At 43.6% G+C, this 143,622-nt stretch overlaps 3 protein-coding genes across 7 annotated transcripts; 1 reads left to right on the top strand and 2 right to left on the bottom strand.

Moving 5' to 3' along the window:
• Window positions 1-9,581: 9,581 nt before the first annotated feature.
• Window positions 9,582-11,040, bottom strand: GSX1 (GS homeobox 1). The gene is made up of 2 exons (XM_063150477.1): window positions 10,653-11,040; window positions 9,582-10,217 (listed from the first exon to the last, which is right to left on the bottom strand). The coding sequence occupies exons 1-2, from the start codon at window positions 11,038-11,040 to the stop codon at window positions 9,862-9,864; spliced, it is 744 nt and encodes a 247-aa protein (XP_063006547.1). The 3' UTR covers window positions 9,582-9,861.
• Window positions 11,041-48,784: 37,744 nt separating this feature from the next.
• On the bottom strand, window positions 48,785-64,854 carry POLR1D (RNA polymerase I and III subunit D). 2 transcript variants are annotated; one of them, XM_063149087.1, is made up of 3 exons: window positions 64,729-64,854; window positions 58,125-58,199; window positions 48,785-50,138 (listed from the first exon to the last, which is right to left on the bottom strand). In XM_063149087.1, exons 1-3 carry the CDS (start codon window positions 64,752-64,754, stop codon window positions 49,853-49,855), a joined length of 387 nt encoding a protein of 128 aa, XP_063005157.1. In that variant the 5' UTR covers window positions 64,755-64,854; the 3' UTR covers window positions 48,785-49,852. The 2 variants fall into 2 exon arrangements, with proteins under 2 accessions (XP_063005157.1, XP_063005158.1); XM_063149088.1 differs by having other exon boundaries at window positions 58,125-58,195; window positions 64,729-64,832.
• Window positions 64,855-65,405: 551 nt separating this feature from the next.
• LNX2 (ligand of numb-protein X 2) lies at window positions 65,406-124,309 on the top strand. 4 transcript variants are annotated; one of them, XM_063149082.1, is made up of 10 exons: window positions 65,406-65,529; window positions 97,322-97,834; window positions 105,607-105,845; window positions 107,170-107,369; window positions 110,871-111,242; window positions 112,749-112,895; window positions 115,086-115,263; window positions 116,978-117,209; window positions 118,933-119,091; window positions 121,908-124,309. In XM_063149082.1, the coding sequence occupies exons 2-10, from the start codon at window positions 97,434-97,436 to the stop codon at window positions 122,041-122,043; spliced, it is 2,064 nt and encodes a 687-aa protein (XP_063005152.1). In that variant the 5' UTR covers window positions 65,406-65,529; window positions 97,322-97,433; the 3' UTR covers window positions 122,044-124,309. The 4 variants fall into 4 exon arrangements, with proteins under 4 accessions (XP_063005152.1, XP_063005156.1, XP_063005153.1 ...); XM_063149086.1 differs by lacking the exon at window positions 65,406-65,529 and adding an exon at window positions 66,008-66,252; XM_063149083.1 differs by lacking the exon at window positions 65,406-65,529 and adding an exon at window positions 86,612-86,720.
• Window positions 124,310-143,622: the final 19,313 nt, after the last annotated feature.

Here is a 143,622-nt window from a genome sequence, read left to right as displayed (position 1 = left end):
CAGCTCTTCAGCTCTGTCTCCAGCTGATCTGGGCTCTAGTGCCTATCTCAGCCCCATCAATCATTCTACTGCATTTACTGAACCGTCCTGAACTTGTGAGATAAAACACTGTAGAAATCCTGCTTCAGGAAAAGTGCTTCAGCAAGGAATGAGAACTTTCCCACTGATCAGTTTGCAGAGACTGTAAAAGACCTGGCTAGATTTCAGAATCAAAGATGCCAGAGAAGTTATTTTGTAGTTAGTAAATCACATGTTAGCATCTGGTCCTTGACAGCACTTAAATTATCTTCAGGAATGGGTTTATATCTGTGAGGTAGATACTTTCCCCTCTTTTCCTAGGTCAGAAAGGTCCCCTCTTTTCTTGTTCCTTATATCTCCCATGAGCTACTTCCAAGGATACCTTATGGTGGCTGATGAGAAACAGGGATGAATACTCAATTACCACTTTTGCATCCAGCTGAGAATGTTTCACCTCTACACCCTGTCCATTGGCTCTTTGGTGCCACTGCCTCTGATTTCCTTTAGTTATTTAGAGTTATTTAGGTGCAGTTGCATAAATGAAGTTGTTACATCTAAGGAGCTTAGTTCAGTGAGCAACTATTCTCCAGGGGTTCCCCTGCCTCTCTCCTGGTATTGAGAATGCCTCCAACTGCACTGGGGCTGGTCTTTCTAGACTCAGTTGTGATGGTTTCCAGGGCCTGATTGAGCCAGCCTTACCAGGATTAGTCCTGCAGCAGGAGATAACTCTTATCATTCAGAGCTTGCTCCTCTGCTCCAACTCTGAACAGGGATTCTGCTCAAGCAACTACAGTACATCTTCTGTGCAGGTCCTGCAGCTGTGGGAGAATTCCCATTGATACCACAAAAACCAGGAGTTGCACCTGAGTGGTTCAGATAGGTCTTTGCAGATCACCTCTGGTAACAAGAGATGAAGCAGGACATCAGGATGTGACGCCTCAAGTGCACACAAGCGCAGAGAAGAGCCCAATATACAGCAGGGAAGGCCTCAGGCAATGTCAGACAGGTTTGGTGCAGTGCCAAGGAGGTCACACACTTCATGTCATGTGAAGGGTTATCCTTCTGTGCTCTGTGCTTTGAAACTGTGGGATTGAAGAACCAACAGAGACAGACAACAAGCTGGTTCTTGTGTTGGCTCCGGTGGCTGGAAACGGTTTGGCTCAGCTACCCTGTGATTCTCCTTAAAGCCCAGATCAGCAGTGATAAATAGTGCAAAAAGGGGAGCTCCTCTGTCTAATGCTCTGAGATCAGCTGGCCCTTACAAGTGGCCGCACAACTCTTCAAAAAAAAAAGTTCATTTTTGAGTATGTGGAGTAAAGAGAATTTTTAGTCTCAAAGTTATAACACCACAGCCATCTAGGAAATTAATTAGTTTATTTTGTGTGGTAGGACAGTGTTGACTTGTTGTCTGCGAAAGCATTTTCTGTTTGCAGGGGTAAAAGAGGAGGTTTGGAGTCAAGTCTGGTGGCTCAGCTTGGATGAACAATATCCAGGAGTGTATATTGGTTAATGAGGTGGCTCATCAGAGCCTGGAGTGTTTCAACCCTGAGTTATAGTATTAGGGAAAAAACTCTGTAACCTCTAAGTCATTGGTGTGATTCTTCTGTGGTGATAGAGAGCTTTCCTGCTACCCAGAGAAGGATGGCTGAGTCAAAACCAGAGAAATGCCTTCTTGCTTTGCTTGGCAAGAAATCATGTATAACGTGAACAATACAAGGTGCTGACCAGCAGCCTGAGTTCTTGATCCTACAGACCCACACAGAGAGACTGCTCACAGAAGAGCCCTGCTGCCCTCTCCAGTATCCATACTTCTGTGAGAGGGAACCAATTTACCAGTTTAAAAGCACAATTTGCAGCAATTGACCAGTTTAAAAGCACAATTTTCATCACCTCCAATATAAGTTTTGCATGTTATAACTGCACTGGTGGGACAGCAGCTCTGCCCAGAGTACGTGGCAAATTCCAGTGGTGTTGGCAGCATCTCCCAACTCAGACTGGTGTACACTTGAGTATCCTCAGTGACCTGAAGTTGTGTGTTGGAGTAGCTCATTGTTTATTTTTAAATGGTCTCCTGATACTTGAGTCCATTTCTTGTATCTCTGACTCTCCAGAGGACGGAGGGGGTGATGAGCTTTGGACCACTGAGTTGCTTTAGCAATCCAAATAAAAACAAAGGTTGGGACCTCATTCGTATGAAGCGGATCCAGCTCTAGTTACCATGACACCATGACAATCAACTTGTTTACTGCTTCAAGGTACAGTCTAAACATTCTTGGCATGTCATTTGCATAGCAATATCCAGAATGCTTTGTGTCACTCTACTGTATTAGGGCTCTGCAAATGCATTGAAAGGTTTCTTTACATGTATGCTTAACTAAAGAGAAAGAAAGGAAGAGAAAGGAGAAGGGAGCTTTACTTTTGGTAGCATGTTTCATACAAAGTGTAATCTAAACTGTGTGCAAAATTAAACATAAGAGCTGGACACATGACCCCCATATGTTCTGGGGAAAGAGGGAGGGGGAAATTATTCAGCAGAGGGTGGAAAACAACTGAGACTATCTAGGACTTATTTTGGCAGACTATTTCAGCATGTGCTTAACTTTAAACAGGTGATTGACTGAAATGCGGGAAGGAAAAATAAACAGACACAGGGAAGTGAGAAAACTTAGATTAGTAGAAGAAAAGGGAATAATGTCAGGGAGCCAGCTCGGCTGTGTGAGCTGGCAGCGCTGCAGAAGGGCCAGGGTGTGTGTGTGTTGGCTGGGAATAGCTGGTGGGTTGGAAGGATGCATGGAGAGCTGTGCCAGGACACCATGCCCAGGGAAGCCTGTGTGGTGGTGAATGAGGCATCCAGGTATCACCTGGCATAAACTGATGTGGCTCCTCTGCTTGCTCACCACTGCTGACAACCTGAGTGCTGGCTTCAACAGTTGTGCAAGCAGGGCTGGGAGTGAAACAGAGCCCCAAAATGTCTCTGAAAGGATGAGGCCTGGGAACAAGACAGAAACTGGGGCAAGAATTGTGATCAATGGTAGTGAAAGGCCAAAAGTATGCAGAGCTGGAGCTGGAGTCAGCCAGGGAGATGGGAATCTTACCAGTTAGTGCAGCCAGGAGTACGAGGGGGTAGTGGTGGGGAGGCTGAAAGCCTGGGAGGTGATGCAACAGCAGAACAGGTTTCTGATGTGCTGGAGCAACTTGTATCTGGGTTGTGACAGGGTAAGTCAGCTCTGCAAGGGGCCAGGGTACGACTCAGAACTGTTTCACTGCAGTCACAGGCATCTAGGTAGAAGGCATGAGGTCCAGCAGGTTTGACAATGGCAATACTCCAGCTGTCTTGTCCTCCCTCTGTGCCCATAGCATATCCAGGCTCTAGCATTGGTCATGCTCATAAGAGCATCTTGATGGCCAGGAGCTAAGGACAGGGGTTTCCCACATCACCAGCTTTCATTTACCTTCCCCCTAGCACAGTGTGGTGTCCTCCCAGTTCAGGCACCAAAGAAAACTCAGAGCTGACACAGTGGCATCAAAGATAAGTATCTCTTGTGGATTCAGTGAATCTCTCAGACTCTGGTCAACTCAGAGATCAAAGCTGGTTTTCTCTAGAGCAAAGAATTAATGGAGAGGCATGTTACCATTTCTGTGTCTGCTGTAATGAATGATTTGCAATCCTGTACACTGTTCCTAGCTGAGACCATGGGGATAGACTCAGGAGGCAGCCCACACCAGATGTGGACAGCTTGCTCAGCAGAATAGCCTTTATAGATCAGGTATCTCCCTGCTGCCTCCAGCAGGACACCAGCAAAGAGACAACTCTGCTCTGAAGGAGCCCTGCCTGGTGTGAAGGTCTGGGTAAGACAGCTCCCAGGAGTGTATTTGTATCACTCCTCAGGTAGCAGCCTCTGCCTCATTCAGTCCATGTATCTCCTTTGCATCACCTGCCTTGTGGAAGCCTCTTCTCCCCAGAGTTACTGATCCCCATGAACTTCCTCTGGGTTTATACCACCAAGTGCAAAAAGACTATGATTTTAAAGAAAACTTAACATATGTACATGTGTTTTACCATTCTATGCTTCATGTTTTACCATATTATGCTGAATCCTTCTGCTCTGCCTTGCACACTACAAGCCACCCGAACACCTGCACATTTTTCAGGTCTGTATGGATTATCTAGTATTATTTGGTACTTAGCTGAGGCTTGCTTGAAAAGGGGGTTCTTAAAAAAAAAAAAAAAAAAAAAAAAAAAAAAAAAAAAAAGGTGTAATCCAAGGCACTGCACACTTTTGTAGTCCACCCTGACCAGGATTAGTCAAGTACAGGCAGTTAACCCCCAACGTGGGATATTTAAATATTTTTAAATAAAACTGAAGTGTTCATGCTTTTAGGTGCAAATTGACTTGTGGAGAACCATTTGAGGTGCCTGGATGTGTGCCTAGTGCTATTTCAGATGTACCAGGGTGCCTGACATCCTCATCAGACTGGCAGAAGGGACCTTTCAGCTGCAGACCCCTCTGGAGCAGTGACGGAAGCCATCCAGACCAGACACTCCCACCCAGGATCTAACATACTGGCACACACCTATGCTCAAGCATGGGAGCCACTGCCCATCCAGCTGCAAAGTGCATAAAATAATGTATTTGTAGTCTGTGGCTGATGCTAACAGCTTTCATAACTGGAAACCCGAGGCTGAGGAAAAGAACAGACACAGGTCTGACAGGAGTTACTGTCTCCAAGGCACATTTTGGGTTCATGTTAACATCCTGTTGATGTGCTTTCTCCAATTTGGTCTATATAGACTGATAGCAAATATGTGACAAAAATGTACTCTTTTCCTGGTGTTCTTTCTTGGGAACAAGCCCAACAGAAAATGCCAAGGAGGAAAGGGCAAGTTGTAGCAGAATAAGAAAGGGGATATAGCAAACTTAGCAATGAAGACTTTTTCCTGGTTATGATAATTGCTGCTTCCTTTTTTAATTAGCTATTTAGTTTGGTTTTATTTATATATGCTGGGTACATATGGGTTATACAAAATAGAGTATATAGAGTAGCTCCAGAGCAATCAGCTGTCCAGCACCAGGCAGCCATTCCTGTAGAGCTACAGCCATATTAAGCATCGGGCCCAGCCATTTGCTGTCATCATCAGTGTCAGTATCCTAGGAGATGTCCTGATCTTGCATAATTACATCCTGATAAATGAGTACTTTGTGCTCATAGCAAAAACACTTTCAAAATTAATGTAATTGAGAGAGAGCTACTGTTGATGTACCTGTCTCCAAATCATTTGGAATATCATGCAAAACTGTTTTATTTAGGATCTTTGTTTAACACCCACCTGTATTTTAAAGTAATCACATTCATAGACCAAATTATATCGTCCTTAGAGAATCAAATTTCAGAGCTGCCCTCAGGAACCTAAGGATTAAAAATTAATCCTTGTTATCCCAGTAAATTAATAGGTAAGGTTCATTCTAAGTAAACAAGAGTGATAGAAAAACACCCAGTTACCCATAGTGTAATGCAATTCCAAAGCAGCAAGTCCATTTACCCCAAACACTATTCCAAACCCATGGGGCCAGCTCAGAGCTGGCATTGTGTAAATACATTAACTGCAGATAAACCAAATTATGGAATTCCCGTGTTAATAATACTGGTTTTGTGGTTAAGAGTAACAACATTTAAAATACCAATGCATGTTTTTAACTGTAAACCTATTTGATGCAGCCTTTATGTGGAACCAAATGAGGTCAAGAGATAAAAATAAAAATCACAATAATGTAAGACCAAAAAAAGCAAAATTAATATTAAGTAGATGTAAGTACACAGGTAATAATGTTGAAAAGGTTCTTCATTCCAAACCTTTGGTTTTTTTCCAGGTATCCATATCTTGTTCACATTTTGTGCCTGTGAAAAGAGAGTGGTTGCGTATGTGATGGGAAGGGGTGTAGGACACCAAAATTCAGCAATGCCAGTGTGTGGAAAAGAAAGCCCAGCATAATCTTTTGTCCTCCTTCCCCTGCCAGGACAGTCACTTTTGCTCTGGGATACAGTCTTTACAGCCTTCATAGCATCCAAAGAGTGTCCTCTCTGCATGCTAGGGCAGAAGTAATTCAATTTTAAGACAGAAATATGATCAAAAATGTACATGCTAAAAAATATTCAAACCCACTTTGTGCATTTATAAATCTGATTCCCGTTGGAATCAGGTGAGACTGGGCATTTTAGATGCTAGAATGTTTAAGTAACTTTCAGAAACCTGCTGCCAAAATGGCTAGAGATAGAAAGTTGAAAATTGGCATGTTATGACATTCGCTTTAGCAGAGGTGCCCACGCTCTTCCCACAGCAAAATGACTTTAATTTGCCCAACCTCAGAGTCCTTGAAAATGACACTCTGAGCATTTGCTGTAATGATTTCTCACTAAATTAGAAAAATGCCCAACTAAGGAGGGATTATCTCTGCATGTGGATGTGGCATAATGACTGTCAAGTGCACTGAGAGCCCCACTGGGCTTTGCAAGGTACACAGGGTCTGCAGCAGAGGCCAGCGTGCATCGGGGAATATTAATACTGTCTTGTTGGGGCCATCCATTGTGACACTCCACTGCTGTTCAGACAAAATTATACCATATGAGGGAATTCTCTTTGCTACTTTACATATATGAGGTACATTTTAGAGCTGAGGATTGTTCCAAATTGTCTGGCTGACAAACTCAGTCCATAAAGGATGCAGTCGCATGTGTGCCTACACTCTCTGTAATGTGTGCACTGGCTGGGGCAGTATCACTAAAAAATTCTTCCTTGCAGCCCACATCTGCTGAGCCTGCAGTGAGGATGTGATAGTGACCTTGATTCTGCACACCCATAAAGTTTTCCAGCTGCTCTCACCAGCTCTGGATCCTAAGGATAAAATGTGCTTGTGCACAAGGTAGTGTTTGTCTGCCAGGCATGCTGGTGCCCAGGTTTCACAGTGAGCAGGGAGCAAGCTGTGTGGGCAGTGCCACTGCCTCATCATCCCTGCCACAGAGGTGAGAAACTCTCCCTGTCTGCCTCAAAACAGGGGTGTGAGGAGGCACATTTTGTACATCAGAGCTTGTGCCATGGTGGAGCAGAGACATGGTGGGAAGGTGCTGGCAGACAAGGATGCAGCACCACTCCAGCAGCAACACTCACACACTCAGTGCTGGTGTTCCTTGCATGTCCCTGCCAGCCAGCTGGCTCAATCCCCTGCTGCTGAACAGCCACGAGGGGCACACACACACGCCCCTACGGGTGCCACTGACTTCAGTGCCAGTGCTCTGGAAGAGGATGCCAGACCCCTTGCTAAACCTACATTAGGCTGTTTCTGCCTCTATTTTGCAATGACTTTTCAAAACAAGCCTGGTAAACATGAGCAGGATGGGAGGTGAGTGCTGGAAAATCTACAGGGCCCTGCTGTGCAAAATAAGTTCCTCTGAGGGGTCTTTTCTGTTGAAACTGGTCCACTGGGGAAGAACGGGCAGGCAGGGAACATTATGGGGCCAAGCACCAGGCAAGACTGACTGACTCTTGTATCAAGGCCAGATTTTAGTCTCAAACCTGCCAAATTCACCCCCAACAGTCAAGGGAAAAGGAGCCAGGAAGATGCTGCCCATGGGTTGTTGTAACTACAAGCTTGCCCTGCTATCCCATCTCAGCTGGGTAATGTGGGAAGCCAGCAGAGGAGGAAGCCAAGATGGAGAGGTAAGAGGTCTAAGGGTCCCAGGAGTAAGTAGATGAAGGAAGGCCACCAAGGAGCCTGAACATTTTGTCCATTTGCCTCAATCTTGATAATGCAGCTACCCAGTGTCACCAAATCCTTGCAGCTTCCAGAACACAAATCAGCCCAGACCAGCAGGGTGAGAGTACTGCCATGTGCCTGTCCTGCACTGTCATGTCTAATCGTTCCCCCCACTTCCCACTATCCTGAGTGTCCTGAGAGGTCCACTCCAGTGTGCCATGGGCTGCAGGGTCACACTTTCCACTCATCTGTGGGGCGGGGCTGCAGGAACCATAGATCTCCCAGACCCACAGGGTGTCGTGGGAAGGATGGAGGGTGACAGGTTTGTTTCATGGACAGGACTTGATGTTGTCCCGGCAGTGGGTCTTTTACCTGCTCTGCCTTTACTCTGATGCCCAGGGATGCCAAACCCACAGCTTCCCACATCGACTTCAGCCTGTGTGTGGAGTAGCATTGACCTTCTCCACAGGGATTTCCCATGAGGGACAACATCCTCCTGCCTCTGTCCGGTGCATGTTTTGTACATGCTCTGGGATGAAAACTGGGTCTCATCCCGGTACGGGCAGGAACCTACGGTAGCCTAGGGACCCAAGCACATTCCGCGGAAGGCAGGGCACGAATCCCGCTGTGCCAGGCGGTGCAGCTCTGCAGCCTCGCGGGGAGAGTCGAGGCATAGGCTGTGGGCGCAGGGACGGCCGCTGCACTCGCTGAACACGGTCCCCGTGAGCCCGAAGGGAGCGGGAGTCTCTGCACAAGGGGCTTTTCCCTGCACGGCCGGAGCGGCGGCCGGGGCGCCGGGCTCTGGGGGTCCCGCACCCGAGGAGCTTGATGCCAGTCCGGCTTGTGGCACCCCCGGGGCCGCGGGACCTCTCGGCTGCTTCCGACGGGGCTCCCCGCTAGCCGGCGGGACGAGTCTCGGCGCAACGGGAAACGGCGGCAGAGCGCTCCGGGAGCGGGACTGGCGGGACCCGGCAGCCGTGATGGAGGGAGCCCCGGCAGGGCCGGTCCCGACCCGGCCCCAGCCCCGGAGGGTTAGCGGGAGGCTGGGACAGCCCTTCCTATCCGGCGGCCGCGGACACCGGGACAGAGGGGCCGAGTCGCGGCGGCAGCCAGGCGTTCATGCGGCCCTACAGCCGCGGGCAGGCTGGCGGCTGGGATGGCAATGGAAGGTGCTCAGCCCAGCCTCTCCCCGGCCCGGTCCTTAGCATCGCGGGGGAGGACCGAAGAGAGCCCCCGGGGTTCTCTCAGAAGGCGGGGGTCCCAAGCACCCCGTACCTTCAGCTCGACACGGAGAAAGGAGGGCTCCCCGTCATCTGCGCTCGCCGGAGCGGGCGGGTCCCGGTGCCGAGCCGCGGCGGAGAGGGTTGGAGAGCGATGGTGCTCCCAGCCGCGGACGCCGAGCCGCTGCTTTCTACGCGGAGAGAAGGAAATAAACCACCAACGAGCTTTTATTGTTATCACAATCATTATTTTCATCGCCATCATCGTTTCTCTGGACATAAATAAATAAATAAATATCTCCCGCGGGGAGGGAGTGGGACGGAACGGTACAAGCACAGTTGTGCGCCCGGCAGCGACGAAGTCAAAACAAAACCGTTTTGTAAAGGAAACCAAAAAGAAAAAAAAAAAAAAAAAAAAAAAAAAGGGGAGAAACATAGTAACCCCAACAGCCTTCAACCCTCCCCGTCCGTTCGCCCGCTTTTGGGCACCGCCGAGTTACCGGAGGGAGCCCGGGACAGCATCCCTCCAGGCGGGCGCAGCGGCCGTGCCGCGCACTCCGCGCCCGTCTCGGTGCGCGGGGAGGTTTGCGAGGAGCTTCCCGGGCCCGGGGCTGCGCCTGCGGGGAGACAAGTGAGAGAGCACTATGCGGGGACGCCTGGGGTCCTAGGGAGGAGTTTATTTACACCAGGGTGCCGGGACACCCGTCCCCGTGGGCCGGGGGTCTAGAAAGGCGAGAAAGTCCTTCGTAAATTACACAAATTATACAAAACAGTATAAAATCCTTCGGCTGCGTGTCAGCACCGGGGCAGGCAGGACTCCCTCCCCTGCTTTCGCCACAGTTCCTGCGGAGCCGGGGTGGGTGTGCGGGTGGTTAGGGGGTGACTGCGAGACCTCTGTCGTCCTTCCCCGAGGAGGACGGAGACATGCGCAAGTCCTCGTCGTCCTCCGAGCACTTAGTGGCGGAAAGGGACGAGCATTTGCAGCTGTGGCCGCCCCCCCCGCCCCGGTGGGAGCTACTTTTGCCTTCTTTCTTGTGCTTGACCCGTCGGTTCTGGAACCAGATCTTCACCTGCTTCTCGGAGAGGTTCAGGTAGGTGGCGATCTCGATTCGCCGCAGTCGGGAGAGGTACATGTTGGAGGCGAACTCCCTCTCCAGCTCCAGGAGCTGCGTGCTGGTGAATGCGGTGCGCATCCGCTTGCTGCTGGGCAGCTGGCTGGACGTGCTGTCTGGGAATGGAGAGGAGCGCGCCGTCAGACCGGCCGGACCCTCCGCCGCCCGCCCCGCCGCGCCGGGCACTCCCCGGTCCCCGCTGAGCCCTGCTTGCGGCCCACCCTGCGGGACCGCAGCCCTTCCTCGTCCCCGGGGGTCCTGAGACCCAGCAAGCGCTGACAGGCTGGATTCCGAGCCCTCAAGGGTTCCGCGGCCGCCTCTCCCTCCCCGTCCGCACAGCCCGGCTCGGAGGCTCGGCGGGCAGCAGCGGGAATTCCCCAGCGCATCGTGCGCGGCACCGGCGGAGAGAGGCGCCGGCACTCCCGTCCAGCCCCGTGCGCTGGGCAGGCACCCCTCTCGGCAGGGTCCCCCAGGGTCCCCATCGCCTCCCCGCAGCGCCCACCTCTGCCATGCAGGCATGCACCCCCGCTGGCCGCCCCTGCCCGCCTTACCCACGGAGATGCAGTGGAACTGCCGCGGGTCGGGCAGCGGGTAGGCGCCCTGGTAGAGCGCCGGTGCGTGCCCGACGCTGACGGCGGAGACGGAGTGCTGCTGGCGGGCCAGGGGCGAGTGGCAGTACTGGGAGCCGAAGGGAGGGAAGGAAGCCTTGATGAGGGGGATGGCGGGCGGCGGCGGGTGCAGCTGGGAGGCGGTGACACAGAGCGGGCAGACGCAGAGCAGCCCGGCCTTGCGAGCGTGGCAGGCTCCGGCCGGCAGCCCGGGCAGCGGGTGCGAGGGGTGCACGGCGTAGGGGAAGAGCGGCGGCGGAGGACTGCCCTCCCCCTTCTTCTCGCCCGCCTCCCGCAGCACCAGCGAGTCCACCAGGAAGGAGCGCGGCATTGCCCCGCGCAGCCCCGCGCAGCGCCCCGCGCAGCGCCCGCCCGGCGCCGCTGGCCAGCCCGAGTGGTGCTGAACGGCGCCCGCCGCCCGCTTTAAATAGCGCCCGCGCCATGTGATGGCGGCGCCGGGCGCTCAATGGGCTTTCTGTGGCTCTTCTCTTGGCATTCACGCCGCACGCTCCCTCATTATTTCCCTTGTTAACTAAATGAACTGCATAATGTACTCTATTCTTGTCGACCCCACCCACGCCGTAGCAGGCGGCCTCTCCCCTCCTCTCCCTTTGGCGGGGTTATTTTCTCATTCTCTCGCGATTTAATATTCTTTTCTTTCTCTTTATCGCTCTCCTTCGCTTTCAGCCCAGCTTTCAGCCCGCTCCCACTTGTTTATTTTGCCGGCTGCAGCCGCGGTCTCCGCCGGCGCAGCTTCCCTGCCAGCCCCCCGGTGCCTTTCCCACCTGTGGCACCAGGTCTGCCCCCCGGTGCCGACGGCCTCTCTCTGTCCCCTCGCCTCCGGGATGTCTCGTCCCCACTGCCTCGCCCGCCGCCTTCCCCAGCCCCGCGTCTTTGTTCCCAGCCTGGGTCCGGGACCTGCCCCTCATCGCTGTGGCCGCCGTCGGGCGAAGCCCCCGGCCGCAGAGATGCGCCAGCCGGCGCTCCACCGGCGAGGGCATCCGCCGGGCCTCTGCGTGGGCGCCCGGGCACAGCTCAGGGGTGCGGAGAGCCACACGCATCCCGGCCGCGCTGCTGCGGGTACACAAAACCCGACACGCAGACCCCGCTCCGTGCCGGCGGCACCCGCGGAGGGCAAAGAGGCGCTCGGCACATTCCGCGTGTCTTTAGCCCCGTTCCCCGTGCCCGGTCCCAGCGGTGACACCTGCCATCGCTCCGTGGCACCCACGTGCGGCGGCCCCGAGCCCGGCCAGCAGCAAACCGCGCCAGCCCGAGCCCGCATCGCCGCGCACAACGCGCCGGGGATGCCCGGGGCTGCGGGGCCACAGGGAACGGCTTGTTTTCCCCGAACCATGAGATTTAACTTAAACACCGCGGCGGTGGCTGGATGTGGCAGCACGGGGACCTGCTGAGCTCACAGCGGTGCCCAAACGGAGCGCGCGTCCCTCGGAGCTCCGGCGCACCGGCGCTGCCCCTGCAGCCGCTCCCGAGCCGCGCTCCTCGGAGCTCCTTGGTTCAGTAGGGGAATAAGGAATGCCAACAAATAGGAAAAAGAAATAATTCGTGGGGATACGTATTCTACCCCGATTTTCTCGTTTAATATACGGGCAATAAAAAGACAAACGCACCCTCCGACCCCTGTCAAAACGTGGGGATGTTGGTCCCTACAGTAACCTCCCCACCTCGGAACCAAACGGACTTTTTGAAAAGGAAGGGAAAAGAGGGGGAAAGGAAGAAAAAGGCTTGAAAGTGGTGCACTCCGTGTCTCAGGGCTGTGCAGATGTTGTTTTGCCTGTGGTCACAATTCTTACAGTAATCCACGGGAGTTTTGCCGAGAGATTGTTGATGCCCGAGCCAAAAAATGTACTGATGTGCACAAATGAACGGCGGAAATTACAGAGCAAACAAAAACGAATGTTGATAAAAACTCAGCCCCGCGATGATATAGAGAGGATTCCCAAGTGTCCTTTCCCTGAAAGTGTTAATAGGGTTTGGATTTTTCTTTTTGATTTTTAAGGAAAAGGTATTTTAAAACATTTTCCGCCGGAGCCGGGTCCCGGGAAGGGGCATTTTTCCCCGCTGAGAAGTGGCTCGCCACCGGGGGTGGTGGATTCAGCCTTATTCCGAGGGATTCCCGCTGCCCAGGGGCTGAACCCCGGGGCTCCGAGCCGCAGGGAGGCAAAGGGTTAACAGCTTCTGAATGCACACCAAGCCCAAAGCTACTGGGAAAGAATATCCAAAAAAATAACCAGTTTTTTTTTCCAGCCGCTGGACCTTATTGAATGTCATTGAAGAAAGTTTTGAATGCCAGATAAAGAGAGGCGAATTAAAGTGTGTGACAGCAGAGGATAAGCAAACACAAAGAGAACTCTGTCACACTTTGGGCAAAATCCGTGGGCTTTTTACCAAGCCTCTTCGCTATGATTGAATTAAGTAATAGGAAAACATTTTCTTTCAGTTTAGAGCCATTAGACAAAAACTTCAAAGCGAATAACACTTTTTAATGTGCAGCTCAACAATGGAATCTGTTTTGTGCTGAAATGTTTAAATGGTTTGTTGTGCAACTGTGGGCTGAAATAACCTAGACTGCAGCAAAATAGCATCCTTCAGGCCGTTTTATGAGCGCTTGAAACTAGCACAGACCTTTAATCCCAGCACTTTAAACTAGCTCCCTTCCCCGTCTTTTTGCTCCCCCCTCTTTTTTGGGGTTTTGTTTTGTTTTTTTAATAGAGGAAATTCTCCTCGTATGTTTGCTATCTCGGAACGATGGCCGCGGAACGAAAAGGGCTGCGAGAGAGGGGGAAGGAGATCCGCGGGCTGGGTCGGCGCTGCAGGCGGCTCGGGGGGCGCGGGGGGAGCCCCTCCCGGAGCTGCCGCTGCTCCTGGGATCGGGTCCTGCCGGGATGGGCTCCTGCCGGGATGGGCTCCTGCCGGGATCGGGTCCTGCCGGGATGGGCTCCTGCCGGGATGGGCTCCTGCCGGGATGGGCTCCTGCCGGGATCGGGTCCTGCAGGGATGGGGTCCTGCCGGGATCGGGTCCTGCAGGGATGAGGTCCCGCCGGGATGGGGTCCTGCCGGGATGGGGTCCCCAGTGGCAGCGGGAGGTGCCGGCGCTTGGGCTCCGCACGGAGAGAACCGCCGGGGGTAGCTGCTCCCCCCGCACTGTCACACCCCCGGGAAGGGGACGGGGACAGGGAAGCACCAGGGTGAGCATCAGCTGGGGACCCTTAGAGAGGGGAACGTCAGGGATCGCTGCGGGGGATGCAGGAGAGAGAGGGCAACAGCGCTGGCGCTGCCTGAGCCGTGCTGCCCCCCCGGCCATGGGTGACCTGCGACACGGCTGCCGGCGAGGGCACAGGGTGTCACACCGCCGCTGCTGCCGGGGGCGGCTGTGCCCATCGGCTGGAAGGAGCTCCCCCTTCGTTTTGAGGGACCAGCCATCGTCGCCTTTTGTGGTGAGGCCCTCACTGTCCGCGGTGCTCGCCGCTTCTCTCCCAGAGTAGGAGGTGCCACGCACCATCAATCCCTACGGACGGCATGGAGAGGTGCATTAGTTCGGGAGTTGTGGGGATGGGAGGATGAAATCCTGCTGGAATGGGAAGGAATCGCTATTTCCAAGGAGACCACGTCCTTGATAACTGAGCAGGGCTGACGATTTGTGAGTGACTGTAATATTCCCCAGCCTATCCCGAATAATTATTTTCCAATGTAATTATTTTCCAATTTTCCAATATTTACCAAAATGTAAATCAAAGCCAACACTGAGCCGCAAGGCACGCGCCATGGGAAGGATTGTCCAAGGAATGTGCTTGGACAAACACACCCAGGAGCAAGCCTGTGAGATACCTGTGAATCCCTTCCATTAACCTGATCACTAAATGATTCTGAGTTTGAGTAACCTGTAACAGTTTTTGGTTTGTTTGGTTTACTTCTGGCCTCCAGTGATCCACAATATCAGGGACTCCAGAAACATAAGCTGGGTTTGTGTTTCATTTCAGTTTTTCCAAAATAAAGGCTAAACCACAGGGGGCTTTGTTGTGTGAGTTCTTCTTTATCTGTTGTCTGTTCAATCAACTCCTCTCAAATTTATAATTGTATAATTTTTGTAGCCTATCAGCAATGGTTTTAAAAGGGGCTTTAAAAAAGGAGAGACTATTTACAAGGACAAACATTGATAGCACAAAGGGGAATGGGTTTCAAATGGAAGTAGAGAGGTTTAGATTATTTGTTAGGAAGAAATTCAGAGGGTAGTGAGACACTGGAACAGGTTGTCCAGAGAAGTTGTGGATGTCCCATCCCTGGAAGTGTTTAAGGCCAGGCTGGACGCCACCCTGAGAACCTGCCCATGGTGAGGGGGCTTGGAATATAGATGATCTTTAAGGTCCCTTCAACCCCAAGTCATTCCATGTTTCTATGACCCAGCCTTGCCACATTTCCATGTGTTTCATCCAGTTTCATCTGTTTTCCATAACAGTTTATCAAGATAATAGCTTATCTTGCCAGTCAAACCTGTGCCGCATGACCAAATCCAAGCTGCTTGTTTCTGTAATCTTTATTTTCTCTTTCCACAGCAGATATCTAGGGTAGAGATTTGCCATTTAGATCTTCAGTCCCATTGGTTCCTAACAGGATTGGTGTATTAGGAAATCTTGTACTCATCGCCTAAGAAGACAATTTGTTGATTTTGCCTTTTACTGAGGAGGCCATTCCAAAGACATAGCTGGACATAGATAATAACAAAGTAACAAGAGGAGTGGGAATATGCAAAACCAAACAATTTTAAATAATCTTTTGTTTGTATAGTGAGACCACAGTTTAAATTGCTGGTGACCTTGTAGGACAAAAGTACTCAAAGGATGGAGAAGTGCTTGAGTAATGAAGACAAGGAATTGCAAAAGAGGAGCTGGGTATTAGTTCTGCAGATGTTGTTAAAATACAGAATTGTTAGAGATACTATCCTTCAACCTCAGAATCCATCCTGTTTCCCAGCCCCTTTTTATTGCCATCTTCTCCTTTCTCCAAACTTCTCACCTTTATGTATTTCAAGTCCTCTACAAACTGAAAGCTTTAGAGGTTGTCAGACTGCTCTTTGAGAACAGCCAAATTCTGTCATCTTGTATGGTAAGAAGCTGTATCACATCTGTTGTTTATATCAGGCATTTGAACAGTTCCCTGTAGATCATGTACTTCTTTTTAATCACATTAACTGGATGGCACCATCAAACCATGCTGATCTGCAGCATGGGTGCCTGAAGTTGTGCTACACTGCTTCAGTGGTTGTGAGTACACTGGTTTCAGTGGTTGTGGGAACACTGGTTTCAGTGCTGACTTCTTGTCCCCTTCCTGGCAGATTTGGAGGGTCTTGCAGTGGATGTAGTTATTGCTGAATGAGACATGTGGTTAGTGCATTCTGTGATGGAAGAGAGAGAACTAAATGTCTGTTAGATTCACTGATAAAGATCTTCCTTCGATTTCCAAGTGAAGTTCTACAGGAAGCCAACAGAAAACAAGCAGGTTTTCCCTATCATTTAAAAGAGGATATCAGAGAGCTGAAGATACTAGAGCCAATAAAGCCACTGAAGAACAAGCTCCCAGGTGGAGTTCCCCAAGACACAGAAGGCATTTCCTGGATGCTTTTGCAACGCTGCTGCACAGCCATGTGCAGAAATGCATCACCTGTGCTGCCAAAGGAGGAGTATGGAAAATGGGACAAGGTGTCTGCTCTGGATCAGGTGCTGGGAGGTTGCAGCTGCTGAGTGGCAAGGGCTGTTGAGCAAAGAGAGAGGTTTGCTTACCTGCCCCAGGGTTTTCTGTGTGCCAATGACACGGTGACAGAGCCTGAAAGCTGCAGAACTGTGTAGCCTGGTTCCTTCTCCGATGCTGACAAATACATGTTCCTCAAGTGTTTATCATGCATGAACATGAAATGATTATCCTAAATGTTTGTTCAACTTGTGTAAAACAGACCTCACCAAGGTATGTTAATTCCTTTAGCTTACCAGTCCTGGCAGTAGACCGAGAAAATTAACACTCTACACTGACAAAGTAATTTTCTTATTTTCATGACATTTTGGAGGACTTTAACACCCCTTTTGAACACAGTAGAGTATCCAGAACATATTAGGTTACTTTTGTTTGTGTCTGTATATCTGGACATGAACTGATAAATTATATATCTTTATATTTATATTTACATATATTTATATATAGACATATCAAGTGTGTATGGTGGATGTTTATAGCCCTACAACCATACTGTGGCAATTGTATGAGAAATAATTTCCTGGAATCAGAGCCATTTGTTAACCTCCTCATATTTGCATGCTAATCTTCTAGTTTACAGCAGAATGTTTTTTAGAGACACAAAATAACCAGTGGTTAATAAAAATAGCATCAGGGATATCTAAGCTAGTATATGACAACATATGTGAATCACAAAAAAGGCATTGCCTTTTTTTTAAATTTCAAATGCAAGTAAAGCCTGTGGTTTCCTTTCTTCTGCTTGTTTGTTTTGGTAAGCATAGTGACCTAACACTTAACAAAGTTTGGATTTGTAGTTGTACAGGCTGTCCTGGATTAGTAACAGACTTGGGAAGTTTGCTACTCAAAATGTGAATGCCACAAATCTGACTTCAGGCCCTTTTGCTGTTAGATCTTCATTTCCACATTTGGAGAGTGGTGTCAAAGACTCTCCTGTCCTATGTGCCTGTGTATCCAGAGTGAAGAATCACAGCCGAGCTACTGCTGGGGATGTGCATGAGCAAACAGGCTCAAGGTTTCTCTTGAAAGAGCCCAATTTTTATCTTTAGTCCCTCCCACCATGGGCTAAGGTGGTTCATTCTGCTGTGGTCCAGCAATACTATCCACCACATCATCCCAAGCAGAGCAGTCCTATATTTTGGGAAAATAGCCCAAAGCTGGGTGCTTTGATACGAAAAAGATGATCCTGAAGTATGGGCCTTATGCCAGTGAAGTTCAGTTGGAAGGCAGCATACTCCAAAATACCAGTTGGATTTCTCGGACTTCTGGAATCCCTCAGGCTCGTCAGACCCTTGAACTTCAGCTCTGGAAGTTTGTGAGAAATACTTATTTGTGGAAGGATAAATTCATGGCTGGATAAATGCTGATCACAAGCCATTGAAAATATTCTTTCTCCACTATGAGAAACAAAAGAATCTTAGCCAAATTTTGTTCTTTATGTAGTTGTGCTGGGGCACATAAACTCTCCTCAGTGCGCTACCTGCCACTGCACCTCTTACAGACATGCAGGGAATGCACTGTTTTAAGAAGAGGGAGTCCACATAAGAGCTGGTCATTGTTGGCTCTCTTTGTACTCAGTGGGTAGAAACATGTACCTGCACAGAGGGATTCATTTGACTTGTTGCAGAAACCCTCAGAGTTAAAAAAATACAAATTTCCCATCAGAAATGCTTACCTGGTGCTTTAAGGATCCAAAATGCTTGCCCCAAAAGCATGTGTAAGGGGAGGGTTATGGGTGCTGTGTCTCTGTCCTGCTCTGCCCCAGCTGCTGCCTTCTCTCATGGATGCAGGCTGTGACTCTTTGGAGCACTGAACTCCCCAGAAGCCACAGAGCAGCACAGCGTGAGCTGTGTGGAGCCCCTCTACTCCCACTTTTGAATCACTGAATCTGACAATGAATCATTGTTTTTCTGACACCTCTTGCAGCTTGTATAGACGAGGTCAGAGCCTTTAAACTCTACTTCTGTCCCAGAGTATGGAAACTAATTAGAACCCTGTGTGGGTTTGGTGTTCCTGTCCCCAGAGACCAGATTGATCCATTAGATTTTAGGCAGGCATTCTCCTTTACTCTGTATCTTCTAACTTTTCTCTCCAGTTTTTCAACTTCACTCCTTTCTTGGATGCTGTCCTTACTTTTCCTTCTCTTCTTCAGAGTGTAATTTTTTCCATCACCTTCTTCCCTTGTTGTCTGTCTTTTCTTCTCTTCAGCCAGATCAGTCTCTCAGTAAATGGAACAAGTCTTCTAATAGCTTTTCATCCACAAGTGCGAGAGAAAAGTTTTGAGTCTGAAGTCTTCCAATTATCTCCTCCAAAAGACAAAACTAGAAGGGTTGATACAGTGTTCTCCAAATTTTCCACATTGCCCAGATGCAGGGCTAGGAAAAACAAACAAACAAAACCAAACCAACAAAACTCCAAACAGATGAGGAGACTCTGCTGTCTTGGTCACAGACACATAAAAAAAGCAGTAGGTTAAACTTGCCAGAAAGAACAGGCTGGGGGAAAAGGAATGTGGCAATCAGGAAGAGAAGGAGATAAACTCAGAAATTTTAGTAGATGTCAGGAGACTAATTGTTTTCAGAGGTAAACAAATATTTAGATCCCATCTTCAGCACCAACTGGAAAAGCTCAGCAATTGAACAAATTGTCCATTCTTCTCAAGAGATTTTAATCAAACTTCCCCTTGTTCTCTTTTGACAGATCAGATGTTCTACACCAATAAAAAACAGATTGAGGTGTGCCTGCCATGATTTTCCATCTCACTTGTCCTGTGGACACTCTCTGTCTTTTATTGCATCAAATCCCTTCCAGCAGTACAACCAACCTCACATCAGGGAAAGTCCTTCACCCTTCAGAAGGAAAGTTCTTTTTTATCACTGGTGGTCTCAAAACTACACCTTCCTTTCTGAAGCTGAGGCAGAGAAGGAAGGCTCCTGCTTCTGTATTGCTGCATGCATCAGCAAGGCTTCTCTGCTTCTTCATAGAGCAACATGATTTAGATCAATGGCAAAAATCTCCCTTTTGAGGGAGGAGACCTTCAAAGGGAATTACTGTAGTGGTGTCATGGGACAGGCAAAAAGAGCACGTGGGTTGTGCCTGTCTGTTCAGGACCTGTCTTTAGCTGAGATGCCCCTTTGAGACACGTGTTTGCAATCTAAGTTAGATGCCAAAAATACTTTGCAGGCATGACAAAAACTCCCATGTAAAACCTGCTCAGAATTAAGCTGAACATTCAGTGAAGGGTGCTACTATAGAGTCAAAATCATGGCAAGTGTTTTCCACTCTCTGAAAACCAAAGAAATAACAATGATGCTAGTAAAACCTTTAAAATATTACTATCCAAACTACAAATACACACACATAGAAGCAATCCCAAGTCTGAAAATCACCACTGTGGCTTCCATGAAGCCTTCCAGCATGCAGAATTTGATTCAGCTGTTTGTTAGCTCAGGTTATTTGTCAGGGATCAAAATGCCCTTCTGAGACCAGCTCATCCTGTAGACCCCTGGTCACTCCAGTGTGAATCATCACAGGTCCTGTCACATCTCTGTCAGAGCTTGGAAATGCTGTGTGAGGGTTAAAGAACACTTTCTTGTATGTTTGGTTCATACTTCACCTAGTTGTATGGGCTTGTTCAACCCAGGCAATGTGAGCAAAGCAGAACAAGTCCAACATTCCTTGTACATGTCCCTTTGGTGGCCCCTTCAGTTATGCTTGGAAGTGAGAAATGGGGAAAGTCATCTCTGCTGCAGCTCCCATGAGACGGGGGGAAGGCAGCCAAGATGTGGAAGTGCACAAGGGGAAGAGCTCTGCTACCTCCAGCTCCAACAAATATTATTTTTACTGTTTAAAATTTTATGGTAAACGTGAGGGAATAATCAAGAATTAAATGATAATGTATAAAATGTTATGATAAAAAGGAGGGAATAATCAAGAAAATTTTTCCCCTTGTTGTGGAAAAATGTCCCCAGCAGACTCTCACAGAATAGCTCAGCAGAGAGAGACTCATATTTCACTAGAACTAAAAACTAACAAAGGGCAACAACCAAAAAAACCCCAGCCCTTTCATTTAACATATTTTAAAAGTGTTGCCATTTATGATGCATATCCCATTTGCTTTTTGTTTCTCGGATCAACGTATCCATACCTGCTCTGTCACTCTTCCCCTGTATTGTTTCACATCCTCTCCTGGGCAGCTGGGCATGGTGCATGGCTCCTGACCTTTAGCCACCTCTCAGCATCCTAACAGGACCAGTGCTGAGAGACTGTGGGCCCTTACAAGTGAAAAACTAATACATCTGTGCTTCCTTGCCTCAAACTAAACTTTATTTCTTAAGTATTATCACATCTTCAGGTTCCTGGTCAGATGTGTTTTGAAGTCAGTGGGAGAACTGCCATTGTTCCAATGAATACCTATCACCTTGCAATACTTTCCAGGGTTTTGTCGTTGTCCCCGTTTCTAGGAACTTGTTTTGTGCTGTTCTTCACACCAGCTGAGTAAAAACACTCAGCAATCTCTGATCCTCCTTCCACTTCATGGTGCATCTTGACAAACCTCTATTTCCCATTCTGACACCAGGGAGCACAGCCCAGCCATCCTCTCCACATCCCACAAGTGCCAACAGCAGCAGCAGAAGTTGCTGAGCTGTGCTCAGACTTCTGGGAAGCCTTCAAGACTAGATACATTTAATCACATCCTACATGTGATTAAATCCAAGGTAGAGGCTAATGTCAGGCAATACATCTTGATTATTTTTGTGTTTATATTAGCTTTTTATAGGGAGCAATATTTCAATTATCTTGGAACAACCCCCTGGCCATCTCCTCATATCATACTCAGGCTTGGTCGACTGAATGGTTTAAGTGCATGTGAGTAGGGTGCCATCTGCAAAAGAACAAAACGGGAAGCTTTGCCCAAGAGGGACATGAAGTGGGTACAACCTGTTAAATGTGGCCATGAGGACCTGAACCAGCTACTGGGTTCTCAAGAAGCAGCAAAGCAGAGGCACAGTGGATGCACTGGCTCCAAATCCTGTTCAGAAGACAGTCTCTTATCTGAAAACTAACATAGAAGAAGGTGTTGCAGAGACTTCAGGCTACACTCCTGCCCCTGCTGTGCTGCAATGCTGCTGGGGAGGGGGCTGCACCCCAGCAGACAAATGTCACCCATCCTTGGGGACAAGCACATTGTCTCCATAGCCACACCTTCCAAATTCACCATGCTGAGCCTGTGGCTGTTCCTAAATTACTGAGTGGATGGAAAGCTGAGCTGCAATGGAAAAACACTACATCTAAAACCAAAGTACTTATTACTAAATACTTATTCTACTCCTAATAACTGTCTACGTTTTGACCACTTTGCTGTAAAGATAACAAGAATCTGGGTCTCTAAACCCATCTTTCTCTGCTAGGACATCACTGAGAGCCATGGATGAGACTTGCACAATGCTCATTTCAGCCCTGGAATAGAGGAAGCCACCATCAGTGTATGGCCTGTCCCCATCCACCTGCACTGTTGTGTTTATCTCCTGGTAACTCACTTTTATGAAGATTCATGTCCAAAAAAAGAGTGTAAAGCAGAGTACACCTAGCTCACTGCTACATGCTTTGGCTTCTCTGGGAGGACAATTGCCCTGCACAATGCAGCATTTCTGCCAGCACAGGAGGCTGAGCCCCAAAGAGAGAATAATAAGGTGCCTGAGTCATGTTTGTTAACTCCTCATGCATTAGAGAACTGTGTCCCCAGAAGCAGGAAAGCCCTAAAGAACAAAGGTGTTAGAGCCCAGAAACCAGCACAGCCTCATTTTCACCTTATGCAGTACAATACAGCCACATTACTACATAGACCTGATGATGAAAAAAGTGGTATTTTTAATCTTTGGTAGCTCTAGGAATAGGACAAGTCTCTGAATTTACATTGGCTGATATTTTACAGGCTTTTTTGTTAGTATCATTAGAATAGAATAAACTTGTGGCAGATAAGGATGTAAGTGCAATACAAATTATTAATGCAATTAATAAAAGGATATTTGTCTTTCTATGGCAGAAGATGAAAACTAGACACAAACATATTTTTGAACTTCTTTTCTGCATATGTCTCAAAGGTCCCTTTGTCCACTTTCTAGATTGCTCACAGAAATGCCTTTCTCAGGCAGTGACTATTCATGGTTTCACAATGGACATGGAGGTCACTATTGGAATCAAAAAATTAAAACCTCCAAATTTTTCTTTTGCCATTAACTTCTAATATGGGACAAAAAAAGGCTTTATTTCCTTCAATAATAGATAAGGGTCAAAGGCTACACATTAAAATCCCCTCCATTAGGCACAGTCAATTGAATTTTGAAGTTGGGTTTTTTATTCTGGAGTCTTGGTTGGGAGTTAAATATAAGAAGAAGTCACATTTCCTGGAAAAAAAAAAAAAAAGCCTGAGGACAAAGGGACCTGCTGATGAGTGTTCACACGACTGCAGGCTATGGCAGCACTGCACCCAGGTTCTGAGTCTCAGCTCTGAGGAGGCAGTGATGGATGATGGCCCAGTGTGAAGGCTGAGCAGTGATAAATGAGGCAGCCACGCTGAGCACACTCAGGGTAGCAGGGCAGTTTTACAGCACATCATAAAACAACACTGGCTGCTGCTTTGATGGACAAAACTCATGGAGACTGGAGAGGAAATATCAGCTGTCTGTGACAAGCTGGGAAGGTCTGGCTGGCAACCGAATGCAAACAAGAGCACCTTTGATGGTGCTTCTGCTGGGAGAGCCAGAGCAGCCATTCTGCAGGAAAAGACAGCTCATTTTCTCTGTGGATTGCCATCCTTAGAGGGGCTGTAGGTCAACATTGCTGAGCAGCACAGGAGACAAAACCTCTGAGGTATTTTGAGCCTTGCTCTCAGATACATAGGTATGGTGGGACATTTGGGGCCTTGCTCCTGGATTTTGGAAAGAGACAGATGCCAAAACTTGGTGGTGAAATTTCAGAGGTTAACTGAGTGAGTTCATGATTTCATCAGTCCTTTGAGTGGACTTTCCTCACTGAAGATAGATGCCCTCAGTCCTGGGAGAGAAGAGAATGGCCAGCTGATGCACCTACAGTCGTAGGGGACCGGTCTCTGTGACCTGCAGCTCTGCAAGAGCTCCAGCCAGCCTCATTTCCCTGGGACCCCATCCCAAAACTCTGTCAGCCACCTGTCAGAGCCACACCCTGCCCCTGAGCAGGGACTGACACCACCCTGCAGTTCCATTACCCCAAGGCTGGAACTGCCCTGCACGTGCCTGATTCTCCACAGGTGAACACCTGCTGTGGAGAGCACACATGACCCAGCCATGTCTGTGGACTCTGATGCATTTGGGGAGGAGAAGCAGCTGGAGAATGGACTGGGCTAGGGTCAGCAGGAGGGGATGGCTGGGAGGAGTGCACTGAGCCAGCAGTTCTGCCTGGGCAGGACTGGACATGTGGTGGAGATGTGAGAACTGTGGCCTGGCACAGGAGATAGCCCAGGCACCTCAAGAGTCTGGGTCAGGGAATGGGACTGTGAAGAAGCCTGTCACAGAAACATCATCACTGGCCTGTCAGAATGGCTGACAAGAGGCACAAAATGAGAAAAAATGGGAGGAAGATGGCTGAAGTAGAAACTGTGGTACTAAGGAGATAATGGGATGAGGATGGTCAGAAGGAGTCAGATGGGGGCAGGAGACTATTAACATCACAGCAGAGAATGGAATTTCTGCTCCTTCATTGTGCCTAGGAGTACAGAGATGGCTAAAGATGCCACAAGCTCTGAGCTTGGCCTGATACCCTGGGCTCTCATGCACATCCTGCAGAGCATTCTCTGTGCAAAGCAAGGCAGAAAGAAGCACTTCAGACCCATGAACTGCTAAATTGCAATTCAGTGCAAATGTTGCCCTGTGGCTGCCAAAGCTGAATGCAGAGGAATAAGAAACTTGGATTCAATCCCAGGCAAGGCATGTTTGGTCTGATGCAAACAAACATGTTTGTATTGATGGGGACCTCAAAACACAGCAGGAAACAAAACCAGTCCCCGAGCACGAGGGGACTCTCATCCCACATGATTCAGACCAAGATGTAAGAAGTGTCAATGGGGCATTTACAGTGGCAGCTTTGCAGGGCAATGGGACCTCCGAGCTACAGCTGTGGGCCACTGCCTGCACCCTGCTCTGCACCCATCCTGCTGCAGGCCTCTGGACCTGCTCCTCTGCTCAGCTCTGCACTGCCCACATCAGGCTGGACGTTTTCCCCCAGAACCCCCAAAGGGGACTTGGCTTTGAGGTTTTCCTTTCTTTTTAACTTGTGTTTGGAGAGGCATTATGGTCTTTTGTTGTATGATGCCTTTTGATCCATGCTGCTGCAGTGAAGTTTGTACCTACAAACTCCTTTCTTTGTGTTCTGGGGAGTTAGTTCAGTTTTCCTGACCAGACAGTGTCTTTGCAGGTTCAGGATCCTGTTCAGGTTCAGAGTAAGGATGGACATCACTTCTGCATCTCATCCCAAAGATAAGCAATGTGGACAGCTCCATATCTCAGAGAATAATGTGGTTTTAATAGTAAACCTCAGCTTGTTTCTGGTGTTTTCTACCCAACAGCAGCCACCTTTTCAAACTCTCCTCTGCAATTTGGACAACATGCAATATGATGTTATATCTGCTTCTTAGCTCAAGCTGAAAACTTCATATAACCCAGAACTGTACAATCAGGACTGAGAAAAAATGGAAATCAAGAGATATATGGCACCATATCTACCAAACATGGTAAATGATAGAGCTCACTGTTTTTTTGCTGCTGTCTCACTTGCTGGGCCGATCTGGCAAACAGTAACCCAGGTGAGGACTTTCTGTCACACTGCAGACTCCCTATACAAAACTATTTTCCCAACTCTGTGTCCCCAAGTCTTTTCCCTACCTGCTCCTTTTCATGTGGTCCCTCCTTTCTGTTACCTTGGACACAAGGTGTGTGTTGGTAGCTACTCTGTTTTTCAGCTGCAGGAATCTCCAACTATCATTCAGCCTCTGAATTAAGCTTACTTTTTTCTCCACTTTCCTGTCTTTACTCTTTACTTTCTCTTCCCTGCTCTGGTCTAAAAAAATTTAAAAAATATATTTGGATTTTGTTACATAAACAAATAAATGACACACAAAAGAAAAAAGCACAACTATCACGACTTTCACCTTTTCAAGTGAAACAGCCCCCAACTCCAATATTCTGTTGGTTATTGAATCTGGATGGAAACTCCTGAAGACATTTTCTGTCATATAGATGTCTTTATCAAAACCAAAATGTGTCCAAGGAAGATAACAAGCAAGAAAAATTTTCATTTAGGTCTTCCAGTGTGCTATCCTGTTTTTATTATTCCTTAGTATGGAATAATGGATATTGTAAAATATTCCATTTTGATAAGGTCAAAACATAATGGTTTGACACTTCTATTCATTTTGATGTTACTGTAGCACACGTTTTATCATTACCTAACTTTTTATTACAATGCTTTCTCTTTATTAAAGTTAGATGAAAAGGTACTGAATTACCAAGGCAAAACTTTTTGATGAAGCTTTCCTAATAAAACACCAAAATGTTTGAACTAATCTACTTCCACCAAGGCCTTGTGCACTGGTGACACACTCACTACAGCTTAAGGTTTCGATTTCGATTTAATGATAATAATTCCTTCTTAAATTTTGTTGAAATGGGATGTGCATTTGAAGCAAACAAGGGTGTTCATGACTAAATGTGTTTAAACTCCTGAATTCAGGCAAGCCTTTGCTGTGTTCTGTCACAGATGAGGCTGAACTGATATGCAGAAAGGAGATGTTTCCAGGGTGTTGCAAAGCTGAGACGTGAGTGGCTGAAACACATCATTCTCCCTCTGATCTGCCACATGTTCCTCTTCTTGGTTTTCAAGTAGAAGCCTGTATAGTAAAATCCTTGTTTACATGCCCCTGAGCAAAGAGCCTGCTTGTACAACACATCTGAGGGAGAATACATTTCAGTGTTTTTAATCTATCCTGCAAACATTTACCTGGACCTACAGGAAAGCCAATCATTGAGGTGTTTGTTGGGTTGGTGTCCACCACCTCACATGGAGTGGTGGAATAGTGGCAACAGTTAATTAAGCCAGACTATCAAAGAATAGAATCAAAACTCTGTGGAAAATAATAGAACATTTCTGACTTCAGTAGAATTGTGAGAAAAGATCCAAAATGTTATTTTGGTGTTCATAACAGTTTGGAGTTCAGTGGGAAGATATCAGTGTACTCTGAACTTTAAAAAACTAATTTTCCTGCCCATTGTGAAGCATTGTCTATTGCATCTCAGATCAAGACAGCTTTTGTACATGCCTGATTGTGTAAAGCAAAGTGAATTCATCAGTTGGTGAGATGGAAAGTCTAAGGACGAGCCATAGGTAAACTGCTGTTGAATTTCTTCTTCATAGGATAATCAGAGACCACCTTTCAATATTCTCTGCTCCATGTGGCTTTTGGAGTAGAGATGATGTAGGATTTTCCCTTTTTTTTTTTTTTTTTTTTACTCACAGCAGTGATGCTTTATTCACTGACTTCACCTTTTAGCCTTGCACAGGTATTAATCATTCGATGAGACACTCACAGATCTGTGACCTCTTCTTCTGACTTCATGCAGAGTGTTGATCTCTAACTGACTCTCCTGCATTTGCTCACCTGTATCTGCCTTGGCACAGAGGAAGCCAAAAAAGCTGGTTACAATAACATAAAAACCCCTATATCCTCTCCTTTCCACAGCAATCGTAAAATATCTCATGAGGGACTTGGCAGTTGTCTTGTGAAAATTCTGTTCACTTTTCCTAATTCAGTTACCACAAGCAGAAATGATTAAAACTGTGACTTTCACTCTAGAGGTGTCAGGGCTGGACCCTCCCTGGCTTCTGTTCTTCCTCTGGGAGCCCTGTAGGAGAGTTTTTCGTTTTACTGTGCATTCCCTGTAGACTCAAACTGTGGGGAGAGCATGAACATTTGGCTAGTCCTTTCCAAAAACCTGTAGTAGCTTCTACTCCTTTCCCTGCCTCCTAGAAACAGTCTATCCACCTTAGTTACAGCCTGGCCCTCAAACTTCACAGCAGAGAAGATGCACTGCCCACCAGAGCTGTCCACCCTGGAGCTTAGCAGCAGTGTGTGGGCTCTGTGGCTGCTGTCCTTCAGCAGGGATGCTAGTCATGGCACTAAAGGGAAAGGTGAAAGGATCACAGCCACCACTATGCTCATTTCCACCAGACTTTGGTTCCACTTTCTTTAGTGTAGGGTCGTGGCAAGACATGAAATACTGGACAGATGGAAGGTGTATTTCTCTCCATTGTCCAGCTGTGACTATCAGAGCACTATAAATTGCTGAAGATGTTGCCTTCATGAATCTTACATTCTTCCCCTTGCTGATGGATGTGAGGATATGTATAATACCCCATTGTCTGCCATCCTATATGATACAGGCACTTGCTCTCTACTGTACTTTGGCTGGTTTGTCTCCTCGTGTGTGAATGCATTATACACACTGCCACCACCAGAATGAGACTTGTCTATACTCTCTACCTTTTTAACTACAGAATTGTTAGAATGTTTGGGGCTCATTTTTTGGGGTTTTTTTATTGGAACTTAAACTTGTGAATCTAGCATTTTTGGAGAAAGCTCAGATTGTTAAGGAATCAGCAGGACACATCACCAAGCTACAATAGGTTCACTTTCATGTGGATGCTGTAGCAGGCAAGCCTTCATGGAAAAACTCTGAATGTGAATTTAGCTAGTTTTGGATAAAGACGCCTTTCAGCGTCAATAAACACCATGAATGCAGCCACGGTAGAGTTACAACTTAATGAGATGAGGGGAAGTGCACAGGGTCAGGCCTCATCTCCCGGCCTCTGTCATGCTAATCAGCTGGGCAGCCTGCAGCTGAAAAACTGCTGGAATTTTTATTTGCATTTCATTTAGTTGGAAGGAAATTGACCCAGATGGTCCACAAAGGCAATAGAAGGCTGGCAAGCAGTCTAGTGCTGCACACTTTTCCGAGGGGCTGCGCTTGTCCGCCCGTCCCTCTTGGAGCCCAAAACATAAAAGATTAAAACAGCGTAAGGGAATTGATTTCATGATTTTTAGATAATTTCCCTAAGATTTCAGAAAAGACCTAAAAAACCTAATTTAATCAGCCAGGAGCTCAATAGTAATTAAAGGGAAGAAAAGCTGAGATAATGAAAGAGGTGGTGGGGATTTTTGCTGTTGCTGGTGGGAACCATTCTTAATTAGAAAAAGTCTAAAATCTAAATGATGTTAATGACGACAAGCATGAACATTTATTGCAAAGACACTGTATTCTTGGTCAGTTCTGATGATTGATTGCCAAATCTGATAAACTTCCTTAGAAAAAGCTAAAATAATTTGCTACGCATTTGTGCAAGCCGAGTATTTCCATGTGTTTGCTCAAATGAAGAGTATTGGCTATTCCTTTGGCCAAAGCTTAGATATTTGCACAAGTGTTGCTTGATTCTACACCATCTGCTCATGGTTTCACCTATTTTGCCTTGAAAGCTTAGGTAAAGCTCTGACAAAAATAAGGACACTTCAGATTTCACCTAGTTTTTCACTGAATTTTTAGAGATTACAACATTTCAGAGCAAGTGCAGCAACCTCACGGAGCTGATGGCATATCCACTTAATTGGAAGATTTAAAGCACAACTGTAATCCTAAGGGCAAACCTTCAGAGTGAAATGGTCATGACACCCCAGGAGTGCATGAAGCTGGAAGAATAGGCTGGGGATTCTTTATCTTCTCCCACTGTACCAGTGAAGGTTCTGCCCTTCACCTCCATACTTCCCTGGAAGGGGGGAACTGACCAATCTCCCATTTCTACCAACATTACTCCAGTCCAGGTGAAGCTTCTGTCTTTGTGGATAGTTTGGTAGCCCCAGTCTGCAGCGTGCCAGCCCCTCTTGTCTGGATAGTTACTGAATATGAGTAAACAGCTCTTCCCAGTGCAAGTCCTGGGGTACACCACCAAGGTGACCCAAACATACCACCTGCTTCCTGCTACGGTGAGACAGACACCTGGCCTTTGTCTTCCGAGGAATCAGTGACTCAGCCACGAGTTGTCTCGAGGATTGCTCCTTCCCGTGGTTAAGACAGTCACACTTGAGCTTTGTTTTTATAAAGCTTACACAAAGAACTTGTCCTCAGTCCTCTATGCAAAGCAGATTGGGATAATTTCTATTTCCAGCACACTTAACAGTCCCAAACTGCTCCTAATGTCCCTGTTAACATTTCAGTAGCTAAGAAACCATGGAAGAATGATAAGAGGTCATTAGCTCCTTTTCTTGACCTGGTAGTGGTCCCTCTAATAACCTAGGGCAATTTATAGGACAAATATTTATAAGGGAGATAAGATTTATGTGGTTCTGAGGGCCAAATAACCAAGATGGAACACCCTGAAATCATACCTAAGAACCATAAGGCAGCATGCACAGCTACTGTCCACACTGAAAGAGTTTCAGGCACTGCAAGTCCTTAAATTATCTCTGAAGAGATCAGTACTTTCCATGTGGCTTCCAACACCACATCTTCCCTCCACTGTAGAAGGGAAGGACTCTGACTTTTGGAAGTGTCTCAGGGACTGAGCACACTGCATAGGAGTAGTGTTGACAAGCAAGTTAACACTTTTACTTGCGCACATCCTCCTATCCACTTAGGAGCTGGGAGGTAATAGGAGAAAATGTGGAGGCCTGAAGTGTTCAGATGATGCACATTAAACCTTGAAGCTTGAACATGAGAAGCTTCTTCTCCCCAGTGAGGGTGGCAGTGGCCTCACCACAGGATGCCCCCCTGGAAGTAGCAGCGGGCTCAGCAAATTGAAAGACTTAGGAAGATCAGGTCAGACATTCAACATCACTTGGACAAACTGACTCACAGATATTGCTGCTTCTGCCTCCTCAGGAGCCTTCTCAGTGCAGAAATCCAACTTTGCAAGTGAGTAGGGAGTCAATGCTAGAACTGAGTGGGGCAGGAGTTGGTGCACAAGCTACATTTTGACTGGTGCCCAAAATCCAGATGTAAACCAAAATTGCCTTCTTTTCATACCAGCAAGGCAGGAGAAAAAAAGTCTGAGGTAAAGGCAGAGCTTTTAAATTGTAACTATGTCACTGCTGACCCAGAGCTGTGCCATCTGCAGCGTGTGTGACATGCTCATCACGGAGCTGCCTGTTCCAGGTTTCAGTGTTGCAGGAAACCATCACCCACTGTCTGGGATTGCTGTGGGTGCACATGGACTGAGCTCACTGCACCACATGTGAGGGCAGCAGCAGGCTGGGCATCAGGAGCCACACTCATGAGCCCTGAAGGATGCCTACAGGGCAGGTGTTGACTGAGCTTGTTCTCTGCCCCATTTTGCTCATAAAGCTCATGTTGAAGGAGTTTGGATGAGCACAGTAGAAATGGAGCTAAAACATGAAAAAGGAAAAAAAAAATCAAAAACCATCTGTGAAAAACTGCAACTCTTTTAGAAATCATTCATTATGGTTAAAGAGCCTTGCTACCACCATGGCACATGTTTCAGCAGCTATCACTAAAAACGGTTACCAGAACAGAAGCCATTGCTGCTGGAGAAAATGGAAAGATTAATTTCAATTAAGCTAAAATAAAACTAAAAGCTATCAGATAAACTAAACACAGTTCTGGGATCGATGAGTCTAGTTGTCTCTCACTGCAAGACTCTGAACCCTGCTGGTTTCTAAGGATATTTCAAGACATTTCAGTATCCTTTCCACATTTTCCTTAAAGATTGCAAAAGCAAATTTGTTGTTTCTGCTGGAATCCTAAGAAGGTCTCTGGCAAAACAGGGAATGTTTGCTCAAATATCTAGCAAGGAGAGCTGCAGACTGAGCTGGGCTCTGACTAACATTCCCTTCCTGCTCAGCAGAGATTCCTGCTGCACCAGGGCTCAGCCTGGGGCCTGCACGCCTTGTGCAGGCAAAATAGAGAGCCCAGCAAGGACAGTAATAATGGCAGCAAGACCAGAAAGGTGATAGACAAGGAAAGAACTGGAGTTGCTCTATTGTAAGTCTGGGATTATCTGAAAATATTTTTCAAATACATCAGGACCTGCAGCAAATGAGCAGAATGCTCTTGCTGCCCATACAGGACAAGAAATAACCAACTCAGGTGCAGTGCAGGGGTTCCCATGAGACACTTGGAACACTTGCTCGCAGTGTGAGCAGTGAGGGACTGGAGCTGTCCTGGAGAGGTGTGTGCTGTCCAGCAGCTTGTGGAATACTCCATCTGACAGGTAAGGGTGTCGCGTCTTATGGTGATGGTTTGTACTAGAAGACTCCTTGAAATACCCTCCAGCCTTATTTTTGTAACCTTTCAGAGTGAATCTGCTTTGATGACTCCAGCTCTCTGAATATCTTTGGTTTTATTCTGTAGAGTCACCTCACACCCTATGTAAGGATGTCTGCAAGGATTCATCCCTCTGAAAACAAAATAGTGTCAAGAATAGGTCTCTAGTATGAGGCAACAACTGAGCTAAATGCATTAGGTTTGCAACTTCTTGTCCCAAGTCTGAATTTGATTTTTGTGAGCCAATAGAAAAAGTGTTATAGAATTGATAAAGGGAAATAATCTCAAAAAAACTAAATTATTTTAATGGGAGAAAAATCATGCTAAACAGCTCTGCAGTTACAGTTAAAATTCAACAGAAAGTTAATTCATTAGTAAAGCCACTCAAGCTTGACTAATAGCAGTCTGAGCCAGGAAACCTAGTGATTTAAAGTAAACCCTTAGCTGTGTGCATAACTTGATGCATATGATGCCAGCTGCAGAAATTGTCATTTCAAACCTTGCTCTGGGTTGGCACAATGGGAACAAATAGCTCTCAGCTGCAGGTGAAGCCTACCAGACCTTTCTCCTCAATCTTTGTATAGTGTCAGTTCTTCTTAAAAAACAGCCATTAAATTATCGCCATTGTCTTGGGGGAATGGTGATTGATGCCTCTTCTTTTATGCTAACTCAGCTTGTCTCTCTGCTCTAAATGGCCTTGTCTTTGCCATGGGTGTTGGTAGCACATCATTAGGGTTTGGTACTGGCTCTCAGCTCGGCAAACAAGGCTGTCAGATGAGGAGGCCGTGCAGGATAACACAACTCTCCTCAGCTCTTCAGTGCAGAAGGCCACAGGCTCCCACCCAATGGGGCTCAGGCAGAGCATTTTGCAGGGAATGTCCTTCCCCCTGTGAATGTTTAGGTGACAAGGTAAAATACCAAGGCTTTGTGCTCCCGTGGTATCACTTCGGTGTCATCCCAGCGGTCACCTGGAAGGATGCACACGGCAGAGTGGGAGCTGCAGGAACTCCCATGATAGCAGCAGAGACAAACCCAACCATTTCAGGTGTCTATGTTGGCATGCAAGTGCTGTTGCTCTGTAGTTGTGCTGGAAATGTGAGCTGCTCCCAGGTGTGCTGGTGCCCTGCAGAGGATGGCTGTGCTTGTGCACAGCTGATGCTGCTGGTGAAAGTCAGCCATACACCTGCAGAGGAGAGCTGAACAGAGAGGGGAGAACAAGGAGAAAGAGAAAGCTCTAGAGGTCTGTAAGGACAAAAAGCCTGAAGTGCAAACACTGGTACAAGCCCCCAGCAAGCACAGAGGTACTGGTGGCTGTCCCTGTGACCTTGGGTGCTTTGTGCCGTGCTGGATTCCCCAGGAAGCACAACATGGTTCCAGAGGTGACCCTGACATTTCTGTGGGCTGCCATGGTCAAGACCAACCTCCCTGCCACACCCCTGTGCTGGGCCTGGGCCTGGGCCTGGGCCTGGGCCTGAGCTGGGAGTCTGGCCTGCCAGCACTGCACTTCTGCATGAAGAGTTTTCAGTCTGAGCTATGATTTCAGCTCAAGTAGTTTTGCTGCGTCTTTCTACAAAGCAAGAGTAACTGTGGTACACTCACCAGGTGACTTCTGAGAGCAAATTTCTATGGAGGTGTGGGACAATCTCTCTTGACAAGGAGTTTAGGGGGGCAGGGAGGACAAAGGTAGGAGTGTTTGAGGATACTTTCACTGTGGGAAAAAAAAATCTTTCTTTTAAGACTATAAATCTTGCAATTAAAGAGCCAGGCTTTACACCTCTCTGGTCCCATGTGTAGCATCACCCTTCACTCACTGGTCCTGTTCCCCCTTTTCATCCCTTACTCATTTTGGTTGCAAGTTCTTCAAGGAGCAAAAGTTTCTTGCAACATATCTGAATCAGCATAACATGCCTCTAGTGCTCACTGCAGGTAATCAGAATAAAATGAGCCTTAAATGCTTTATTTTTTCCTTTCTGCTCCTCAAACAGCCATAGTTTGAATTAGCTGTAATCTTCACAGTTCATAGGCTTCAGACTTCCAAGTAAAGACAGCAAGTATTAAAATAAAGAGGACACATCAAAATTGTTACTTAAATTGATAAAAAAACTTAGTCTATCACTTGCACATCCTACCCGGGATGTGTGTGAGGCTTGCCCATGTTTCTGTGCTTCAGAGATGTGCAGCCTGAGCTCGGGGGTTGTTACCAGGGCTCATATTTTTAAGCAGCCTGACTCAGGAGGCAAGAGGCAGCCTATGTGTGCTGCAGCCACAGGAGCATCCAGTAGGTGTCACATGGACAAAATCTCTTTCTCTGTGAACCTTGTTTGAGCCAAAGCTACCCACAGGACTAGTGAGACTGGGACTACTACTAGTGAGATTACTATGGTGTTCAAGACATAAAACAACCCTCTACACAGTGCATAATGTAGCTTCCATTTCTCTCAATTTTTATCCTTTTTCATTTTCTTTTTAGGAAGAAGAGAGATTGAAAACATTTCTCTTGTGCATTGGCTATTGGGTGCAGCTCAGGTCTCTGCATCACAAGAAGGATGTGGTAAAGTCAGAAGACAGAAAAAGACAATGAAAATGACTCTGGGGTGAAGCAGCCAACTTATGTGGAGACACTAAAGAGGCTCCTTGGTTTAGAGGGGAGAGGGCTGAGGGGTTATGTACAAAGTTCACCAAACCACAAATGTGATTGGTAAGGCAAACTTGGAACTGCTGTTCAGTCAGTCCCTTAATCCCAGAGAGTGCTCAAGGAAACTTGAGAAGTTCAATTTAAAGCAGAGATCAGTGCATGGCTGGTAGCAAATATCTGGAAATGATGTCCAGGGAGGCTGCAAAGCTGAGTAGTACCAGTAGGTTCCCAACTGGATTAGACACACCTGGGAACACCAGGCTCTTCAGCTGGGATTCAGGATCTGTGCAGGTACCTCCCACTAACATCCCATCATCTCTGGGGCTGGGGGTTCCACAGCAAGTGACAAAAACCCTGTGCTCTCCCTCACAGGAGCTCCTACTGCCCACAACAAAGGAGGAGTAGATGGGTGGGTGAGGGATGACCCTGACCCTGACCAGATGACTCTGCCCTGACCCACTACGGTGTGTATCAAGTTCAGCTTCTGCAGTTTTCTTCCCCAAAGGGTTCTTGCTCTCCCAGAGCCCAAGGAAAGCTCTCTCTGCAAAGGGGACCACCTTGGACTGGCAGGAAAGGGGAGCATGCCATGGCCTAGAAGGTTCTCACATCTCTCAATGTGGTCCTGGAGCTACTTTTATTCTGCTCTGGTGGTCAGAAACTATATTCCTTTAATAGAAACATTGTTTTAGAGTGACCCTGTTTATAGTCAACTCCAAACAGCTTTTTGCAAATGTTTTCCAAAACACAAAATAATCAGTCTTCTTTGGTGGCATTCAACTCCTTCTTCATCTCATTCCTTTCCAGAAATGTGAGGGCAATATGGTTTCTTAGGATATTCATGGACACAGAGTCTGGCAAACATGTTCCTCCATGAAGAGTCACAGTAGGAGGGATCATCTGGTAAATCTTCAAAGCTCCAGGAATTGCCCAATTGGACATGAGAAAATAGTGTCTCTAAGTTACCAGCTATGACCCAGTCACAAAATAAAAAAAAATCTTGGAAATGTGCAAAGCAATAGACAAGGAATCTGCAGACAATCCAGAGACTGCCCAGTGCTGAGCAGAACGCTATGGGGGAATAATTAAGGCAAACAAAATCCTTTTACAGATAATTTTGCAACAAGAAAATGTCAAATAAACCAGCTCTGTTCAGGACCCCTGTTCTAAATTTTAGAATTTTGATTTTGTACAAAATCAAAATAATAGAAAATAATGGCTCAAAGGGCTGTTTTACATTTGGTTTGGTGGGTCTTTTCCTTAAGTTTGCAATTGCTTCTTTAGAATGAATACTATGTCCTTGGAAGATTTCTGGGAACTACAGAATTCAATCAAAAGTTATAGAAACCTTCCTTCATACCTCCAATTTTCCAGCTAGCTTTTCTGTAAGATGATGTCCTGCCATTAGCCAACACCAAAGACTTTCGATGTGCTGTGTCTGCTTCCTCCTTTCATCTTTGAGATGATGAGATACGTAAAATCATAATTCCGTGAACCTAGAAAGAGAAGCAGAGCCTACACTTTTTTACAGACCTATAGCTACAGGAAGGGTATTTAACCTGCTCCTGGACTTGCTTTTGAACCCTTAAACTCATCAGCGGTCCCATATGAGCTGCTGTGTTTACTGAGTTGATTAATTTTATGGACTAGAGCACTGGTTTTGCATCAGGAGCTGGATGCATCCTGCTGGAAGCTCCTCAGAAAGCATTTTAACTTCTTCAAAGCTCCTGAGAGCATTGCTACTCCAAGTGGCCATGAAGACTTCTAGCTGTTCAGAGGGAAAGAGGGAAAATGGTGGGTGTTGGGATGGCCAAACTTTGGCTGAGCAGGAATCCAAACATCGCACAGGCTATCATCTCTCTGCTCTTTCCTTTTGCTCTCTTCCTCCTCTTCCCCCTCTTCTTATACTCAGAAGATATGTCCCTCATCTCCAAAGGCACCAATCCCCTCAGCCTTTAAGGTGAGTGGGGACCCTCTTGGTGAGGAGCTGTTTCCCCCAGTCCATGGGCCTGGTGCCTTGCCTGTGAGAGCCCTGGAAAAGTCAGGTTTCTCCACCAGGTTTTCTTGGTTTACTCCGATTGGATTATGAGGACTCCTGCCCTGTCATCACTGCTCCTCTGTTCTGCTTTGTGTTCATAGGGCTGAGCCTCCAGTCACATAACCCAATACCTCTAGGCAGCTGAATCTCCTTCCCAATGCCAGTCATGAAAACAATTTGTTTCTGGAAAGTTGTGCCACCAAATACTTGGATCTTGCACGATAACTTTTACTGACATTATAAAACTGCAGATCTTCTTAAGGCAAGTTGTTTTTGAAGATCTGTGTGGCCTGTCATTTGACTAAAGTTCACTCTCATGTTTGCAATTTATTTTTATGTCACTCCACTCTTCCCTTTGTAAATAAACCATGAACCTCTGCCAGGCAAGCAAGGTGACTGGTCCAATCCAGATTCACAATGGCATTCCAGGGGAAAGACAGGGACCTTGGCTTCTGCTCCTGACCCCATCCCCTGCCTCTGGACTGCCCCTGCCAGTTTACAGTCAGTCTCCCCCTTCTCAAACCCACAACATCAACTGGGTCAGCCACATGCAGAAACATCTCTGGGTCCTTCTTACTAGGGCTGAGTGAACCTCCAGGTTTTTGTTTGATGTCTGAGTCCATGTTGAAGCCTAAACTGAGACTTAAACCTATGCTTATTCTCTAAAGGCCTTAGGTTTTATGCTGTGTTTCCAGGCAGACCAAACACTAGGCATAAAATTTGATCTCCAAATGCAGAAGGTTTATTTCCTGTTACAGTAAAAGCTGATCACTTCTTTCTCCCTGATAGTGTGGTTGACCCTGAGCATGTCAAGAGTCTAACGTAAAGCAACAAATCTCATCCCCGCCTGTCTGTGTGCTAAAGAGATTTAAATATTATTTATCTGCCCCTGAACTTTGCTATGCCCTGTTGAACAGATGACTGGGGGCAAGAAAAAAATGGCCAGTGGGACTGTCTGCAAGCTCCAACTTTTTTTGTCCTCATTTAAGAGAGGGAAAGCTCTGATGAATTCCATCAAAGCTCTTGAAAAAACTGGACAAAACTGCCACTCCAGCTATAGCCCACACTTCAAATGGCCGTGAGATGGCCTTTTCTGTACGTTACATAGTTCAAGGAGGCAGTGAAGTGCTCAGTGGAAGATTTTGTATGGGAACTTTAACTTCCCATTCCATTTGACTTTTGGTCTTTAAAATACAGGTCAAATCAATGAATTTAATGAAGGCCGTGGAACACAAAGGCTTTGCCTTGCATTTTGACCTAGATAAAGGAGAGTCAGTCCAGGTCAAAAGGCTTTAGCAGCACTTTAAGTGGTTAGTACACAAATGTGACAGAGTGTTTAGACTCTCGGAGACTTGCAAGACCCAGTGACAAGCCGTTAAAAGTATTTGAAATAGCTGCTTGAATGAACTTTGATAAGGTACCGCTATTGTCTTCCATTGTCTCTTTCTTTTCATACCAAAACACCCCCAAAAGAACAAGAGTCAATGAATGTATAATGCAGTCCCACTTTTACTGGATTTGGGGTTTCTTTTGGCCCTTTGGACTTTTTTTGTGAACGGTTTATGCCATTTTCATTCATTTCCTCACATTAAGCCTTTCTCAGAGGCCAGTGATTAATGTGACTTGTCAGTAAGAGCTTTTAAAGTGCAATGATACTTTCAGAAGCTATAACATGTCAATCGAATCTAAGATTAAGAACAAATTAAGAATAAATTTACTCTCAGTGAACCTTCTTGAGGGATGGAGCTACCCTGTGGGAAGATGGTGGTGGCACTTTCCAGCTCTTACCTCTCAGATCCAGACATCTGAGGCACAGCTAGCTCAGAGCAGCAGACCTGTATGTTAAATTCTGGATTCATACCTTTCCCCTTTTTTTTTGTGATTAAACAACTTGGTGAGACCATCAGGCACTTAACACACGTTCACACACTCTATGCCGGCATCTAAGTTAGGTGTTTGAAGTCAGCTTGTTGGTAAAGTTAAGTTTTCATCATCAAAAATAAGTATATTTCAGTGGTGGAAAGTGTACTGACAGAAAGCACTGGATCTGCCAGATCTGCCAGAAAGCAAATCTCCATTTAAATATGTAATTATTCTTCATTAGCAGAAAGCATTTGTCCAAAAAAAACTGGTAAAATGTGTAACAGTTCATTATGCAGAACCAAATTTGTCTAGAAAGACCAAAATCCTAGTTAATTTGTGCAAGGCAGAAAGGTTCAGTTTTGTTTTGCTTTTCAATTTTGTTGTAAAAAGTCTGCTTCTTGAAAGCTTTCCAGGCCAGAGATCAGGTTCCCCCTTTATAATAGGAGCTATTAATGCCTGAAATGGGCCACTCTAAAGAACCACATGTCCGTTTCACATGGTTTGATAGCTCCAAGATTTTGCTCACTGTGCTTTTGGGACTTTTCTCAGTATTCTCTATAGTGAGATTTTTATTGTATTTTACTCTTTTGTCTGGTTTTTGTGTTAGAAATTTTTCCCTTATTCATTGACCAGCAACTTTCTGTCACCCATCTTTGACTTTTCTTCTTACATCTGCATTAAAGCTGTCATTTACTTATGCTTTTTCCCCTCTCTCCATATTTGGCAGCAAAAGCCTTCATCAGCTTTTATCCCTTTTTGTTCACATTATGACATAACCTGCACAAAGTGGCACAGCTCCCCAATTCTTGTATATAAAATTTGCAACATTTTTTGAGACGGGTCAATGCCCATTTTTGGGATCCTTTTCTTTATCTGAGTACCGTGTTAAAACTTTTTGCAGATGTGAGCTATTCAGGAGCAGCCTGCGGCTGCATGCAGAGATGGGGAAAAGAAGAAAAGGCCTTCCTATTTTGTGATTGCCATAGTAACTCAAACATTGCCAGGGTGTTTGTCGGTTTGGTAGGGCACAGCCAGGGAATTTTATTTCCTGTGCAATCAAGCCCTCTACTGGAGATCATGGCTTGTATGACACAGGGTTACAGAGAGGACAGTGGGCTTGTTAGGCCTGGGATTAAGCATTTCACTTTAAAATAATACCCATTTGTATCCATTTTGTTCAACATAACAACAGCTGCTGGCCTTGGGATGACAGGCTTGCCTTTTTAACCGGAGTCTCGTATGACATTTATGAATGAGACAGACTCCATTCATTTTCACTTTGGATTCACACTGGTTATTTTTGGTTTTTTTGATTCTTCCTTTCTTTAGCCATGTGGTCATAGTCAACATTGTTCCTGCAATTACATTTGTGGTTTATGAGAGGGCAAAGTCTAGCCTTATTCAGGGTGTCAAACTGTGACTTTCATCTGTGGGGAAACAGGTTAAAAAATGAAGGAGAAAGAAGTGAAGAAAGCATTTTATGTCAGTATAGTGCAAGCTTTCTATTAAACCAATGATACAGATGGAGAAAGAAATCTTCAGGTGTAGATTTTCTTCAGATCTGTACAGGAACCGCAGACTGCAGGCAGAAAAGGTTTCTGTCTCTTTTCCGGGTCCTCTTGTTGCTCCAAGAACTTCCCAAGTGTCCAGACTGTGACAGACACCACTACTCCCTGCATGCTGCGCTTTGCATGCACCCACCCATGCCACTCTTTACACCTATCAGACCATTAAAAAAGCTCTCGCCCTCCTCCCCTCCTCCCCTCCCTCCCTCCCTCCTTCCCTTCTCCTTTTCTCTCTCTCCCCCTCTCCCTCCCTCCCCCATAGTGGGCTTCAAATTTTTTATTCCTGAATCATAAGAGAGGTTCCAAACTAGGTAGGACCACAAAGTTTCCTTCAGTGCTGGCGAGTGAGGGAACAAAGAGGAAAACCACTTTGATGACACCAGAGGGGCTACAGTCTGACTTAGACAGATTAAGCACTTGCTTGAGCTAATGTAGAATGAATAACAAAGAAAAGAGTGTACATTAAGATGATGGAGTGGCTGATCTTCTGAAGCTTCTATTTTCCATGATCTACCTGCTTTCAGATTGAAAAGTTGAAGATTAATATTCAGCTATTCCCCTGAAGCAAACAGGATTGTAGCTCGTTGCTACTTCTTTAAATATGCTTAAAAACCTGGATCCAGATCCCTCAGTCCACAGTACCTTAGAAGCCTGACCATGCACATTACCCATTAACTCACAGAAAACCTTCCTCAAGGCCAGCTTTCCTCTGCATCACGCTGCTCCACTTTCTGCACTGAGGTGGCAAAGTTAACATGGAGATTCCTGAAGAGGCTGCCCAACATGTCCAGCCCTGCTGATGTGCTGCCCACCACTGGGGCTGCAGTCCATGGATGGGGCTGCAGCCCATGACCTGCCCTCTGAGCGCCCACGGCCCACAAACCAATACTGTGACCACCTGTAACTAATCACACACAATAAGGCAGAACATCTGGAAATACCATCTCTTGGACTGAGAGCAAGACCCATCTACACTGCAACCCCAATTCTGCCCTGAGATCAGTCCAGTGATCTCAAAAAGGCTCATATGCATATCTTCCTTCCCAGAGGAAGACTTTCTTCATTAGCATAAAGCGGTCCGCATTCTGTGCTTTTGTGGCCTCTAAATTTTACCAATAAATCAGATTTCCCATTTCATTTCTTTCTTCCTCCAAGCCTAAAAAACAATCCCACTGAGAGAGCCACCGTTAGTAAAACAAAAATCTTTATGTTAGCATAATTGATGATCATAGTATTCTTTAAATACTTTCCCATTTCCACTACCAGGAATTCTTCCTGTCCCATTACAGCAGGTACAAAATATTAGGGAGTTGGCATGCTTTTATGATGTCCATTACCTACAACAGTGAAATCAGTCACACTGTTGCCAGCAACCAGTTGAACCAATAACAAATCATCACAGTGTGATGCTTGGAGATACTCATAACTCCTTGGAGATATTCACAAGTCTTCTGGACATAGTCCTGGTCAACGAGCTTTAGGTGGCCCTGCTTGAGGAGGTGGTTTGGACCAAGTGACCTTCAGAGATACCTTCCAACTTCACCTCCTCTGTGATGCTAGGCTGAATGCTGAGTGTCATAATAATGCTAAAAACTCTTTATGATATTGATGAACTAATGTAAATAGCCTTCAGTAAGGAAAGGTAGCAAAAATAAGCAAAGGATATTGAACTTAAAGGATAAAATAGACTACAAAACAGCTTCACTTCAGACTTGCATCAGCATAAATTCACAGTTATTCGTTGGTTTATGGATTTGCACAGATGTAAAAAAAGGAATCCAGACCAAGTCTGGTAGTTCTGAAATAAGGTGTCTTAAAGGTAAGTTAAGTACAGCAATACATGGAAAACCATTTTTGTGGAAAACTTCACTTGGAAGCCATTTCACACCTTGCTTAGTTACATTATTTGTATAAGAATTTACCTGCTTTTCCCCCCACAAGATGCTTAATTTATAAACTTTACAAGACCAAGCAACTCAGAATATTGTATCTTTATTCAGCTGTTTCCATCATGGTCAGACCTATAAACACAGCTCTGGTTTAATGGGATCATGGTCGTTCTTGCAAGGGAGTTGTGACTCACTAGGCAGCAATTTTGCCCATCTTACAGCATAGGAATTAGGATTGTAGAGGTACACATTTGCCTTTAGGTTAGAAATATTAAACTTCAGGGAGTGGCGACATCTGAAATAGAGAGGTTATATGCCTTTTATGTGAATTCCCAAATTTACCTACATAAAATACCTACTCAATTCCAGAACTAAATGATAGGAAAAGCTTACTGAAATAGCACAACACATGGTGTAATCTGGTTCTAGGAAGAACACTGATGTGTTTCAGAGCTTGTTTGCAAGGTTTACACACCTTTCTCACTACAGTTGTCACATTAAGATTGTTATATAACAGCTAAAATACACCTCTGAACTGGGAAAATCAGTAGACTGCTATTGTAGCTCAGATATTTTGAACTTAGCAGAGCTTAGAAGCTACTTCCATGTTTTTATCCTTTGCAGAGAGAAGTTTGCTGAGGGATTTAACTGAACCTCAGTACAATTCTTCTCTGTGTTATTGCTTCACCATGTACTTTAACATGATATAAGCACAATGAAAGCCAAATAAAACCTGCAGCCAACTCCTCCTCAGCAAGGTACACAGTGTACAGCTCCATTGCTGCTGCTGATGGAAAAGCATGCATGGAGCAGATGCCTAATGGCACAGGAGAGAGGAAAAGAGCCTGTGCTAGCCATGGCACGGCTGTAGTTGGCTCTGGCCCTGGAAGGGTTAAATGCTTTGTGGTGAGGTAGGACAAACTTCACTTAAACTCAATTCTGTGGCCAGTCCGATTGTTTTGACACCTGCACTATGTGAGGGATGGCATGGTCTCCTTTGTGGTGCATAATGACACATCTTCATTATTGTTCTAATACTCTGAAAAAAAAAAATCCCTAATCTTTCTGTGGTGCCAGTGACTGTAACAATGCCGGGACGTTTTATTTTCCTGCTTGCTCTCTCTTTCCCTCAGCCCGCTATTGTTGCCATAGCCACGATGGTGCAGTACTGCTGGTTCGGGGAAGTTTCTGTACTGTACCGCCCTGAGCTTATTGTTTAAATCTGTATTATTCAACTGTTCTGAAGATTTACATTTTTAATGGCTCATTTATGTAATCCCATAAATAAAGTAGCAGAAAAGCATCCCACACAAATGAGTGAATTGGGGTTTGAAAAAAGCTGCTGAAGCAGGTCACTCAGGGTCTCAGCTGCGGGGCCTTGATTGGTATCAGCGATATAACCACTGTGGCAATGGACTTAAGACCACCCAGTCAGCCCCAAAATGGTGCATTACCAGGGAATAGTGGAATAGTGCTATAGTTCAATCTCCCCTATTTAGCAGGGAGCAGAGTTCTGCTGCAAAAACCATTTCAGCCTCAGCCTCATTTACCTTATAGCTTTGACAGCTGCACCTCTCCCGCCTTAAAGTTTAGATGATTAGCTTTTCCCTCCTTGCAGCTGATGGCGATACGGTTTTTTTTTCTTAGCCAGTATATTCCTGAAGGCTGATAAATTCTCTCTGAAGAGCCTGTGAATTCAAGCACCTGTCTGAAGAATTTGTTTTACAAACTGAGCACTGAGATGGAGATACTTTCTAACAATTCTAAGCTTCCGTCCAGGGCTCCCCTTGCTGGCTCCCTCCACACACACAAATCTTTCATGAACTGTAAACCCTCTGAGCAGGGCAAGTCTATTTAATTAGTTGTGCTAATAAAAAGATGGGGAAGATATTTTGTTTCCAGTCAGTTCTCACCCTTGAAAGTTGATTTTTGGTTGTAATCTCATAGAGCAGCCTCGGGGCTGCTGTGCATTTGGGGTGCTCTGCCTTGGAGCATCCGCTGTGGCTCCCGAAGCATCCTGCTCTCCAGGACAGGTACCAGCAGCTGCCTGCATGGCTGGCACCTCGCACCCTTACGCTACTGGGCTGAGTCAGTAGGAGAAACCCACCTAATCCCAGATTGTGACCCTGGCACAGCTTTGGGCGCACCAAAGCCCCAGCCCAGAGGGTGCCAGGCTCAGCGTGGGCAGCTTGCCTGGGGCTGCCCCATTTAGGGTGCTACAGCCAGGCAGACGTGAAGCGGCATTCCAGGGGCTGCAGGATGAACTGATGTCACTGAGAGAGGTGGTCCTCAGCACACGTCCTCATCATGGGACAGCCTGGGCTTCAGGGGAGCTCACATCACAGCAAGATTGGATAGCTGGGGCAGGGGGACAAGCCTGACAAATGGACAATGGACTGGCACTCCTTGTCACCCCAAGAGCTCTCCTGGGGACCCCAGTTGGCACAACACACGTGGAGAACAGTTTGCTCTCCTATCCCCTCCAGGTGGACACCCCTACACCGCAGCAGGGAAGCTTGGCAGAGGCACAGACTGAGGCCCTGCCACGGGCACACCTACCCCTAGGGCCGGCCATTGCCCACCCCCCAAATGGTACCGACAGGTAACAGTGGGCACCATCCTTCCCCTGGCAGCCAGGCCCCATCCTCACCGTGCTGCTCCCACACATTCCCTCCTCCAGGAGAGCTGTGGGAGCGCATGGCTGTGAACACAATGCCAACCTGGCTCTTCCCAGGGCATTCAGGACAAGTGCCAGCCCAGGCACGGGCTGGAGGACAGACAAGCACCACACAGAGCTGCAGTGCTGTGACCTTGTGTCCAGCACCCCACCTGCAATACCTGGCCTGCTGAGACACCAACGTTTCCCTCCACAAGCACAAGCATTCCAAATGCAAAGAACAAGGTGTTATCTCTAATTCCACAGCAAAGCAGCTCTTCACAGAGGTGTATGCCTGCAGGAAGCTCTGCCGGCAGATAAACTGCAGCGATCCACAGACGAGGGGCAGACAGACAACAGCCCTTCCTCAGTTTACCTGCTGGATCTTGTTCTGCCTGGCTGCATGGAGCGGAGTCAAAGGAAGCTGCTCGGAGGCAGGGAGCAGGCAGCAACACAAAGGCAGGGAGAATACCAGCCAGCCCAAAGGAACAGTGGGGAAGCTGGTAATTGGGCCATGTGTGTTTGGCTTTCGCCAGGCTAGCAGGTTTGTTTTTCCCAGGCTGGAGCCTAGGCTGAAAGAGACACGAAATTATTAAAGAACTCAACCTAGAAAGTATAAAAAAAAAGGAAAAAATGTTAGCAGCAATGGCTGGAGGTGAATCTCAAGTAACGGGACTGCAGTGGGGGCTCACCATTCCTTTCCAAGGGCATAGATGCCTGGGAAAATATTTTCAATGGGCAAAGAAAAATGAAGTTTAGATAAAATTCATTCCAGTTTACTTTTATTGCTAGTTTAACTCACTTCTTAGCTGGGAGCTTACTCCTGCTACAGAAAGGTAGAGCTGTGCCTTCCTGGTCCCTTTCTTGTCACAAGAAATTTCCTGCAGAGATCCGGGTCTAAATGAGACCTGTAGATGAGGCAGATGCAGAGGCACCCTCAGATATTCCCCCACAATGGGGCTGATCCTCAGTCCTTTTGCCAGGCAGACATTGCAAGGAGCTGTGCATCTACCTGCAGGTCTGCAGCACTTCTGGCAGGCAGGATGTGTGCAGGAGCTCAGTGCAGCAGAACTTCCCTGATACACACCAGCTGTGGGTTTACTCATTGACACAGCACCAGCCACTTCCCTAGGAGCCTGGGCTTTCTCACAGAGATTTACTTAACTAGACTGACTCAGGTGCTTGCCATGAAGGAGGTCTTTCCAGTAGCCATGCCCCACACAGCATCTTGCTGGCGTCCTCAGGGAGGGAGGTGGAGAGGCAGAACATGGGAAACTTCACCTTCCTCTCCTTGGGGCATCCCCCAACTTAGTAAATGGACACTAGGAGAAAAAGAAAGGGGTAAACTCAAACTTTTCTAGACAAAACATATTCTGTTCTCCAGGGACTTAGCAAGTGCCTCTCTGCATGGAGGGGTTCAGAGAGGTACTGACCATGCAGCACTGCCTGGAGGAGCAATGGCAGGTAGGGAAAACTGCATCTGAATATAATACATAGAATCAAGACAAGGTAACAGCTCATGTAGGGCCTTGGTTTTCCTTCATGTGTTATACTCCTTTCTTAATACTATTATTTTTTGACTTAAAAACCAGTTCATTACCAGCAATTGTCAGTTGTTGCTTGTCTTGATGGATTAGTTGCTTGCTGGCATTTTTCTTTGAGAAATTTTAAATGACAAGCATTAGGCAAACATTCATCCCTCATGTGGTTCTTCAAGAGATGTGAGCAATTCTTTACCAGGAAAAGCTGGAGAATTCAGAAGGCAGAGTCTCAAGCTGAGCAGAATGCCCACTCAAGTTTCCCAAAACCAGACTTGGTTGTAGTTACACAACTGATATTGAGATGAGTGGTCATATTGCTGCTGCAGGACCTTCTGCAGGCAAAATTTTAATGCTTTCTTTTAATCGGAGCTATGTGCTCTTTAATATTTACTCTTGATTATTTCCTATTGACAGTCACTAAAACAAAGTGTATATTAATGCAGACAGGAGTTTCATTCATAGATGGTGAGCTACAACAGGATTATTTGCGAGTGCAAAGATCACTCACATGAATAAAGATTTGGTGGATCAGTGACTCCACTGGTAAAATGACTAAAATCCTTCTTCAAACACAATCCAGATATGTTTTCTTGCTACTTATCCAAACAAGTCTGCTTTTGTGCTGTTCCAGCTTAATTAACTGAAAGCACATAATTATTAGTGAGAGCTTCGACAGGACAGGAGAGGAAACATGCTTCTTGGTGATCAACTTGCAGCCACAACAAAAAAGAACCCAAACCAGCTCTGTGCAGAAAAAGCAACCCCCTCCTGCTACATTATTCCATTGATCTACAAACATTTACATCTCCTTTGTTAACTAGTTTTCTGTAGAAATTTCATGATCACTAAGGAACAGTCTTTCAACTGCACCTCAAGAAACTTCTGGTTTAGAGTGATGCAGTCTAAAAAAGAGGCTGTGTTTTTGCCCTTAAGTTGTGTTACACATGAAATCTGTCAAGCTTTTCTTGGACGTTCAAGATTCATTGTAAATAATTCAAATTGGATTTACAAAAGAGAGGAGGCTGTACAATGAATGCAAGAACTGCATGTTACTATCTCTCTGACAGTCAAAACTAACAAAAGCATTTCATGAAGGCTAAATAAAATTTTTTGTCCTCTTTCACATTGTTTTGTGATCTACATTCAGTACCAGATTGACAAAAATGAACATTTGGAGGATTTCTATCTAACATAATAATAAAATCTAAAGAACAAATAGTTCAGGCTACGGCAAGAGAATAGTCTCACCTGAATAAACTTTATCCACATAATGTGCACTGAAACTAAACACAGACAACACTGGTAGGTCACACATTAACAAGAAACACCTGCGAAATATCGCTGCAGCAACACTAAGGTTACGTGCCTTCTCTTCCCATGGGAGTAACTAGGGAAGCTGAGACCAAGAACATACTATTTATTTACATATTTTTTTAAGGACAAGACACTTCTTGTTTTTAAGGACAAGACACAAGTAAAAAGTGCACAGCAGTTAGCAACACATTTGGAAAACTCATGTACAACTCCTAATTTTCAGGGTAAAATCCTATCTTTAGGTAGCCTTATAAACATGATGCTGGGGCTGCACAATATGAGCAACTGCAGACAAAATACAAAACTGGCTTTGTGCACCCCAATTCTTATTAAAAAAAATCACCGTGCTCCCTTCCAAGCTTACTCATTCTGTGATTCTATTAAGAGTTGCCTTAAGAACAGTTAATGAGCAGTGGAGGATTTTGTTTTTATTAAGTACACTTACAAAAGCATTATAAGACGGAATTAACCAATGCAAGATTAATAATTAGTCTGTATTCTGTAAGTCAGAAAAATGTGGAATTGAATTTGAACCTACCACCACCACCAGCGATGAAAAGCTTTCTCCAGTTATCAGTGCAGGTCATGTCAGATCCTTTAGCTGAGCATTTCCAGTGTGCAAGCATTATCAGCAATCCAGACTAATTCTGAGAGCATGCTATAATCAGTTTCCCTACCTGAAAGCCTGGCATAAATTAATACAGCATCAACAACAGCCCTTATCCCAAAGTGGTGTTTGAAGGCCTGAGAGTTGAAATCTCTCAGGACAGCATATACCAGCACAAGCCAGACCAGCAAGAATTCACAAAATTTTTTTCTGTGGATCATCTCCAGGCCAAATTCTGATCAATGGTGAGATGAATTCTCTGCTTCAAAGTCATATCCATTCAGCAGTGTCACTGCAGCAGAACTCAGCCAGTGTTATAGCTGCTGTCCTTCCAAAATGGATTATTAAGGAGTGCACAATAGTGATTGTACTCAGCAGAATAAGAACTGCAAACACCATCTGTTTATTTACCCTGAAGACAGTCCTTGTATTCTCCAAAGATACTACCTTTTCATTAATCCCACTTAAATAACTGTAAATTTTCTGAAAGGCTAAGAGGTCTAATTTAGTGCTGTGGGTCTCGCAGGGAAATCGAGGATCTGTGCATAACTCCTCTGGGGAAATGTCCAAGTATCCCACTTCATTGGATATGCTGACCCTGCCAGTGTCCAGCGGGCTCAGCGGCAGTATTTGCGCCTTCCCGCTACTCAGAAGAGCAATTCCCAGCTCCCGCAGCAGAATCCAGCGGAGCCGCCCCGCTTTGTCCCTCGGGAGCTCGGGAGAGCCGGCCCGGTGCCGCGGCGAGGCGCGCACTCGCCTATAGGTGGCGCTGTTGCCCCGGCTCACCGCGGAGCCCCCGTCCCGGGTAAGAAACCATTAATTGCAGTAATTCCGCACGGCACTCTCAATGAACGTTTCCGATTTTATTGTCAACACACTCAAAAACAAACCTATGCTGAAAACAATTATTTCTGAGAACAGCAAAATACAAAATATTTTACGTAGAGGTTTGTTAATGTAACACAAAGAGAAGTGAGACGTAGAAGATGCCAATGGGTATCATTTGTGCTCATGGTCACAAGTTTAAGAACTGTACCGCTACAGAATTGTCACATAGGCTTGGAAAGTGAGCATTTGACAGTTTAAACATCACCTCTGTATTTCTAGAATTACATATTTACTTGGAAACTTTCTAGCAGTAGACGGGAAAGATGAAAATTTTGTCTTCAGGGTTTGTTTTGAAAGCACCATGACAACAGACTGTTCCAACTACTTCCTTACAGAGGGAAGTCTAAACAGAGACAATTATTGCAGTTGTAGCTTCTTAGGGGTAATGTTTATTGTTATCTATGATAGGTTTGTGAATACATTAACAAGCAAAATCAGTATTTCCCAGCAGTCCCTCTTGGAAAGCAAAACCAGCATCATCCAATTTTAATTTTTTCTTTTTATATTAAAGACAGCAATCTCTTATATTCTATACAAAATGCATATGCTTGGCCAGGCACTGACCAGCTTTCTCTTTTTCTAGATTCTAATCCAAATAAGCAAAACTTCTTTATTGGTTAGCAGCAAAGAAGTTCTGCAAACTTCACACAATAAATAGAATTCTGCTTGATTTAAATTTATTTCCAAAAGAGTGACATGACTAAATGATTTGTATTAGACAGTGACACATGTATCACACTCCATCACCAAGACCCTAGGCTTAGTCAGAAGGGGAGAGAGGAACAGAGTAAGGGAATGTCTGTTCTAAAACAACTGAAAGTTTTATGCTGTACTTTGCTTTTCTCTTAAAGGTCCCAAAGAAAAGTTTCTAAAGCTACCTCAAGGTTACTTCTCACACAGGCAACTTGGTTGAGAACTCAAGTTTGAACATCAACTCTTCTTGAAAAACTGAGACACCTCTGTTTTCCTACACTCAATGACATTCCTGACTTGTAACAACACATACTTGTCTCTCTCCTCTCCTCTCCTCATCGCTTGCTCGATCGCTTTTCATGTTTATCCTTGGTGTGCTGGTTCCTGCTTTGGTGCCTTGGAGGAGAGTAGCTGATCCTCCTTCTGGATTGAAAGCTGGGTGTGTATGGGTGAATTCTGCGTTTCTTTGGTTTTTCTTCTTTCCTGCTTTTGCTTGGCTCAGACTCCTTATCATCTTCCTTTTGCTCACGCTCTTGGTCTTGTTCTTTTTGAGATGGCAACGTGTTTTTGATGGTATTAATAAGAAATCTTTTATTTGTACCAGCAAGAGGACATTTCAACCTGTAAAGACATGCAAAAGTCATCAAAAGACAAGGTAAAAACATCCCAAGACAAGTCTGAGATTTTAACTTCAGTGATTTTAAGACAGGTTTGTGATTTTGGCTTTCCTTGCATGCCACCTAGTGTAAACTCTCAGTACAGAAAAATAAGTTCCAAATCATCACCATTCTTTTATCTTACTCTTTATGAGAAGAAAATTATTTTACTTCAAAATTCACATGATTTTCTCAAGGTAGTGTGTGTAGGGGGAAGCAAAGGATACCAATATATTTTAAAGTTGATGGTGCCTAACTTAGGTATTCAGAAATCAAACATTTAATAACATACCCTAAGTCAAATCAGAATGCCTTACAGAGATCATGATCTTTTAAAGTCAGCATTATCTAGTGAACTGCAATATTCAGAAAGTAAGATACACATGCATGAGGAACCCAAATGGCTGTAGCATAAACATATACATGAGACATACCAATTTAAACTTATACTTAGCAACCACCAAAGTGTTTTGTTTCTTTTTCTTAAATAATAAAGATACTTATCCAACTACTTTCTGCTTTGTTTTTACTTTCTCCTCTTGCAGCTTAACACTTTTGCACATAATTTATCAGCTAGTTTTAGGAAACAAGTATTGTAAATTTCATTTATTTTGCTGGTATCAACTGTACTCTACTTATTCCCAATTTATCACCTCTTAAATAATGGAACAAGAAAAAACAAGCTTAAATACGTTCTATAGAAAGCAGAAATCACTCTGAAGAGTTTGTTTATAGTTGGACTCACTGTGGTGTTTATCTTCACAGTTTTGAGACAAGTTACAGGATTCCTTTTAAAAAATCAGAGCTGTTAGAGATCACAGCAACTTACTGAATCAATCAGTCATGGAATCCTAACACCACAAAGTTAAGATCATCTACTTGAATATTTTGTGTAAGGGTAGAAATGATACCCTAACTACTCAAAAACCTTTGACACCTCTAAACCATCAGAACTATCAGAACAACAAGCAAACTACAACAAAGATCACGTATGATCATTTAGCACATTTCATGACTCAACTGGACATGCAATTTACCATGTGGTTTGGTTCAGGTCTACCTACTAAGCATTCCTGATAATTGTTCTTGTGCTAAATCCTTCAAGAGCTTAGGAGAGCAATTTTAGAAGTATACAGCCATGCTGTTTTAATTCCACTAGGTATTTTCTGATACACTTTACTGCATAGAATTTTAAAATTTTCTAAACTTTCTTCATATAAATTGACACTATTTTTCTCAAATCCTGGTTTTAAATAAATAAGATCTTTAATCTAGTATATCTCTTTTGTAAATTAGATAAATAAATGTCAGTAGAACAGGGTTTCTGTTTGAAGCTACACAAATGATGAACATGGTGCTGAACAAGTCACAGCACAGGTTACACTCAAGACATAACAGAAACCAGCCAAAATTAAAGTCCTTTGTATGTCTTATAACTGCATTAAACTATTGTACCTCAGCATTTCCTACCAAGGAGGGCAGCCTTCTCTAGGCTGCATCCAGGCAAAATCCATTTCACATTTGTTTTTCCTCTTGCCTTTTCTTAAGAAATGCACTGATTTAAGCACTAATATATAGTGCTAGAATGAGACAGTCAATTTAACCTAAATAAATCCATCTGGCTGAAGCATTTATTTCTTTTTGACACTAAGAGTGCTGCCTGAGCTATACTAAGAATGAAAATTGATGAGAAATGCTGGACTTGAGAGTCAGCTAAGAGATGTCATTAGTTTACTATCATACTGTGATTAAAGTGAGCCACCAGGCTTTCATGGAGCAGCAGTAAGTCATGGCACTGAAGAAAAGCATTAGTTCTTAGTTTTATTGACTTCAGACTTCAACAAAGCACATGTTGCCTTTAAATCTTCAAGCAAGCAAGATTTATGGTGTGTGCTATATTACACACACAGAGCACAAGTTCACAAATAGCCATGGTATATATGGAACTGTGAAGACTAAAAGTGAACTTTGATATCTTTGAGATCATCTCTAATGGTGAGGAAATTGCCATCTCCAAAGGCCAGGCTTGGGTTTGCTGTAGGGCCTGATCCTGCAGTGCTCAATTCACAAACGGGTTTGCCCTCAGGTGAGTTCTGGAGGGCTGGGAGGCAATCTCAGCCTGGGCATGGCGGAACACAATGCTGCTGTGACCAGCAAACAGTGCCACAGAACTGATTTGAGAAGCTTTGCTTTTAAACAAACCAACCAACCAACCAGCAAAAACCAAACAAGTTAAAAGAACATTAAAGTTCTGAAGTGAAATCTGCCCCAAGCAGGGCTGCAGGCATGTGTGAGGCAAGGACACAAACTGCAGTGCTAGAGCCTTCCTGTCTATCACACTCCAGTTCCATAGCAGTCTTCACCCATTTTAAGGTTCACTTTCTGCTCCGCATGCTCCAAAAGCTAGAGCAAGCTATTCTCTCAGACAGAATCTTGCCTCCCTCCACAAATAAATCTCACACCACTCAAAATTTCTCCACTATATAATAACCAAGACAATGCAACACAATGATATTGCCCTTTAAGAAAAAATTAAATCACTCATTGTTAATGTAGGTCAAATATTAACCCTATTTTTGACCCTTTAAGTCAATTTCTGTGCAGTAACACAGAATTTCCAACCAGTGCCCGCCATCCAATGCAGCAGTGCAGTTCAGCACAGAAATGTACTATACAAGTTCCTAACAGTAAAAACATGCTGACACCCTTTAAGACACAAGAGCACAATGCCATGCGCCAGTCTTGTCTCTGCGGAGTAACTGGAGACGCCAAACAGGATTGGCGCAGTCAGCCTTACCATACAGATTAAACCCCATCTTTCTAAGAAAAAAAGTTCACTACGGATGAACTGACAAGTACATTTCTACCATTTCCAAACTGCCATGGAAAAGATAGTATTTCATTAGAAGAGTGACTGAAGAGGGAGGGGAAACGGCTAGAGGTTGTTTTGCCAAACCAAGTAATCTGTGTTGTTACCCTGTTATGGGGGACCTTACAAAAGAGGATGCCTCAGAGGACACTGAAAGTTTTGAAATACGGTCTTGGCAGCCAGGTGCAGCTGGCAGGACTTTGTAGGATCATAGAATCTGGTTTGGAAGGGACCTTAAATATTGTCAAGTTCCAACACCTTTCACTAGATTAGGTTGCTCAGAGCTCCATCCAACCTGGCCTTAAACACTTCCAGAGACAAGACATCCAGAGCTTCTCTGGGCAATCTGTTCCAGTGACAGCTTGAGTTAGGATGTTCCCTGATTACAAGATTTAAACATATTTTTTTCAATCTCTATCTGTACCCTGTTTCTCCTCCTCCTCATATTCAAATGAAAGCTGAGGGGAATCTATTGCAGTGTTCCTGCACACAACACCCATTCAAAGACAAGATGCAACACAGCACTTCACAGTTTCAGTAGCATCATCATTTTGTATTCTGCTGTACTTCTAACAGATTTGGTATTGAACAGAAAGCTATCTACAGGAATGAAAGCAATTTTAGGATTACTTTACAAAAAACAGACTTTAAAATAATGTAATCCTTCCATTTTTTTAATTGTAATTTCATCTGCTCTTACAATGCAGAGCTGAACAAACCATCCAAAAATATCATGTTTTCCAGTTCTTACTTTACATAAGCTTTTCAAATAAGATGAGAAGCAACATTCAATTTAGCTTTGGCTCATGTTATCAGCATCTCCGAAGATCAGACCTATACATTGGAAAAAAAGGCATCTAGAACTTTTTTCACACAGTCACTTTTGTGGCATTTTAACTGCCTTTTTTAGTTAAAGCAGAACAACTGCTTAAAATGGGACCTAACTTCACTGCTATAAAAAAAGTCATGAATTACGTACATAGAACCAAGAGAAACACTTCAAAGAAGCTGAATGTTTGGCTTTATTTTAATTAGAAACAATGGAAACTCCCAAATACCCTATTTAATCTATGTCCAATAGCCTCTGATTAATTAGAAACAATGGAAACTCCCAAATACCCTATTTAATCTATGTCCAATAGCCTCTGATGAAACAAATTTATCTAAGCATTTCAAATATTCTTCGACTATTTGTCCAAAACTCCTCACCCTGGATCCAACTGATCCTTCAAATGTTAGCTTCCAGACAACTGCTCTGCCGTCTTTTCTCATCTCAGAAGTTCCAGCATTACAGCATCATCACTAGGATTCAACCACAGATTCTGCTCTGTTCTGATTAACATTTCCAGGATTAAGACACCTTCAGAAGAGGGTTCTTCCTTACCCTTCTCTCACACATTTCCTTATTTGTGATTAGCTGTACTAATGCTTGAGCCAGACACATTAGCAGCAGGATGTACATCATGTGTTATCATAAGGATTCAGGAGACCCCCCATCCCCCAACAAGAATCACCCCAGCCACAGAGTATGTACAAAAGGAACACTGCAGGAACTAGAAATACTGCACTGCTGAATGAAATCTACAAATAAGAATATCCGGCATTTCTTGGATTCATTCACCACGGACCTACATACTGCCTATCTGAGCAGTCCTGAGAGTATGGAGGCCAGTGAGCTGAGATTCTTAACCAACTAAGAGATCATGCAGCCCTCCAGCAGTACTGACAGTTGCTCCATGTCCAGAGAGCCTCAAATAATTTCCCTTCCCGAACAAAGTCTTGGCAAATATCACTGCCAACCTCCCTGCTGGTTACTTGTGCCAAACTGGGGCAAGCCTTTCTTCCACGAGCCTCTAAGGTTGCAGCACCTGCCCATGTCATCCACATTAAACTTGTAAGACAATGTGAAACCAGCAACACATTCCCAAACTAGAAGAAATATTAACGATACTGCCCTGTATTTCAAGGCTCAGTCTTTGTATGAGACTGGGCTGCAGGTTGATGGCTTTGTGCATTTTTTTTTGTACCTGTCAGCTAAGCTGGTTTGGATACTTGTATTTTAGGCTCCAGCAACCATCATCTATCTCAAATTATGAGACAGCAAAAGGTTAGGCAGGGGTTCTTGGGGAACTTTTTCAAACAGTGTACCTGAGCTATGGAGAACGAATCACTCTGGACAGTAACAGAGCAATGGCTTGAACCTGAGAGCAGTCCCAAAACAGTGCTGAGAGGCTTGCTGAAGGCTTTGCTGCCATCAATATTCACCAGGAGACACTACTCCTTTGATAAGGTATGCACAATATAGTCACCCCACCCAGAAATGCCACTTCTCCACATACCTCCCTTTGACCAACTTCTGTAAATGCCACTGACTCCAGAAATGTATTTCCCAGTATTCAACAGCTGCTGGAGAGCAACATAAACTGGAATCAGTGAAGTATGAGCAGTAGCAGCCTCTGCTTCTCCTTACCCAAAGACAGATGGCAGAACAAATCTTTTCTTCATAGGTTGAGCTGCTTCAACTTTCCAGTGCCAATGCAGGACTGATGGCCTTACACTAGATGTCTCCAGGGTGTGTGCATCTCTTCTCCAGGACTCCTCTGACAAAGGGCTGAGGAATCCCAGAAGTCCTCATGAAACACACCTGTAAGCATTTTGAGTTTGGCAAGGAAGGAAGGTTTTGTGTTTCACCTGTTAGCACCGTGCTTTTAGACAAGCTGGTGATGACCTTGTCTTTGCTTCCATCAGTTATGATTTCCTCAATCTGGTCTACTAGTAACACATTTTCATGAGCTAACTGCTCTGCTAATTTCATTTGCTCATTTCATTCCCAGAGCTCTGAGCAGAAGTTACTTTATTCTCAGTAGTTTACACCTTGCAAGGTTACATCTCAGTCCTGGATGTAATCTCTGAAGCCCTTCAGGATCAGTAACACTTGACAGCATTTTGCTGGAGTGTGATATTCAACTGAGCATAGTTAAGTTTTCTTCCAAATATCTTACCCATTATATCTCCCATGTGTTTGTGCAATACTTAGCTGTCGGGCCAGTTCAGAAGCACCAGAACTGCATAACAGGGCACAAAAAAATATTGAAGAGGTGACAGCAGTGGCAGCTTCTGTTCTGTCTGTTGTGCCTGCAGAACTGGACAGCAAAGACTTATTGCCTTTGGGGGGGCTTTATACTTTCCTTTCAGCCACACACTAGCTTATGCCAAACCCTACAGCAGTAGATTTGTCAACAAAAGGGATTACTACCAGCCTCTCTAAGGATAGATACAGTGAGATAAAAATCCCTGAAGATGCAATACGTACAAAGAAATCATCTCTAAGAATATGATCTCCTGAGATGCAGAAGAACTACCTTGAAGAAGGTACTACTGAGCATATTCAGAAACAAAGATATTCAGCAAATCACTTCCTAGGCACTGGGTATGGGCCCCTGAGGGACACAGGGCACTGTAGGGATGGATCCTTTATTTGATCCAGTACAGCTGCTCACTCAGTACCTCTGCAGTGGGAAGCACTTCAACAGACTCAGTTCAGGGTATCACCATGCCAAGCCCTATGTCAAGAGTCTTCTTCTGTCTTGACAGTCCTTTCCTCCTACAACTTTAGCAGAACCCTGACCTAGCCAGACACCATTAATCTGAACCTGCTCTGAACAACAGGTCACCCTTGCCTATCCCATTCCCTGGTAGGCCCTGGGCATCAGGTTTCAGCAAACTGCATTCTGAGCTGATCATCATATCCAGCTGAACAGGACCACTATCCTCTTACAAACAAGGAATAAGAAGGAGCCACATTCAGGAGCAGATGCCCATACACTCTCCTGGCAGGTATTCCAGACTGCACAAGTGGCAGCAAAATTGTACAGGGGCACCTGAGTATCTCCCTGCTGAAATCTTTGGTTTCCATATCTGGAATCAACTTGCAAATTCAGAGTAACTGGATGCAGACATCACTTGATGGTGCTAACTGTGTGCACTGGGTTACCTGGCCACATGGCTAGGCTGGCAGGGTCAAAGCACGGTGGATCAGTACAGCTACAGCCACTCGGGGGGATTAAACCAATTAAGCTGTTTTAACAGAAAGGGAATGAACTGCATCCCTAGAAGAAATACTGAGTAAAACATACACAAAATCCCAAACCTGTTTGAAAACATAAAGGAGTAACTATTTTTTTTTTCAGCAAGACACCATATCAATCTCTTCAGAGCTATTAAAACAAACAGACAACTGAGCTGAGACCTTAATGAACAGGGCAGGCTTATCTCTTTGTACTGTTGATGGAGGAACACAAACCTTTTCTACAAGTGCATTTAGTGCACTCAACTGGTGCACTACTTGTGTGAATGTTCCTAGATCCAATGGTTCTTATTAAAGTCATATACATTATTTTATGATGAATGACCCTCCTCAGCATGTTATTACTTCTCTAACTGCAATTACATGCATTACATTCCGTGTCAATCTAGCTGTCAAATCTGGAATACTGCATTGAAGAATTAATGTTGTATTTAAGATTTAAATACTGTGATTTTTTCCCAGTTACTATACAAATAAGCCCACGGGTTTTAGGTTTTTTTAGTATTAAAAAGCAACCCTCTTCCAAAACTGGATTATACTTTTGAGTTCATTGAGTTCATTTTGGCTAAAATTTACATATTAATTGTCTAGTAAAGGATAGTTTGTTGTTTTATTAATATAAGGCTTTAGCTTTCTTTGTCAGGTTATGAATTCTTTTCACTTAAAACAGAGTAACCCAGTAATATGTGGCTGGTATGTAAGTACATGCACAAAGACTCATGAGATTCCAACCCAAACTTTGCAATTCCATCTATTATAAGAACATATTCCCTATTTTCCAATTGCTTCGTCTTCAACACATTCAGACAAGCAATTTCCTGCAGACAGAATTTACCTGAACTTCTTTCTTATTTAGACTGGAATTTTTGCCCAAATATGTAGATGAGTACAAATTATTTAAACATGAAACACATAAAAAGGTAGAGACTTCTGTCACACATTAAAGACAAGATTTATTTTGGCATCAGAATTCATGTCCTCCTGGCACAACTTACCAACCCATAGCTCCCATGGTTTCAGCTCTGGTTCTCCCACGTTTTGCCTCTTTAAGTAATTCTTCCACAGCCTTCCTGAGTAAGAGAAAAAGGAAAAGGTCACCACTTGTGGAACACAAGAACTTGCCACTTTATGCACTTAGGCAAATAAAACAGATAGCTTTATTCACTGTAGTGAATTAAGCAATAAAGAAGCTACCAAAATCACCTTGACTTTTAAGATAATTCAAATTCCTATGCACCAAGATTAAAAGAAACATCCTGAAATATTAAAACCAGCTAAAGGTGTTGCAAATACAAAAACTGTAACACTGAATGAAAAACAGGGCTTGGGGCACTTCAAATCCCTTTTAAGCATACTTCTGCCTGTGAGCACAAGCTGGGTCCTATCATACCACAGGCACTCATGGAAAATGAGTATCTCCCAGGTACCTTCTCCAAAATGGCAAGTTCAGCATCAGCAACCTCACCAGCTACTGGCCCCTTCCCAGGTAAGAGAAGCAGCGGGTGTGGGATGGCTGCTTGCAAGAACACCAAAAAAGGGGTGCAAAACACAGGCTGTAGCACTGCAATATGAGAGATGTTGCATATGCAGGCCTTAATGAAATTACAGCATTTTTTTTTTTCTCTAGACCTCAGAATTTGCTATCTGAGCATCCTGAGCTAGGTCACAGTGATCATAGCAGGAACACAGGGCTTTTATAGAAGCTTGTCCTGAGCCTTCAAACAGCAATGTCAGACAAAGGTGAGGAAGGAGGGGAAGAAAGTGTCTGACTTTTAATTACCAGTTACCAAACTTGGTGATTCTCTTTTTAAGAAACCTGACTGAAAGATTAAAAGCCTGTCATTATTATTGTACTACAAAATCTGTAACAATTTCTAATTGAAATAAGAAACCAAATAATCTGAGCTACAAAGCACTAATAAAGCCCACACATAGGTATTTTAAACAGCTATGATTCAGTTTTAGGGAAAACATCATAAAAAATTAATATGGTGAGACCAATTCTATTAACTTAGGCAGGAATTACATGCCTTTAAGTATTTGAGACTTTTTTTTTGTTCTATCAAAGCTCAGACTGACTTGGCATCCACCTTAGCAGCCTTCTAGTTCCACACCTTCATTATCAACCATTATTTCCTAATACTCTTCTTTCAACATTGCCCTTATTCACTGCAGCTTTACAAAGCCCTTTCAGCTTGCACAGACAAATGAAATGCAATGCCCATGTCCTCTCTGAAATAATGTTTCCACTCACTGAACTTATATCCTCTACACAAGCAAGCCAAAAGCTACGCAAACAAGTTTTTAAAATTTGCTTTTATAGGCCTCGTGGGACTCCACATTCCTCAGTCTCTTCATTTTTACAGCTTGGTTACAATACAAACAGTTCCATGGCTGCCAGCTTCAATTCTAAAGGCAGCAGCATGAGCAAAGGGAATGCAGCATGTAACTTTCACATGAGAACCATCCAAACACTGGGAGACTGATAGGAGAGAAAATTAGGGACAGGGGCACATTTAAAGAACTCTGTCATCATTCTGACATGTTTTATAGCAAGCGCCACTTAAAACTTGCTGTGGTAATCATTTTTGGGCAATCAAGTTGCAGAATTGCAGTAACATGAAGGTACAAGCAGTGATATTTTTATCTTCAAGAGTATGTTACAAGACCTATTTACATTTCTGAGAGATTAGAGTTTTTCCTCTCTCTGTATTCCAAGGTTACAGGCAAAGCTCCCATTGCATATATCTTAATAACCATCATCGTAAATGCATGTGTCCAAATAACAGAATAATTCCTAGTCAGGCAAAATGAAAAGTATTTTCTATTCCTCAGTCAGGGGAAGAGCTTCATAATTATTTTCCAAAAGGTCAAATGGATAGACTGAAAAAATGAGTAATTGGGAATAAAGAGGTATGTCTGACAGTTACAGGCAATGAAAGCACCCTGTTATGACAGAGACCACCCATGGTTTGTGATTACAGATGACTGTCAGGAGAAGACAGATGATGCTGGATCTGACAGCCGAGAGGCCAGAGAGCCACAGCTCCATGTGCAGGTCCAACCAGTAGCAAGGCTGAAAACCAGCTCCCAGGAGCAGATGTACACACCAGGCACATACACTGCTGGCCACATCCATCACAGACAGACACACAGTTTGCTCAGACCCACAGCTTCATCCTGCTTCTCTCCAGCTGGATATGGGAGGCCCCAAATCTTCAGCCCAACTGCACTGCCCGTACAGACCATCACACAGGGCTGACTGGGACACCCTGGGCCCCGGCACCCAACCCCACTTCACTCTTGCCTGTGGAGACACACCAGCACACACACACATCTCACCCCTAACCCTACAGTCTATTCAGCAGCTGGGCAGGACTCCCTGGTGTCCCAACAGCTAGCTCCTCCTGCCTCACGCTCCAGCTCTCTCCCTACTCACCCACTTACCAGCTATTCCAGCTTGATCTCCACCAACAGCCACACGGTCCCTCACACACCCATACTTGCTCCAGTACGACAGCACACATAAACACATGGTCCCCAATCCCATTTCAGGGGCTAACATTTGGTTTACTCACTCTGTGACATGTCCCCACTTGCCAGCACCCAGGCCTCCAGCCCAGGTCCAAGCCCAGCTGCTGGCATCCAAACCTTCACATGTTCCAGCAGCTAGCACCACGGACATATGGTCCCTCCAACCCACAGTCTGACTGTAGCTGCTAGCACTAGGATGTACACCCTCTCCCCTCAAACAGTCCTTCACCCAAGACAGAGTTAGAAAGGAATTTAACAGGAAGACAGGACACACTGCGATGATTAGGCACAGGGCATGGCCAGACCAGAGTACCAACCAGCAGCCTATACACACATGACCAGAACTTTTTATTCCCTTGTTCCTTTATTTTCCCACTCTCACTTCTCCCCACATCACTAGAACTTCCTGCTTTCCCTGTCTTTGGTTTCTCCCCTACACATCCCACATCACAAACAAGTGACTGAAGACACTGACAGTGTTATTTAAAATTAAATCTCATGTGCTGGTCCTATCTGCTCACCCTTACTAAGAAAACTGATGAAAATGAAAGTCAGGAATAAAACCCAGGGCACAACTACAAGGTGAAGAATGAAAAGAAGCACAATACACCACAAGCTTCCTGACATTTGCTCAAAGACATCCCACATTGGGGATGTGAATGCTCTCATTCTTTGCTGATCAGGTTTTGTACCTATTTAAGTATTCTACTTGCCAAGTCTTGTGAGTGCTATTTGCAGCAGATTTCTGTGCTGATATTCTCACCAGCCTGAGTAGTGAACGTAGCACTCCATTTCAAACATCAATCTTAGCTTTTTTCTTTTTTTTTTTTTTTCACCAGGGGTAAGGAATACTGAATCCTGACACTTGACTTTAATAGTTAAAATCAATAGTAAAAACCATTAATTTTCTCCAAGGCACAAAGCTTGCTTGTTAAAAAGTGTGGCTGGGCTGCCCATGCAGCAAAAATATTAGATTATTGATTCTCAACTCAACTACAGGCCTCTTGTTACAGAATTATAGCATTCTTTGTGATTCAGAGCACCATCTCCTTAGGAAATAATCCCAAGTAAATGATGCTCTAAATAAGCTTGGCAGGTATTTCTAATAAAGTATGATATCCAAGGCTGTGAAATATTTGTAGCTACTGAGAGACAGAATTGATTATGGAAGGATATGGACACACAGTATAACAAAGCCACTTCCTCTGTACTTGAAGAGAAATGATGCATCTTCTGTGCTTCAAACACACAGAACCACAATGACAATACTTTAGGAAGCAGAGGGGGAAGAAATATTTCATTTTTTACATAAGAATGAAAATGGTGATCTCCATAATATGAGTGTATATTTAGTTGAAATATACTAGGAAAGTCACTTACAGGTGCTTGCAGAGGAAAGAAACTGAGCAGCTCCTATTAGCTAATTCACAACTTTTCCTACCTCCTTCTTGGCTCATAACTTCAAATACCATTAATCATATGTTAACATAATTTAGAATTTTCTTAAGAATCACATGGAACCTTAAGGCTCAGGGTCTTCACTGATGTACCAGCAAGTTCCCAGGGGAAAATCTCAGTTCATACTTCCATCAAAGGTTATCGGGTAAGATGGAGCAGAAGTAGTAGTTCAGTAGAATGTAGCAAATATTACTGTTTTACACATCTGTGGTATTTACAGCTTTTAGAGTTTTAAAATCCACAGAATGCAACAGTCACACGGGAACTTAAAAGTTAGTATTCAGCTTCTAGGAAAACCTCACTTCATATTAAAGTGAGGAAAACATCAAAAGCAAGATCAAGTGAGAGTCAGACACAGTAAAATTGAAAAATATTATCAGGCAATGTGGCAGTAAGGATAAAATAAAAGAAGCTAAATGAAGGGATTTCTCCCTAGATAGTAACAAAAATATAGGGCGACTGACTTAACAGATCACTTTTTGGAATACTGGGACACAAAATTCATTTCTGACCTGAAAAGTGCACAAAAATACTACACTTCTTTTTCCCTCATGGTAAATTAAATAAAAACCACATGTATAAAAACCTTAAGTTTTTATTTAAGATCTGTGCATTGCAGGACAAGCCTGAGTTCAGAGACAGACTACTAAAAATATTCCACATAAACCCATTTTTAAATGCTAAAAATCCACCTAAAGTAGTTAACGCGGTGGCTACAGAACAGAAATGCTATTATTTGTATGTTAACCCATATTATAAACGCATATTATAAAACCCTTAAAATTTATAAGCCTAAACTACCATTGCTACACTACTCACAGGAGAATATGATCAGTAAGTTATTGAATATGAATCTAAGGCATAATGTTTCTAACCCAAAGGACAAAGAAAGGTCTGTGTTAGGCTGGAAGGGCTCTGTACTGAAGACTGCACAGGGAAGCACTATTTGGAGAGAGTAATGCCAAAGCACACCCTCGAAATGCACAGAGCACAAGCTCAATTCAGGGTGCTACCACCAAATTGAGCTGGTATGAAAATTTAAGGTGTGAAAAAGTAACTAATGATAGGTGGATCCAGGACAGGAAGAGCTAATTGTCAAGTGCACTGCATTGTGGTTGTAATGTGTTTGGGGCCGACTAAACACCCTTTGAGGTGCACAGTGACACGGACTGGTGACACCAAACAGCTAAACCCTACTGTGTCACTTTGTTAAGTGACACTGAGCTTATTATCTACCACGGGGCCACAGAACAGGAGTAGCAAATCCCAACTTGGACTGAGCCTTCGAGGAAGGGTAAAGCTTTGAATGTAGTTCCTGGGAAGAAGAGCATCAGTCAGGAGGTGACTGTGGAGGAGTCAGCTACAGCTGGTGAGGTCAGCTATGCCCTGAATGCCCAGAGAACCCCCGGTCCCCAGCATGGCAACAGCAACCACAAGTCAGCATGGAAGAACAGCGGCATAGTTTCAACTCGCCATGAATAAAAAAGGTTTAAGTTTGGAATGGCAGCAGTACAAATAACATTCATGCATACACAGAAAGAAGCTTTAATTATTAAACTGATGATCTGAGAGCAGAAGTAGCTCAGGAAGAATTAAAAGCCTCTTAGAAAGCATTAAGCTCTCTAGCCCTTCCACTGTCTCAGTACTATTGCTTTTGGCACATTTCAAATACCTGCTAGATTTAAACAGAAAAAAGTTATTTTCAGTAAGCATTCCCAGATATGGTTTCCTAAAAGTTAAAGGAGAGAACCATGAGGAGAACAGTTCAGTATGCCTCTGGTCACCACTTCACTGTAACAGTTGTTTTAAACAGCCATAAGGAAAGTGAACAACCCAGAAATAAGCTAGCAAAAAAAAAAAAAAAAAATCCCATCACACAAATAGGACTGTTTTGCAAAACATTTGTGACATAAACATCAAAAGTCTATTCCTAAAACAAAAGCAAGAGAGGCCTACTTTGAGTATCCAAATATAGAAATCAATGTTTTATTCCTCAGTGTTTGCTTGGGAGCAACTCAAAACATGCAGCAAGACGAATTCACTGATCCCAGCGAAATGCCAAGCAGAAAACAATTTTATTTTTTGACAAAATAACTGCCAAGCATTTTGTATTTTTTTTGATACAAAAATACAATTCTAACAACAGGTCAACGGGCACATATCCAGCACTGAAAAATGAAATTCCTAACAACATAAGGTGTTCTGGGATTTTTATAATTTATTTTGCCAAGTACACAACAAGATCAAATTGTAATAAGGAGTGAACCACCCAAGACCTTCCAATCTCGATTCTAAGCGACAGCAGCACGCAGCCAAAGTTGTGTGCGGAAGACGCGGCCGAAGCAGCTCCAGGCCGCGCACCGTGACCGCACACGCACAGCAGGGGCTGGCTGGGGACAGCGGGCACAGCCCGGCGGAGCTCGGGCCCGCTCTGCGGCGCGGTCGGACCGGAGGAGCCGCCCCCGGCCCCGGCCCCGGCCCCAGCCCCAGCCCGGCGCTGCCCGGGCCTCGCGGCGCGGGAGGCGCTGCCGGGCCTGAGCAGCGCAGCAGCCCCGCAGAGGCCGCTCGCTCTCGGGACCGCTCCCCGCGCTGTCGCTCGTCCCTCACCTCTCCAGCTCCGGGTCCTCCTCCATGGCTGCCCCACTGTCCCCCGCTGCGGCTCCTCAGGGGCAGGCCGGCGCCATCATCCGCCGTCGGCCGGGCGGGGCGAGGCAGCGGGGCGGGCGTAGGGGCCGGCGAGGACCCCGGCGGGAGGAGCCGGGGCGGTGCGAGCCGCGTCCCGCCACACCCCGCGGGGCACCTGCGGTACCGGCGGTCGCGCCCCCGCCAAAAGGAGAGCGGGGGCGGTGGGCTCCCTAGCGGGCAGGGTCCCCTTGCACCTAAACAGGGCGGGGGAAGCAGGCGCGGGGCGGTGACTGAGTGCCGGGAGGGCGGGAGCGCCGCTGGGGCTCTTAGTCACGGAGCCGCCCGGGGTTTGTTCCTCGGGCACGGCCGCAGGGCTCGGGCAGGCGGGGACAGGTCCGCGGGCAGTCCCGGGCGAGCAGCGCCCCAGCAGGCCCCTCCTCCGCGCCAGCCCCGCCCGCGCTTCCCACCGCTCCGGGCTCCGCGCAGCCGATCAGGCGAGCGGCGGGGACACCCCGGCCCGGGGCTCCGCCGCGTCCCGCCCCGGCCCCGCTGCCATAGGCTGCGGTTCGCCCGGCCCCGCGCCCGGGGCCGCCGCCGGAGTGGCGGAGCGCCGCTGTCACTTGGGCCGCGCCGCTGCCCGCGGCGGGGGGCGGAGGCGGGAGCGCCGGCCCGGCCCGGCGAGACACGTTCTCCAAGTGCTGCTGCCCGGAGTTTGCTTCCCTTAAGGCGGGGCGGGCGCAGCCGGCGCGGCTGAGGAGGAGAGCGCTGCGCGGAGCCGGCGCGGTGAGTAACTTCCCTGCCCCGCGCCGTGCGGGCGGCTCAGCCCCGCTCAGCCTCCCTCGGTGGCAGCGGCGCGGGGTCCCCGCGGGGGCGGCGGCGCCGGGCTGAGCCGCTCTGCGCGGGCAACAAGTACGGGAGCGGCGGGGCCGGGCCCCGGAGCCGCCGTGCGGGGCTGAGGCGGGAGCCTGGGAGCAGCGTCCCCGCCCTGGAGCCCCCGGCTCGGCGGCGCCTGCCCCTGCAGCGCGGCTCTGCGAGGCTGAGCTGTGGGCTCGGCTGCTGGAGACCCACTCGGAAAGCGCCTGGTTCTGGGTCCCCCGATGCACCTATGCTGCTCTCGTGTGGCTTCATTAAAGAAGCTCTTTTCTGGCAAGGAGTCAGATTACTGCGTGCGGGGGAGGCAGAGGAACAGCTGCGAGCGAACCCCTGCTGCAGGAGCGGGTTTCAGGTTGTGTGTTTTACAGCTGCGCCAGAGGAACTCGGGGCTGCCTGCGAAATGCCGCTGGAGCCCGTGTGGTTCGCAGCTATTTCCAAACGTTCCGTCTAGCCCTCGGAGCTCTGAGCCACGCTCCCTGGTTTCTCCCATCGATTGTTAGCTCTTAGCACTGAAATGTGGTTAGAAAACTTTTAGCCTTTTATATTCCTAACAAGGCGTACTTTAAAATTGTCATTGCACTTTCCGGAATCGCACTTGGTCAGCTAACGGAGGAAGCCGTTCCTGGAGCTCTGGTAGGGCTCAATCTTGTAGTCTCTGGTGACTTTTCTTACCGTGTTCTTAATGCGTAGTGCTGATTGCTTACTTCTCTAGAAATCTATTAAGTACTTCTGAGCTTCCTTTAATTCCTCTCTTAATTACATGATTTAGGGGTTTGGGTTTTGTTTGTGTGCAGAGTAAAAAAATGGCTGTGAAGGATTAGTTTTGGACTACATTTGATAGTCTTTGGAAATAAATTTCCAATCATAAATACTTTTGAACTTCTGTTCAAAATAGGAACTGGTCTGAGCTGCACTCTCATTAAATAAACGCTTTGAATTCCTGATTTTATTTTTTTATTCCTCTACCCTCTTCTTCTGGCTTTGTAATGCTTTATTCTAAGCTGCAATCCAGCAGCAGATCAAGGAGGCTTAGGAAGAAACATCAGATGGTTTTGGTTAGTGTCCCTACCACTTGGAAAATAAACATGTTAGTACCATATGCTGCCCTGAGTTTATTAAAACAAATTTCCTCAAAATGGAAACAAGTTATATCAGTGTACTTGCTAGAACTGTAAGACCTAATAGGAGTCCTTTTTAATTACTCTTTTTTTTCTAATTATCACATCACTGAGTAAGAAATCCTCTCCCCTAAACACAGTACAATATAAAATTACTAACTCCAGAGTCAGCAGGCTGCAAAGAATACTATTGTGCCCAAGTAGATTTTTTTAAATAAAAAAAGGTTGTAATACGTTTTAAAGTACTTGTACTGTTGCAATTCTAAAATGTATGGATATTAAAACTCATAATTTTCCCATGAGTTTGCAGTACTGAATTTCTGACTGTACTCACCCTTTACTTTGCTTGGTGACTTCAGCAAGAGGGAGCCCAGGGCCTTGGACTCGGGTCTGAGATTTGCTAAGGTAGTATCTTTTCCTAACACTGCACCTGAATTTTCTGTTACCAAAACAACAAAAAATGTGATGCTTTAGGGACAAAACTTTGCAAGAGGAATGTAAGCCGGTGATTGGGTGGAAAAATACTGTTCTCTTGAGACGGGTTAAAAAATAAGCTTACTAAAACCTGTCCTACCATAAAGGGTGTCTTTGACATTGCAACATTTGGCATTTGTTTGTTGTGCACTCCCACGGAAGCACTGATTACCTCAGTGAAAGTTTCTTTTTTTGTAAGCCTTTACCCATACTGAGTGGTCTCAATCTTGGTATATATTTATGGGCCTGCATTACTAAAAAACAGCAGAAGTTTGTTAGCTACTAGTTAAAACTGTATATCTGCAAATATGCCAAAATATCCTCCTCTTCTTTCATCTCCTTTTTTTGTACTTCTAAAAAATGTTAACATTTTTGAAAGCAACTGAGAAGAAGTTATACCAACAATATCAAAGTGAAATGTGTAAAGATGTAATGTGTACTAGATAATTAATATAAATTATTGCCTTGCATCAGCAAAATGTTGCTTCCTTAAAGAGCTACTAGATATGGACAGTTGTAACTAATAAGAAAACATCATTCATTTGGTGTTAAAATGCTCCCTGGTGTAAAAGGCACTAGGGGAAGCTGGTTGCTTATTTGACACGCCAGTGGCTTGTCTCTGATATTTGAAAATTCTTTGTTGATTTCGTTGTTAAAAGCATTTTTAATGTGACACCATTGAATTGCATGCTGTTTAATTGCTTTATTAGGTCAGTGGAGTTTGTCCTTTAGAAATTGTAGTGCCTTTTGAAGAAGAAAATGCTTTGGTGGTACCAGAGATGTCAGTCCCTTATGTTCCCATAGAGAGTTATTTCAGCTGATGTCAGTTTAGCAAGTAATTTGTGGGCTGGAACAGGAGTGGAATCTCTTGCAGAGTCTCTCCTGCTGAGATCTGTGTTAGGTGGTGAACACAAAAGCCAAAGTGTGCAGCTGTTTGATATGAAGTCACATAACTTGTGAGCAGACAACATTTCAAATTGTTTTCCATTTTTTCCATTCATATAGTGGGAACTATTTTTGACATGGAAACTTGGGGTAACATAGCTCAATATTTGCAGTCTCATTTTGCTTCAAGTAAGCAAGTTGATATTGCTCTGGAGTTGTGGCATGTGGTTAAGAATGTCTAGAATTTTCATACTGTCATAACAATAAACCAGATTAAATAGGGTAGGAAAGTAATTATTAGATTATAAATGAGTCAGATCAAAGTTATATGGAAGGTAATTTTACCCAGGAGGAATTGGTTCACTTTGGGCTGGAGTGATAGATGTTCTATTTTACCTGGCTGTTTTTCTTTTGTTCCACAGAAAGGAATCATTGAGTCATCACAGAATGGCTTGAGTAGAAGGGGACCTTAGAGATAATGTAGTTTCAGTCTCCCTAGGAAGGAACACCTGCCACTAGACCAGGTTCCTCAAAGCCTCATTTTGAAGGAGGTGATCTTTGACTATTAACCAGCTTTTTATGGGCTCCTCTTCCCTTGAGGACGTAATCCCATGATGCTCAACCAAGCAGATCCCTGGAGAGGCCAGTCTGCTTTTCTGGAGCCCAGGGTGCTGAGCCTGCTGTGCTCCCTGCTCACTGCCTTAAGGTCCTCAAATGCCACCATTCCAATGTCACTGCGGCCAAGGCTCCCCACTAGTTTCACATTCTGTACCAGACCCTCTTTGTTGGTGATAACAAGGTTCAGCATAGCACCTCGTCTTGTTGGCGCTTCTGTCATTTGGAAGAGGAAGTGTTTTCATATTTAATTGGAGAGATTTGACACATTTAACCACTTTTCATGGACTATACAAAGTTTTTCTGAAGAACCCTTGTTTGTAGAACAAAATGCAATTTGCTTAAGTAGTATATCCAATATATGAACTAATCCAATTTTAAAATGGTGTAAATGGTAGTAATAAGTAGTTCTAGACAATGAAACAGAAGGAACTATGACTACTCTTCCTTTTTCTAGCAATAGAGCACAATGGAAAGTGGTCCATGTTAAAGGAGAACCCGTAAGTGTCTGGGCAAAGGGAGGCACCCAGTAGTTGCAGAAAGACAAACCAGGACCTTTGGGTTGTGTTGCCTGGAGTGGTGTAGTGCTGTCGGATATTATTCTGCACAGTGGGGAAAAATGAGCTACATGGTTCCTGCTTCTGCTTTGTACATTCCTTGCAGTGGGAGTGATTTTGAAGTGCAGTACAGGCTGTGTTCCCCGGCCCCCAAGATCACACTGCTGCTGCGTGTTCCCATGACCTTCTCCAAAGAGGTTGCACAAGCCCAGCGGAACATGTCGGCACGCCTGTGTTGTATGTTCCCAGGGGCTGGCTCTTGAGAAGACAATTGGGAGAAGGCACAGTTTATTATTGGGTTCAAGTCAGTGTTCTTGAATGCTGACATTTTTATTGACTCTTGCAGCTGTACTCGTTGTGTAGTTTATGTTCTTAACATGTAATTTTTGCTTGAATCTGAGATCTCTGCCACAGACAGCCCTCTCTTACTGCAGTATCATTGTCAAAAACTGTGACCTCAAAAGACCAAAGAATACCTGTGATGGAGGATTTTAAGCTCTTACCTTCCTGTGGCCTTCTTTGTTCTTCAGATTGGTGCTAATCCTTGTTTCAGAGTTCATAGATAGGAGGAAGAAAGCTGATACAGCAGAGGTCTTTTGGCACAACAGAAGAAAATTGAAATTCAACCAAAGCTGATGGAGGCTGGCTTGTGTACCAAAATCAGTTTGTGGAAAGCTATTTTCTGTGGTTGCTGTCTTGTGCTAGGACAAACTGTTGTGTTCTGCTGCAGGAATGTTATGTTTGCTTTGAAAGGACCAACCCAGGAGGCTTCTATTGTGATACAAAGCAATGTTGCAGAATCCAGGTGTTGTGATTTTTCTGGACATTGAGTTTTGGTTGGCATTCCCAAACAAGATCTTAATTTAAAAAAGCAAACAAAAAAAAGCTTGGCTGGTATCAGCGAGCCACCTTTGTTGGTGCATTTTACTTTGTCATGAAGTGAAAGCGCTTTTTTCTACATACCTCGTAGTCCCTACATGAAATGAGCTATGTCATAGTGGCAGTAGAATGGAGCCTGTGGTGGAGGTTTCTGTGGCTGTGGCCATGTCATCCAAATAATTCCTCTAACTGACCAGCAAAACCAAAAAGCCAAGAAGAAAGCCAATAACCCCTGCAAGGCTCTTAAACTGACCACATTCTGACTTCAACACAGCTGGATCTTCCAGTGCCACCAGTAACAGCCTGCATAGAACAGCACGTTCAAAGTCCATCCTAGGGCCAAGTAGCCTCCATCTAGAGTAAGTCACATTCCAAGGAGCAAGCTGGAGACCTTAAAGTCTGCATGTGCCTCATGGAGAGTGCACTGAATATCTGTGATAGATGAAATACTTAAGTATGCATCTTATTAAGTTGCCTCTACATGTTTGGAGGTTAAAAGTTACAGAAAATACCCGAACCAGCTACCACTATCGCTGTTTCATGCAGAGGAGGATTTTTATTGTTAATTCCAAGTTCATGCGTTTATTTACCAATGGCCCACCCTTCTTTGTCTTCTTCCCTCTTCTTACTTGGTCTATTGCCCTGGCCCATGTCATTTTCTCTTGTGTTGCTTTTTTTAAAATCGAGTTGTTTAACACTTGTTTATAACCAGAATTAATTAACTGTGAGTGAAAGCTGGTCAATGCGTCACAAGACCATATAGATTCTGATGTGTTGTGTAAGCATTCTGGTCATGTTGGAGAGTTTGCCATGAACCCTGTCCTGATCGAACAGCTCTGAGTACCCTTGGCACAGTGCATGTGCCCCCCAGGGGCTGCCCCAACTCTGAACTGAAGCAACTTGTTTTTTAAACTTCTCGAAAAACATTTGCAGTCAAGCTTTTTCCGGAGCAGGTTGATGAGGGTTTCCAAATGTCTGGCCTCTTTTTCCTGTTTTATGTCTTGTTTGTTCTAGAGCAGTTTTCTCAGCCTTTTATTGTTATTGACAGAAGCTAATGAAGGCTCACCCAGTTCCTGCCTTTATGTTAATTAAAAATTAGTACCAGTCAATTCCTGGTCTATTTTTACAATTAGTCCATTGTTAAACTGTCATTTCAACTTCAAATGAAAATTGAAGGTTTAAAATTCATAGGGTTTCCTGCCTAGTATTAAAACAGTATTGAATGCCTTCAGATTTTGGGTTTGCTTTCTAACTATTTTAGTCCCTTTTAGACACTAAAGGTAAGGCTAGACTCATTCAGATTCGATTAGGCTAAAAATACTTGTGGATCTGCCATGCATTTCATGCAAATATCTTAAAACTATGTATAGGTTAGGTCTGTACATACATGTAAGAAAGCTTCATGAGAATTCAGTGACAGCTCCCAAATGTTTCTTTTTTTGAAATCACCAAAGAAAAAGGTATCTTTCTACTTTGTCTGGCAAAGTAACTACTCTTCATTCCTGCTATCAGGGGGTTTGCTCAGCATGTCTGTTCAGCACTGATACTTTTATATTCTGTAGCTGGAAGGGACACGAACTGAATTGGACTTCACCACATGCGCAGCCGCAAATATACCTATCGTAGTGTATTTATACAGTGTTGGAATGATCCTGCATAAAAAATCTATAAGGATTTAGTTGTGAGGATGCCTTTTTTCCCCACTTTGAAATCCATTTTGACTGTAGCTGCTGACTTTCTATTGAATGTGGCTCTACTGCTTTTTTGCAGGGAAAATAACTTTGCGGTGAGGCGAAAGTGAAGGTGATTCAGTGGTGGTAAAAAGGAGAATCAGCAGCACAGCTTGTCTGAGCACTTGACCTGAGCTGTCTTGCCGTGTAAGCAGAAAAAGAGAATCTGTGGGAAAATTAACACTAAAGTGAGTGGTAACACAAGATTTTGGGTTACTGGAGTGTGAAATGAAAACTGTTAACAGTCCTTTCTTCCGCAGTAAGGGATGTGTGCCATTGACCAGAGAAACGCTGTAGAAGTGTAATGCTTTGCTAACTCATATTTTGAAAAGTTTGGAAAGCTGTGAAGCCAGGAAATGTCCAGAAGTGTTGTGCTGTTACGAAGTTGGAGATACTTGACTAGGAAATTTTGGGTACAGCTTGACTTGCTTCTTTGCCTTCTACAAACAGTCACATGTCAGTTTCACAACAGGTGAAGCCTTTAAGTAAGCTTCAAGTTCAGTGAAGGCAATTTATTTCACAGGGATGTCACCGTTGTGCTGAGATTTTTATTTTTGCCTCAGATTGTCAAAGAGGAGAGAGTTATGTTTTAGCTGATACTGACTTTGAGGATAAAGAGCATGGTTTGTTCTAAAGTGTTCTTATAGGTGAGTCTGTCCATACCCGAAAACCTGCTAAGCAGGTTAAGTTGATAGGCAGGAGAGAAGAGACTTCACTACAATGCACCCATGTGTGTTAGGAGCAATTGCTATCCTGCATATATAATTTTTCAGGTGATGTATCACATGTAGAGTGCTATTTTGCCATCCCTGTAGCTTGACCGTACAATTGAATCCACAGCAGTGACTCCATAGGGCTCTTTATGGGCATGAGAGTCCTTTTGCTTCTGCTCCCAAGGAAGCCACTGAATTCAGCACAGTTATGATGATAAGGTTACGACAGAGCATCCCTGACGGGCTTTCTTTGCTAAGGCTCCATCTAATCGCTGCTTGTGCAGATCTGATTAACATTCTGCTTGTCATTGAACTGTACGTGCGGGTGTATATATATAAAATTAATTTCTGTATGTGAAGAAGTAAAACAGCATAAAAAGGGAAAAAACAAGGGAAAGAACTGTGCTTTCTCTTCTTTTTCTTTTCAGATCTTAGAAATTCTGCCAGATTTAGCTCTAACATTAAGTATTTTGATGGAAGAATGGAAAAGAAATACAAATTATTGATGCATGCAAAGCCATGGACATTAGTGAAAGACATTATAGGAATATGATATAGGATGTTTTTACCAATTGAATTATTGTTCAGTTCTGTAGTTTTTGCTTTTTAGTTGTGAAGTAAATAGTCTTCTGATGCTGTCAGTAGTTACAGCAGTGAGGAACTTCAATCATGCACTGTTTAAATAGGAGAGCAGTACTGTTAATTGTCAACACTGATTATAGAAAATGTCAGGAACAGTTTATGGATTTCTTTGTGGGAATTTTCATATAAATTGCCACACCAAAACTTCAGAACACAGTAAATGGTGATGGAAAAAGAGTAACCTTTGTAAGATAAAAGGAGTTATTTTCTTAATTTTCCAGCTGATGAGTAAACATGAAAGGAAAGGCACCAAATTGCTTTTGCTATCATGATATAGTTTTCTCAGTCTACAGGTTGTTCTGTCCTTTTTTAATATTAAAGTTAGTTTTTTGACATAAAATTATCCTGCTTCTCAAATTTGAAACAAATTGGAAGCAATTAATAAGTGAAATAATCAAGCAGTCATTTAATCAGAGTTAAAACTCTATGTAAATATATTTATGTATTTATCTATGAAATTGCATTTAAGTGTAGTGATAACAGTCTTTATTAGAAAAAGTGCTCTGATTTAACACAAATTGACAAGGATTAGGATTTAATAATGAATTAATTACTGTTTCCTGTTTGAGGGGTGACATATTTTCCCCAAAGATTTTGCTTTTAGTACTACCATCTTTTTCCCCAGATGTTCTCGAATACATTCTGCATTGTTTTAAAACAACTCTAATCTTTAATACGATTATCTGTAAATTTCCTTTGTTTACTGAGGGATTTTTTCAGATTATCAAATAATTTTATATACAAATCCTCCTTTCCTTGGTGCATACCGAAACTCTCCGTGGCACACCCAAGGCAATGCCCCAAATGAAACCAACTGACATCAATTATTGGTGATTACTCTGCCTGCTGGGAAGTGAAATCAAGTCTCAATTCAGGATTTGTTTCAAACACAGGGTAATGAGAGCAGGTGCAGGGAGACGCTGGAGCGTGTGCATTGATTTGCAGGGTAAGCATAGGCAGGTGACTTACGAGTACACAGGATTGAGAAGAGAAAATGGTTGCAGCCAGAGTTGTCATTGCTTCTGGAGAACTTGGGTGACATATTTTCCTGGTACCAACACACCAAAATGAGAGGAGCTTTTCTTTCTCATCACGGTGGTAATGTTGTGTTACACTGGGGCATGTAATAGCACTTAACAGAAGGGCAGAGCCCCTCTTCATCCCACCTAAATATGGCCTGATTTAATTTGCTCTGGCTCCATCAGGCTTCACAAGCTGTAACTGTACTCCCTATTTCTCATGCACCAATAACTGTCTTTCACTGGGGTTTCCTAAGTGTGAAATCAAGTAACTTAGCAGTGGAAGTGTGCTTAAGCATCCTTTATGCCCCTCCCTTTTGTGTCTGTCCTTTGTGTGAGATTGAGTTGCGGGGGAAAAAGATTCAGAACAGAAACCAGCAACTGAGTTACGACAGAGGTTCTGGAGAAGTGAGGGAAAACTGAAAGGCAGTGGATAAGCTATAGCATGGCACTTCTTAGTTTTCTAAATTACCTCCATGTAATTGTAGGCATAGTTTACATGTAATTTTTGACATAGTCTTTTTAATGCAACAGTTGCTGCAGCTACATCATTAGTAAAATCCTTATTGCCTGTGAGGTTTAGAAGGAGCTGGAAATACTGCCTGAGCTACAAGACAGCTTAGAGACAGCTGAAAACTGTATTATCCTTTAGGGGAAAATAAGTCTGCTTGATTTGTTTCTGGAGGACAAATAATGAGTGCGCATTTGGGTCCAGCCAGATTTCCCGCACCACAGCTTCTTTCCAATGCTGGCAGTTTCTTATGGGGCTGCCTGGGTTCCCCTGTAAAGCATTCACTCTTGCATGTTGTTTTGGTAAGCTGTTTTTCAGGCCTTTAGAACAACAGACAAAAGAAGGGAAATACATGTTTTCAAAATGCATTCAAAACTAAGTGTGGAATTTCTTGGGGCAGAGCAAGCTGTGCAGAAACATAAGCATTTTTCATGTTTGAGGTTGTCAGAATCTGTTGTAGGAAAAAAGGTCAGATATCAATACAAGAGTCTGATATTTCCCCTTCAGGACTGCCCCTCCATTTTCTGGATTCAGGAGTTCCAACTCCAGATGTTAGGCAGGAGTAAGAAGTAAGCGAAAAAGGATGCATCTTCGAAGGACAAAGCAGTGCAGTGAGAGCTTCCCTTGTTGGCAAAAGCCTGAGTAAGCAGGTGGGGCTGGCAGCGTGCCCTGAAGGTTAATGCAGTCGGTCACCAAGCTGGAGGGGAAGGTGAAGCCCTCACTTGTGCCCAGCTTCTCAAGAAAGGTCCTCTGAGCAGACTTCTGCTGCCTCTCATTTCACCTTGGGTGCTGGGAGAAAGAAATGGTAGCTAGGACCGAGACAGGGCAAGGCTAAAAAAAGCCCACCCAAAAATCAATGTATATAGTATTTATGGCATTTAGAACCGTGTTGGTTTCGTTCTTTCTTTCTTTGGTGAGCTCCAAGCAGCCCAGCAGGGCCAGCGTTTCGTTTCTGCAGCTGAGCTGCCCCAGTGGGCTCAGGGGCTGCTGTCTGCCCACCCAGCCAGCCCAGCTGCCTGTTGTGCTGGCTGGGGTTTTATGGTGCCCCTGAGGCTATTCCTGGATGACAAGTCTGTATTAGAGAAATATTTTCTTTAGTGCTAATGCAGGAGCAGTCTAGCTGAGCACAGACAGCGGTATTGTTAATTTTCCAGGCTGTTGCTACCTTACTCTCAGCCGTCCCTAGACATCCTCACCATTTTATGTTTCCTCTCTAATGGCATGAGCCAGGATGTCATAATATTCAAAATCAAATGTACCAGAAAATATAATAAATTAGAGTTGGGCTAGCAAAGTAATTGAAGAATAAACTGAATTTAAACCGAACAGGATTGTGTTATGAACTGATTGCTATTCACAAAACGCACCAGAGGAGTGTGACTTCATGTAGATTTACTATTGATGGCAGCGTTTCCTAGATGGCTATTGGCAATAAAGAAATGAAAACGGTGTGAACTTTTGGGTTAGTACCAGAACATAACAATGCAGTAAAGGAAAAGTACCGTTCTCATCACACTGCAAAGTGATCCTGGAAGAAAAATTTTCCTGTGTTTTATTTATTTATGTAAGACATTTATGTGTATTTAGAAATCCTTGAGTTTATAAAAAGGGAATACAGGCCTTGGCATGGACATAACTGAATTTTTTCCCCAACTCTTGATGTAATTCTTCTGTAAGAAAATACTTAGAAAATGTAGCAGTAGAGTGGATCCTCCTCAATTCCAAAAATTGAGTTTAAGGACATTTGATGTCCTTAAGGAGTTGTAAAATTGTTTGCCCAGACAGTTTTACAGCAGATAGAAAATTCTACTCATAGAAAAATACACAGACTATTTTCTATTTCACTAAACCGGGTAACGTACATACATAAGGCATTTTAAAAATAACCCTTCAGCTGTGATGCTAGTAGAGACATAGGGAGATGGCATAAGATCTGGATTTGTGAGCTACAAGTTATCTGAGCTGAGCCCTGTGTTCTTCTGTTCTCTGGAAATGTGAAATGAGATAGAGCTAGTGAAAGGCACCCTGAGGGTTGCTGGTACAGCCAGAAGCCATGGGAAAGCCAGTGCAGGTGGAAGCAGTCAGCAGCAGGTACGTGCTAAAGCATAGCGAGTGCTGTCTGAGCTGCTGGGTTGAGGAGTCTGCGTGGGCTGTGCGAGAGCCAGCCCCGTGCTGAGCAGGCCTGTTGATGTTGAGGCAGTCAGACTGCTGGTGTGCAGAGAAACTGAAAAACCATGCTGGACAATACTTTATTTTCTACTTATTCTTGTTTTGAGAATGCAAAAGAAATTTTGTAAGGATGAGATTTTTGGGAGCAATGATCCAAGCTCAAGGCGAGACTCGTCTGCTTTCAGAATTATGTGCTGTGGTGGAATACCAGCAAATGGAAGGGCTGTTCAGTGGTAGAAACTGAACGAGCCTTTGGTGGCAGTGGGGACAGATGGGAAAAAGGCAGTATTACTGCACCAAAAGAATTAATTTTGTAATAATAAGCAATATGATTTGTTTAATTGAGCTCTTCTAAGTTTAAAGGTTTAAGTTGTGTTTAAATGTGAAATGGCATTGTTTATTTTCATTATTCTTGTAAAATTTAAATAATGTTCCCTACCAGGAATGGTAATGAAATCCATTTGATTTTTAAACTAATACTACAGAATGGTAAAAAAAAAAGCAGCTCTTGTGAGTTAAATACTTGAATATATACAGTAAGGTTTAGCGTTATTAAACTAATTCAAAATGCTGTTAAATCCCTTGATTTAAATTACTTTACTGTGCCATGACCTGATGGAACTAGAAATTAATCCAGAAGATGCAATTAATAGACTACTTATATCTCTCATGTAATACTTAAGATTAATTATTTTTCTATGTGTTTTCTATTTTGATCACTTAAGTTATTTCCTTGCATCCATCCCATATCCTGTAGAAGTAGGCTGAGGGATCACCTCCGGAGGGAGGACAAACATCTACTGTCTGTCCTTCTGGGCTGACTGGCGAAATAGGTAGGGCCAGTTTCATAAACAAGCTGCCAACAACCTTGGCTCTCTCTTCAAACTTGTGTAGGAGAGAACTTGGGAGAATGCTGTTATAAAGGAAAAAATAATCTTCCTAACAGTAGGGGGCAAATAGGCAGCATTTAACCCACTTTAAAAGGAGCAGGCAGTACAGGAATTCCTACAGGAAGGTTTTGAGGAAGGTAGCCTTCAAGATCTGGTATTTCTGCTTGCTGCAATGAGAAGTTCTGATATTTTGTGAAAAATTAAGAGTTCTTCTGTGCTAGTGAGGACTCCCTGTTAATTTCCATCTGTCCTGCATCCCAGGTGACTTTTGGTGAGTTAACAAAACACTGCTTATCTTTGAGAGCTTTCCCCAGTGGAGCACAACACTTGTAACAAGTGTTGTCTGATTAAGGTTTTTTCTAGCTGTGGTCAGCCCTTTTCCTAATGCTTTTTACTTTTGTTAACTTAGCACATGGAGTCTGTGTGCTATGGGTGGGCTCTTACTGCAGTAAGAACACCGGAGAAACTTTGAGTGCAAAAGTTAGGGAGAAATATGATAGGTAAATGGAGTTCTTTCAGAGACTTGTGGAGCATGGTTTACTTTCAAAGTATGCTGGTGGTATGGAAGAAGGTAATTATTTTTTATGAAGTTCATTTCAGTAGTAAACACTAGAAACAACTCAGTTTGAGCAGTCCAGATTGTTTTGGAAGCTGCAGGCAGTTGAACGATGTATTAGAATTTAAGCAGTGTATTTTTATAACATTTAGAAGCAGAAAATCTAAACCATTTTCAGAGGGTGATTGCATCCTGGAAACATGGATCAGTTATCATGATTAACCATTGGAAAACACTGTTGTGCTCAATCCTGTAGTAATGTGCCCAAAAGTCCTTTGAGGACCAAAAGGAGTAGTAACAAGAACCCAAAGGTGCTGTGCTGGGGTATGGGGCAGTACCTGGGACCTGCCAGTTTCTGATGTGAATGCTTTCAGTTAACATGTGAAAGCTGGAAGGACTTTGAAAAGAAAAAAGTTTAGAAAAAAATATTAGAGGATGCTTTATGGTATTTATTTAAGAACTCTTCTTTCCTCATCTTATTGGTAAGTAAACCATAGTGCATAAATGTAATGGAAACTTTCATAATTTAAAAAATATGTTTATGTATCTGGTGGCATCACTGATGGGCAGCTAATCCAGTTAGATATGGCTGGTAACAGTTTGCTACAGAGTGAGTAAATATCATAAATACCTAATGATGGGAAACTCAAGAACAATCAACATGATCATCTAATACTACTATGTAAAGATTTCACTCTTGGATCCAGAATTGCAAAGTGTGTATTTAATGTGTACACATGAGCTAATCACTTCAGGTAGTTCCAATGTGCAGTGATGCTGTTTGGATCAACCTTTCATGCTGCAATTTCTGTTGAGGAATGCTTTTTCTGTATTGGATGGGCAGGGAGACAATGTTATGTAAAGTCATTGATGTCATGGCATGGTGGCTGATAAAGCGGACAGGTGGGATGAGAGATCTGAGACTGATGTGCAAGACATCCATCTTTGTGCACCCTGCTGCTGGGGTGGTGTTGGACTGCTCAGGATCATTGTATGGTGTGTTGTTCAATGCTTTAGGGATAGCCTTTTAAAAATCTGGCAAGTCAGCTTTGCCATGGAGACTTCTATGCCTGAAGAATCTTTTCAGTCTGTTATTTTAAATTATGCATGCCCCAAAGCAAGTATAAGTCATAAAATCAGAAAATACCAGGGTGGAAGGGACCTCAAGGATCATCTTGTCCAACCTTTCTTGACAAAAGCACAGGCTAGACAAGATGGTGCAGCACCTTCTCCAGATGCATTTTGAAAGTGTCCAGCATTTGGGAATCCATCATTTCCCTGGGGACATTATTCCAAGGGCTGATTGTTCTCATTGTGAAAAACATTCCTTTTTTGTCCAATCAGAATCGTCACAGAGGTAACTTGTACCCATAAGCCCTCATATTTTCCATTTGTCTCCTTGTAGAATAGGAGTCTCCAGCTTCTTTCTAGCTACCATCTAAATACTGGAACATGTTGATAAAGTCTCCCCTAAGCCTTTCCTCAAGGCTGAACAAACCCAGTTCTCTCAGCCTCTCCTCATATGGCAGACTTTGCACTCCTTTGATCATCTTTCCCCTCTCTGGGCCTTCTCCCATTTCTCCACATCTCTTTTGAACGCTTCTAAGTGTGTCCATTAGATAGGGAGATGAACAGCTCATAAATTCAGATGTTGCTCTGTTTCATGTTCAGTCAAATAGACTTTGATGGTTTTAATGTAGCAGCACAAAGGCATTTTGAGTTTTGTGAATGTAAAAAGGAATATTAATTCCAGCTTTATCCCTGAAAAGTTCAATGAAAAAACCAGGGAAGAGCCTTTCACATGTTTCACTGTGTTCTTTTCCTACCTTGGTAAGAGCTGCTTCTCTTTTTCCTTTACAAAGAATGTAGTAGCTGAAAGGAAACTTTCTTCATGTGAAAGAAAAGAACGAAAATGAGAAAATGAGTTTAGAAGATCATCAGCAGAAATATTTCATGGGGTTCACAGAGGGTTTCTTTGTACAAAAATGGGAGAACTACAGATATGAACCAAGTCCCTGAATGAGGCAATAGTTTGTTTGAAATGGCATACCAGTAAAATTCTTTTTTTTTTTCCTCTCACCTCTTGTACATTTCTGAAGAGGACATAGAAAAAGCCCATCAGGAAGTTCATAAAGGTCAAAACCTTTATGATTGTCAGCAACTTGGAAAGTATTGGGTAAAGGCAGTAAATAAGTGGGGTATACAGTGACTGTATCGTGGACAGTATGTTGTTCTGTTGCACCTTACTAAGTTAAAATGTCATGAGTTGAAAATGTGTTTCCTCATATTTATGCACAACATAGACCTGCACAATTGCTCAGCTAAACAAACAGGACATTTTCAATTATAAGGTGCCATTACCTTTGTGTGTTCTTGTCATTTATGAAATCAGTGGGTGGTTAATTAAATTGCTCCTTTGGACTCTCCTGAAGGCTGTGTATTAATTATATTTTAGTGGTAGTGTGCACATTTCTCAACTTTTTAATGAGGGTAGAAGTTGTTTACCTCTTCCTTTGTGAATGCTTTTTTTTTTTTAGGTTGGTGTAATACGGGGTTTTGTGGTAGGTTTTTTTCTTTCTTTCCCATAAATCTCATTATTCAGCTGCTCTTTGCAATCATGTGGCATGCCTTAGTTGAAATGAAATCTTAAAATGTTAAATTTCATGTTGCAAAGCACTACTAAAGCTGCAGAGTCTGTGTTAAACTCCACGTTGTTGGAGGGAACAGGTTCAACACTCAGGAGAACAGGCTCCCTTCAGCCACTCAGGTCTTTTGAAAGCAGTTCTGGGGCTCACACCCAGAATTCTTGTTCAGCATGTTGGCTGAGCAGGCAGATTTCAGCTTCCTCCTCCTTTTCTCCGTAGAAGGAGCAGCACTGATGCTTGTGAGTGCAGAGGGAGGCTTGTGGTGGCAGTGCTGGGTTGGGGAGCAGCTGTTGTGTGGCAGGGTAAGGGCTGTGCTTACACCCCCTTCCTTTGCTGTGTGGTGTTTCTCCATGCTGTTCCATACAGCTGAGATCCTCGTGGTAAAAATCGTGCTGTCCTAGCAAATGCCATTTCCAGCTATGACTTTAATCAATGACACGTGTGCTGAAGGAAGCCCATGTAGGTGTAGTGCTGATGTGCTCACAGAGGAACACAGTAGCTGGGATTGGTTTGTGTTGGTTGGTTCTTCAGTTGAAATGGGGTGTACAAGTAGGTGTAAAAACCCAAAGAAAACGCCCGCTAGCCTAGCAGAAGTATCATTGACATTGTCATTTTAATGCTGTTGGAAATGTCTCTAGCAGAGGTCAAAAGTTTTTTTAGTGCTATGCCTTTGAAATACCATCACAGGTTTTATCTCATGGGAAGGAGCAGAATGGGCCTCACTTCTGACTGGACAATTTATTTAACTGGTCTGATGGTCTCACCAGGGGTGATGTCTCATCTAGGCCATTCAGCTCTTCCACAAAGCAGAATGACATAAGTCCTCTTCATTATGCTGTTTATCCAAGCCTGTTTGTTTAAAGCCACACCAAGCCAAGAAGAGGCAGGAAAAACAGATTTGTTGCTTTTTCATAGGGATGATTTACTTTGCAGTGATATTTTCTCAAGTGGAGGACATTATAAAGGCCACCCTGAAGTCTTCTGAAGTATCCACTGAGACCTCAAACTGAACCCTTTGCTGCTGGAGAATGCTCTTCTACTGCTCATTTATCATGGTGTTTGTAGATTCGGAGGGTTTTTTTCATCTACTTCATGGAACTAAGTGAAGGAAGAGGACAGTCTTTAGGGATAATTGTGGTTATCACATTTAGCTGGTTGTCGACTCTCCTGTGTGTAATTTGTGTAATGTCCAATATAAGGGAAAAATAATACTAAAGTATTCAATCTGTAAGTGGAGTTACTAGACTTTATAAAAGCTGCTGTGGAAGATAGTTGTAGTTTGTGGCTCTGCAAATAAGCATGGTTTTATAGTATTCAAAAAGCCAGAAACTTAGTTAATTTGAAATAAAACCATAATAATATTTCCCCTCCTTTTTAATCAACAAAAGTAAAGCAATTTCAGGGTGTAAAACGGACTTTCTGTGTTGAGTACACCTCTACTATTGAGATACTGAATTATATATGGAAATTGAGACTGTCAGAAAGTATGTGCAGTTTTGAAAACAGTCTCGGTATTCCACTTTAATTTTTTTCTTTAAAAAAGCAAAATTTTCTGAAATAGAGGAGTGGAAGAAAGAAGAAGGATGTTACATAATCCACTTGGTTGTTTTTCTTGCAAACATTTTGTTGCTTTACATAATATTTATAGCATATAGAACGACAGGGACTGGAAATGTCCCATGTGTGTTGTAAAGCCACTGTACACGCAGAGTTACTGTAAGGATTCCTGCACAAGTCATTCCTCTGTTCTGTGGGGTGTGCTTGCAAAACTGTGAGGTGCTACGGGGAGTAGCAAGGTTTCATTATGCATTCACAAGAAATGGCTGGCAACATGTTAGCCTGCAGTTAATTTTAATGTTGAGTTTAGATTTTGAAAAGGACACGGTGTGAGAGTGCGCCTGCAGATCTTCTACATTGGCTGCTGCTCTGGTTAGTGTTTGCTGAGCCACAGCTGTTGGGGCTTCACGCATATTCGTGTGAGGTTAGGTGATTAATTTACTGCTTTAGGGAAATCAAACCCTGAGAGCTGCTTAGTGGCTTTAGGAGGAACTGGTCCTGTTTTAATTACCCATTGGTGAATTAATTTGTGTATACCAGCATGCCGACAGCCTTTTTCCTTGGAGTTCCCTGTTACCGTGTGATATCCCCTCCTCCAGGAGATCAACAGTATATTCTTCTTTTCCTGTTGGCAGGTGTTGTGTGTTGCCTCCTCTGGGATGGAAGGCTAAGAAATGTAGACTAAAAGGATGATGAAGGGAAGGGGCTGTCGTGCTCTGTGTTGCAGGTTTTGTAACAGATCCTGGGTTCTGGCTGCCAGGGAATTGTACCGGGGTGTTTCCAAGGCTCTGCTCGGCATTTTAAGGATGCTCCTCTTCAGAGGCTGGGTGCCGAGTCCTTAACTGCAGGTTAGACGCTGTGATGAGAATGACAAACAAGAAATGAGTGGCATGCTTTTGATTTGGCTTGTTTCAAATGCATAGGCTATTCATACACGAAGTGGAAAATGAGTCTCTTTTAAATTAGCTGGTTTGTGCTTTTTGATTATTTTTTAAAAATTTCTTTTTCCTAGGCTTTTTCCTAAATTATGTGGTTCTCTGGTATGTTTTGGTTTTTGGTGTTTTTTTTTTTTTTTTTTTAACAGGCTGGTGCTTTGCAAAATGCTGCGGTCAGGAATCTAGATTTCACTTGACTAAATACAAAGGCTCTTTCTGGTGATTTGTATGTAAGTGTGCGAATTTTTTAAGATTAAAAAAATTATAGCTAGTGCAGTTTTAAAATTGAATTTTAAATACACATTTCATGCATTACATGAGATAATACAAAGATAAAGAGTATTTTTGTAGTCAGAATGTGAGAAGAAGTGAAATAAAATGAAACATTTATGCAGATACAAGCAGAGGTCTGTGTACCTTCTGCCTGAAATTAAACCAACGTCCTCCTTTCTCATGGCTATTTGTATTATTTATAATTGCATGAGATGTGTATCGAGAGGGTCCCTGGGAAATAAGCTCTTAAATGTGAAAGCTCTTTGGTCTCCTAGGATACGTATGTAGTAATAGTTGTGCAGTTATCCATAAGGTTTTCCATTGGGCATCCTAGAAACCCTGTAAACTTCCAGGTAGCCTTTATTAACCACCTTGCAAAAAAAGGTTGCTCATTTTGCTAGGCACCGTGCAGAGCATGCAAACTTTAAGTAACACAAGTCCTTTGATTAAGACTTTTTTAAAAATTAGGAAGGGATGACATACTTCTGGAAAACAGAATGGCAAACTAAAGATCATTCAGGCATTTGCTCCTTCTATTTTCACTAAATCTGTTTGCCTTCGGGGTTTGTTGATGTCTGCGAATTTTGAAAAACTTCATTTAATGTTTTCAAGTGGAAATGTTTGTCTGAAAGAATAACTCTCATTTTGCTGTTTTTCCAGGATTTGAGGAGGGGAAGTAAGGGAAGAGAAAAATGGGGGAGCAATTAGGGTGTCAGGTCCGGCTGTCAAGCATTGTTTTTTTTAAGTGAAGATTGGAAATTGTTGGAGAGGTTCAGTCATTTTGTTGGTGATTTTTCTTACTCCAAGCATACTGTGTATAAATGTTAAACCTAATTATTTGGGATAAGGTTTTATAGCAACTTCATTGCACACTTTGGCCCCCAGTTTTCCACTAACTAGGAATCTCTAAGCCAAAGCACCCCCTTGGTTGCATTTGAAAGTTTGAAGGGAGTCAGGAGGCCAGTGGAAAACAGGGGTCACCAGCCAGCCCGAGCCTCAGCAGATGTGCTGTTCTCCAAATTTTTCATCTAGAAAAATCCCACACCTTTTATTATATATAGGAAAGCTGCAGTGATTTATTTTCATGTACTCAGTGGAAACAAAAAGAGTCTTTGTAAACCCTTTCTGGTTTAGATTCCATTTAGTAATAAGGTTTGGCTAAAGCAACAGAACATACTTTAACAGCAAAGTATCAGTTCAAAATTTAACTTAATATTCAGTTAAACTGGTCTGTGTGGACAAGCACTAAATCTGAGTTCATACATTTCTAGTCCTGAAGTTTACAAAGGGAAATATATGCAAATTACTCCCTTCAGCCAATGTATGGTATATTATTGTAGTAGCTTTCCAGTGTAACTTCTTGGTTCCATGAGCAGTTTTATCTTTTCCATCTTAAAATTCTTCAGCTAGCATGGCCTTTACACAACTCTGTCATCTCTGTATCTTTTATTTACAGTGTCATGTTGCCTGGGATATTATCTATTATCTTATCCCATATGACTGATATTAAAAGTCAGTGTTGCTTGTAGTTGAGTCTCCTGCTCTTAAAGCAAGTTGTCTCCTTTGAATGAAACTCTCATCATGTTCTTGCCTGGACTTCTGGTTTTCACATTGCACACAGAAAGGACAGGATAAAGGCTTTTAATTACTGTGTTTGGCCTCCTCTTGGTTCATTAAATTGAAATTACTAGTTTTTTCATTCTGAAAATCAGTGGAAATCAAGGCTGTTCTCTTACTGCAGTGTTAAACAGTTCTTCACTGATGTGTGAAAAGTTTAGTTTCTGACCCAAATGCCTGAGTGTAGGTGGAAACTGGTAACTGTAGAGCAAACTATTGTTTGCTCTACACTAGACCCTGTTCCTCTGAGTCACTGCACCACTCTGAGCTTGATGGTAAGTTTGAGTTACTTCTTAAAAGCTCTGGATTTTACAAACAGGAAGTTTGCAGATGAACTTCTGAGTAACTCATTGAATCCTTGTTGCTGCTGATAGGAACAAAAAAGCTTGGAAGTCTGCTATTTCCAGATACCCAGTTGCATGCTAGGCCTGTTGTGTGAAGATATCCTGGCCTTATGAACACAGCAGCTACTGCACCTGCCTCTGTACGAAGGGTAGGCAGGTGTCTACCGCCCCTCTGGTCCTTGTGTTGCATTTCTGACATCCTACAGTCTTTGTGCACAGTACTGCTCCCTTTTTGAGGAAAAGAAATTAATCCCATGGGAATGTGCATCCTCATCTTGGAGACACCGTAATACTTTGGGATTGGTTGCACAGCTCCCAGTGGAGCGGGAGTGCTGTCTGGGGTGGTTTCTAGCTTTTGGACAATGTAGCAATAAAAAAAAAAAAAAAACTTATAAAGTTTAAAAAATGTTTCATGTAAGTATCTGGCATAAAACATGTGAACGTGTTTAGTATGAGTTGGGAGTTTAAAAAAAAGTATGGAAATAAAAGGTGGTTTGAATTTTTTATGTCTGTGAACCTAGCCTAACTTGTTGAGAAGTGCTTGGTTTGGGAAAATGAGAATTGTGGTTAGGGAGTGCAAAGAAGATGGATACTCCAGAGGATGAGTCGTCTGCCTTTTAAAGACCTTTTTCCAAAAGCACCGCTAATGAAGTAATATCCTTCAAAGCAAGACTGGTATTTTAAAAGCTAGCTCTTAAGGGTTGAATACATAGAATAAATGAGGAAGCAAAAATTGTATCATCCCCCACAGATGCAAAATTTCAGCCTGCTGAGAAGAGATTGGACAGGGAGGAGGAGGAGAAGGTTGGCTCCTTCCCGATGTAGCATGTTTTTGTCAGTCTCTCTTGCTGCATCCATTTTGACTGTGGGTAGAGAAAAGTGCTGCCTGAAGTTAGGAATCTGAACTCCTCAGCACACTACTCCTTTACCACTGTCTTCCCAAAACGTGGTGACTTGGAATTCCTTGCTGATGTGAGTAAATGTCTTGTATATATTGTACAAATTCATTGTTAACTATCTTAAGTGATTTGCATTTTTCTTTCATAATTTCATGTCTTTGGTTTTTTTAACAACTTGGGGTTTGTCTGCCAGATGAGCATAGCAGTTGGACTCCTGATACCTCCCCACCCTAACAAACTTCTGAGCTTTGCCCCTGTTTGCTTGTAGCCTTCTGTGAGGACTTAACTCTCTTTTATTGAGCAATTTTTTTCTAGTTTATTTCTTGATTTATAGTTCTATTATTGTATCTCTTCTCTATAATCTCTGCATATGGCTATCAATTTGATGTTTTACATAGATGCTGCCAGTTACTTGTTTTTAGTGTCATTTTTTTCTTTAGTTTTATTTTTTGCTACTCACTTAGAAGATAATTTTAATTTTTTACCTTTCTTTAGGAATATTACCTTTTCGTAAAGAGAACAAGACTACTGAGGAAAATGGACAAATGCTGTAACAGCAGCTCAGCTTTCCCTCTTCCACATTATTCATTCTGCAGAGGGGAGTTAGGAGATTGCTGTTTAACATTTAGCCCCTGTCACTCGTGTGAGAATACATAGCAGGGCCTGCTGGCCTGGTGTGTGTGTGCACTGCTATGCAGCTTTGCTAAGATTTCTCACTTGAATCTTAAAGAACAGTTTCTCAATAGTGTTACAACTGAGGTAGTTTCTTTCTGAGGGCACTAACAGGAGTCAGAAAATGTGCTAAAGCAGCCAAACTCTGCACCTCAGGCAGGTAAAGAGATGCACCCTAGAAGCTTCCCTATGTAATAGCTAGTGAAATTCTATTTTTTAACGTGTGTGTGTGTATATATATATATAACATGCAATAAGCCAAGCTAACAGGGAATGTGAAACAAAAAGCTGGCAAACATGGTTAGGGAGTAGGGAAGTGTTTTTAGAAAAAATGCCTGGTTTTTCATTCAATAACTGTTGTCTCTACTCTTTCTTGGTGGCTGTGTAATTACAGGGGCTGAAGTGGAGAATATATGATTCATACAGCAGGACTAAAACAAATGCAGTCTTTGCTTCCGTATTACTTGTGTCTGTCAAATATGTATAACCAGACTGGATTTTACATAGTCAACTCAATGTCCACTTCCTTTTCTGAATCCTGTCTGGAGGCCTCAGATCAAGCAGTAGTCTACACTGTATGTAAAGACCTGTTTACATACAAAGTATTTAAATGGGCTTTATTTAAGATAATATTTGTATATATTAAGACTACAACTTCTAGATCTAACATGTTCTTATTATGTAAATTTTGCTGATGTGTGGAGCCATTTATTTTCAGTATCTGTACAGAGTACATCTGTTGCAGTATGACAGGTAGCCTAATTGGAAGGTCTCAGTGTAAAGGTTTTAATTTATGAAAAGCATCCTACAAAATAATATGAGGGTATTTTGCACAAGTCGTGTTCTGCCTTTTTTATGTCCCCAAAGCTGGGTCAGGCAGCTGGCTCTGAAAAGAATCTTTTTTCACGTATCAGAAGGAAAGTTTCTCCTGGAAATTAACTGGAAATCAAGTTATGTACAGCAGCAAAGTGAAATGTCTTCAGCAGACTTAATAGGGAGAGGCACAGCCATCATCCTGAAGTGTTAAGAATCAAATTGTCTTTATTGTGGAGTTAATTCAAGTGTCGGCTAGTGCATGGCATCCTAACATAATTCCCAGGCACGAGTAGAGACTGCTCAGCTAGGGCAGTGAATGAGTCACCTGCTTGCCAGGGGGTGGCCAGTGCCAGCCCAGCTTTCCCTGATCCTGGCTGTGCTGGGCTGCAGACCAAGTGGGGCAGTTGTGGTGGGGAGTCGGTCACTGCAGGCAATACCCCTGCTCATGGGCAAGTTGTAATTAGGCCTGTGTGTAGGTAGCCTCAGTTCAATACTCTCGACTGTGGGCTCAAGAAGGCTGTTGTTTTCCTCTTTCCTTTGAGAGTTCTGATGTGGTGATACTTGTTTTATTTCATTAGGGAGAAAATAAGCAGTCTCTAGGCAGGGCAGACTGGTTTAAAGGGTTGCCTTAGCTCACCAAGTGGTGTTGCTTAGCTGCTGGGGTTTGGCAGGTCGAGGCTGAAAATTGAAGCTGCAAGCTCCAGACCAAGTCCAGACCATTCTTTGTGCTCATTCTCTGCTGAACTTTTAAGTTTCTTTCTCTGGCCATGGGTTGTCATGGGTTCCTTGCAGGCCATGGGCACTCACTCCTGCAGAGGACTCTGCCTCCTTTCCTGTGGGAGGAGGACAGTGTATAGCTTACCATTTATCTGAGCTGTCTCTAAACCATGTCCTCTTGGCTCTGTCTTGCACAATCTTAGAAATGCTTGTTTTCAAAGAGATCAGAGGTTTTTGTTAGCTTAGGAGGTAGCTTCATTTTATTCACTCTATGTCTAAGCTAAAAAACTGCTTAGTAACAGCATAGTTTACCTTTGAAAATAGCTTTCCCCATCACTCAAGTTGTGATTGATGGGGGAAACCAGCTGTAACCAGTTACGCAAGGTGGCATATGCCTGAAGGAAGAGATGGGATGGTGTTTCTCTCTGAAAATAGTTAAGTCCTACAATTTAACTATTCAGAAAGTTCTTTTATCCTTTCCATCCCTCCACCTCCAGCTTCTCTCTGTCATCAAAGCCATTTCATGATTAATCCCAGTGCTGTCTCCCTGAATTTCCTCCGTGCACACCCGTAGGGATGGGGGTTGGTTATAAAGAAGTGCGGGAAAGGGGAGCATAGCTCTTGGATTCCTTTATTTCCTTTGAATCGCTACTGCTCCTTAAAATTTGAATTAATCAAATCAAATTCTCTCTGTACATATCCAGGAATGAGCTACGTTTAATCTAGTTAAGTGTATTCTGTTCATCCACAAAAGTCCCTGTTTCAGGGCAAAGTGCATAGGGGAGGGCTTTCCAGAAGGTTTAGCATCTTGATGGACAGCTTTCTGCTGCCTTCATCTCTCCCAGCAGAAAGGGTGGCACATATGGCAAGGGCTGGTGGACAGATTGCGCGGCAGAAAATATCCATGGCGGATAAGCAAATGTTTTACTCTTTCTTGCTCTTCTCCTCTGCTCCATCAGTGAGAAGAAAGCCTCACTAATTGTCTCCTTGTCTTTTTGACTGTTGGGGTACTTTTTTCACTTCCACTGGATATAAAGGCCCACCTGTTACAGCAGCAGAAATTAAATACTGCTTTCCTTATTCCTTTTGTGCTAGGAAGGAAATTTGTCTTCAGGTCTCCTGGCAGGTAAGTCTGTGTTTTTTCACTTCTATTTAATTATGTTTCTTTATATTTACTTTTTCACTGCTGCAAAAATCCAGAAACAAGTTTAGGTACTTGTAAGGTTCTTCTAGGTTTTTTTAATGCACTTAGGCCTAAAACCTGCTCTATTGTTGGGAGTCCTGGGAGCATCCTTCCCTCCCCAGGTGCTTGTCCTGTGTTGTTCCTAGCATGGGGTGATTTCTGACACAAAGCGGGGTTAGCCCCCAGAAGCAGGCACTTCACTTTCCACTTAACAGAACATTTAGTGTACGTACAGAAAATAGATCTTGCAAACTCTAAAATGAGCTCCTACCTTTTGTCTTACGAAGCATGATGGCAGGGAAAGGCAAATACTTGAGCAACACTTTTATAGGGTGGGTAGCAGTGCCTGCTGAAGAGACGGTGCAAGTTCAAGTTCTTTCATGGTGTTTGTGCTCCCTGCAGACCAGAACATCTGACTAGCCATCCAAACCTGGGTGGCTCTAATCTAGCTTGGCTTGTGTGTCATATTCCCTCCTTTTTCAGCGTTGCTCTTGTTCAGTAGGACTATGCAAAATTTAGTCTGTAGATGTGTAGCTGTATCTTTGTTTGAGATTCATACTCGTCTCCTTTTCTTCTATGCTGAGATGATTTATTGGATATAGCTCTGTATTTTCTGTAAAGAATGGGTATTTCATTGTAGGAACCTCCGTAGAGTCACAGTCCTTATCTTTCCTGTCTCATTTGAGACCAATTTGACTAAAGTAAAGCTATTTTAATCTCCTGGTCCCAAAATAGAAGCCGTTCCATTTGTGCCATAGAAGATGGCTGCAGCAGGATTTTTGCCTGTTGGAGCAAAATCTTCTGCCCACTTGTTTTATCTCTGGGCACCGAGTCCCGCTTTCATCCTGTCATCCCCTGATGTCGAGCAGCCCTGGCTTTGAGGTGGTGGTTTTGGGAGGTGGGTGTCATCCGTCATCTCTCCTAAGGATGGTCAGTCTTGTGCTGCCCCTCGGTTCCCCCTTCCAGACGTGCCTTTGGTAGCTGAGGTCCCCTGGAGCTCTGCAGGTGGCTGTGGGGCAGAGGGGAGCACAGGCAGTGCTGCTGTGGTCCCGCAGCCTGGCAGCGTCTCACGCCCCTGTGCAGCAGGGACCCTTAACGCTGTGATGGTAATTAAAGCCCGTAGCCCCCAGTTGCCACGGAAACGCAGCGCTCCACAAATACAAAACACAACTTACGGTCCTGTTCATTTAACCAAATGCTCCTTATTTGTCAGATTTAACCGGGGTTTCATGTCTCGTCCTTGAAAAATGCTGGACTGTGAAAATACCCAGCAAGGGAGTTGTGTGCACTTTTTTTTTGAGGAATTGCATATAAAAATCCTCACCCCTGGGGCAGGGAAGGACAGTCATCACCTGTGACCTCTTGCCTTTGCAGTGATGGTGCCACATCAACACCTGGTGTAAGGATGACTCCTTGTCTGTGAGGGCATTCCTTTGATGGAACAAAAAGACTAGCACAGAGGCAAAAAATAATCCCTGGAGAGATGGTTTTACTGCAAGCCCAGCGTTGCCTGGTTGTGGTTCAGTGAAACAAAGTCACCATTCAGGCACAATATTATTTAGTTTGTATATAAAAATTCCAGTCATTCTGCTGAACAACTTAAAAACATGGAAGAGGTTGCTCATCAGCACAAAAAATAGGTGTGTTGGGTAATTGGCATATGGGGCTGCAGCGATAGCAGAAATTGCTGTGCCCTGTCCATCTCTTGTAGATTTTTGACTCGGAGCTGCCAGATGCCATGTTTTGTCATAACTTTAATTTGTTTGCATTTTCAAAAGAGGAGGAGTCTAACAGGATTATTGCCTCATAAACTTGGACAGGTATTGAATTGGGGTCTGGTGTTTGAAGGCAGTGCAGCCTTTGGATATCGGTATAATTTATGTGGATTTTGTTAAGTCAATACATGTTGCTAGTACTACTTCACTTGTTTTCTATATGGCTTTAATATTAAAGCAGAGATTGTATCTAATGAGCTAGGTCATGCTTATTGGGAGATGGGAAATAGCACTTTTCCCCTATAGTGATGTTTGCTAGCTTTTTATTCTCATTATGTTTTTTTATTAATTTCTTGTGTCTTTTATTCTTTCACTTAAGCTAGGGTCTGCTTTGAGAACCGTTACAAGTCATCAGCCTGATGCTGTAATTCCTGTGAAGAATACTGCACTGGGAACTAAGAACTAATGTTTAATTAATGTTATGATGTGGTTTTAAGCAATGGGTTTAACCACTATCTAGTTTTTCTTTCCTGGGGCTTATGTCAAACACTCCTGACTGCTCAGAGATCCTGTTCACAGCCATGGCATTTGAATAAAGCAGGGGAATTTGAAAATTATGAGACCCTTCTTAGCTAGCTTAGGCAATCAGGGACTATTGTCCATGGAGAACAGATTGTGGAAATCCTGTGACATTTTAAAATTAAGCCAACCTTTCCTGAAATCCAAGATGGATGACTGTGCTGTTGTTCAGAGTTATTGATTAGTGTGTGTTAGATATTACCCCTCAAGGTCAAATCTGCCAGGCCAGGACTGCCTGAATTTAGGGTCACATGAAATCTTCTGAATAGCTGTTACAATTTTTTCCATATGCTCCCTTGCCACACTGGAGAGGAATAATGAAGGGTTATATACTGAGGTGTGCCTGTGATTCCTGAAGCAAAATTTTGGGATCTCATCTCCTCTGAGATGAAGAGAAGAAGCAACCAATACCCAGTGGCCTTTAATCAAAGGGAAAATACGGGTGGACAGTTTTTCACTTGCTGCTGGTTTAGATTACAGAGAAGAAATTAATCATTGATTCAGTGGTTAGATAGATCTCAGTGGAAATGCATCCCCCTGGTTAGAGAGTTCTGGTTAGAGGTGCAGAACTGAGATTTGCATCCCAGCCATTTTGGGATACAGAGACAATAGAGTCCTCCAAAGAAACAGAGGTGTCATTCATCTCAGGGTGTTCTTTTGACATTTGCTTTTGCTTGAGAAAATTGAATAGGCAGTTGTAAACAAAATAAAAAATTGGGATGTATTAAAGGTCATTTTAAAAGAGATTAATTGTTAAGATGGATATTTTGCATAGTTGCTTACTTCTGGGGTATACTTGGGGTTTAGGTAAAATTTTGAACAGTCAGTTAATGGGCTGTAAATCTCTAGGATTTTAATAAGATAATTTAGAAATAGATTGCTTAAATCTCTGAGAGCATTAATTGCAAAATACATGTTTCCATTAACTTCAAACTGGAACTAGTGTTAACTATTTGTGACTTATGTAAAGACAACTACAGCTGAAAGGTTAACTTACTGCTAGTTCCAGTTTGCTTGTGATTTTCTTTTTTTTTTTAATACCACCCTTCAGACAGAAGGAATAATATTATGAAATCTGATGTAGGTATAAAGCCTGACATCTAATGCTTTTGTAAAAATGTGTTGAGCTTCTCCAGAGAATGTTCGTTGCATCAATAAATGAGAACAAGAGGAGACCTAAGGATAAGGCTGTCCTTTTCAGTCTAAAATCACTCTTGTGCCAACTCCACTTAAAAAACTAAAATAAAAATTTGCACATAAAATTTGCAGTTGGGTGTCCAGTCTTGCCCAGTTCCCAAGTGGATTGTAATTTAAAACTGAAAGCAGGGCAGCACCTGCACTATTTGAGTGTTTTAATGAAGTCCTGGGAAAATTATTTTCTAGGGAATTATATGACTTGAATAACAGGCCTGGCTGGCTCTTTTACCCACTTCATATTTTTTATAATTCTGGTTATTTTTCCTGTTTGCAGCTTTCCTGGGCTGTTATCATCCTGTGGAGCTGGTTATCTGCTGTGATAGGAGACAGAGAAAATAATATAAGGGATGCAGAAAGAGGGTTGAAGTAGGGTATTATAAATGGCAGTGCTCTGGTATTGTGGATTTCAGGGATATAGTGCTTTACATCAGGGAAATTTAGACCTGACCTGTCATCCCAGCTGTTGCTCAGACCACAAACTCTGTGTTTGTGAGCTTTGTAAATAAACTGACATTTTGCACTGGGAACAGATGGTAAACTGTCTTGAGGTCAATAATTAGGCAGCTACAGTATATGATCAATAAAAATCGTGGTGATTGTTTCCTCAGTCAGGGAATGGGCTTGCCCCAAGTAAGAAATCTTGATTTTTTTTAATTTCTTTTTTTTCAGGTGGTGTCTTTAGGTATTTATTTTTGTTGGTTTAGGGTTTTCTTTGTGGTGGCAGTGAGATTTTTCTTTTCTTCTGCATCTTCATTCTGTAATGCACTATCCCTTTCCTCCACAGCTCTGCTGGCAGAGAGGTGTGGAAGGGTGGTCACATTAGCTGCAGAAGAGGTGGTGGGCGTAGCTTATATGGCATTTATTGATGATTTGAGTTACCAGGGCAGTGGCAGCACTGAGGCAATGTCAGCTGCCCAGGAAGAGCCTGTCTCCGGCCCTCTGCAGCAAAGCACATCCTGGGTTTGTCCCTGCACCAGCAGCATTCAGACCCTGGGATGGGTCAGCCGTAGGAACAGGTGTGTCTGCTCACCTCCTGCAGTGGTGGCAATGGAGTGACTGCCTGTGTCGAGCTCTTGTGATTACAGTAAACAGAGCCTGTCTCTGGGTATACCTTTCCTAAGACAAGGCTTGCGATTGTAATTTTTTACATGGCAGTGAATGCCTGGTTGCTCTTCTCTGATTTTACATTTTGTTCAAAATTTAAAGGAACTTGTTAAAATTTTTAACACAAAAAAGGATTAATTTCAACATCCTGAAAGAGAGGTGCAGATTTGTTTGATCATAGCCAGTTATAGATGTCAAACTGTCTCATGGGCATATTTACTGTATGGCGCTGACTCATGCTGTGTCACAGACTGCCATGTGAGTTACATGGACTTCAAGGGATAGAAATTCTAGAAGCCTTCAAGGAGATCAATTTGGGATGGTCACACTCAGGATTCCTGACTGGATCTCCATTACAGTAGTGCACAGAATGATGTTGGGTTTTTTCATAGCCTCAATGATGGCCTTCGACATGCTCATGGTGGGAAGTGGAGGGGCAAGTACCAATATCCACAGGACTCAAGGAAACAGCATGAAGCAGAGGCAGGGGATGTTTAGGTTGGATATCAAGAAAGTTTCTCACCCAGAGGATGAATGAGCACTACAGTGGTATCCCCAGGGAAATGATCACAGCACCAAGGCTTACAGAGTTCAAGAATGCTTTGGGCAAATGCTCTCAGGCACATGGTGTGACTCTTGGGGTGTCCTGTGCAGGGCCAGGAGTTGAACTTGATGATCCTGATGGATCCCTTCCAGCTCAGAATATTTTGTGATTCTGCATATCAGGACTTGGTTCTTTCTTGGGTTTTTGGTTGGTTGGAGAAGGAGGAAGAGTCTTGGTTGTAGTCAGTAGTAGGTACAGGTCTACACTTTGGGCAGCACACATACAATGGTTTTTGCTGCCTGTTCTGTGTGTCACTTTGCTGTGCAGGGCCTGTTGGTGTTGCAGGTACCCCCAAGTTTAATACAACTTGTGCTGTGTATTCCTCCCCTGCCTTGACTGACAAAGTAATTTGGTAAAGTCACAATTCAATGCTGTGTTTTTCTAGAACATTTATCTGGTTTATTTTGCATTACATAAAGACCAGCCATTAGATGGGTCTCATCCCTTCTGCGTTAATCCAGCAGCATGAATGCAGCGAGAGAGAGCTCTGGTCTGAGCACGAGGGCCCTGTGCGCTGCTCTCCTTATCTGCTCTCCAATCTTTGAGCTCTTACATAATATATTTAAGACTGTTTTTTGACTAATCTCTTTTGGGGTCTCATTTTGCATTCTTAGTCTCCAGCAACAAAGAGCTGCTATGCTCTTCCCTTGTGAAATCCTTTCCAGAAGGTGCACATTATCTACTACAAGACAGGGCAACGATGAGCATCAATTTCCATGGCAGAATAGAAGCCTGGATTACAAATTACTATTTAATCCTTTTTACGTCAAAGGATATAATAATCCTTGTAAAATGTGCTCTAAGTCTTGTGCTCGGCTGTGTGAGGTTAAGGGGCAAAAATCAAAGTAGGGAATCTCGTAAAAAGTAAGACATGAGGAAATGTGTGTGTTCGACATGAACTTTAGAATTTGTTTAGAACTACATTTCGGCAGTCAGAAATAAAGATGATGGGCTGATACCTAGACTGCTGGTTTTCATTTTGCTAGAAAACAGTCTCTGTCCTGAGTGTTGCTTGCTGAATTGCAGTAAAGAATTTAGGTACAAGATGAGCATTGCTCTAATTTGATTTTTTTATCCCCCCACAAGTAAGAACATTTACCAAAACTAACAAATATGGAAGTGCCTTAAGACTGTGAGAAAATCTCTTTTATTTTCTAAATCATCATGGTATGTGCGTCAAGCAGTGTGATTCTATAAGGGAGAGAAGGGTAAATAAGGTTGGGAGGGATAAGGATTTAGTGTTTGAAATTGCAGACTGATGGCTGCACAACTTCCTGCCCAAGCAGCTATTTTAAGAGGGGCAAAGTTTAATAACATAAAAAGTTTAGAAAATAAATCCCATGATGACAGACCTAGAGTCTTTTCTTGCCACACTCAGTGTGCTATAACTTTGTTAGGTAAAAAGCAAAACAAGTAAGTTGTTTGAAACCAGTAATTTCATATGGTTAGTATTCCATATTTTTATTATTGGCCTCTGTACTAAATCAGATGGGGCATACTGGATAGAATCTGTCCTTCTTACTGTGTAACAATCCACAGAGGAAACCTAGAAGTAAGGTTTGCAATATTTGCAATATTACTAATGGAATGAACTGGGCTAAGCTGTTTGCTGTTTTTTTCAGTGCAGTGTATTTAGAACATTACTAATAACCTAATAATCTGTATAGTCAAAATCCAGAAAACCAAGTAGGACCAGATTAAAATTGTTATCTCATACTAAAGAACACAATTATTTGATCATATGACCATCATTCCACAATAGGGTATTTTTTTTGCCAAATGCTAATTGCATGCTTCTAGTGTGACAATGCATAATGTGGTGTCCTTGCTGTCATAAAATGGTCATCTTGCAGGTAAAGACACTGCACCAGCTCTTATGAAGCCATAAAATGTTTTGTGTTATAAAAGGATTCGTATTTGTAGATTTTTTCGTTGTTGTTCTTTTCTTTGACAAACTTACAGAAAACAGAAATATTCCCCTGATCTGTCTTGTTGTTGTATTTTGGGAAATCCAGAATCAAATGCTTTGAAGAGAACTTCCATATTTCCTGCAAAATGAATAATTTCTATTTCTTTATTTGTTGCAGAAAATGACTGAAGAGCATATATAAGTAACCCTGGAAGAAGTTGCTGCTCTGTGAGCTTTACATGAGCATCCCCATCCTATGAGAAGGATCTGTCAGCCTTCTTAGCTGTAAAATGGGGACTGCAGGTGACGACATGGCTGCAGTGGAGCAGAATGCTTCTTTGAACCCTCTGTGCTTTGAGTGTGGCCAGCAGCACTGGACAAGGGAGAACCATCTCTACAACTACCAGAACGAAGTGGATGATGACTTGGTGTGCCACATTTGCCTTCAGCCCTTGTTGCAGCCGTTGGACACTCCCTGTGGACACACTTTCTGCTACAAGTGCCTAAGGAACTTTCTGCAGGAGAAGGATTTCTGCCCACTGGATCGAAAAAGACTCCATTTTAAACTCTGCAAAAAATCCAGCATCCTTGTTCATAAACTGTTAGACAAGCTTTCTGTTTTGTGCCCCTTCTCTTCTGTGTGTCAGGAAGTGATGCAGCGATGTGACCTCGCGGCACATCTTAAAAACAGGTGAGCGCTGCAGGTGCTTGTGTTGCGCTTTCCCTACACGCTTCTTTGTGGCCAGTTTGTGTAGCAGTAGAAATTGTGGGCAGGAGAGGGGGAGAGAGTTGGTGGTGGCTTTTAAATTCACAGCAGAAGAGCCTAGAAAATGGGTCAGTCAGTCTGTAGCTGTGCACAGCAATGCACTGGATTACCCCTTTTTCGTGCACCACACCAGAAAATAGTGAAGACTGCTTGGTGGTAGCCATGGGGACAATGACGTGGATCATTAGAGGTCTGAAGAAAATTATTTATCAAAAAAATAAAATACTGTGGCAGTTGTTTACAGTAGAGGGAAAAAGGCTGAGGGAGTGGGAAAATTAGAAATGTGCAAACTGTCTGCAGTAGGAACAAAGGAGATTAAGTTCAGATTTTAGGGGAAAAAGCTTTATAACAGTCTGGCACCGGCATAGCTTGGTTAGGGAGCAGGTGTCCATTCCCCATTTTTAGAAGTGTTTATGAACACATTAAACAAACTTTCATCAGGAGCAGTAACATCAGAATTGATTCTGCTTTGAGGTAGGCAGATGGACATGGTATCTCTCAGGATTGATAGACCTTCTCTGCCTGCCCTCAGTCTAGTTCAGGGACACTGGTGACCACCCAGACAGATTCATTTGAGAGGTGCGTGGACCTGCTCCATGGACTTGTTTCCAAGTCTTGGTCTTTGTACCTTTGGAGACTCTTGTGGACCATCTTTGCATGGAGAGTGGTGTTGCAGAGGAGATTGGGAGAGTGTGTGTGGTGCAGGTGTGCCTGCAGGCAAGTGCTCTGCCAAGAAGGGGAAAAGGGCAGAGACCCCTGCCTTGGCAACTATTTGTTCACACTCATATTTCCAGTGTGCCCTCTTCCTTTTTCCACACATCCTGAAGGCTTCTGGGGATTCAGAGGCTGGGAGGACTGTGGGCGTGCAGAGCATGCCGCAGCCCTGTGGACTGTGGTGAGTATGGAGCTGCCTGGCTGGTTTTGGTTGTGGTAGTATGGTGTCCATGTCAGGGAGGCACAGGGGCTAATTAGGAGCCTTTCTCTCTAGGTTTTTATCTTCTTCTTTTTTGTAAATTCTCTCTCTCATATAGCTTCCATGTTAGTTTAAGCACTTGCTTGTGGTGAGTAGTTTCTGATCTGTACGATGACTTGAGGGTGTTGAGGAGGCCTAACTGTTTTATGATTGTTTTATTAAAAGGCAAAATTTAATAAAAGGCAAAATGCTATCAAGACTACTGCTAAATATCTAATTCATCTTCTGCTTTCCCACTGTCATATCCCTCACCTTTTCAGTCCTTTTTCCTTAGCTGACATAGTTTTGAATTATATTAGAGCTGTTTAGAACGGGGTCATGCAATTTATTTGTACATAGAACACTATGTATGTACTTTTTAAGTACACATAAAAAATCCATTTACTTCATGCACAAGGTTATTATGGAATTCAAGTGAGCTGAGTCACAAGCTTTTTCTGTTTGTCGGCTGGAAAAAGCTTTCAGTTGCAGAAGGCTGCTCATTTTCAATTCCTTCTGTTCTCTTGGTTATCTTGGCTGATACGCATTTTGAATATATGGTGATTTACAGTTTTCAATTAAGTTTATTTGCAAACATCTGAACCACCTATAAATTACCATTGCTGGCATAAATGATGGCAGCAACTGCATAGTTTGAATTTAATTCTATGTGGATTAATGAATCCAGTAAACTTCTACTACTGATCATTACATTTAGGAAAGAAATACAAAATTCAGTATTGTTTTAATTGTCAGCTTTGATTAATATAAACCAGTCGCAAAAAGCCTTTACATGAGATGGTTTGAGTTTCTGAAGAAAGCAGTATGGTTGGTTAATTTTCACTGTCTAAAAACCTTCACACTAGGGTTTTCCAGTGGTTTTTTATTAGCTTCATTTGAGCATAAAAGCTGGAAGAAAATGTCGTTGTATTCACCAGGTGCCTCAGAGTGTAAGGAGAATTACTGTAAGATGCTCCCACAAGGAGATGAGAGGCATCAGACACAAACCTGATTACTTCACAGTCACTAATTGCACTGCATGATACCTCATTGCACAAAGAAAATATTCTTGATTTCTCAAACTCTTGAGTTTCATTACATTCCTTGCAAACTTGGTTTTTAAAGTTAAACACAGTGCATATAATATGATTTAAAGGGAAGAACCATATGAGTCATGTACTGTTTTTCAGTCACTTGGTATAGAAAATTTGCTAGTGTTTGGTAAAATAAGTGTCAGTTTCATTCCCTGGAGTTGTTTAAGGAAAGACTGGATGTGGCACTCAATGCCATGGTCTAGTTGACATGGTGATGTTTTGTCATGGATTAGACTCTATGGTCCCAAAAGTTTCTTCCAACCTAGTTAATACTATGTTTCTGTGATTTCTAAATATGAAAGGTATATTTATGTGAAGAAAATCTGACAAAAAGTTAGTGAGATTTTTTGTGTATGATTTTAATTGAGTTAATTCTTCTGGGTTATTCAGAAGTGAAAGAAGTCTATTGTATTATAATGAGAGGGCTGAGTATTGTATTTATTGCTTTTTAGTTGGGCTTTAGCTCAGTTGCCTCCAGTATTTCCCTATGGTAGCTTAAGTTACCAATTTGGATGAAGACATTTTTCCAACTGGGTAACATTGCAGATAATTTTATGTCAAATTAAGTTTGACTTTTATATGGGATTGCATTTTTTTGGAATTGAAGAAACAATTGAGCTATTCACTGGGTGTCGCTCAGCATGCTTAATATATGGATTTAGAGTAACAAAATCCATGGGAAGACAAGTTGTAAATATACAGAGCTTCATCATTCAAAATCGTGGCAATCCCAGTTATTTTGGTGTTTATGATAGTGCTGGTGAGCCCTGTTCTTCCCACGCTCTCCCATGTTGGCATTGTCCGTGCCTGGCGCTTCAGAGCACCAGAAGTGAAGGGGATCTATGGGATTTAACCCTCTTTTGAATAAGTGGATAGGCAACAAATTCATAGTCTTTACATGCCATATGGACTCTAGCCATTGCTGGAAAGGCAAACAATCTCTCTCTGGTTGTCCTGTGCTCTGAAGCCGCTTGACTCCTTGTAAGCTTCTCACATTGTTGGCTGGGAGAGAGAATTATGCAACAAAACCACTCTTATTTTGGCTTAGTCTTCTCTGATTCCCAAACCTAGATAACTCCTGGTGCCTCATTTTCCCCGCTTATTTTTTTTCCTTTTTTTTTTCTTTTTTCCTGTCAGAAAAGAAACTAAGACCCAGACACTTAACTTTCCAAAGCCAGACTGGGTTTTACTTCGAATTGCAGCTGTAAATCTTACCAGAATTACTGCTTAAGGTCACTTTGCTGGCAAAGTTTTATGAGCAATAGCAAAGGCACTTGGATTGCTTCTTTGCTTAAATACAGCTCCTGCTTGGGAAATGATTTAGTGCAGCTGGTTTGAGGTTATTTAGTGTGTTTGCTTTTATCAAACCTCTAGACTGGGCAGAAGCTGATGGCATAGGTTACAATGAATTCTTTCTTTTCAGTAGTCAGTGAGCAAATGTGTTTTTCAAGCTCCTACTGTTATTTCTCAGAAATACCCTGTAAACTACATCTTAATTTTGTATGAAAGCTCTTTTTATCAGCAGAGAGGGATTGCTGCTAGTGTTCCAAGAAGTCAGCTTTTAAATGAGAAATCCAGCAGACTTGGCTGTAAAAAAACCACAACAAAAACCCACCAAACAAAAAGATCCATTTTTCTTCTCTCTCTGATATGAATTAAGAAAAATTGAAGGTAAAAGCTATACTTTGTCACCGTCCAGAACTGAGCAGAAGCTGGTACTGAGGAGGGTAGAGGAGGAAGCTGAATATAAGCAGAAGCTGATTTCACATTGCTAGAATAACTGCCCTTCAATCTTCCCATTAAGTAACATCACTCTGTTGCTTCAGCTGGGTAGTTGTACTATCACAGAATAGTTTGAGTTTGAATCTTGCTCTTGAGCACCTTGATTCATTAAAGAATTTAAAGAATTTCTACAAATTCTTAAAATAGTCCTCCCTTTGTTTTTGCTCCTAGACAAGATGTTCTGGCTTTATAGGTAGGTATGAAATACCATTTCTCTAAGTTTGAATTCAGCCCTTATTTATGCAATTTGTTTTATGAGATGTTTTTATGAGTAAAGGAATCCTATCTTTAAAGCTTGTTTTGATCACGAGATGCCCATCTTTGTCCATAACATGTTACAAGATTTAGTCCAAAATGCTCTTTATCCCACATATTTGGTGTTAGTGAAAGTGTGCACCTCTGGAGATTTATTGGCGCTTAAATGTTACAACTGCTGTATGGTTTTGCTGTTTGTGAATAATACATTCTTACTGCCAACAAATACCTTTTTATGTTGCAAGTGGAAAGAAAAAATCTCCAAATAGATGTGCTTGAGTACCAATACAAGGCTTTGCTGCTTGGTAGGTGGCAAGCTGTGTTTAAAGACCTAGGAGCTGGCATCCCATGAATTAATGTCTCCACTAGACTGCTACTTCCCTGGCAATGCAGTTGCACTGTACTAGACTGAAATTCAGAGTCTATTACAATTACTGGTTAACTGGGGGGAAGTCTGTGGGGTTTTGCCCTTTTTTGCCTCATACAGTGCTGCACTGTGTGGGATTCCACTGAACTGAGTAGGTGTGCTGTTTAGATTTCTTGGTACTAGGTTTTGAAATTATAATTAAACATCATTGGCCAAAATAAACCTCAAAGCTATTTGTATTTTGTGTGGTGACTTTCATCAGCTGCCAGGTAATGATGGGAGAATGTGCTGTGTGAGGGAGGGTGGAGGAGGACCTGGCTGTGGTTTAGGAGGCTTTGACAGAAATAGGACACTTCCAGGGATGAGTTTTGTGCTGTCCTGGTTTGACACAGCTTAAAAAAGCCCAAAACTCTCAAGGTGTGCTTTGCCACCTGGTGCAGGTCCTTTGGGCTCCTTAGGCCTTGTGAGATGGCTGAGTCAGAGTCAGCAACAGTGCAGTGGTTTGTAGGAGATACCTAAGGAAGTGTCTGGCTCACATAGGTAGTCCAATAAGGCTGGACTCTGCTGTCAGGCTCAGAGGGATTGAAGCATGGTTCTGTGGCAGTGTTGGTTTTCAGCTGTTCATTTACCTCTTTGCTGAGAAATCATCACTTCCATAGCACAGCAGTTCAGGGATAGCAAGGACACACAGCTTGGGGTGGTTTTGTCCTAAATTCTGGAGAATCACTGTGGGAGAGCATGTCTGTCAGAGCTCCCAGCAGACAAAAGGTTTTCTCTGCAAGAGCATTTACCCCTTGCTGTGTTGCTGCAGAAGTGAGTGATGTTGGAAATTGCTCCTTTTTTTTCCCTGTTGCCAGTGTTAAGATTTGAGGAACCATGAAGCTAACCCATCAAGTTAAATTATATTACAAATACTGAGGGAAGTGATAGCATCTTTCCTTTTCTTGATCTCTTGGGGCCATTGTTTTGAGGTTTGCATTGTGAAATGATCAATGATAGAAATTTCCTGCTGATTTTCACATGTAATTGTGTGTCTCTGGCCACCAGACAGATATATTGGCTGATCTGTCCCACTATCCCAGTGGTTTTCTGTAGTAAATACTGTCTGGGCAAAGCCAAGAAATAGGGTTATGTTCCATCTTTAAAATAAGAGAAACGTTTTCACAAAGCAAAACCTTTCAAAAAATTTTCATCTTTGGTGCTTACACTTTCTTAACTTTGAAGAAGAAAATGACCAGCAGTTGCTTTGGGAAAAGCCCCAAGGAATTATTTCTAAAATGCATCATATCATAATATGAACTGTCTCTAATATATGTTTTTGTGCATATTTCAGGGCATATTTGGGTTACTTTTTTCTACTCTTCTAAACATGGAGAACGCAAAGGGGGACATGAGACAAGGGGAGAACACATGGTGAACTCCTCTGGGGAAGCCTTATAGCCTTTAGATACCTTTCAGTATCTGAAAGGGATATAAGAGCTGGAGAGGGATTTTTTGTAAGGGCATGTAGTGATAGGCTAAGGGAAATAGCTTTAAACAGAAAAAGGATAGATTTAGGTTAAATAATAGGATGAAATTCTGTACCATAAAGGTGGTGAGGCACTGGAAGAAGTTTCCTGGAAAAGCTGTGGATGCCCCGTCACTGAAGGTGTTTAAGGCCAGGCAGGATGGGGCCCTGAGCAACCTGGTCTAGTAGAAGGTGTTCCCTGCCCATGGCATGGGGTTTAAGTTACACGATCTCTAAGATCCCTTCCAACCACAGCCACTCTATCATTCTATGTATATAATTAAAAAAAAAAAGATATTTTCATATATATATATAGATATATAAATCTAATGCTATGTATGTATAACACGGCTGGGGGGTCACAAAAGTTTTATCAAAGTTCTTTGGATCTGAAAACTTAAAAATCCATGCTGAAGCAGTCTTAACAATATAATTACCAAATTACTTTTACAGAATGTCAGAATAGAATTGTGATTCTCAAAACATTCTGCTTTAATAAATTAGGATGTCATTAGGCTTCTGCTGTCTTTTATTCTGTTAACACATTTCTTCTCTTGCAAGAATAAATAATTTCTTCTTTGGTTATAGCAATCTGCAAAGTTCCCAAATGCTGAATCCTTCCAAGAATGTGGTTCCTTTTTTTCTGACACTGCTACAGTATCAGTAGCAGTATGAGCATTTTTGGGAGCATTTTTGGGCTTCAGAAGAAGGAACTTTAAGGACGTCAAATTCTATAAGATGTGATTTATTAGACACTGGCAAAACTGTCCCTGAGACAGATGTAAGATTGGTGTCCACGTCTAATTATGTGCACATAAATGCAAGATGATTCGATAAATGAAGGCTTTCGATAAATTTGCAACATTGCGGCCCTTTTTTTGAAATGAACTATTGTAGGCTTTTAAACATAAGCAAAAAAAATATTGCATTAAGAGTAATGGAAACTTAAAAAACCGAGTTTGTAGTGAAAAGCATCAAATACTGTTGCATAAGGGAAACAAAAATTGCACCTCCTATGTCAGAAGTCAGAAAGAAAAAACAGGAGACAGGATGGAGATGAGAACACCTTCTATTGGCCCAAGAGACAAGTGATGAACAGAGCTGTTTTGCTAAACCTCTCATACACACTCCTAGAGAAGCAGAATTTTATTTTGGTATTATAACAGTTAGATTGCAATTTAGGGAAAATTTTCATCTCTTTCCTCCTTTGAATAAGCCCAGGAAACTATGATGCTTACTTCTTTTGGCTTACTAAGGGGAAAGAAGATGGTTTCAGTAGGTCTCGAGTTATGTCTTGGAACAGGGCTTCTTATATACATTTTTTTTTACCATCTTTCCAGCAAGTTATTTTCCAGAAACTAAAATGTACAGAATCCACCTTCTTGTGGAAGTTGTCCCTGTCCATGGCAGAGGGCTTGGAACTAGATGATCTTTAAGGCCCTTTCCAACACAGACCATTGTGTGATAACAAAAGAAGTCCACATTCAGAAGGTGTTACAGCACATTGAGTCCATGGCCAAAAAACTACCTAGTAGAAGTTTTGTGAAAAAAGCAGTATTTGGGTTTTGTCCACTAAAACATATTTTGGCCTTAATATTCAGTGTGTTTAATATTTTTTTAATGCTGTGTTTAAAGCTATGACTTTGAAGAAGACTGATTTAACCCAAGAAAATACTTGGGCATTTTGTGCTACAAACAGGGCTGCAGGCTTGAAGCATAATATCAGTGTTGTCTTTACAGGTGTCCTGGGGCTTCTCATCGGAGACTTGCTCTGGAGAGAAGGAAAACGAGCAAGGTGCAAGCAGAAGCAGAGGGTGAGAGTGGTGTGGGTGGGCAGGAGCAGCCCAGCAGTTTGTCTCCGGACGCTGATCAGGGAATAGTGCCAGCCGAGCCAAGCTTTACCTCGCCCGCCCTGCCCGCCTGGACAGACGAGCCCAGCATCGACAATCCGCCTTTTGAGGAGAACACAGCAGCAGACAGTATGTCATCACTTATCCTCCCAAGTCTCTTTTATCAGATGGGGAAACATTTGTGGTGTCAGAGCTTGAACGTGCATCTTCATCTTTGGCTCTTGTATTTTGCAATTTCTGGAGAAATATTAGTGTATTTTGATTATGTGCAAGTTTACAACTGGGATAAAGTCACAGGAAGGAAAGAGATATCTCCGAGTGTGTGCCAGCTACTGTGGTGCTGTATCATCGTTTATTATGTCAGGGTGCAGTAGTTCATGTTAATCTGCTAGTGGGACCGGCCTCACAAGTGAGATGGAAGGAGTGTAGTTTCTATAAGATTACAAAAGTTGTTTTCTAAGATGAGATTTGTTTTTCCCCCCAACTGGATCAGCAGCCTTCTCACACACAGAGTGCTGTCGTACTTTAGCAGAAAGGCAGCTGAGTTACTCCTGCATTTGTCTGCACCGAATGAGCTGTAACACCTTTAGCATCTGGGATTTTATAGAGGAAGTGCCCGGCCTTACCACAGAGGAAGGTGGTCCTGTCCCCTTTCTTCTCCTCTATATTTGCCATCCTTTAGCATTCTCCTTTTTCCTCTTTAGTTGTCTCCATGTTTGCTTCAGAAATGGGCTCCTTCAGTTGACCCAGTAACTCAATAGCAGCTCCTCATGCAATTGCAAGACAAAGAGGTTATGGGCTAACCCTTAAAATATATTTTTATTGTCGCCCCCATTTTTTAAGATTTTCTAAGCCTTCTGATGTTGACGTTCTTGTAACAAACTTTCTCACACACTTTCTGTAAATAACTCACTGTTTTGCATTCTTTTATGGAGGAGGAGAAATTTGTTGGACTGTTGGTTTGTCCAGTGTCATTGGAGAGGTGGCACTGTCACCCTCCAATCCACTGTCAGTTTTTGAAAACTATAAATGCTGGAGTCAGAAAATAAACTTCCCTTTTTTCTTCACCTGGAGAGCAGCGGTGTGCGCTTGTGTTCTTTCGTGTCCTATAGTGATGCATTTTTATCATCATCACCAAAAGCAAAGCCCCAAGTGACCCAATGCAGGACATGAAGTTGATTATAAAGGATGGGATCCAAAGGGTTGAGAATATCGTATTCCAATCCAAATGACCCCGTTTCAGGAAGCATGGATGCTACTAAGTCACTAGCTGCTTTCTAACAAGCTAGGGGTTTCAACAAGTAGTGGAACTGATCCATTTGCACTGGCTTAGTTTTTTTGTTAAACTGCTGCTTTGTGGCCGGTCCACATTATATTTTGATGATTTATTTTATTGGAAGTGAATGAAATAGAAAAGATATTAATTGTCTTTCTTTTTAAAAATAATTGGCAGCAAATCAACAGCCACCTACCTTGCCTGAAGGAGAGATCACTACTATTGAAATTCATCGGTCCAATCCTTATATTGAATTGGGAATTAGCATAGTGGGTGGCAATGAAACACCTTTGATCAACATTGTCATTCAAGAGGTTTATCGAGATGGGATCATTGCCAGAGATGGAAGACTTCTTGCTGGAGACCAAATACTTCAAGTATGGAACCTAATTACCTATTCTGTCTGCTTGCTTTCTGTTCACTCCTTGCAGAATTGTTGTTAAAATGAGATGGAAGATTTTCCTTGTCAGACTATGTTATGTCAATGTTAGCTTTGCAATTATCAGTTGGAAAGCAAATTAATATTCAGAGCAGAGTGTGTTGTTCTAGCACTTTTGGCTGTCATGCTTTATGTTGTTTGTCGGACCAGTCCCTGGAATTATCTTCCCTCTCTGGCATCTGTTGTCAACATTTAAAATACAAGTTTATTTTTCTGTTTTTAAATGTTGTGGGACTTAGTCCTTATTTCAGCTTTACTCATGCATTCCAAAGGAGCCTAAGGTTATTTCTGGCTAGCAAGTTGGCATAACTTGTCCTGTGTAAGAAGCAATTTGTGGATTGTAAGGCTGCCTTCGTCTAAACTGTTATTTTAATGTTGTCTTCCAAAAGCTGAGGCAGTTGACCAGCATCTTTCACTATGTATAAAAGACTCAGTGTTAGACTTTAATGGAAGGATTTAAAGCAAGATGCTCTAAGCATTTAAAGAATAAAATGAACAAAATGTAAGTTGGTTTTGATTGTGTATTTTTGTTTTGGTTTTAAGTAATTAACCACCAATAATAGAAAAAAATCAAGTTGTATTAATTTTGAAGTTTTAGTTTTTATATTAGGGGAAGGGGTTTTTCATACAACACTAAAGTAACTGAGTGCTACATAAACAGAACAGTCACCCAGCTTCTATTTTTAATCCTTCCACCTGAAACAAATATATTATCATCAATTCAAAGTTACTTCAGTAGAAATGTTTGCTTTTGATCTGGCAGCCTAAGATCAACCCAAATGTAATTGTAAGCCTTCTTCATTTCACTGTTTTGAAATCAAGCTGATAGAAGTAGCTTAAATACAGTAGTTACCCTTGGAATAAAATTAGTTTGCACTCCAGAAAATAAAGTCCCTTTTGAGAAATGTGCCTTTTTCAGCTCTTGGAGTGTAAGCATAGTGGCTGGCCAAGAAAATAACCCAAGAGCTTTCCAAGATGTTTCCTTTTCAACAAGTAATTGCAGACACTGATTGAATGCTGCCTCATTTATTTTTATTCTGAGGGCTCTACTTGTTTGGCAGAATAGGGAGCTTGAGTTCCAGTGAAGCTTTGGAAATTCCTGCTGTTTGGGCAGGTGTCAGTTACAGTTTCCAAAGCCATAAATGGCAGTGAATTGACTGTAAATAGGAATTTACTAGCTGCAGTGAGTCTTCCCCTATCAACAGCCTGGCAGTGGGGCTGTCAGATGCTAAGTGGGCGTCCATGAGAGTCCTTCTCTCATGCCAAGGGAGAGATGCAGAGGGTAAAACCTAAATTTTGAGGGGAGATAGAATATCTTTATTTGAATTTGCCTGTGCAGGTGCTGAGCTGTTGTATTAAAATGATCAGGTCCAATCTCTGCCATCTGTAATTAGGTGCACGTAGGTGCAGCTCAGCATGTACACTTTGGTGGGATATTTCTGAAAATGTTTTCCAGGGCTTTTATGAGCTGTAAAGGTCTAAAAGAAAGAGCCAGAAAGGGCTGAGAGATGAAACTCAGCATTTTCTTGCCTAGTCAAACAAGAAGTATTACCCTTTTAAGAGCTGTGGGAACAGCATTTAGTAACAGCTACATAAAAGCTTGTGTTGTCTGCAAGGTGCAGATAGGTGCCTAACAATTTCAAAGTGCTCTACAAATTGTCTTTTTTGTGCTGGACTGTGACTGTAATTCATGTGAAGCATGTCCTAATGAGAATCTCTTTCCCCAAGAAGTGCCAAGGCTGTTTTGTTCTGAAATTTTAAACTGCCTTATAGAGAGAAGAATTACATTTTATTGCATATATTCTTCTGTGCCCTTTGAGTGCTCACATACTTTATGTATTTACTTTAGCTAGCTACAGTTAAAAATAAAAATAGATTTAATTTAAGGGCTCTGATGGATGGGCCCTAGTGGTTTTTGCAGGAGGCAGCTCTAAGTGTTATTTCTTTTAGTTATGCTTGTTTTCCCTCTGCCCAAGGTTACAGGCTGTCTCAGGGCAGTAGCAGAGCACCACCATGGTTCTGTCTGAGCTCGTGGTGCTGCCAGCAGCAGTGGCTTTGGGCTGGAGGTGTCTCAGGGAGGGTGCACTCCTCCTTCACCCTCAGAAACTACCACAGCCAAGTGGCTCAGCACAGGCTTCTGGGAGCCCCTCAGCTCAGATGTGTAATGTAAATGTGGCAGCTGCTGTACATAGATTGCTTTGTATATTTTTATCATTTTAATATTACTGTTACATGGTGAGAAGGTGCATGTTTGGTTTTACTTACTTAGGTTGCAATGGGGACTATTAAAAGGCTTAGGTAAGGCACATCAATCGGTATAGACCGTTCGGTGATAGCTTCTATCTAGGGCAGGGGTTCCTCCACCAAGGCTAAGGATGAAATTCTAATGTTAACTTTGATTCCTTTCTTACAAAAGGAGACAAACACAGCTTTCGTGCTGAATTTTTGTCATACTCATCTACCAAATCTCATTGTACTGTCAGTTCTTATTTTTACAGTGCAAGAAATGACTGAAGATTACTGATCTCTGTATGAGTGGGCTGCATAACAAACACTGTTCTTTATTTTAGGTAGAGAAAATTTAATCTGTTTTTCATTTACAACTGAATTTTGGGTGATACAGGTTATAAGTCTGAAGCTCTGGCCTACTTGAAATCTGTAAAAATCTAAGTTCATGCTAAGACTTGAGAATTAGTCCAACTACATTTTTTTTGCTGTGTTAATGAACCAAATTCATTATTCTTGACTTCAGTTTTTTAAAAATGTTTTTTCACATTATGGAAGTAATGCATATTGTAAGACACAGGCTTCCTGCAGAGATTTGGATCCATTCTTTTTATAGCTATTATTTTGCAGTTTTAAGTGATGCTGGGCTTGAAATTGAAAGCACATGCCATGTTCTTGTCCGGGAAAACAAACAATGTAAAGAAGACAAGTGTAGGAGACAAGGAGAGCAAAAACCTTGGCCTGTGATGGCAGAGGGCATTCACTACTGGGGACATGTCACCTTTTTGGGAGAAGGCCTAAAATACTGCTAGGGGAAGCTTAGATTGGATATTGGGAAAAATCTCTTCACAAAAGGGTTATTAAGCACTGGAGCAGGCTGTCCAGGGAAGTGGTGGAGTCACCATCCCTGGAGATGTGTAAAAGGCATGTGGATGTAGAACTTGGAGACGTGGTTTAGTGGTGGAGTTGGCAGTGCTGGATTAACACTTGGGCTTGATGATGTTGAGGATCTTTTCCAACCTAAAAAGAAATTTGTAGATTGAACATCCAGTGTGAGTTTGCTGGAAAGAATGGAAGATAAGAGAGGAAGCCTAGTAAAGTCAGACATGTAGGTTGCTCCAAGGCTGGTTTTGCAGTGAGCGAATTGACTTTGGGAAGGACTTAACTAAACATGCGAAAACATCCTTGTGACTTCTTTTGCTGTGTTTGGCAGGTGAACAGCTTTGACATCAGCAACGTGTCCCACAACCACGCGCGGGCCGTGCTGTCGCAGCCGTGCTCGGTGCTGCAGCTGACGGTGCTGCGGGAGCGGCGGTTCGGCAGCCGCGCGCACGGCCACGCCGACGCGCCGGGCTCCGCGCGCGAGGACAGCTTCCAGGTGACCCTGCACAAGCGCGACTCCAGCGAGCAGCTCGGCATCAAGCTGGTGCGCAGGACGGACGAGCCGGGGGTGTTCATCCTCGACCTCCTGGAAGGGGGCTTGGCCGCCCAGGACGGCCGGCTCTGCAGCAACGACCGCGTGCTGGCCATTAACGGGCACGACCTGAAGCACGGCACGCCCGAGCTCGCTGCTCAGGTCATACAGGTAATTCGCTCTCCCTGCCCGAGCCCCTGGCTTGGCTTTATTTCTAGAGTCTGTTCCCAGGCAGAACAGCTTGTGAGAGGCCTAAAAGCCTGTGTCAATGTAATTTACGGTGATTTATGTTTTGAAAGTAAGAGTGAAGAACAGCGCCTGCTTTGGCACCTACCAGATGAACTTCACCTCCTCAGAAGTGAAAAATGCATTAGTCTTCCCTGGAATGCAGGCTGAAGGTTAGAAGACAGCTTGTGTAGCAAGGAGAATAGCCTATTGTAGCATACTGCTTAGCAGGGGAGAAGGAAAAAAAGAGGATTATTATTATTCTATTTATGTATGTATTGTATTTTAATCTCTCAGTAAGCTCTATAGAAGTGGGCTTTGTTTTTTATTGATTTTCCTGTGCATGGAATTGAGTTAAAACAAGAAAGTAATTTGTCAGATGTTAGAGTCAACGGGTAGCAGCTGGGAAGTCAAATAGAGGTTTTCCATGAGTTCTGCATGGTGCAAATAATTTTCTGAGTGTTCATAAAAGGGTTATTTCCAATGTCTGGTTATGTCCTGGACACAAATACTACCCAAAGCTCATTGCAGTGTGACATATGACCCATCTGTGTCGCCACAGGAAAACCTTCACTCCATGCCTTTCTCCCAGTCTGTAAGGAAACAGATGCAGCACTTTGCTATTTCCTGCTGATGGGAGGTTGGTAAAAATACCTTTGTTTTTAGGAAAGTTGGAATATACCAGTAGTATATTCCTGCAGTCTAGTGCAGTCACCTTTGCTTAAAGTACCACAGAGGCAACTCTGATACAAAGGAGTAGTAAATACTTGTTTCAGGAATAATTTCAAGTGTTTTCCTTGCAGTGAAATTAAAATAACAGTGATCTTGGAAATTGTATTTTCAGTTCCCCAACTTTTGTATACAGTGATTGGAATTTAGCACTAGGTAACTTTTACCTTTTGAGGTGTGGCTTTGCTGCAATAAAAAGAGCTGATGTTTTATTAACATCTAATAAATGGGTCTCCCAGTATTCCCCAAAATCCAGAATACTATGGTTATGCTCATGGATAACATCTTTCTTGCAGTTGTCTTGGGGAAGTACCAGAGGTGTTCAGAGCTTTTGATCAAAAGCTGCAGATCTTGGAGCTGTCACATAGGCATTTCATCCATTTATTGCTATGTGTTACTGGAGTTCACAGAGGCTGCAGATGGAATGGGGTGAATTTTAATGTTTGGAGCTTTGTAACACAGAGTGAGAAATGGTCCTTTTGACAAAGGATTTTTAGCTGATGTAAAGACAACATCAGAGGTGAAGGAGGAATGTTAATTTCCCCTCCATTTTGGGGGGAATTGCAATATGAAGCAAGTAAAGTAGTGCGCAGTCTAAAAAGGAACTGGAAAACAAGGTCTGCTGTTGTCTTGTTTCACATTCTGTCATATGTTTTCCTCCCTTTATAATAATCAGTATCCTCTCAAACTTGATGACATTTGATGATGTAATGTATTCAACAGGCAAGCGGGGAGAGAGTGAACTTGATCATCTCTAGACCCCTGAAGTCACAGACAGTCAGCATTATCCGAGACACCGGGACTCACAACAGCAGCTCACACCAGCACCAGTCCCAGCAGCTGTTTCACAGCAGACCTAACTCACATAAGGTTGGTTCTTCTCCTTCTGAAAGGAAAAATACTGGTTTACTCATGTGCTGGTGTGGGTAGCAAGGCAAAGCTAGAAAAAAGGGTTATATTATTTTTTTATTGTATTCATAAAAAAATGATGATAACTTCCAAGTTCGCAAGTCCTGCATCATGTGTGGTGTAGGAACAAAAGATACACAACAGGTTTTCAGTATGTTTTTGGATTTGCTGACTACAGTGAAAGAAGCAAGTTCCGTGAGTTCATACAGCTGTAGTTGTTAGACCTTGTCTAAGCCAGTGGCTGGTACTCCTGCATGGGAAGGGCTGTCATTCAATACTGTTGTACTTTCTGTTGCTCTGTGCTGGCTGCAGCCAGGAAAGATGTGAGGTGCCACCGTCCAGCTTATAAAGAGCATGTTGGAGGGATGTGTCATCTCCTTCATGAGTCACCAGTCCTGGCTGCAAGGCTGCTGAGTCTCAAGCAGGGAGAGAAAGGCAAAATGAAGAGACTTTCATGAAGCTAGTACTATTTGGAAGACATGCTAAAATAGAGCCTGTGCTTGAGATGTCCTTGTAATTAGAAAAATGCAACTTCTCACTCTTAAGAAGTTGATTTTGTGAAATAATGGTGATACTGACCATGTCAACAAATCCACCTTTCCACCAGTCCACTGTATTTGCTTTACTATTTAGCATCATATACTTCTGTTGGGATAACTAACATGCGTTGATAGGATTTTCTTTCAAAAGTGGGGATCATTTCAGAAGAGAACAAATGAGGCTTCAGGAAGGTTGTTTTCCTCCTGAGGGATGAAGGTGAGGCTCCTGAATACCATGGCTACAGCACTGGGCCATACCCACGCAGTGATTAGTTTGTTGATGTCAGAGCTTGAGGCAAGTTTGCATGTGCCAGCATGAGCTCTGCTCTTACCACAGTTGATCCAAAGTTGGATGAGTGGATTTCCCTCACAGATCAATGCCATTTGTGGGCTCTTTTAAAACTGGAAGTCCCATGTAACAGCAAGTGAATGTTTCTGGTATTTTGTATCGTTTATCTTTCTCTCATTAACCTGCAGTTGGCTTTGAAGCCTTGTGGCTTTAAATATGTTTGTATGATTGCGTGGCAGCAGCCAGTCCTGAAGCCAGAGAAATGAACTGTCTTCATAAGCTGTGATGTGTTTACATATAGCTGCTTCCATGATTAATGTGTATGTGAGGAGCAGAGCCAGTCAGGAGCACATGGCATTGGAGGTCAAAGAAGACAATGTTGTCATTTTCCTAGAGAAGGCAGGAGAGTATATACATATATGCATTTTGAAGAATATCCCAGGTTATTTCTTTCATTATTTTGGATTCCTTGCAAGTATTCTGTCAATTTAAGATGCTACTACAGGTGTATGTGCAGTAGTTTGAATCTTTTACTTAATAACCTGAGGGAAAGGCTTTGGCAAATAAAATTTACTTTGATTTAGATTTAGATCTTTTTTTATTGATCAGAACTGAATACAGGCTGAACTTCATCATTCAGTTGTTGGAAAATTTAATATAGGATCTCTTCTTGTTTCAAGCTTGAGTCTTCAGTATAATCATTAGGGAGGCTGCCCAAGGTACCCATTACAAGCCATTAGTATCAATTGGCCTTAGTTTGTGCTCTGGGGGTTCTACATACCAGCTGCAAAAGAGAACATGATGCATAAGGGCTTTAAAGAGTCTCTTACTGTCATCATGAAAACATGTTTTCATTTCTTAAGAGCTTCTTTGTAGTTCTGGGGCATATTCTACTGACAAATGAAGTAATGCTGATGTTCACCAAGACTTTAAAAGATGTTTATCTGGTTTGTCTCCAGACTTTTGACCATATGGTTTTGTAGTGCAGCCCTAAAATTTAGCCTCTTCCAGTGTAGGATATAAACAAAAACTAGAGTGGGATTTCAAGATAGGCCTTTATAAGCTTTCTATCTATGTTTAAGTATCTACATCCAGGGGGTTTTTGTTAGTGAATTGGGGTCTTTTTTGGAGGAATCGGGGATTTGACCCAGAAGAAATCCAGCCAAAGCTGGTTTCTGGTACTTTGTCATTTTAAACTGTTCCATTAACGTGCCAAAGTGTGGCTTTGGTGTGTTATTTAGTTGATTTGTTCTGGTTTTCAGTTTTGGTTTGCTTGGTTTTTCTTCCTTAGTTTTAACAATGTTATTTTTCCTTATTGAATAGGATCTCTCCCAGTGTGTTACATGCCAAGAAAAGCACATTACTGTGAAAAAAGAGCCACATGAATCTCTGGGAATGACAGTGGCAGGAGGCAGAGGCAGCAAAAGTGGCGAACTGCCCATCTTTGTGACAAGTGTGCAGCCTCACGGGTGCTTGGCGAGAGACGGCAGGATTAAACGAGGTGGGGTTTACCTTCCCTGGTGGCAGGGCTGCCTCTGGTTGCTTTTTGATCACTGTGTTCTCTGGAATCAGGTGGTGTCAAAAAATCTTGTCACGGATGTAGGAAAATGCTTATGGATGCTTTTCTTCGTGATTTAATAATGGAAATACAGTATTTCATGTTGCACTTTCACCTTTTATGGGAAGGGGATTTTTACAGCATGATAGCAGGGGAAGTGGATAAGATCAGGAAATGTATGGTTAAATTCTTTAAAGCTGATGGTATTCCCCTGAGCTGAGGGTCTGCTGTGATACAGACACATCCTGTTTTCATGTGTGATTTAGTGGGTTGTACCACATCTCTGTCCAAGGAATCTCTGCTCCCTGGTGTAATACCTGAACAGCAGAGAAGCTCTGCTGACAGGCTACAGCTCACCCACATAAAATTTGCCCCAAAAGAAGCTTCATTAGTGTTAATCCTGGTTCCCAAAAGCTTTCTTATCCTCTGGGACATCATGAGTTTGCTGGTCTTTGGGGGTGCTGTAACACCTGTCCTTGTTCCCTGGCTTTGTAAAAGAGAATAAGGAGGCAGAGGTTAGGCTCAGCATAGATGAAGGCAGTCCTGCATAATGGATAGCAAAGCATTTGATGATTAAAATGTATTATGTCATATGTGAATCAGAGACTGCCTTTGGGATCTCTGTGATTCACAGTTCACAGAATTACAGAATGTTTCAGGAAAGAAATTTAGGGAAAAACTTCACAGATTGTACATTTAAAAGAACAGTGTGGGAGCATCTTTCTATGTTTCTGAGAAAGGGAGATTTACACCCACACACCAGCAGGTATGCTTTCTTTTTCTGTACTACTATGAAAAACACACTTGATAGAACAATCGCTATTGTTCTTTCATTGTGTAACGTTAAAGTGGCCGCAGAAGCTACTGGGAGGAAAAGCCTTTCAAAAACTGAGTCTCATACCAAATGTGACCCAGGTGTTTGCACTTTTGCTCTGTTTTTTGTGGCTTTCATTGATGAGACGTTGTTTGAAAAAGGAGTCTGTCACTGGATAGTTAATAACATTCTTGTTTACATCCTGGGGCTTTTTAAAAAACATAAAACTGAAATTGTGGAAATCTTTTTCTGGCTTTGATATTTTCCAGATTAGCTTTGTAGAGATGCTTCTTTTCTTTCTTTGAATTAACTGAGTTTTGTACCAAACTTTCCAGTAGTTTTTGAATTCAATTTTCTTCTCCCAAGTGACAAGTTATTAAAACCAGATGAATTAAAGCACTCTGTGGAACCTCACCTGTCTCCAATAATTGGTTACTTTGAGGTGCCTGCATTGTTCCTGCCATCATTCTTCCTTCACTTTTAAAGTTAGGGTGAGCCCAAGATCCTCATGTGGAAACAGTTGTGTCATGGCATCTGCAGTAGCAGTTGCAGCCAAGCTGATGAGGTACTTAAGTAATTTCTATTTCAGATTCTCAGGGCATTATACATAGGAGTCACAGTATTTGGTGTGTATGTGGAAATAAATTACACTGATCCAATTTGATAGAAGCTCAATACATTAAAGTTTCAAACTGACAATATAAAGGCTTCAGAGCTCCTAGTCTGTTAGTTCAGACTGTCTCAGGTCCAAAGAGTGTAGTATGGAGTGAGACCCTGGCCTGGGAGGTGTGTGGGTGGGCAGGACTGTCAGACTGATGTGCTCTCCCTCGTGGCTTTGCACAGGTGATGTGCTGCTGAACATCAACGGGATTGATCTCACCAACCTGAGTCACAGCGAGGCCGTGGCCATGCTGAAGGCTAGTGCTGCCTCTTCAGTAGTTGCCCTGAAAGCCCTGGAAGTCCAGATTGTGGAGGAACAGCCCCAGGCTGATGAGGAACAATTGAGTACCATCAGTGAAAATGAATACGATGCCAGCTGGTCACCATCCTGGGTCATGTGGCTGGGACTTCCAAGGTACGGAATTAATTGGTTAAGTACTTATTTAGGTGCTTCGAGCTAAGTCCTGCAAGAGACATAAAGAGGCAGAGACCTGCATAGTTGCAGCACATCTGCCCTTATTTCTACCTGGCCATCTCAGCTGTATTCAGTTGGCAGTGGGCTGTGAACAGGTGCAATGTTTCCTTAGCAAACTCGAAGATGAATAGACTGGTTTTATCCCTTCACAAATCGTAGTAACTACCCATGTGGAGACTTCTGTTCAGACAGAATTAATATTTTTTTATTGTTTTATTGTACTGTGACTTTCTGTAGAATATCTAAAATCAGAGAAATTACTAATAAAACCACCAAGTATATATCCATCTGTCTCTTTGCTAATCTGCTGCCTAAGTTCATGAGGCCAAATACTTAACTTCAGAATATTGCATCAGATTTTGGCCATTCTGACAGACACTTGACATGTCCTCTGCCAAGACTGTAGCTGTGTAACTATAGGCTCACAGTGTTTTTGTTTTTTTTTTTTCAAGAGTCCACTACCATCTCTGCCAAACACAAAAACTCTTAGAGATTTGCAGCAAGCTCCCTCCCCTTAGCTACTCTGCAATCTGCTGGACATCACTTCATTTGTACTCCTCACTCTCTCGAGGCTGCAGCTGTAATCTCATTCTGGCATCATTGTTATCAAGAAGAATTCCTTCTGCAGCTAGTAGAGTTGTTAACTTTAGTCAGGGCATGCAGGTTAATTCCTTTCCCTCTGATGGATTTACCAGATCTGTACTTCAAGTGTAAAATCACAACACGAACCTGACTGAGAGCAGAATGCAGCTGAAGATAACAGAGCCATGCATTGGCCCTACAGAGATTTCATTTTTTCTGAATTTAACTGTCAATTAATTTATCTTCTAATTAAGTATTAATGAGTAATCTCAATAAATGGCTCTCAGTTTTGGTAAATATACTTCCTTTTCATGCTTTAGCAGCAGTTTATTTCCTACCTAGTGGTTTATTTCTTTCATGCTACAGATGCCATGTGCTCCTAACATTATGCTATGCATTGTGCTTTAAAGCAGTGCCAAACAACCGTAAAGAACTTGGTACCTTCTTACTGAAAAGTTAATTTCTATGTCTGTTTATTTTTTAAGTTACAGTCATTGCCAACTTTACTGGCGAGAATTAATTTTCACTAGGGCTGATAACATATAGTTAGTGAAGTGTGATCTGAATTATTTACATTCTTTGTAATAAAATGGTTAGTCATTTATATTTTCACTACTGGTGATGAATCAGTACAGAGGTAATGAAGATTGTGCATGGGTTTTTAATTTTTACTTAAAGTAGTAAAAGCTTAAATTGGCTAGGTGTGGAAGACAAATGCTCTGCATTTTTGACTTGCAGACTGAACACATCAGGTATTGATTTTCCACCCACATTGTTGCCACCTGTGGAATCCATAAAATGCAGTTCTGTTACTGTCAGTTTGAAGAGTTAACTAAGTGTTTAAGTAATTATTCTAACACTGCATTACTTCTTTTAAAGCACTTTTCTGTCTCAAGATTGTGGGATTTTTTAGTAATTGGTTTGAATATTGCAAAATGACTTTGGGAACAGAGGTCTAATCACCTCCCTCCCCTTCTCTGCCACACTCAGCTCAGTGGTAATGGTGAGATAGCAGCTGTTGTGCCTACTGTGGAACCATACATGGCTTTTTCTCTTGTTGTCCTGTGCTTCCATTCGGCAGCTGCCTGCACAGCTGCCATGACGTGGTGCTGCGGCGGAGCAACCTGGGCAGCTGGGGCTTCAGCATCGTCGGGGGCTACGAGGAGAACCACACCAACCAGCCCTTCTTCATTAAAACCATTGTTCTGGGAACTCCTGCCTACTTCGACGGGAGATTAAAGTAAGCCAAAGTAGCAATGGGAGAAATAATAAAAATAGTAATAAAAGCAACAATAAGGAACCACTTTTAAATAGTTATGTGCAACTAATTGCTTAAGGAGATGCATCTTGGGCTGCTGGACCATGCAGCTCTGTAGTGCATTTCCCTCCCTGATGAGTGGGATGCAGGGAGGTAACAGGGTGTCTCTGTTGGGGAAGGGGCACCTCAGAGGAGATGGCATCTCCTGTGATCTTCCTCAGTTGTGCTGCTGATGTCACCTGCTATCTCCCTGTTGAACTCCACATTAGGCCAAGAGAATGTGCGCTGTAAATGTGCAGAACTAGCTAGTTTTTGTCTTCCTATAAAACAGCTAAAAGTTAGAGCTTCACTTCTGCAAAGTGAGCAAAACTGCTTTATGCTTTCACATAGCCTTCTGAAGCCACTGGAAACTGATACTGAAGATGGGTGCTGCTGCTTTAATAGAAGGGCAAGAAAGTACATGATAAAGACTTCTGAAAAGATTAAGGACCCAAGTCCCCATGGCATTACCCTGTCATTAGCTGGCAAGAAAGTCACTGATAAATGAAGCGAGTTCAGCAGAAGCCCCTGAGATGGTGGAGCTGGAGCACTTGCCCCACAAGGAGAAGGCTTCAGGGGCAGCCAGCAGCCCCTTCCAGTACTTCCCTGCACATTGTCAAGGAGACAGGGCCCAGTGGTGCAGGGTGAGAGGATGAGTGACAACAGGCACAAATTTAACTAAGGAGCTTGAGGTTAGTTATGAGAAGAAACTATTTCCCCATGAGGATGGTCAGGCAATGGCATAAGTTGCATGGTCTCTGCCCTAGGAGGTTTCTGTGACTACTGGGTAAAGCCCTGGGAGTCCTGGTCACAGCTTACAGCTGACCTTGCTTGCAGTAGAAGGTTGGGCTGTAGAGCTCCTGAGGTCCCTTCTGACCTTAAAGATTGTATGATTTTGCTTACACATTACATTTGGATGCAGGTCCCAGGTTTGGTATCCAGATATACATCTTAGCCTCATGTACGATTAGTTCAGAACTAGGACGTAAAATTCCCATTAAGGGTTGTTCTCTTGTTCATAAACTTGATTTTTTGTGAAGGTGGTAGTCAAGAATATACAACTTGAAGTTTCATGGCATGATTTTTACATGCAGATTTTCTTACGAAGTGTCTTAAGAAAAGAATGTACTTATGCCTAGAGCCTTGACAGTAATTGATTTTTCAGTTCAGTGACTAAATAAATAAATGAAAAAATAACTTGGCTGAACATAAAATTACTTTTTTTTTTTTTTAACTGTGGAACAGTTTGGATTAAAGATCTCAGTTCAACTCAAATTATTTCAGATTAGAGACTTAATAACTAGAAGTCTTTACACAAGTGGAAGTTCAAGCATCATTCCTAAGAAGAGTGGAAGATTCATTATGGTCACATTTACCCCCTTGTAACCTATGGAAAATATGCTCTTGTGTGATAATGTGACGTAGTGCTCTCTTTTCAAATGTCTGTTCTACTGAAAATATGGACTTAAAATGGGCCATCTGCAAGGGAGAGCCCCTTCGAACCTGCACCTGGAGTTATTGTGGGACAGGTCTCTTCTAAAGCTGTTCCATTTTGTTTAAATTATCTAAATGTTAGGCTGGAAAGGAAGGGAATAAATAACTTCACAGTTCAATAGTTTAGACAGTTTTCTGCTTACATGATCTGTCTGGTGTGATTTTATAGAAGGCAAAATGGCTTCCTTGGAAAGGCTGTGGGAGTGAGATGTCATGCAGTGAACTGTAGCACTTTGGGTTTGGGTGATGGGGTTCCTTGGTTCAGGAGAGAAGGACTTTTGAGTGCACATTTGACTGGTGTTGGTAACTCTGCTCCCTCTTCCTCTGCTCTGCCCTAGGGAAAGCTCAGGAGAGCTTCTTTTTGCCACCCATATTGGTGCCTTCAATACTTGAGAGGATCAGTTTCAGGAAAAGTCCTGTTTGATCTGCAAGTCACATTTGACTACTTTGGGGAATGTCACACACTCAAGTTGCAAAGCAGAGGTGTCTAGAGAAGGAACATGCTCGAAACAGAAAGAAATTAGGTGGATTTTTGAAGTTTCTCTTGAGGTTTTAAAAACCAGAACTTAATCCTTTGAGGTCGTTTTTCTCAGGGCCAGCAAATGGCACCCTCAAAAATTCTGTTACCCAATCCAAAATGCAGAGATGCTGCAATTGAACCATCTGCTGAGGGACATTTCAAGCCAAATGGTTATATTTGACAAAATCATAAGCCACTGAAAACAAGGTTCTTAGTTGGAATGTGGTTGGTTGGTAACCATAATATCTTTACTTACACCTCCTACAGTAAAGGCATGTTTGGTGTAAATGTGTTATAATCCACACAAACAAACAGAAGTGCTTCTGTCATGCACATGGTATCTCATTTCTCTTGACTCCATTAGGTCTTCCCAAATGTCTCTTCTCATGTTTCTGTACAGGTCAGTTCTTAATGCAGAAGCATATTGGTATTAGAATGGAAATAGAGTGATTTGGGAATTTCCCAGATGAGTTTCAGATTAATCCTTGAACAGTTGGAAGTTGGAAGGGACCTTTAAAAAGTTATCTTGTCCAACACTCCTGGAATGGGCAGGGGCATCATTCAGTAGTAGGACAGACTTCAAATTGAACTGCTTTGGGAACTTTAGTGACACTTCCAGCCTGATGCAAAGGAGCAAAGTACCTACCTCCTACCACCCCAGCAGTGCAGTGCTGTTTGTTGGTGTGTGCTAATTACTGCAGAGCAGGTCTCATAATGTGTTCTTCTTTCTTCTTGTGTTTTTTAGGTGTGGTGATATGATTGTTGCTGTAAACGGACTATCCACGGTTGGAATGAGTCATTCTGCACTCGTTCCCATGCTGAAGGAGCAGAGGAACAAAGTGACTTTAACAGTGATTTGCTGGCCTGGAAGCCTCATATAGAGTTGTGAATCAATTTGGTTCAAGCAGCATCTTTTTCTAGATAGCTGGCACAAAAATCTCCTCTTTTTTCCCCCTATTGATACAGCTGGTTAAAAGCAGGGCCAAAACTGCTGTATGTTCCTTTTTTACAGGCCTCTCAGACTTACTCTACCTGTTCTGCCATCCTGAAATAGCTATTCCTGTTTGCTATGTCTATTGCTGACACAAATGCAGATATATTCGAGCTCACAGAGAAACCCCCACTGCACCATGGCTGTCACTGAGCTTTTCCCATCAGGCTTGTAGGGTCTGCAGAAGGACTTAGCTGTTCTTTGGGTTTCTCTGCAAAGTCCTCAAGTTGTGTTGTGATATATAAATATAACATTCATGTGCCCTCTCTTCCTGGCAAAGAGAACATGTGTCAGTACCAGAATGACACATCTGTCTGCTGCTGTGAACCAAAACCTGTTTCCAAAGGTTACATCTCTTCATTTTGTAAACCTTTCTGGTTTGATCCCACATATTTTGGACTGATTCAAGTATTCCATCTTACTCATCACAAATCAGTTGGTCCCCCAAATTTTTCTTACTAGGCATCAGTGTTCATAGAAAAGTAGGAAAAAAGCCTGATATTACTAGAATTTTTATAAAGTGCAATAATTGGACTTTTTGTTAGGAAACTTTAATATATTACAGAGTTTGTACCCTACACAAGAAATACGGAAGTGATTCCCGTTGCAGTGCTGGCAAGGATTCGTGTGCCCAAGGTCTCCTTTGAGTGAATGGCTTGCAGTGCTTTACAAATGAATGTTTTGCTATGTCAGAGAATTTTGATGAACATTTTTATGAGGATCATTTTTACCGTTTCTATTGTAGTTGTCAGCTCTCTTTATTCAAGTGTGGAAACAATACTTTGACTAGTACTTTCTAAATGAGAGAATTATTTCCAGGGAAAAAAGCAAGCTATTAAGAAACCATATGTTATGGTTTACAGGTGAGCAGGCTAGAAGGAAAGCTCTTTGATTTCAAGTCCAACTGCAAAGTAAGCTGCAAAGTTCACTCTTACTGTCACCTCTTGACAAATGTGCAAATGCCTTGATATCAATTGCTGAAAAGAGCTCTTTTGCATTTCAGGATATTTTTTTTCCCTTTAGAGAGCACCTGCTATTAAGTTTTCAGTAATACTGTTTGTCTTGGATTGTATTTAATATTTTTACAAACCAACCTGTAACTTCTCGACTTTGCCTTTCCATGATATTTGCAGGCTAAGCACCCACTTGTTTTAGAAAAGAGGGGTGGAGCACAGAAAGAAATGTGCTGACCTGGAGCTAACCCTGTGTGTTGTCAGTGTTCTCAATATTTGAAAAGAGCTTCATTTATAAACCAGGTTCCCAGCCTGAACTGATTTTATGAATGACCTCTGTATTGTATTATTAATTACCAGAGAATGTATTTGAGAGTCACAGCATATTTCAATTGTGAAGCATGAACTTTATTTTCAAACTCAGCTGGTGTAATATCGGGGCATATTATCGCATGTCATCAATTCCAGTAGCTTTGTTTTCAATGAAATAAAGTTACTCTTTTGCAAAAACAAAACAAAACAAAAAAAAAAAAGGAAAAAAAAAGAAAAAAAAAGCTAAGAATCTCATATGGTTTTATTCCTCTATGTAATGTATACTATTGGTTTAATTTCATAATATTAAAATACAAAAGAATGTCCTCTCCAGTATGTTACTGTAGTGAGAATCCTTGTTTCTGAAGCAAACACCAAATTTATTTGATACTCTGACTAATCAGTCAGAAAAAAACAGTTTTCTCCCATCCCCAGATGGTGTTTAACTGTATGCTTTGCCCTTATGCAGACTTTTTTGTGAAGTACATCTTAGTGTGTAGGCTTTAGGGAAGTTTTTGACATATGTACTAGATTTAGTGGTTTTTATTTTAAAAATTACACTTTTCATTCAAAATCCTGAAAAAAATATTTTTAGAAATTTTTTTCCTTTTATATGTTAAATGTAGCAAAAGCATGGGTTAGCTTAAACTGTGCAGTTTTGTTTCTGTGTGCTGTAGCTTTTGATCAGAATATCTAAGCGATAAAACTTCAGAATAAATTCACTTCCTGAATCCTCTTTCCCCTTTCTCTTGTAGCAGCATAGTTGGGTTTGGTTTTCTGTGCCTTCTGTTTTAAATTATTTCAATATTTTTTTCCAAATATTGCTATCTAATTGTATGGTATTAATGAAGGATGAATGAAAATAAAAGTTCATTCTACACATTGTAATAACTCAGAAGTGTTGTCTCACTCTTTGCAAAAGATACGGGGAGCTCAGTGCAGACTTGTTTAAAGATAATTTTTTCTCTCCTGTGATTTATCATAAATTACAGTTGGTGAATGTACCATAAAGGCCTGAGGGTATGCTCACCCTGCCAGGGTGACATACCAGCTGTTTAACCATTAATCCCAGCACTGAGAAGTGTTTCTGAAGTGGAGGTAAGGTCTGTGCTTTATGGTACTTTGCCACAAGTAGCGTTTCCTCTTTCCCCCTCCAAGGCAGCTGGTACTGATCAGCTGGAGGGTGTTTTCACAGCACAGACTTGATGCAAGGAGACAGTCTTGCTGGAAACATCAGTTCTACAGCTGAAACTTGAGCCTCCTGGTTATCAGTTCCCATCTCCATCTCCTGCAGGCAAGGATGCTCTATCCTTAGATGTCTGCAATGCTAGACTGAGTCTAAAAACAATTTCTCAGTGATTTGCAGTAAAGATGCCCAGACTCTGTATTGCTGCTCCTTGCAGTAGTTATGAAGAGTTGAGTTCCTTTAAAAGAGAGCCATGAGAAGAAACCTGCCACATCTGCCAGTAGATTATGAGGTCTGGTGTTTCTTGTAAGGTAGGAGCCAGACCATCAGAGTTTTGGTTTTACAGACAGATAATTGAGTTCATTGCTGCAGGGGGAGGTGCACAGAGCTTGTGTAAGGTGGTGGACTTGGTCATCTGTGTGCTGGCACCTCATGGAAGGAACGCCTTTTCCAAACAACCCTGGGGATCCCCAGCTAAGAATGTGAAAGAGCTTATTCTGGATCACAGCATGCCATTTAAGTGAAATGTAGAAAGCTTGTTTGCCATGCTGAACTTTCTCCTTACAGTCATGAACAACTGAGGGGAAAATCAATGCCACAGAGAAATGCAAAATATATAGTACGACTATATTTTAAAATTCTGTAATAGATCTGGGGGTGGATATGATGAAAATCTGAGCTTGGTTCTCAGAATGTGACCCAGACAACATCAGAAGCAAGGCAAATTCCTTTTTAAAAAAAAAAAAAAAACTTTTTACTTCTGAGGCAATTTTAATGGCTCATAAACATGCAGTCACAAACTAAGGTAGGAAATCCTGATGACTTAAAAGGTATGTGCATGCCAGGCAGGACAAGGGAAAAGGTGGTGTAATGCCAAGGAAGGTCAGTGAACATCCTCCTCCCAGCTGTCTCAGGCAGCTTCTAGGTGAGCTTAGGTACCTAAAAAGAGGTTCTTTGCAGACACATAGAGAAAGGAGAGACCTTGCCACACCTGAAATAAATTGTCTTGCTAGTGAAGAACAATTCTTAAATTACATGTTGCTCAGAGGATGAGAAGGTTTTAGACTTTATACTTCTGGGACAATTCAAATAACATTATATGAATAAGAACTCTTACTCTTAAATGAATGTTGATGTTGCCTTTCTGTTGGTTGCCTTACGTCACATGGCTGAGTCTCCTGAATAGCAGCAGAGTATGGATGCAACACCCATGTCAGTGATGCATTGCAGCTGACAGAGTGGTGATGAAATCCCTTCTGTAGAGTCACACAGGAAACTCAAATCAAATCAGTTCAAGAGTGGGCACAGACAGCCTGCTCAGTGTCAGCTGTGGCATCCACTGGGCCTGGAGCTGATTAGGAGAAGGAATATGGTTGGGTTTGGGGGTTGTTTGTGTTGTTGAGCTATGCTGGTTAAGGCTGGCTGGGGGAGTCTCTGGGTTGTAAGCACAGCCAAACAAACAGCATGCTCCTCACTGGGGAAAGCCAAGTTTGTGTGCAGAAGGAGGGATGAGGGCCAAGCGCTCCCATCACAAGCTGGGGAGGAATTGGGCATGAAATAGAAGGGCAGAGCCTGCTCTGTGACTCTAAAGGGCAAATACCACATCTAGGAGGGGCTGCCCCTCTTTGTTCTCCTTCACAAGTAGTAGCCTTGGCTTCCAGACCTTTCCTACCCTGGCTTAGCCACAGCAACCAGGTGTAGAGACCCTGTAGAGACCGTGGCTGATGTTCAGAGAGAAGAGGGAATAGCTTTGAGGCCACTTTGCATCCCACAGCAGCCTGCTGTGGTGGCGAATACCAGCTTCAGCTCCATGGGAGCTGGTGGTCCTGGTGGTGACCTGGGGGTTTTGGGGGGCCTTGGAGGGAGGTGCTCTGCAGAACAACCACCCCCCACTTCTAAGGTGCAGGGGTTCATACAAACACATCAGGAGCACTCTCTAATTTAGCTGTTCTTGCTAACCCTATGGATCCACAGCACACAGAATAACCTCTGCTGAGCAGGGGGCTTGTATGCCAAATCTCTTTTTACCCCAAAGCATAGTACATGGTGATGCAAAACCACCAGGCAGCAACACCAAAAATGCCTTTTTTCTGCCCATCAGCAGGCAGCTATTGAGCCTTAGGGCAAGCCTGGGCTTCTGGTTCCACAGCCCTTTCTCAGTGAACAGCTCCACTAAGGCCAAACAAGCTGGGTTTGCAGTTTGGACACAGCTTTGTAGGGCAAGGAATTAAGTACACAATTAAGGAATCAGTTTGGTATTTTGTATGATCTGGAACAAACCAAAGTGCTGGTTGCTTTGCTCCCAGGTTTTGCTATAAAGTGATTGTGGAAAGCTACAGAAGAGAAGCCTTTTAATCAGATTAGAATAGATAAAGAGTATAACCCCTTGGTTATACAATTGAGCTTTCTAATCATATTAAGCTTTAATTCCGGCATCAGTGCCATATTGGAACAACAATAGCAAAAAGCTGTAAGCATAAAATATTACAGATCCTTAAACATATTACAAAATGTCATCCACTAAAGTTAAAAAATGCTATCTTGTTTGGGGAAATGTGCCAGCTGAAAAAAAAACCAACACCCGCGAGGCTGAAGTCCTGTGTACATGTGCAGATTAAATGCAGCACAGCAGAGGCAAGGCTTGACCTTTTTGTTTCTTACATTTCTATTAATTAAATTGCTTCCCAAGCAGCTACTTCTGTTGTGGCTATTACCCACCTTAGCCCTCATCTACCAAGGTTCTAAGTACACTTAACTCTTTTTGCAATCAGTTAAAGTGTCCCCTGTTGCAGGATGCAGCAAGAGGTGGCTCCTCTTTACTGGCAAAACCCCTGGAAAGAAACATCTTCAGCTCTCTTGCCCCTCCACTGCTGCAGCCAGTGCTCAGCATCCAGCAGTGCTTAAAGCCAGAGAGGACTGAAGCCAAGAGCCAAAGGAAAGGGATGTTAATGCATTTCAAATGCCTGATTTAAGTGGGTTGATTTTCTGGCATCTCTGTGTTCATACAGATCTGAATTTCCTCTATGAGTCAGGTTTGTGAGTACAAAGGACCTGCTTGGAGTCATGGTCTTGCTCTGAACCCCTGCCCGTGGCTGTGAGTCCTGCCAGGACACCTCCGGGCCGCAGCCGCCTTGAGCAGTCCTGGCAGATGATTGTGGCTGTGCCTCCTTGAGCAAAACAGCCAAGGAAAACGGAAGGTTTTCCTTTCTTCTTCCCTCCAGCTGGAGTTGCCTCTTCCCCCAGACGTGCCAGAGGTGCTGTGTGGTTTGTTTTGATTGAGCAGAGTCAGGGTGCCAAAGACCTCAAATTTCAACCAGGCGGTCCCTTCTGGCTGTGTGTGAGTGTGGCTGGCAGGCCTGGCAGCTTGGCACAGGGTGGTGGCTGAGAGGGCAGCCAGGACAGGCCCGGAGCCACTGCAGCCCTCATGCCATCCTGTGGAGCTGGTCAGGGATCCGGGGTTAGCTCTCCAGACGCAGCAGGTTTTCTCCTGTTTTCACCCCAGGGTGAAAACCACACCAACCCATCTGTGGTTTTCACCCTGGTGTGAAATTTCATTCTGCTGAATATTTTGCACCTCACAGAGTCTTTCTCATCCTTAAACCAAATAGCATTTAGCTTCAGATATTTCTTCCCAAACTTTCCACCATTTTTTCTGGCCCTTTTGCGTATTTCCTGACCACTGTCCCCCTGCAGCCCCTACAACTGCTGCTTCTCTTCAACATCCCCTGGCTGATTCTCTACAACTGCCTCAAGTGCTGTTTTTTCCAAGGCATCTTCCAGCCCACTAGTGCCTCCTCCAGGCTCCCAGGGTATCCCTGCCTCATCCTCTGACACCTGGCACACAGGGAGGTGTAAAGGCTGCTCTGAGCTGGGGGTTCAGGGTGGCACCAGGACACCTGCTGGATTTTCTGCTCCCCATCTGGGGCAAAACTGGTTCTTGGAGCTGGTTCTACCACAGCTGGTTCTTGGAGAGGTCCCCCACGTCTGGAGCCCACCCCAGCACCCCACACACCAATGGGCCCAGGCTGGCAGGCAGGGCCCACTCTCTAACAGCCTGGGAAGTTTGGCTCTTTGTGTTTCTTTGTCATTGGTGCCCTGGTAATTATGCACCTTATGAAGATATCTGATGTAATCATACCCTTCTAAAAATGCCTCGGATTAAAAGCTTTTCCTGGGTCTTTAGGTGATGGGCCTGCAATTACAGCAAATGAACTGCATTTTAGTGTTCCATTGAAATTAATAACAGTGGTTCTTCAGTTGACTCTGTGAGTAGTTAATGGAACAAACGGGACGCTCCACTACAATGAGGGTTTTAAAGCTATTTGAGAGAGATTCTGTGTTTCAAATAGGAAAATAATTCTCACAATGCAAAATCACTTTGTGTTTGCATCTTTGAGAAATAATGGCTCTGTGTAGCTTTGAGATGCAACTATTTATCAATAATTGTTTCAATGTGCTCTTCCATCCTTTGCTGCACTGGAAAAGAATGACCTGCAGAGAACTCTGGAAAAAGAAAAACAAGTCAAGGAATTAATGATGCAGAAAGGAGCTCTAGCCTGGGCTGAGCTCTGTGAGGGGGTTTTGCCATAAACCTTGAAAAACAGATTTGTGTGAGTTCGTGCAAGGCAGAACAACAAATATTCTGAGACTTGCTGAGTTTCAGTTACTCCATCTCCAACTCGGCTCAGTTAAACTCAGCCTCTGAGAGCTGGCAAGTTTTGGAGTGCTGTGGTGGGTTGCAGCCCATAGCAGGGAGGGAGGAGCCAGCCCCTCTCCTACATCCCAGTTAACCTGCCCCATGGCAAAATAGCTCACACATTTCTGCTGCATCAGCTTCCTTTCATAGATTCTTGCCGACAGAGCCGAGGTGTGCTTAGTGCATCCTTCTCCAGGGGAGTGGAAAAGCAAGTGATCCCTCTGTCCCCAGTGCCTTTTTCATGTGAATGGGTGGAGGATGGACCAAGGTCCAGCTCTGCACCTCTCACAATGAAACCAATCCCACTGCTCCTCTGCCCTGGGGATACAGGAGTTCCAGAGCAGGTTCAGACATTCTTCCCATGGATCAGATGTACTGCAGAGCCACCCCATCTTTACAGACACTATTTCAGTGTCCCCAGGTTTATCTCCCATCCACTGAACACCTTTGCACGGTGATCCTGCAGCAGAAAAGGCACTGAGTGGCACTGAGTTCCCTGGGATTGACACCAGGGCTGACTCCCTGATCCTGGTTCCTTTAGCAAGGCAAGAAGAATCCAGAGCATTCCCCCTCCTGCCCAAGCAGTCCTTCCCTTGGGCTGTCCTCCCAGGGTGCAGGCTTGGTCCTTGCTCCCACATGCTGTGTCCTGCCAGGAGCTGCTCATCTGTCAGTAGTGCCCGTTTTACTGCTTTTCCCTGGGTGATGGCATCACCTATGTAAGTTTTACTACCTTCCCTGACATCAAAAATAGTTCTGTTTTCAGGGCAAGTGTCTCAGCTGTCCAAAGCAACCTGAACTGCAATCTAAAGAAACTCTGTTTTGCATGGAGTTATGGAGTTCCTTGAATGAAACATTCACCTTCTTTTTTCCCTTTCTCCTAAAGTTTCTGCCAGAAATACAATAATTTACCTGCCTCCTCAGAAAGGGTGAGAGGCACCAATTTCCAGCAACAACCCAAAATCTCTGGCCTGGGCCCAGAACCACTTGTAACAGCAGTTCTTGCACAATAACAGGTTTTGGCAATGTTTTGCTTTCCCAGCCAGGCTGGATGTGATCAAGAATGAGGATGTGTAACCAACATAAACCTCAGAACATGACACTGCAGGTAGTTTTCTAGCATGTTTATAAATAATATATTTTCATGGCGTATATGTTACTTATTGCCCATATATTACAATTACCCATATAACTAACTAAAACTACCTATATGGTGTAGGCTACATGTGATATAAGATAATTACCTAAAGGTTTGCAGCTTGTGGGTGGCCTGGTGGGCAAGACTGAGCTTTGCTTGTTTGTTCTCCTTCCAGACCTGCAGCTCCTCAAGGCACAGCTCTGCTTCCTTACACAGCTGTAAATCAGCCTAAGCTAGGTTAAAAAAAACCACCCACAGACTGCTTTCTTTGTTTTCCTTCTCTCCTAATTCACCTTTCCCTCACTGTCTGTACAGCCTACTTTTCTGGAGGACCAAGATCTATCTGGGAAGGTCTGACCCCAGCACCCTGGAGCAGAGCTGCTGCTGTGAGCACAGCCAGGACAGGTGGGGCAACCCCAGCACAGGCTTTGAAGGCATCCAGCAGCAATGCTTCTGTCTACACTTATTTGATTTTATGTCTGTGCCTCATTATTTTTGTTGGCAAGGAAGGCACAGGGAGGTTTTTCATCAGGAGTGGAGTCAATCAAGAAGCACCACAGAAACATCCTTTGGCAGCTGCTGCTGCTGCAATCCCATCTTCCATGAGGCAGAGGAAATCTTGCCTAATCTAATGAAGTCTGACATGTTTGCTTTTAGAAAATCCTTCCTTTATTGCTGTGATTGGTTAATTCTGTTAGCAAATACATCAACTACACCCCCATCTTCGTGTGTGTGTCACAGTCTCATGTGCCACACAACCACGCTGCACCTGGGTTATCAACAGGAGATCTCTGTGCTGACTGTGCCTTAATTCGGCACAAGAAGCCCCAGCTCCTCAGCTACTGCTGGTGATCATGGCTGGGGCACTGAAATGCCTGCTCTTGGAGATATAATTACACATAAAACTCACTCCCTAAACAAACTCCTCTGTGCAGAGCTCCACAGCAAATCGACCTTTACACACACGTGCTAAAGTGCTGGAAGAGGAGGTTTAATGCTGCCAGTCCCCTGCTCAGAGCCACTCTGGTGACAGCCCCACAGCCACAGCCCTGCCCAGTGCTGCTGGCCTTGTTGTGGCCATGGGCTGCCCCAGGCTGGACACAACTTCCTGGGCACCAGCCACAGCTCCTTCTCAGGGACTCCAGGTAGTCAGGGTGAACGAGAGGTGAGGCTCAGGCTCATCCTTTGGCTGTTGTTTTCCAAATGGGAGGCAGATGGGCATCTTCCTTGGATTAGGGAAAATGCCTTGTCAGCCCTACCCTTCAGATGCTGCATTGCTTTCCCTCTGTCTCCCATTTCCAGGAGATGCTCACCTGGGCTAAGAGTGTTTGATTACCAATCCTAAGGGTTCTGATGCTGGAAATGGGAAACCTATCTACTTTATCTCGGGGTGGAAGGCTGAGCACAGAGATGCATCTTTGTGATGCAAATTTCCCCTTTGTTTAGCGTTATTTTTCATTGTGGAACAGATAAAAGCTAAGCAGGGAGCAAGGAGCAAACCTGGCATGTTGTGACAGGCACTTGCAAACAACAACAAAACGTGCCAATTCCAGCTTCAGCCAGGTGTGTCTTGACTGTCACTCGCTGAGTCTTTGGGAGATTTGAGTAGCAGATATTCTAATTATAAATTCTCAGCCAAGTCAATACATTTCTCAGTACAGAAGCGTGACAGACCAAAAAAAAAAAACGATTTTCTTAAAATTCAGCAACATCTGCAAAATTTAAAAATAAGCACATCTTCAAAACAAAGTAAATTAAAACTCATATATATAAACCAGGAAGAGCAGTATACACATACAGGGAGACTCCAGGTAAGCTTCAGCCCAGACCTGGAAAGATACATGAGCCTTGAAAGCCTGGAAAAACTTGTCATTGTGTAAATGTGCTGTACTCCCATACCTAGAAGTAAAACAGAGCTGTGCAATCTTTGGGCTACCCAGGACCTTCATGATGGGGAAGAATTGCAGCAGAGGAATCTACCCACGGTCTGGGAGTGAGGCACAAGGACAGGGATGCTTTGCCCAGGCACAGGAAGGTCTCATGTTGATACCTAATGTTCATACCAGGGAGCTTGGGCTCCCTTTCTCCTTCATGGAGGGAAACTGGCACTTTGAGGTGCTGTTCGTCCCAGCCCAGTGCAGTTGTCTAAACCAAATGAGGTGACTCACAGTGTGGGCACAGCTTCTCTTCCCCCCTCTCTTGAAGGGGAGTGAGGATGGGCAGAGCAGCTTTTGCACAACAGTGTCCAAAGCTCAGTGAGAGGGATCCTGCCATAGACAGCAGGGATTTTCCAGTTTAGTCATTTAGTCAGATGAAAAGCCCCTGAGAGGGGCTGCTTTGAGAGCAGCCAGGAAAGCCTGCCCTCTGATTGATGAGGGGCCTAGCTGAGCCGTAAACCCTGATGAGCAGGACCACCATCACACTGTCACAACCAGGCAGCCCTGCTGGGATGTGGGCTTAGAGGGCAGGCACTTACATCAGCCAGGAGCAATGTGATTTAAAACACAAAAATAATGCATTGGTTTGACTATCATGCTAATTCATGTCTTCTCAGAGCCACCTATTGCCTGCTGTACCTAAACTGAAGAAATGCCAACTCCCACCTTGAAGATATTCAGAAGCTGGCTGGACATGGCCCTAGAGAACTGGCTTGAGGTGCTGCACTAAATGACCTCCAGAGGTCCTTTCCCACCTCAAACCATCTGTGATCCTATGAAATAAAATAATTTCATTATTAAAAATAACACAGAAATTAAGATTGTTCTCAATCAAGCTTTTAGTGAAAGACAACTGAGGTTTTCAAAAATACTTCCATCACTCAGGAGCACTTTGTGTTTGAGATTTCATGAAAATACACTTCCATGGAAGCCTGCCAAGATCCATAGCTCACTGAGCCCTTTCCAGCAGAAAGGATCATCCTCCTCCCACCTGGCTGGACAGGTACGCAGCACCAGGGCATCATCCTCTCCCTGCCCTCCCTGCCTGCCCCTGCTCCTGCCCAGGATGGGGCCGTGGTGCCAGGTGTCCCTGCAGGGCCCCCCGGGGCAGCCAGCCCCACATCTCACTCCTCCCGGTCGGATTTCACACACACCACAGACACCCCGTGAGATGTGCACAGCAAAACCTCCTCCCTTCCTCTCCTTCCATGGCTCTGCACCTGCAGGGAAAGGGGACACTGATGTTGTTTACAGACAAAGGTAAAAAAGAAAGAAAAGGAGCAGGAGGAAAAATAATTCTTCCCCGATGGAAAGCTCTCCTGTTTGTTCAGATCATTACCGTATCAGCAAACCCACATAAAAGTACCGTTAATTTTAATACTTTCCCAAGACTAATTAGGTTTAAATTGGGTAGAAAATATTGTGCAAATAACGAGCCATGCATAAAATTCTCGGCGAAGTTTAATCAGGAGAAGTAGAAAACAGGAAAAATAGTTTTTATTAATGCATTTACACCATCTTAGAATTTCCCTGAATTGTGTTTTACCTTGGCTATAAAAATGAAAACATTTAAATTTCTTTAAAATTACATTTGACTTAATTACAGCCAATCCCTAATACCAGCAAACAACCCATTTTGCCTACTTTTCAGCATAAATAGCCACCAGCCTCATCATTTCATAAAGAGTTGTTTTCCTACATGATGTTCTCTATGTGCAGAATGTTAATAGCTACTATAGCTGAATATGAATAGGCTTTGTAGCTCCACTTGAAATATAGAAAAATGGCCCAGACATTAAAAAAGATAAAAGGGAAAAGGGCAGTAATGAATTTAGAGGAAAATGAACATTAATGGTACTAGCATTACCTCATGTTCCACATAACAAATTATTGGAAATCTGTCAAGCACACCAAATTATCTACTCATCTGCTGTTGTGGGGCCCTTTGGAGCCATCCAAAACCAGCAAAAGCAAGACAATTTAAGCTAATTTTACTATTTATAACAATAGAACAGACCATTAAGATAAATTAATGTCATTATCAAGTTTCTATGAAAATGACAAATACCGCTATTTCAAGCAGCTTTAGAAGCTGTTGACTATAATGAAATCTGCTGTACAGGTACTAAAAAGAAACACTCCAAGTAATTATTTTCTAGTAGCTTGTTTGTTTCCTTCACATTCATTTACTTTCACCACAATTAGTTCTGTACACAATATATGGTAACTAAACAGTCAACACTACGCAGCATTAGGACTAATTAGACAATTATGATGCAGTTTTCAGCCTTTTAGGTCCTAAAGAGAGCCAGGAGTAAACATTTTAGAGGCAAAAATAGCGGCACCGCATCGATTTGCGGGTTTGGAGTTTGAAGGAATACAAAGCAATGCGAGAAATAAAGCCGGGTGAAATGCTTTACACAAACCAGCCTGAAGTGAGATGGTTATTGAATGATCTGATTGCTGCGGCTCCCAGCAGGAGGCCGGACACGGCCAACAGGAGCAGCCTGTTGGGGTGAGGATGCCGGAGCAGGCTGGCTCTGACTGGGCTGTGGAGCTTGGGGTGAGAGCCGGGCCAGGTCAGTGCTGGCAGCTCACCAGCAGCAGCGGGACACCAGCTGTGGATGGTGGGTGATAAAAATGCACATCCTGGGAAGATTTACATGTGTTCTTTCAAAGCTTCCTCAATGTGGTAACTCCAGGTGCTTCACACGTCCCGCCCCATCCCTTCAAGCCTCCGGCACCACTGCGCTGGACAGAGTCCTGCAAAAAAAATGTAAAAAAATGTAAAAAAAAATGTATTTTCTTACTGCCAGTCCTGACTGTCTGCTTCAGAGGAGAAAGAAAGCAGAAGCTCATGGTGCCTCCTTCTCTACCACTCAGGATTTCCTGGACAAGGCTAGGAAGGATCCATATGTAGTGCAAACACAGCACAGATGCCACTTGGTACAGGAACAGATCCCAGCCAAAGTATCCATATTCAGCTGGATATTATTATCAGCATTAACCAAGTGCACTGGAGGTAGCCATGGAGGGCTAGGTGGAGGCATCATGCTTTCCCTGGCCAGCCTTGAGTCTTTTACCCCACCTCACAGAGGGCAAAAACAGGATGAGGAAGCTTAGCATCCCTCTTTGAACTCCTTTTCACTTTCCCCATCTCTATAGCTGCCAAGCTTTTATCTGCTCTGTGTGTGCCACTTCATGCCAGCGACATAATGAAATCATTTGCATATTTGCACATAATTTCCAGGGAACCATCTCCAACTTTGAAGCCCCTGTACAGCTGGGTTGTGGGGCCAGAGTGAGTTGCAGGGATTGCTTCCCTGGTGTGAGACCTGGGCAACAAAGCTCTGCCTTCATCCCTGCCTGGGGACAAGCAAGTTGGGCCAGGAGCTCTGCCCTCATCCCTGCCTCCTTCTTGCCCCAAACACAGCGAGAGGCTGGGCTGGGGCTCCCCAGGCTGCTGTGGTGCAAGCCACAGTCCCTGCTGCAAGGGTAACGCTCCACAGGGCAGGCCACACGTGGGCCAAGCTGTGCCCGAGAACTCCCAAGAGCCTGAGGACAGGGTTCCCTGCTCCCAGGGCCACAGTGCCATCTCCAGCCCAGGAACTGGTGAGGAAGGCACCAAAACCAGCTCTTCTGCTGACAAGAAGACCCCTCCATTCTCCTTTTCCTCCTGGCTGTTCCCTGTCCTGCATCTGGCAACGCCACCACGACTCTGAGATATCTTAGTTCGGGTGCTTATCAGTTCTGTGCTAATGATAATGAAAGGTAATTAGTCTGTAAAAGCATTATCACAACATTCATTGTTATTGATGACATTTTATTAGTACTATCAGTCAGGGATTTTATGAAGCAGAGGTTTTATTTTTCCTTAATTGGACGTTTATGAGAGAATATCAAATCTGACAGTCCATTTAGGAATTTATTACAGAATAGAGAGACTCCAGCTGAAAGCCAGCTTTGGTTTATATGACTAGTTTTGCTCTGGATTTAACAGAAGCTGTGTCTATCTGCAAATTTGACTCAATGTCCCTGTGATGGACTGTGCATCCATCAATTTAGGGAAGGCTGCACCATCCACCCTGCTTCTGAAGGCTGGAGATGCTTGGGCTGTGCGGGCATGCAAGAGCAAAGGTCTTGGGAGTTCCCGCAACAGGATATTTTCTAATGCTTTTTTGCACAGCAACTGCCTACATGAGTGCTTTAAAAAGTGCTGAAAACCTTCCTAAAGCTCTCCCAGGAGCAGCTGGAGCCCAGCAGCCATCACACAGCGGGGGCTCAGCAAGCTCAGTCGCTCAGAAGGATGCCTGAGCCCCTGGGACCTTCATTTTGGTTTCTGTCTTGCCACAGTCTTTGGCCCTTGTCCTTTGCCTGCATTTTTCATTACCTGGACAGATACTTGCATTGCTCCACCTCAGAAAGAAGCTAAAAGAATTAAAATTCGGCAGCTGAAAGGGGTGGTGAGCTGGCTGCTGGTCCCTCCTGCAGGAGCTGTCAGCAGCAGCAGCAGCACCAGGACACTCAGCAGGGTGCGGTGGCTTCGACAGGACACAGCAGGGGCTGGCAGTGCCTCTGGTGACCGGGAGAGCAGCGCCTTTCCAAGGGGCTCAGGAGCAGCTGCAGGGCACAGGACAGCCAAGCCGGACTCCGCAGTCTGCCAAGCCCTGCAAAGAAAAGGCTTTTGAAGCCTGGAACTAGATGCAGAGCAGTAGGGAAGGGGGCAGGACAGCAAGACTGTGTCCAAGCAGGGATGAGGAATTCGGGGAAAAACAAGAAAACATGTCCCCTGTGTGCCTAAATGGTCTCTGCATACCCAGAGGAGCTGAAAAGGGTATTTTAACTGTGCACACTGATCATTGTATCCACTTCTCACCTCTGCAATTCTGGAAGGTGCTCAATATTTAAGAAGTTACAGTAAAAAACAAAACAAAACAAACTAAACATTTCAAGACTTGGAGAAAACACCACTGTGAAAAACATGAAGGGCTTGTAAAGGATAGTGAGAGCTGACCCTGCTACAATTTGTATGAACTTTTGTTCAGGAAGAAAATAGCAGTGGCGTAAGAACAGACAGAGAGGAGAAAGCCATAGCAAAAACAGAGGAATGAAGGTGCAGCCACACAAATTCAGCCTGGAAGAGGAGCTCAAGCCTCCACCAGCCAGGATGCTTAACCATTAATAACTCTGAGTGCCAAAGGCAATGGCTCTTGCCAGCTCAGGTCTGGATGCCTGTACCCCCACACCATCACCGGGCTGCAGACAGAGGTGAGCAAGCACAGTGTGACAGCCTGTGATAGACAGGCACCCTGCCCAAGGGACTTGAGGTTCCTGTCTGCCCTTAAACACTGCGGGGTTGTGGGAAGCATCTGCAGGGTGAGGAGCTGGAGCTCACCTGGGCACTCACTGAAAATACACATCAGAAAGGGCTGTGATGGAAATACCACACAGTTTGCCGATTTTTCCAGAATTTCAGTTCTGTAAACCAAATACCCCCTGGGAAGTTTCTGAGAAAGCAGGATTTTCTTTTGTGTGTGGTCCCCCGCAAGCACAGGATTGTGGTGGAGGCAGGAAGGGAGAGATTAATAACCACAGGAGCCAGTTCCGTGCTTAAATACCAGCTCCCCTTGTTCGGCTGCAAGCAGATGGAGCCCCACAGACACCCACACTCCTCGCCAAAGGCGGCGGAGGTCAGCGCGGCTCTGGCAGGCGGGGATGCTGCGCCTGCCGTCGGTGCAGAGCTGCATCCCCAGCCAGGGAGCGTCAGATGCCCGACAGGGACCAGCCCCAGTCTCGCACCTCAGCTGCGCTGCCAGGCGCCTGGGGCTGCTCCCTCCTCACCCAGGCTGCTCTGCACTCTCTTTGTGCAATAAAAATTAACACTTCTTCTGCAGCCACAGGCCCAAGCAGGGGAATGAATATTCTCCTCCGATCCTTCATCCTGCCTCTTGCCAAAACTGCTTTTATATGTGTGTGTTAAAGAAAGGGACACAGACAGACGATGGAAAAAGCTGCAGGAGCACTGGTGAGGATACAGAAAAAGACAAAACAGAGCTTTTCCCAATTTCTCCATGCTTTAGAAGGAGATGCAGGACATCACGGCTGGCTTTTCCCTCCTGCCTCTGCTTTTTGCTTGTGCAAATCCAGAAAGTCCCAGTTCACTTGGCAAGTCCCTCTGCCATGACATAAAGTACAGAAAATTATCAGCAGATTTCCTGTCCATCAAACTGAGACTTTGCAACAGATCCAGCCTGAATAACCCAGAAAACCATGTGGTCACTGGTTTATGTTCTGGACTTCTCTGAGTTTGCGTTCAAGCTTTCCCTCTACACCCCAGAAGCACAGCCTGGATAGAGACAAAGAAATCTCCTCCTCCCACTACCACAAGTATTTTTTCTTTCCCCCTGCTTATAGCTGATGCAAGCATGCCAAGATCAAGGGAATGAGATGGTGTCAAAGTCTGCAGGCAGCCTGGCACAAGCCACTCCAAGGCATGGGCTAGCACGGTAATTTAGGCAGCAGTGAAGTAAAATCCAAAGTCATCAATGTGCACCTTACTGAAAATGGAAGTTTGTGAGCACAGAGGCAATACAGGAGTGTACTCGCAAACCAAAGAGCATCAAATTTGTCCTATAGCATAGTCACATCAGGTGAGTTTCATCAGAACTCTCCATTTTAAGGAGCAGATGGATTTCAAGGACTTTTCCATTCAAAGAGAGCAGGCAGCAGGAACCTCGTGCAGAGCTGACAACCAGCTCAGCGCGGTGCTCAGCAACCTGCAGACATGATGCTAATAGCTGCTTATTACATCTTGCTCCAGGCTGGATGCAAACACTCAGCCTCTTTTGCAGGAAAATGATCCATAGTACAGTCTGTACTAAAGGAAAAGCTGTAGTCTCCTTAATTGTCTCTGAGCATCTCTGCGTCTTCCAGGAGAAATTAACCACCATTCTGTTCTGAAGATGGACAAAAGTGTGTTCCCTTCCATAAAACCAACAAAAGATTACAACTACTGAACTCATTTTCTCCCCAGATGAATGGATCACCTGGCAGTAATTGGTGTCCCTGCACTGATGGAGCTTTTAATTCCTGCTCCCTCCAGATCAGGCTCCTGAGAAGGCTGCAGAGCTGGGTCTGGAGGCTGCAGCCCACATTTGCTGCCCCTGTGAGCAGGAGACCTCGGAGAGGCTTTGCCATGGAGTGTATTTCAGGCCCAGTGTATGACAGTGGATTGCCCTTTCCCTCACACCCTCTGCATGCAGGCAGTGCTAGGCTGTCCTAGCCTCCCTCTGGTGTCCTGCTACCATCAGGAGCTTTGATGGCCACGGGTTGTCCCAGCACTTCACCCACATTCGATGCCACTGGACTCTGCTGCCCTCAGAGCTGGAAATGCTCTCAGAAGGATCCACCTGGGTGTTCTTGGCCTGAGAGGGATTTGGGGGACAACACAGCCTGTTGTGATTTATAGCCAGTTTGGAACAAACTACTTTAAACTGAAAAATTATATGGTCCAAGAGGGTTTTGGAGCAGTGTTGGGCGACATGGGGAATATTTGACTTGCTTCAGCAAGTTAAGGACAGGAACTGGCACAAGAGTTGTCTAGAGAAGGATTTTTCTGATGTGCCTTCCTGTGGGGAGATGAGCAGCTCCTGCCATGCCTGAGGGGACCCTGCCCTGCCTGCTTCAGGAGGGACCTGCCATCCCTGCCCCTGCAGGGCTCTGCTGGCACACAGGCTACAGACACCTTGGCAAGACACAGGGCTCAGGGGCACCCACAGGTGTCAATTCCACAGCTTATCCATGTGCGTGCCTGAGCTCATGGGCAGGGCTGGAGCACCGACCTGTTCTGCCCACAGTGAGGGGGGATTCTGGTGTCTCCATGTGAGACACAGTAGGGCCTTGGAAACATGGGGAGCACAGAGTATGATTCCTGGGCTGTACACAATTTCAAGTGTATTTGTATTGTGTACATTTCTAATTGCCACTAACAAGACAATCAACCCATATTTCTTCCCAAATCCATATTCAGCGTTTGCTTTGCTCCTGGTCCGCCCACCAATTGTGCCAGCAGAGTCATTTGTGCAACACAGGGTGAGCAGGAGCACTGTACTTACCTGGATGACAAATAACCCACCTTTTTGCAAAGTCATTTTTCAGCTGTTTGGCTCAGCAGTCGTGAAGCTGCTTGTGCCAGCGGAGCACAGGTGGTAGCATGGTGGGTGGGCACGAAAGGGCAGGGAAAGGAGACCAGAGCAGCGGCTGATGAGAACTGTCTCCACATGAGGCCGCAGCTTTGTGGCAAGCAGCAGTGCATCTCTGCCCCCTCATTCCTGCAGCACATTCCTTTGCCCACCTGGAACCCTGGTACATCATGGATCTGCAGCAACTATTCTGCAGCCACACTGTGAATTGAGTTGGTGCTTTTGGCCTCGCCTCTAAAAAAAAACTCTGCAAAATATTTATTTTTAAACAGGATCAGCTTTTTAGTCACGATTCCCAGCACAGACGTAGGTTTCCCACTCAATTCAATGGGTGGTGTGACATAGCCTGGGCTGGAACAAGGGAAATGCAATTTACAGCAGCTGCTGAGACTGCTTCATAGAGTAACACCATTGAGCACTCCAAGTCAGGACCAAAGTGGGATGTGTGGGTCCACAAAAGACTTCGCAACAATAATCACAACATTCTTCAACACCCCCACACCCCTTTAAGCTTAGCAAGTGCAATCTGCTGAATGGCTAATGATGTAAGGCTTCTAAAAGGAGTCTGTGTTTCTTTTAAGATTGGTGTGATAAAAACAAAGGAAGCAGGAGATGTACATTGTCACACTTCATGATGGGGACTGAAGAGATAAACATGGAATATAAATTATTTTGTAATATTGTGGTCCCTGAACTTTATCTCAAAATCAAGTCCTATAAATAATAAAGCTTAATAAATAAATTAATATAATAAATGAGGTTTAACAAATAAATCTTACCAGCTCCAAGTTGGACCTGCTGCTGACCAGGGCTGAGCTCATCAGACACGGCAGTAAGGCCTCTGTGATAACCCATCTGAGAAGGAAAATGTTATTTTGCAGAAGCAATTGCAGCCAGAGAAGAGAGGAGTAGAAATGTGTGAGAGAAATAGCTCTGCTGACACCAAGGTCAGTGAAGACGGAGGGAGAGGAGGTGCTCCAGGTGCCAGCACTGAGATTCCCCTGCAGCCTGTGGTGCAGACCATGGTGAGGCAGCTGTGCCCTTGTGTCCATGGAGAATCGGGGAAGAGCTGATGCTCTTTCCCCAGTGAGCCTATCTGCTCACACTGCTGTGCCCTTTCAGCCAAGAAATAAATCCTCTTCTCCCCCACCAGGTGTGCCAGGGTGATGAACTGCACCCTGGAGCCTCAGTCCCAGCTGGGCAGCTCGCCGCACTCTCAGACAGAGCATTTTGCACAGCACCTTTGCCACTGGCCTGAAGGACACAAGTCATGACTAAATCATGAAATGGCAGCTTGAATTAAACATCAATTCACTTTCTTAGAGCCCATTAATAGCCAGCCATCTCCAATTGCAATACTTTGTGGTAATAAATGACAATTAATATCAGATTTGACTGGGAGAAAGATAATTTTCTATCTAAAACGAGGGACATGAAATGAATTATTATGCAGGTGATGCTCAAAGATATGATTTGGGTTGCTCCTGGGACCATCACAGGCAAGGCCAGTGCTATCTTTGGTCAGGACAGTTATGGGAGATCTTGAGAAATGAAACATTCAGAGTCGCTACTGCTGTGGATGGAGCCTATGGACTTTACACTGACTGCTGAAAAGTAATTTGAAACGTGGATCTTAGGGCTTTCTTCAGCCAGAGTCTGAAACTCTGCAAGGACTGAGATTTTCTGGCTTCCTGGGAGAACACCCTGTCTCCATGGAGCATCTTTACATCCAAAGAGCTGCCTTAGATATTTCAATCCCCCTTTGCTTTCATCTTACCTCAGGTACAACAAGGCCAGAAGGAACTTTGCTCCACCCACCTTCATAAGTAGTGTTCCCTCTGGGCACAAGGAACTTTGTGCTGTTACCTTTTATTTTTTCTTTCTTTTCTCCAAAAAGCTCCCACTCAGGTCACTCATGAAGAATCTTACAGAAGTGGGGCTGTCACAAAAGACCCTCCTATGAGGATTAATGACTAATCTGAAGTGGTTAAAAGATGTGAAACAAAAGGTGAAAAAGATGAGACGGTTTTTCACAGTGAAGGAGATAACCACTGGGGAGCCGTGCTGGCCAAGATTTTCATAAGTGATTTGGACAAGGGGTGAACAGTGAGGTGACAAAGTTTGCTGATGTTGCAAAATTGCCCGGGAGTAACAATGACAACTGGGTATGAAGAGCTGCAGATGGATTTTATGCTGTGCAGTGACTTTGAGGACAAAACAGGAGATGAAATCCAACACTGAAAAACGCCAAGTAATGTGCATGAGGGAAAACAATCCCAACTATGGATGCTCAGTGATGGGCTCTAAATTAGGTATTATCACCAGGGAAAAGATCTTTGAACAGCTCTCTGAAATAACAGCTCATTACTCAGTGGTGGTCAAGAAGGTAAATATGATATCAGGAGTTATCAGGAAGCAAAGAGACAGCAAAGCAGAGAACACCATTATGCTCAGTATGGATGTACTAGACCCTGGATATTCTATCAGGTCTGTCTCACTATCCTAAAAGCATGTGCTAGAGCTCAGAAATGATGAGATAAGGATATGAAAGCTATGGAATTACTTTTATGGGAAGTGACTACAAATATGAGAACACTGAAATGTACAAAAAAAAAAGAAAACTGATATTGATAAAACTATTAATAAAACTATTGATAACATTGAGAAAACAGAATGGCTATTTGCTGCTTCTCAAAGAGCAGGTTTTGAAAGAAACAGAAAAATACTTAAATTTGGCAATTGCCATAAGATATGAGATACATAAAGGCACAGATTAATTGTAAAAGGGAGAAAATACAAATAGCATACGAATAAATCAAACTCTATTAAAAAATAAAATGGCAATGCAATTTTTAGCTCAAGAAAATAGAAGTACACATATCCATAAACGGGAGTGGATATGTAAGTACAAACATGTATATGAATGCACCAACTATTCCAAAGCCAAAAGAGTACAGCAAGGAAGAACACCACGTACTGTCAGTCCATCCTTCTGTAAACACTCACCCTGACCACTTGCAGGGCCCTCTCTCTCCCAGGACTCATTCCC

Source organism: Melospiza melodia, chromosome 2 (assembly GCF_035770615.1).
Source record: "Melospiza melodia melodia isolate bMelMel2 chromosome 2, bMelMel2.pri, whole genome shotgun sequence".
NCBI classification, from domain to species: domain Eukaryota; kingdom Metazoa; phylum Chordata; class Aves; order Passeriformes; family Passerellidae; genus Melospiza; species Melospiza melodia.
Note: the sequence above shows the minus strand (reverse complement) of the source record. Positions and strands in the feature narration are given on the sequence as shown.

Coding starts and splice junctions, on each gene's coding strand:
- GSX1 (XM_063150477.1), bottom strand. CDS start 11,040: ATGCCGCGCTCCTTCCTGGTGGACTCGCTGGTGCTGCGGGAGGCGGGC. Junction 10,218..10,652: donor GTTCCACTGCATCTCCGTGG/GTAAGGCGGGCA, acceptor CTCCATTCCCAG/ACAGCACGTCCAGCCAGCTG.
- POLR1D (XM_063149087.1), bottom strand. CDS start 64,754: ATGGAGGAGGACCCGGAGCTGGAGAG. Junction 58,200..64,728: donor GAGGACCCGGAGCTGGAGAG/GTGAGGGACGAG, acceptor TCTCTTACTCAG/GAAGGCTGTGGAAGAATTAC. Junction 50,139..58,124: donor ACCATGGGAGCTATGGGTTG/GTAAGTTGTGCC, acceptor ATGTCTTTACAG/GTTGAAATGTCCTCTTGCTG.
- LNX2 (XM_063149082.1), top strand. CDS start 97,434: ATGGGGACTGCAGGTGACGACATGGCTGCAGTGGAGCAGAATGCTTCT. Junction 97,835..105,606: donor GCGGCACATCTTAAAAACAG/GTGAGCGCTGCA, acceptor TTGTCTTTACAG/GTGTCCTGGGGCTTCTCATC. Junction 119,092..121,907: donor TACTTCGACGGGAGATTAAA/GTAAGCCAAAGT, acceptor TGTGTTTTTTAG/GTGTGGTGATATGATTGTTG.